Source organism: Leptidea sinapis, chromosome 31 (assembly GCF_905404315.1).
Source record: "Leptidea sinapis chromosome 31, ilLepSina1.1, whole genome shotgun sequence".
Classification (NCBI taxonomy): Eukaryota; Metazoa; Arthropoda; class Insecta; order Lepidoptera; family Pieridae; genus Leptidea; species Leptidea sinapis.
Genome location: NC_066295.1, coordinates 1,100,670 through 1,222,565, shown reverse-complemented (window position 1 = coordinate 1,222,565; position 121,896 = coordinate 1,100,670). Strand labels below are relative to the sequence as shown.

Genomic DNA, 121,896 nt, shown 5'->3' with positions numbered 1-121,896 from the left:
GCCTACTATTAAATTAATTTTGTAATATATATATATATATTTTTTAATTACATAACCTACTATATTTTAATTATAATTTTAATATCTTTTATGTCTTAAAAAACACATGAGGCAAATAAATTAAAGTAAATATTATAAAATAACAAATTCTATCTCTGAACTTTTTATTGTGTTTGGCTGTATGGCTCATTTTCTTTGCCTTAATATAGACACATTTATGAGTAGATACTTTTGTGCACTTGTGCATAAAAATCGATTATGTGCAGCCTATATCGTGCACAAATAAGCAATTTCAGAGCATGCGAAGTAAAAATATATTTTTTTGTAATCTTTACATAAGGTCCTTATAGACTTAGGTCCATAGATAATCTTGTACCTCTCAATAAGAGGGCAAACATATGTGTATTTAAATATGTAATACTTCCCAAAAACCCATTTTTTTGATTATATTAATCAAACAAAATATCAAAACGCCTGGTTCAATCCGTATCCGCCACGTATCAATTTGTTTTCGAATTCATGTCAGTCATACCTACAGGTCAGGGAGGAAGGTCTGATATAAATTGAATCTCTTATCCTCTCTATGTCAAAACAAACCTTAAACCTTAATATTAAAACACTTCTGATTAGTACAAAATATATATATTTTACACTTTATAATCTCAATAGAGACAAAATATATTTTATAATATGTATCTATAAATATCTATTAATACATAAAGTTGATTGATCAATATATAGAAACAAATCTATTTTGTACTCAAATTTTAAAATCATTACATGACCTATAAATTAATATAATATATAAACTGTAAAGTTCCTAGATCACAACTAGTATATGCAATTGGAGTACAACATGTGTTAAGGGAGTTAACAATGAATGCAGTTTGCAATTGTATGGACAGCGTGCGAATCCAGTCTTGATATTGTAGTATAAAAAAATCTGAAAGTAAATAACATTCATTCTAATCCATGGAGTTTCCTAAAAAAGTCATAAGGCCATCATATTCTGCCACTAGCAAGGCGTTCTTAGAGAAGAGGACGTTAGAATATAATCGTCCCCTTGTCCAAAATAAAACATGTGTGCAATACACACATGATAGAAGTGAAATCTTCAAAAATGATGAAGAATTTTAGTATAAAATGATTGAAAAAACTCTACAAACGTATAATACGTACACGTATACAAAGCACTACGGTTCTTGTGATGGCTTTTGGCAAGATTTTTACTACGCATCCGCGCACGAACACGTACAACGCTGAGGCCCAAGCAAACAACCACGAACAAGGTAAGCACTTGTATAATAATTTTAAGACATGCACCTCTGAACTGCATATGAAGTCCTGGTACATGTTCAACCGCTATGAAAGACATTACTATCACCACTACCATAGTTATGTTCTCCTGTTGTCTATATAGTAATAAGTTGTGCACATGACGTCAGAATATATTAAGGTATACTCGCGTCATACATAAGACAATCTCGTCTTCAACTATGATCGCCTGGTACCAATACTCTTCATAAAATGAGATAGGAAGCATTTTCTCCCACGTTAAATCTTACTGTCGCCTTTTTGTTTCATCGACTTTCAAACGATGCTAAAAAAGTTTTCACTTCAAAAAACACGTTTTGTGTTTAATTAATCATGAGATATTGAGATTCTAATATTTAGTTTCTCAATACAATTTGAAGCGACGTATTTTGAGACTAAATATAGCCCAGGGCCCCAGCGCATTGAGTGAGGTTGGACAATAATCATGGAGATATAACTAGGTTAGTAGGGGGAGCCATACAATGTCCGAATTTAATATAAGAGAAAATACGAAAAACTGTAACGGATTGCTTTAATATAAGAGAAAATACGAAAAACTGTAACGGATTGCTTGCTGAAGAATACTTCTCTTTTTTGAAAGATAACGAATTAATGTTGTTGAATGCTAAAGCTTACCAAGTGATATGTTTATTGCAATTATGTAGTACAGTCGGTGGTTACGTGTCATTTTAAATATATATTTTATTATATATAGTACCTAGTACTTACATCATATCGAAAAAAATTAATATGGAAACCCCCATATGTATTAAGCTCAGAGCCAACCAAAACTATAATTTTAGGTATTTTTTTTGGTACTAAGTATTTTTTTTGGGAAAGAGAGGTATTATCCTAATGTTTCTTTCATATCATGTCGTCATATTTAATTCCTTTAAAAATTAACTTTTACTCCATTTGCATATATAGCATACAAACTAGGCATTCGATACTTTCAAGCCAAATTCAGCGAGATTATAATGTTATTCCGTTGACCAATAAATAACATTAAGATAATTTCAAAATTGGCATACAAAGAATACGATTTACATTCCATACTTAAACAGCTTTTACCAGAGAGTTAGAAATCATGGTGCAGTGTTTAGATAAACAAATTTTCATATTAAATCGAATTAGTTATGGTGAAGATGGAGAAACGAACATTCATGGCACCGCATGTGGTGGGAGCATTTGACGTTTGTAAAAAATATGAAAAATTGTTAATAAATTAAGTAACTATATAGATTATATACTAATAACACAGTGAAACCTTATACATAAATATTAATTTTTAATCGATTATAAAAATTCTTCTTGACCGGCCAGATGTTTGTAATAATTACATAAAAAATACAACGATAAGTACTTACTATTGTAAGTATGAATTAATTTTACAAAAAACTTGAATTAGACTGATTAGTACTTAGATAAAGGATTGGTCTCCGCTGTGCTAAAACTAGATACCGCAGGCATAGTCGCAAAGTGCGGCAACTAATAGGTACTACAACCAAGTTCGAGCCAGTCTCGAACAATATGTGACGTTGACGTGACACATGTTCTGTTAAACTTTGCTTATTATTGAAACTAATATTGCGTACTAAAGATTTAAAAAGAATACTAAAATAAATAAGAAAGACACTGGGATCACATATCATCAGTAAGTATTTTGTAATTTATTAACTTCAATGTAAAATAAAAAAATCGAAAAATGCCAATGCCAGCATCTAATAGTTGCCATAATAAAAAAAGCTATTGTTCTTAGGTAGTGCGGTATCTAGTTGGAGCGCAGCGGAGACCAATCCTTAATCTAAGGTTTATTATAATAATACAATAATATGTGTTACCTTAAACGATTTTTGTGACCTGTCATACAACGCATGGGACCAATGTAACATCTGTTGTTTACCTTATGTAAGATCGATATAACCTTAGTGATCAAGTAATATTTCCAAGTTACCTTAGGCCTTGTTAGAGTGCGGTTTCACTGTATTACGTGACTATATATATACATAATAAGGTAAATTATAATGCATGTAGTTACAGGTATGCCTTACGGATAAACAAATTTTTAAATCATTTTGCTATAAATTTGGTTAGTATCCATAATTTCAACAAAATCACGCATTAAATTTGGCTTTTGTATCTACAGGTTAAACCCATTAGTAACATACAAGACTAGACTAAAAATTTAACAAAACATAAATATCTAAATCCGAAAATTAACTAAAGCACTTGAACAAAATTTGCCATTCTATATTTTTCTTTTCTCTAAAAATTAAATGATTTACCATAGACAAGGAATCTAGTTTCATAAATGATGTGAATGTGTGGCGAACAATAGAGTGAAATGAAAGAAAAATAGAAATGTTAGCTTTGTAGACCTTAACATTATTTCTAGCGGTATTGAAAACAATTACAACTCTTTTCGTTCTACTGAATTTACAATATGTATTTCACCATTACATCAAACTTGTCTTGAAAGCGACGTCAGACCTTTATTACAAGACAATAAACAATGATAAAACAGATGTCATAGTAAAACAGTTAATATTTAAAAGTTATAAATGACGGTTTCAAGTTAATTCCTAATGTTCACTAAATCACTGCGATAATTGGTTCGCCTTTATACGACGCATCTTTAGGAGCTGTTGAGTCGCCAAACGGTGGAACGAGACTAAATCTTACATCGCTCTTAATTAAAACACTTGGTTTGAGCAATAAATCCGCTTAAGTTGTTCTACAACTAGAAATAGTTAATAAAACATAAACCGAAGTTAGGTTGGCGAGACATCATCCACTTCGATTTGTGTAGATTTCTTTTAGAATAACTAAGTATTTATCTACAACTCAGCTCAGAAACTGCATTCCTATTGGTAAACATAATCGTAGTCATAACACCGTGTAACATCTTTAATAAAATGGTAACAAAAAAAAACTGAACGACATACTTAATATTTTAAGTATAAATTTAGATAGACTATATTATATTGTCATGTTAGATGCAGACATAGACAGACATTTGTCTGCACCTATCAAGGGCAGGGGATCAAGCCGATTCACAATAAGCTCGAAAATATTTTACGTATATTATTCTAAGTCTCAACGTCAAAGGGACATTTTTAATGATCTGAGGAAATATCTGAAAATGGCTTTGGTTCGAATTTCGAAATCGACATATATTATATTTCTATAGTACAGAAAAGAATGTGTTTGTATCGGATTTAAATTATTATTCTTAATACCATCAAACATTACTCAATGGCGCTTAAGGGACATATATTTTCTGTCTGCATATCGTACGCTGATTGGGCACCTACTCAAAATTTGACTCAAGACAAAAAAATTGAATCCTGTCTGTGGTAGGGCACCCAGTCTTTAACTCTTAGGCATCTTATTCTAACACAATAAAAATTGAGGCATCTCCTAAAAGAGGTTAAGGCTTTATTAATACCCTAGTTTTCCAAACAGCCCAAACAAAGGCGAAGAAATGGCACAATAGGTTTTTTTTACGAAAATAAGGGACGATACGAGCAGGACGTTCAGCTCAGTAATTGATACACTTTGCCTATTACAATACAGTGCCGCTCAGGATGATTGAAAAATCCAAAAATTCTGAGCGGCACTAAAAATGCGCTCGTCACCTTGAGACATAAGTTGTCAAGTCTTATTTGCCCAGTAATTTCACTAGGTACGGCGCCCTTCAGACCGAAATAGAGTAATGCTTATACATTACGCTTCACGGCCGAAATAGGTGCCGTTGTGTTACCCATAATCTAGCCGGCATCCTGTGCAAAGGAGCCTCCCAATGGAGGTAGGTGCAATGATGAATTAAGTTCATCAAACTCAAATTTAGGAACTTAAATGCGAGCAATTCTCAAGAGTAGGTAATTTTCGAAAATGAAGTAGGTAACAAGGCAATCGGTCTAGCGGCCTGGTAGTTTCGGGACGAGGCCTGCGGTTGAACATTAAATGACTGAAGAATTATTAGACAACGGGATCATCAGCTCTTGCGTCGCTATTTTGCACTTAATTTATTATTAGTTTTTTAAAAGTCAATGTAATGTCTCTTCAGTCTCATCTCGGCAATTATCGATGGTGCCTAGCGTATTGACTGGACAAAAATAATTCTAAAGGAGTTCCGAGAAAATAAATTACTTAAAAATGTGCTGACAAGTCCTCTCATCATCACGTTTTGTTCAGTATCAAACCGTTCTAATTTCTACTTGTAGGTTTATCTATCTAATATCCCCAATAAATTAATTAATTGTTCCTCAATCAACGTGTTTGCCGTCCCGCCATTTTTTCTTCGAGCGTTCGAATGCTTCTTTGATACAAGACCTGTAAAGCATTAAGGATTAATTAAGAAAAATAATTTACAAATCAAACTGTTTTATTTATTATCATTTCACAATTAAATTCATATTTCCCGCATCTCACGCAATACCTAGCGCGCGCACGTGTGTGTTTCAAAGCCAAAGATAACTCTATAACTTATATACTTCTGAAATAATATACCAAACCTATTGATTATCCAGATACAGATATATACTATAAGAAAAAAAACATACCGACGAATTGAGATCCTCCTCCTTTTTTGAAGTCGGTTAATTAAAACTATTTTGATTACTAAACTCTGTAGTACTAACTCTATCGCCTTGGTTAACACAGTTACCTACTGTTATGAATTGAGAGTGTCAGGTGCCAAATAAATATCTTGTATATAGATCACCTCACACTATACTAGACGGAAATTCAACTTGTTACTAAGCGGCCGCCATTATGACGCGATCTAATTATATGAGCCCGTCAAAAGGCTATTCTTAGATAATTTAAAATATATTCTAAAATGATAGTAAAGGTTGGATAGCCAACTTTATGTTAAGAAAAACTGTTTAAAATTTAAATTATAAATAGTCGCGCCAAAAAGGGAGCCGCCATGATCGTGGCGTCATATTAGCATAAACAAAGAAACGTCAAATGTGCAGTGCAATCCATATTGATTTTTATAAAAGTAAAATTGACTTTTCTCAGTCCGCATCGTTGGTGTGTTGCTAAAATCAAATTGTTTCTGCTATAGTGACGTCACAAGATAGTGGTCGGCGTTTTCGGTCACGTGACATAAAGATAATAAAACTATGATTTTAATTTTAAAAATATAAATGATCCTTAAGCATTTACAACTAATTAGAATTGAATTCGTAATTCTAATGGTAAAACACTATAAATAACATACTTTCATAATTTAATTTTAATAGATGAAACTGGCCTATTGAGTGGCATTTAATTACTGATTTAAACTGACAGAATTAACTCATATATAACAACATAACATAATTAAGCTTAACCAAAGCAAACCAAACATAATAAATATATCAATACATATTCCTTTAACGAAATGGCTAAACAGCTTTCAACCATCTATCTTTAACTACGTCGCGTAGAACGACTGTTACTTTCATTAAATGCAGGCATCAAACGAACAGGCTTTCCATCATAGATAATAACCAGAGATTTGCCATCCAACTGACATGTATATGATATGAATAATGTACACTTTGCCATCAATATTAAATTAATTTCATTCACCCCTCAAGGATTAAGCAGAATGAAGAGGTTGTACGATACCTAAAGAGAGACTGATGCAGTATGTAGGCAGACACATGTCCCGCGTCCACGTAGCGCACCTCCGCCCCGGGCCAGATCTCCTCCAGGGTGCCTACATCATCACGAGGCACGTACGCATCATGTTTGGCGCACACAGCTATAAGTATTTAATTGATCATTCATTGTTTTATTGAAGAGACATGACGAGCCAGACGTTTGCCCCTAGAAATCTAAATACGAAGACAAGAGAAACGTAAGAAGTCCCCGCGCACCGACTGTTATTAGTTTTATAAACATGTGTTTTTTTAAGAATAAAAAAGTATTTATTTTAAAACTTTAAAAAGTTTAATATTAAATTACGATAAGAAAACAGAAAAATAACAGTGTGCGTTGCATAAAAGGGGGTTAAATAAAAGGTGCGAAACGTCGCGTCGGGTTATATAAATAAATTACAAAATGTAACTTTTGCGCAAACACCTTATGTAAAAAAAAAGTTACAATTAAACGAGTTTAAATATTTAAAAAAAAAAATATTATGAAATGTAATGAATGCTTCAGAATTTTTACTAGACTCGACTGCTGTTTAAATATACACTGTAAGTATTTTGTTTAACAAATGCATAAATTCAAATTTCAATTCAATAAAGTCAAACTGGATGAAACTGGTCTAAACAAAACAAGAGATTTTTTCCAAATAAATATAAACGTCATATTGTTAGACACAACTGAATATATAGGTAATATAGCAACGATAATAAAACTGATTCAAATCCACATAAACTTTAAAAAAATATCACGATTTAAAAATGAATTCATTAATAAAATTAGTTTAAAAAAATTCTAAAACACACGCTTTGGTTGAAATTTAAAATGAACATCAATTCCTGCCTTATCGACGATGGATGAAAAAATTATATAAATTAACAAAAATCTTATTTTGCAAATTTAAAAATGGAATAATTTTATCAAATTAATGTATTGTCGTCGGTCCTCGATAAATCTACGAAGTTTGAACGAAATCTGGCCGTATAAAGAGGGTGAAAATCGTGCCCAAATAAGTCAGTTACAAAGAAACATACATACAGGTGAAGCTAATAAAAAGCGTGCAAAAATATTAAAGCTGACAAATTTTTAAGGGATAAAGAATCATTACCTATAATAAGAGATGTATCAAAAGGCACAGAGAAGTTACTAAGGTGCGTGCACTCATCCATAATCCCTCTCATAAACTGCAGTGTTTCTCTGTCTCTCCAGTGTATTTTTCCTATGTCTATCTTCTTCCCACTTGATCTCGTAAATGGTAGATTTAACCACAAATCTGATGTAAGGTCCGACACATTCCACGATTTCTTTTTAGCAGCCGATGTTACTGCTTTAGTTTCAACTTTTTCATTATTTTCTGTACTACTTTTATCTGGAAAAAATAATGTAAATTAACGTTCATTCATATCATTTTTTTCTATAAGATAACTAACCAACGCTTGCTTTATGTTTAGATATTAGAGCATCTTTAATTTAAAAAATCTACTAGTTCTTGTATACAGCGCCATCTGTTAAACTTAAATAGCAACAAATATATTTTAAAAAAAAGTCTGTAAATGTTGGTTTATTAGATGGATATTCAAAGGAGTACAAGCAGTATAGCAAGTATAGCAAGAATTAAAATGAATATAAAATGCAATGATTACAGAGCCATTTGATAAAAACATTTAAAATTGAAGGTAGATTATTAACTTTGTTATATATTAATTAAACTTAACCTAACAGTCGAACATCGCGTGGGGACACTGCTATCGGGTGCAACCCTTGGCTGAATAGCGGACGAAGCGATCAGAGCGCCCCCTATGAAAAATTTGAGTAAGCTTTGACTGGATATCATAAATGAAACCAGTTGTACATTTTTCTGGAAGAAACTATGTAATGTAAACACACACACACACGCAATTAATTGTAAATTGTAAAATTTGGTTTTTAATCATTTCTGTTTATGTCTATATTGTTTACTAAATAAAATGTATCTGCTAAGGAAGTTGCGAGATATTCCCAATACAAGTGTCCTAAGACAACTTACAAATCTCAACCACTAAAAAATGTATATGTAATCTTTGAAATAAACAAAATTTATTATTTATTTATTTATATGAGAAGATGTCTGTAGTCAGCGGTCTTCTTTTGCCATCAGGTAAACCACTAACCGAACTAACTAACAGAAGAATCACCAAAACCACCAAGGACTTATGATGTGCCTTGTGTTTCCAATACTACGGGGCTGAAACCTGGTCCCCTGGACTGCAAGACCGCTGCAAAATTGCTTTCATTAAAGATAAATATTAACTTACCCATATTACACACATTAAGAATGGCCTCTTTTAACTTATTCTCACTCAATTTGTTTATCAAATCTATCTCTTCAGGGTCCAACTCAAACTTTTTATTCGAAGTCAACTTGTTGTGTAAACTCTCGCTAATTTTATTTTGTTCCAACAACGACTTAATGTCTTCATTTAATTTCTCTCTCACAGATTTCTCTCTAACAGATTTCGTTGCATCTATACCTGTATTCCGACTCTTTGTATCACTAACACATTCTTTGTATGTTATATCTAAACTTGAGTAGGGTGTTTCAACTTTTATATTGTCAACTAAAGGCGTGGGCGATTTCTGAAGTGAACATCGTATATTTTGGCTGTAGGTCCGAGCAAACTTTTTGCCCGCAAGAAATGCTTCATCGATTATAGTCACCATTTTGGACAACTTTTCTCGGTAAATACCATCAGATAGATACTGGTCTTCCAATAAATCCCAGTTTATAGAATGCGACATTACTCCCTAGAATCGTATTGCAAAATCGTTAATAGATTGTTCTCGATGTATGGAATATTGTTGCAATTATTATGTTTACCTGAAGAAAAACTGCAGAAGCGGTCGACCAAGACAGACATGGAACTAAGACAAGAGGTTTGGGCCAGTTAGTAGCAGCCAAAGAAGCCATCTGAAGAAAATACAAAACTTGATTTTGATACACAAAATCATAATAATGGAGGAATAGTAAAAAAAAGCGCACCCCCATGCTTTTAAGGGGCCGGCAACGGCTTATGAACCTTATGTCTCAAAGTGGCGAACCGATGCCGCTCAGAATTTTGTGTTCAATCAGCAATTCTGTACTGCATCCTGATGGGCAGGACGTATCACTTACAATATGGTAAACGACTTGCGCGTATCGTCACTTCGTCTTATGAAAAAAAATTATAACTGGGGAAAAAGACGTGGGACGTGACGACCCATATAGCCGAATGGTTAGTGACCCTGACTACTAAGCTAGAGGTCCCGGGTTCGAATACCGGTAGGTGCATTCATTTATATGATGAATATGGATGTTTGTTTCCGAGTCATGGATGTTTACATGTATGTTTAAGTATATTGGATTAAATATATCGTTGCCATACCCATACCCATAGCTATTGCTATGCCTAGTTTGGGGCAAGATAATTTGTGTAAAAGTATGCCAATATTATATTATACTTATTACCAACGTAGTTAGTATTTTCTACTTTCATAAAACAACGAGTTAGAATTAGTAACCTAACCTATGAGCCATGAGGCTATGAGTAATCATAAAAAAATATTAAACAAAACAGTTAGGTATCTTGTAATAATTAAAATACTTTTCAAGTATTAAAATAACTGTCTGCAAAATAACTAACTGCAGCATGGTCACGGGCTTGGATATTTTATACGTCTAAATAGTCTCTTGCTGTTAGACAAACGATTAAAACAGGCAAGGAATAATACTTTAGTGTGCGGGACAAGCTACGTCTTACACTCGCGATTTGTATGACACTTTGTGTTAGTGTGCGTGAATTGCTCAATATAGAGGTTAGTTCTAAACTTTTTCGACGTTTTCACAGTTATAGTCTATCTAGACGTATAACGGCCGTTTTCAATATAGTATCTCTAGTTACGGATACATTGCTGTCACCGTTTAATGACAAGATCTTATCTATCCATAGTTATGTCCAATATAGTTATAGTCTGATGCTTTATGTTATTGAAATACATGTAAGTAAGCGTAAAATGATAGATTTGTCTACCTCTAGTAAGTTAAACTAAGGATATATAGGTTATTGAAAATGTCCGTAAATTATCAAAGGTCACGGGCGAGTGGCGACTTATCATGTTATACTCGCGTTATTCGAATAAAATTAAAAATGATATAATTAACTCACATGTCCACCCATAGAGAGTCCGGTGACACCCAGTGGGCCGAGTCCATTTCTCTCACACCAGTGAAACAAGACCAGAGATTCCAGAATCAAACAACCTCCCATCACGAATATGTCCGAAACATTGTGTAGAGATGATCGTCTGTAAATCAAAATTTTCAACTAACTATAATAATCCAGGTAGTAATACCAACTTATCTGTGAAGTGGCAAAAATAGGAACTACGGTCGCCATGTTGAAATGTCACTCGACTGTCAGTGTCTACTACTTTCGAGTGTTCCGTGTATTTTATAAGCGTTAAATATGCCCCGACTTTTGTGCGCATTGCAATTAATTAGCAACACTGAAACGAAGATGGCGACACCCATCAGTTCACAGATAAGTTGGTGACACTGTACATCAAAATTTATCGATGTAGAGACAGACCTACTAACAATTGTATATGTAAGTACTAGCTGATGCCCGCGACTTTGTCCGCGTAAATAAAGGGTTTTTAAAAATAATTAGCGAGTTTGGAATTGAAGATTATCTCATGTAATAGGACAGTTCCCGTCCCCTACATATTTTATGAATCTTATTTCGAGGAATATTACTATGGCAACCTAAACTCGAAAAATTCGTATAGTTAAAGCTCATCGACGTGAATTTCTATTTTTACCAAATCCCCGGGAACCATGGATTTTTCTGGGATAAAATGTAGCCTATGTTCTTTCACAAGCTCTAGGCTCTCAGCAGTAAAAGCGTAACAAACAAACTTACATTCACATTTATAATATTAGTAGGGATTACATAATCGTCACATCGCGGCATGTTGAGAGTAGAAGACTCCCAGACGCCCGCATGTTATGAGCCGTGCAAAAGGAGCAGATTAGGTTGGGGAAGAGATTTACCTTACATGAAAACTCGACAATTAATTTATTTGGGGTTACAAAATTTACCTAGCTAAATAAAAGCTATGACAAATGGAATGAAAACGCCCATAAATTTAGGTACAAAACACAAAAAGGTACATTTACTTTCGACAATTTATAACACAAAATGATACGTTCGCAAAGAAGTACGTAAGAAAAGAAAAAGGCTGGAGAATCTAATGGACCCAAAGAGAGGTTATGTAAGGTAATGAATAGTGAAACGCAAATGTATTTAGTCTGGCCATAAATACTGTGTTACAATTAAAAATAAACCAAATATTACATTTGAATGTGGAATCTGTCATTTTTATATGATTGTTCATTGAGTTGACTCATTTTGGCGCCAATATATTGTACAATATTTTCCGATATTAAAATGGTGTAGGGTGATAAAAGGCATTTATCTTCTCATAATTGATTCCTTTAGAATTCTTTTTGATGTAATTTCTAACTACTACCGCTTCGGAAACAAATGGCCCTCTGAGATAGAAGAAGCGGCACAAGAACTCTCCCATTCTTTTTTTGCGCTCTTTTTAATAAAAATATACAATATTGTAAAGAGAACCGAATCGCTGTGATTGCATTACACAAAGTAGGTATGGAGCCAAATGCAATTTTTAAAACTCTCCATACGCTTGGTATTAGTAAAATGTTTGTGTACCGGGCTATTAATACAATGAGACCTCCTCTGTTTGTGACAGAAAAAGATCTGGCCGTCCACGTAGTATTCGTACGAAAAAGGTGGTCAAAGCAGTAAGGGAAAGAATTCAAAGAAATCCTGTCCGAAAGGAAAAGATTTTATCTCGAGAGATGAAGATAGATGCACCTAGAACCATGTCCCGTATTTTAAAAGATGACTTAGCACTTGCAGCCCATAAGAGACGTACTGGTCATTTCTTAACTGATAAATTAAAACAGAATAGGGTGGTAAAATCGAAACAACTACGGAAGCGGTACGTAAAGGGAGGTCACAGAAAAATTTTGTTTACGGATGAGACATTTTTTACAACTGAGCAACATTTTAACAAACAAAATGACCGTATTTTTTTATGAAAATAAGGGACGAGACCAACAAGACGTTCAGCTGATGGTTATTACGCCATGCACATTACAATGCAGTGCTGTTCAGGATTCTTGAAAACCCCAAAAATTCTGAGCGGCACTACAATAATTGCGTTCGTCACCTTGAGACATAAGATGCTAAGTCTCATTTGCCCAGTTATTTCACTAGCTACGGCGCCCTTCATACCAAAACACAGTAATGTTTACACATTACTGCTTTACGGCAAAAATAGGCGCCGTTGTGGTACCAATAATCGAGTCGGCATCCTGTGCAAAGGAGCCTCCCACTGGTAAATTTAATTAGTCTACCTTCGCTATAAAAATATATTTATATTAATTAGAGGTAGTTATTGTTACAACTTACATTTGGTCAGTTGGTTTCCGAAGTCCATAAAAAGGGTTTTCAAGTATTATTCCACCAATACCAGCTTCTTTTAATAAAGGTTTTACCATTAGATTTCTCCTTCGCCAAAAGTACTGTATGAAATATTTAAGTATCATTCAATTATACTATATTTAAAGCATTCAATACAATAAAATTACCAGTAATTTGGTTGTTGGAATACTTGAGAACTGACTAGTGTCTTGTATTGAGTACTCTCTTGAAAATCGCAAAAGAACGCCATTTGTCGTATCACCACTCTTTGACAACACTTCCCTTAAAGCTTCGCCTAGAATCGGAATTCTGTGTCTCAAAATCTCAAGCGATTGCCAATTCCATGGTTATTTGGTAGGACTTTAGCTTCGAACAAGCTGAGCGTTAGATTGACAATACTTAAAGAATGCCCAAATTCTAGCACTCTACAAAGCGCAGGTCCGGCCACACATGGAGTATTGCTGTCATCTCTGGTCTGGCACACCCCAGTATCAGCTCAAACCATTTAACTGTGTGCAACACAGAGCAGCTCAAATTGTGGGGGACCCTGTGCTCTGTGAACGACTAGATAACTTGGTGTTAAGTAGGGATGTTGCTTCATTGTGTGCCTTCTTCTACCACAATTATCACGGGGAGAGTTTTGAAGACACGGCTAGATCACTTGGCATTGCTGGGAGAGTTGCGAACAACTGCTTGACCTGATTGTGAATTCCACCTTTGCACAACACACCATAAATTAGGATATCATCCTCATCTGAATGCGGTATTCAACGAACTTTCTCCAATGTAGGACCAAGCTGTGGCATGAGCTTTCTTGTGCAGTGTTCCCAGTGCGATATGGCATGGGTACCTACAAAAAAAAGTGTGTAACTTTTTTAAAGAGAAGGAAACACTTTTGTGATTACTCTGATGTTGCAAGAAAATGTGGGCAATCAGATGACCCGTACACTTGTTCATCCTTTCTTTGATAAAGAAAGAAGCTTAAGACTAGGTGAAATATTATAATACATATATTAAATGGTGTGTTAAATTCATGTTAAAAATTATTTGAGAACTAAACCCTGGATTAATTAAATTAGAATCAAAACAATTCTTAGTTTACTCTAAAATATAAACTCTAATACTCACAATTTATTGCCTATAAGTCATATATTGGTGCATCATTTTTAGTTTTAATTCTAAGTTAGAATGTATTTTCCATCAAACATATCTTATCACAGTATTAAAACAATATTATGATAGTTAATCACTATTATTATGTAAGTCCCCCCAAGCTAACACAACAAGATAAGGTTACTTAACATCTTACATGATCACCGGTTCCAGCTAAATGTAAGCAGACAGGTTTACTATTCGGTTCCGGCCAATGCAGAGGAAGTAACATTTGAAAGTGAGACTTTCGTGCTATTTCAGGTACTATTCCAGGAAGATACCGCTCAAGAGGAGTTTCAAAGTAACCTTCAAGAAGACGACAATCTGTTAAATTTTGTTCCTGGAAAAGTTGTTAATTAAATTACTCTTTTTATTGGTTGAACTAATTTAGATAGTCTTTTATTAAGCAGAAAAAAGATATTTACCTTGGTTATTGTTACAGGGTAATCTCTTTCAACTAATTTAAAACATTCATCTCGATTTGACACAACTTTTCTGAATTCAAATAACCTATAATTTAAAAAAAGTAATTAGATTAGCTAAAGTCACGTTTAAATAGTAAAAAAATATAATAATAAAGAATAACTAGATATTTTATAAAGTTTTCAAATGTTTCCTTTATGTCTTAGTTATTTAAAATATTATTTTTTTTACCTGCGTAAATTTTCTGGTTTGCCCCATCCCTTTGTAAAAAACTTTGTTAATAGAATACTTCGATATACTGCATCTAATTTACTCGCAGACATTTCCTAAAAGGGGCGGAACCGCGGAAGTGAGCTGTTTGTAACTTATTAAAGGAATTTATGCCATCAAACACATTTTGGTAAAATTATAAAAATTCACATAACAAAAATGTAATCACAAGACTGAAGAACTAAAAATAATATGTCAAAGTCAATTGATAACTATTTTGTCAATAAAAATCAGCTGTTCAACAAAGAGGACCAAAAATTTTACCAGGCCCCTGTCAACTATCTCAATTATTGACATAATATAGGTATGGAGGGAGATAGAGGCAAGGAGAATCATCTATGTATATGAAAAAGTGTCCGTCAAAATGCATTAAATTAGGGTGGCGCTACAGTACTCAGTAGCATCAGGGAAAATCTTAAGAGAACCGCCAAATTTAAAAAATATCAATCTACAAAATATGTGCACTTTTCAACGAGCTTTCTTTTACGTACTACAAAGCTGTGGAATGAACTTCCTTGTGCGATGTTTCCGGGATGAAACGACCTTCAAAAAAAGGTGAGTACACCTTCCATAAAAGCAGGCAACGCTCCTGTGATTCATGTGGTGTTGCAAGAGATTGTGGGCGGCAGTGATCACTTAACACCAGGTGACCCGTACGCTCGTTTGTCCTCCTTTTTCCATAAAAAAAAATCACACTAGGTGCACGTTTTCTCCCCATAACTCTATAAAGAGTTATTAAAATATTATAACCATAAGGTTATAATATTTAGTACATTGTTTTGTAAAACGTAAGTTGTTGAAATTTTAACTATTTAACTGCTTTAGTCGACAATAATAATCTATATTTTTTTAACTCAGCATACTTCAATTCGTTTACATTTGCTACATTCACCATACTTTACACCATACGCTGTGCCTACACCAGCGCCATTGTGGAAGGTTTTTGAACTGTTTTTTACTACATAAGATGGACTCTTTTTTAACTTTTCTCCCTTAAGAGATGATACTCCTTGCCTCTATTCTCCAAACATATCGGTGAAACCTGAAACCATAGAGTAAAACGGGCCACCGGTGCAGGTGGTGGGAGCGGAGTAGTAATAAACTGTCTGTCATTTTATGCGGGATTGATCTGCGTCGCGTACCATTCTTCAGACTCCCACAAAAACAATCGTCAATTGAAAAAGAATAAATATACACACACACACACACATACTCACGCCTTGTTCCCGTCGGGGTAGGCAGAGACAATAGAATGCCATTTGCTTCTATCCTTACAAACCTCACGCGCTTCCTCTACATTCATTACTCTTTTCATACATGCTCGCCGGTTGCGGGTGCTTCGGACCTCTCCTTTTCTCAAAACGTCCCCAATTTGATCGACGAATGTTCTACGAGGTCTCCCGCGACCGGCTTGCCCACACACACTTGCCTTATATATTTGATGCGTCATTCTTTCTTCACTCATTCGCTCCACGTGTCCAAACCATTTAAGCATTCCTTTTTCAGTCCTTGTCACATCATCCTCTTTCAAACCACAGCGCGCTCGTATTACCGCATTCGGAATTCTATCAGTCAGTCTTACCCCACACATACTACGCAGTGATCGCATCTCAACTGCGTTAATTCTGCTTTTATGCTTCTTCTGCCATACCCAACTCTCACTTCCATACATTAACGCGGCGACAAGCCATTATGTACAGCCATTCGCGCTTCTATTGGCACAGTCTTACCGTTTATAAAGGCATGCAGCGCTCCATTCACACAATTTCCCGCAGTCACTCTCCTTTCAATATCACCTTCATATCTTCCGTCTCTTGTAAACATGCTACCCAAATATACGAATTCTGTAACTTGTTCTACCCTTTCATCTTCAATCGTGATAGTACACTCAGTCAACCTTTCATCCTTCTCAAATACCATCACTTTCGTCTTTCTTGCATTTACTTTCAAACCTCTCTCTTTAAAGCTCCCGTTCAAACAGTCAATCATTTGTTGCAACTCATTTACCGATGATGAAAAAATTACTTGATCATCGGCGTACAAGAGGCACTTAACATACAACCCTTCCATATTGATTCCACATTGCATTTCTCTCACATCATTCATGCATCTATCCATAAATAGGTTGAACAACCAAGGCGACGCTACACAACCTTGTCTGACACCTTTGGAGATATCAAACCAGCCCGTATAGGCACCATTAACACGAACACAGGCTTGAGAATCCCTGTACAGAGATTTCAGAGCCCTTATCAGAAAATTGTCCACCTTACCAATTATACCTTTTCCAAGTCTATGAACGCGCAATATACTTTCTGGTTTTTTTCCAGACATTTTTCAGTGATGCAGCGTAAGGAAAAGACTTGATCCGTACATCCCATTCCCTTCCGAAATCCCGCTTGCACATCCCATACCTTGTCATTAGTCACATTCATTACTCTTTCAATCAATATTCTGGCATACACTTTTCCAACAACACTAAGAAGGCTGATCCCGCGATAATTTTGACATTCCTGCTGCGAGCCTTTGCCTTTATAAATTGGGACAATCACTGCCTTCGTCCAATCGTCTGGAACTTGGCCCTGTTTCCAACATAAATTAAAAAGGCGATGCAGCAGGCTCACTATTAGTCCATCGCCAGCCTTCAACATTTCAGTCGTCACTCGATCATACCCAGCAGACTTTCCCGACCTCATACCTCTTAACGCTTTCATAAGTTCATCCAAACCTATTTCATCACTCGGGTCCACAAACATATCTATTATCTCTTCTTGCTCTTTTTCACTTACATCTTTCTCGTATAAGCTCTCAAAATAATTCTTCCAGCACTCTAGTATCATACTTTCTTCATGTATGACCTCACCTTGTTCATTCCTAATCAGTTTCATAGATGAATTTATATTTGTTCCCCGCGCTTCTTTCACGAGTTTCCAAAACAGTTTATAATATATAAGAATAAATATTAGTAATATATATAAGAATAAATATTAGTAATAAAAATCCAGGAACTAACTATATAATAACTAATAACTATAGTGGTATGACCTAAATACTCGTGCCTATTTAAAATTGTGTTAATTATTAGGCCAGACACAAAATATGAATTGAAAATAAATAAATTTAAAAAAAAACAACCGACTTCATAAACAATATTCGAAAACAATAAATATAATATGCACTAAAAAGTATAAAAATAATTGCGTACTTTTTGCGTATTTTTATACAATCTAAGTAATTAATCTAATTCTAGTTACGATTATTGTAATTTTTGGAATCGGTAACCTCCTGCCGCGACCCGCTCTCGCCTCTCGCCTCCTCACGACTCAAGCCCATCTCACCTACAACTATGTATGTAGTAACAAACCTATCTTGGATTACACCGACTTCAAAAATTACAATAATCGTATCTAGAATTAGATAAATTAATTAGATTGTGTAAAAGTTCCAAAAATGACAATAATCGTAACTAGAATTAGATTAATTAATTATATTGTATAAAAATACGCAATTATTTTTATTCTTTTTAGTGCATATTATATCTATTGTTTTGAAATAGTGTTTTTGAAGTCGGTTGTTTTTTTGTTAAAAAATTATTTATTTTAAATTCATGTTTTGTGTCTGGCCTGATAATGAACACAATTTTAAATAGGCACGAGTATTTATGTCATACCGGAAAAGTTATAATATTATCGTTAGTTCCTGGATTTTGATGTGAAACATCTATAGCCGCACGTAAAACCGATTTCTGGCGTGGCGACGCATGCCGTGGCGACGCGTCGCGTTGTCACATTAATACCGTCCTCAGAGGCAACATCGAATATAACTATTACCGAAGTCACTGATTAAACGAATTAAGTAGTCACGATTTGAAATAAATTCGTAAATTTTTGTATTTAATGAAAATAAATGTTTATTCAATAAATAGTCATCGTTATCTGGAAAAAAATCGTAATATTTTATTTTATCATTATGACATTTTTAGTTCCTATCACAATATGTTCTTTTCTGCATATTACTTTTACATAATAATGTCGATGTTTCACATCTGCCAGGCGTCCCCTGACGGCTCACATTTTTGTTTTTTATTTACTAATATTTATTCTTTTTCAAAGTATATTCCCCCCTTCCTTTTGGATTCTGTGGAATAGTATTAAGTAGTTGTACCAGTCTCCCTGAGGGACGTCTTAATTAATAGCCTCTTTAAATGTATTCACCGCTTCTTCAGGGCTTGTAAATCGTATTCCCTTTAGTCTAAAAAAGGTCGTTTTCCGCAAGGTCGTTTTTTTTCTTTCAGAAATATGCCAGGTTTCGTTATCAGCCATAATATTAGATATATTCTCCGTTATATTTTTAATATTATTTTACAGCACTACTCTACTCGCATCTGTCAAATCACATTCAATATTGTGGTATCTATCGAGTGCAAAGCTTCTGGGCCTTCTGGTGTATAGCCACTTGCTTAGAATATTTTCTTTCAAAACTGGCTCCATGGGCTGAATTTCCATGAGATCGAGAATTTTACACAATAAAACAACTTAATAAATATAAACAAATCATAATAACATATCTAAACACACACACACTCACACTCACACTCACACACACACACACACACACACACACACACACACACACACACACACACACACACACACACACACACATTCTTAGAAGTTATACTTTTATTTTATTTTATCTGATTTTTAAAATTTGATTGACTATATAGGTAATGACATCTTGTACTGAGAAGTCTCTGACAGCTGAAACCCTGTTCATACTAGTTTAGCTGTCTTTGCTCCCTGTTTTGTATGTAATTATTTAGAACTATTTGTAAATTGTAACTACTAACTATTATTAATTATTGTAATGTTTGGGAAATAATGTTATTATTATTATTTTCTTTCAGAAATATAACCAGGTTTCGTTATCAGTGTAGTATTATATTAGATATATGCGACTTTTCTCCGTTATACTTTTAAAATTATTTTACTTTGCACTATCGTTGTATAAAATATTATTTTACATTTTCGAATATTTCCAATACTATTTATATTTTAATTGCGTAGTAATGCATATAATAAAATTGAATTGAAAGTCAAAGAAAACAAAATATTCATTCTCTATTTCGCACTTCGATTTTTTTTTACTAGGCATATGTACCGCCGCGTATCTGATCTTAGTATCTAGATAAAGAATTTAATATAATAGTACAAGTATATGGTATAGATAGATATAAGGCTTATGATGTAAATTTTAAATTGGTTTACGCGAGCTTTTAAAGGTTTAAACCTTTTAAACTTCCCGTGTGTACCTACATCGGAATTAATAAAATATAATCTTTAGGTATTTTGCCAAATCATTTCTGTTAACTTTGAATAACAATTAAACTGTATAAATCCAACGTTAACCATTTTATTTTGATAAATTATATACATAATGCTAAGGAGATGATCTATTTAATATTATAAATTAGCAATAAATCTAAATAGATGGTCTCGCTCACGACGATCTCCAGAAAGGTCATTACTTATAAGGAACGATTGAAGGTTTAGTAGAAGTTGCTAAGGCGTAACATTTAGTTAAATTAGCTATATTTCTATATATCAATCTCAATTCTAAAATGGCAAGATTATTGTTTTAATCCATTTCTTGCTTTTGCTTTTCATACCAAACAATAACAAAATTTTTCGTTTTTCTCAATGACGTTAAGTATATAACAATATGAACAGGTAAATAATTTTTAATAATTACCTACGGGTAACTTTTGACTGCCCGTAAAAGCAGAGTTTGCGAAGACAGGATCGACGAGTCACCACAAGCAGCGCGCGTTCACGAGCATGGACCAGCCATCACTCGAGGAAAGGAACGGATCCGCAGTGCTGCCCCGTAATTCAAATTCTAATGGGAAACCTACCACAGTAGTAGTACTACTAATACTGTGCTGTCCATCCATAAATCAGTCTGTCAAATTCAAATTCAAATATGTTTATTCGAAATAGGATGTGACATCACTTATTGAAAGTCAAAAACTACCACCCATTCCAAAATGAATGCCTCAGACCTGAGAAGAACGGGCGCAACAAACTCAGCGGGCTTTGTTTTTTCATCGAAAAAAATGTGTTCACAAAGTAATATCGTACAATTAAACTTATTATTTAATAGCCTGAGGGCGGTTATTCCATTCCCAATCTGTGGTATCATTAAGAAAGTCATTTATGCTATTGTAACCTTTAACACATAAACGTTTTTTAACAATTCTTTTGAATAACGTAATACTTTTGTTTTGAACATTTTCTGGGATCTTGTTGTAAAAGCATACACATCGCCCCACAAAAGACTTATTAGCATGTAAAAGAAAGATCCTGATGCAGATGGTAATTCAGCTCTACCAAATAATTATTATCTAGTTAACAAAAAGTTAAATAAAAATGTAACAGGTGGAATACAATGTTGTTATTGAGGGGTTACGTAATCTTATTGTGGGTTGGCTGAGTCAGTTAGTAACCGAGAACCAAGCCGTTCCATATAAGCCATAACCCTATGTTAATGTTGATATTTAGATCTTTAGTTAAAAGATGTTTTTCCGATTTGGGGTCTTCTTCAATTTTATTACCTTTGTAATGTGTATTATGTTGTTATTAATCTCTTATTTTACGACACGTTTAGGTATGAATTAAATCAAAACAACATAAAAGGTAATTGGTACCTATTAAACAGAGATTGTATATTTTATAACGATGTTTTATTAAATAGCATGAAGACGGTTGCTCCATTCCCTCAACTATATAAACTGTTCTTAACCATGCTTTTGATTTCGTAACACATGTTTGTTTTGCAAATTTTTTGGGATCATTTTGTAGAGCATATATCCAAAAATATGTAAACCGACAAAATAAACAAGTTAAAAAAAATCTACTAGAATAATGAACCTAAAAGTGAAAAACCTTAAAATATATAATATAAGAACTGAAATATATTAGTCAAAGGAGCCCCTTTAGGCAAGCTTACGATTTACGAATATACTGGCAGCGTTCCCCATTTGAATAGCTGGGCTAATTCTTAAGCTCTTCGGTCTCCTGTGATGACAACTAACCTTTTTGCTATTTCCATAGATAAACAAGTGTAACGGATCACGAAAGATAAGTGTGGATTTCATGCCTCAGTCTCAGTTTGTGTATGTTCCTCTGTGTTGAAATGTATGTTTTAACAAAAGCTTGTGAAATGACATCAGAAGAGGAAGTACCAACCTACGGACAACGGTTACTGACGCGAACGCGGTGCCTTGACTTTGTACTACCAAATTAGGTGTGGAACATTGCATAATCTTTTTGTCAAGCCTATAGAAAACTTTTATATTAAAAGGCATTTATTTTCTAAATATTGATTACTTTAGAATTCTTTTTGATGTCATTTCTAATACTACTACTTCTTCGGAAACAAATGGCGCTCTGAGAGAGAAGAAGCGGCGCAAGAAACTCTCCCAGCATTATTTTCACCGAGCGCTCTTGTACTGTTATTATAATTGCTATAAAATAATTATAATTAGTCCCAGGCTGTCCGATCACTGAGAAATTCAGCAGTGGAGTAGTAGGATTTACGACAGAGCCATTTTTTTATAAGACATTTATTTTAGTGGTTGGGACTTTATTATAAAAATGTATATCTTTACCCTTAAAGCTATTATGTATCTTATGAAGCCTATTAGAATTAGTTACAAGCAATCCCTTATTTCTTGTGTTATTATAATTAATATCAATTTTTTTATTTTAGTATATTTGAAATGATTTTTTATAATATTAAAAAAACAAATCTTTGTATACAATGAATTCTTTAAATGAATTTCCTAGCAGCTTTCCTAGCTCATTTGAGAAAAACAGTACAAATTAGTCTGAACCTTAATATAACCAAATGAAGCAATAAATACATAATATGCTTATGATTATCTTGTTCAAGAATTAATAATTCTTTGGAACGTATTTCAAATGGCTTTTCACCAGCACTACTACTTTTCCTATGCACAGGATGCCGGCGAGATTATGGGTATTATCGCCTATTTCTGCAGTGAAGCAGTAATGTGTAGCTAGTGAAATTGCTGGGCAAATGAGACTTAACATCTTATGTATCAACGTGACGAGCGTAATATTTCGGCATTAGCCGCTCAGAATTTTTGGGTTTTTCAATAATCCTGAGCGGTACTGAATTGTAATGGGCAGGGCGTATCAATAACCATCAACTCAACGTCCTGCTCGTCTCGTCCCTTATTTTTATAAAAAAGGCGTTCTATTATGTGATCCGCGATCAAGTGTCGACACTGTCTTGTGTCTCAATATAATCCGTAATCAAGATGTGCCTTCGCTGTCTTTATAACTATGCATAATAATACAACAACATTGGGTTGCTCCTTTGAACCATTGGGAGTTTCCTCTGCACAGAATGCCAGCTGATAATCAGAGCTGATATGGGTACAACATCTTTGCTCACACAAATATGACCAACTTTCAGTGTAGAACTAAGTCTAAAATCACGAAAACATCACCCGATTCATACAAATATAATAGTGAACAAAATATGGCCAAAAAGCGAGATTATACTCAGCAACTTTTTGAGACAAGATTGAACACCAATCTACCTTAGTTAATAATAATTGCCTTAACACTGTTATAGCTAAGTCATTCTCAATAAAATAATCTCTCTTTAATATCTATACATATAAATAAATTTGGAGTGTCTGTTTGTAATATTTAAATAACCGTTTTTTACTACATGTATATGAACAAAATACAAAAAAGGTACTTAATATAAACTGATAAAAAAATTGTTTTAGCTACATGCTTAAATAAATTTTGTAAATTCTAGAAAAAAATTGTTGAAAACAAATTGTAGACAGTTAAATTATTAATAACATTGCTCTCATAAACAATCTTGATTAAGTTAAGTTAAATTAAAAGTAATCGACGCATACCTGTGAGCGCGCGAAATTAACAATAAAAAACCAGGTATAAATAATGAAATTTGTTTAAACCTCTATTATGAATATCAATAACTATTGTATAAACAATTAAAAAAAATATTATTTATATTTTTCATGGGTCAAAAGTATCCAAATTTGAGATTTTTCGAACCTTAAAAAATTCATATCTCTAAAATTATTAACTTTATCATGAAAAGTCATAGGACCTTTTTAGTTGTATTTTTATAAAGAATAAAAAAGAAAACATCCGGTTGAAAAACAACAGTTCCTTGCAATTATTTAAACAATATGGCACGGGGTTGCTCTATGGCAACATGCATTTATATCATCAGTAGGGCAATTTGAAGAGGATCGCATAAAAAAATTGGGGTGGAATAGTTTTCGATACTCATGCGCCGATTCCTCCTGGACTGATATGAAAAATCTGGCCAGTTTCGTTCTCGTTTCCATTTCTACCCACATCTAATAAAATATTACCTATGACAATCCAAATTATAATAAATTAGGCCACTTCATCATTGCAAAAAAGGAAAAGCATATTTTAATACACGGATGTAGGTATTAATATTTTTAATTTTGTAGCAGCGGCGATCGGCGAAGCGAATTTTTATGCGTAGGCGCATCAAGGTGTATAAGGACACATGGGTTATCTCAACATTGTGTTTTCCTCAACGAACCAGAGAGTGGAACAGATGTAAGTCTAGTGGTCAGGTTTTTATAAACGGAATTATTTTTCAATCCTATTTTGTGACAGTGTGTAGTGACTGATGTGAAGTGAGTTTAGAAATTAAAAAAACCCTTTAAATAAATGTTTATACTTTAATGTTGGGCTATCATAATTAAGTATTAATGTGTTTTTAAATTAGCTTTTTACACATCTATCAAAGCTGTATTTTTCTTGAAAATATTAAATATTTCTTTATGTGAGCACGTAATGCATTCACCTGCCTATAATAGTGACGTGTGTTACGTCTTAAGTATGTCGATACAGCTCCGATCACGTTGCAATGCGTCCGTAACCATGAGATGTAAAGTGGAATGTCTCATGTGCCAGTGGGAGGCTCCTTTGTACAAGAAGCCTCCTGTGTAATGTGTAAACATTACTTTGTTTCAGTCTGAAGGGCGCCGTAGCTAGTGAAATTACTGGGCAAATGAGACTTAACAGCTTATGACTCAAGGTGAAGAGCGCAATTGTAGTGTCGCTCAGAATTTTTGGGGTTTTCTAGAATCCTGAGCGGCACTACATTGTAATGGGAAGGGCGTATCAATCACCATCAGCTGAACGTCCTGCTCGCTCGTCCCTTATTTTCATAAAAAAGTGTACTTATGAACCACAATATGTTTCAAAATTAATTGAATTTATTAGTTGTCTTATGTAAATAATTTAATTTAAAATAATTTAATTTAAGCGGTGCTACTTATCGTATTAGTAATACTTTTAAACTCTTTGTAAAGTTTGTTCAGTGGTACAAACCTTCGGCAGACACATGACACATTAACATTGACCCAGAAGGTGCTTAAAGAGACGTTTGTGCTTTCGTAATGCATGACGACATAAGTTTAATTAAATATTTGAATCTTGAACTAACTATTTAGCAATGTTAATATTTACGTATTTTCTGGAAATAGTATAATTTCAAGATATTGATAGGTATACTAGTAAGGCCTAGCTATTTATTAGAGTCAACACTCTTACACCGCCATCCTGAGAGAGCCGAGTTAGCGTTGGCGGTCCTGAAAGCCCGTCCGCGACCATATTAAAAACGGCAAATAGGGTTTTCCAGAAAGCAAAAGAGGAGTTGGAAAAGTCCGGGAACCTGAAAGGCACAATAAGAGTGACCGTTTTGGACGGCCTCAATTATTTATACGAGGCCACCTTACAGGTGAACAGTGCGCCACCTGACGTCCTACTGCAAGTCGAGCATTTACATGACAGCGACACGCGGAGGACGTCTGGACATTTGAACGTCAACAGTCTTTAGATATTATATTCTCTAATATATCTAGTATATAGTGAATACCTACTGTATCTAGATTTTATGCTTCTGTGTGCTATTCTTCAAGTTGTAGCTTTCATAAATCAGCCGGAAAATTGATTCGATACTTATTCAGGCTACTTTTCAATACTCCACTATTATCTTTTTGTACCTACTCTGATAATAAAATTAACTTAAATTCACTATTTATTTTAAGATCATTCACAGTCTACTAAATAATTTCAAGTTCAGCATCAAACATGATCTTTTAATATAAGAGTTACACGTATATCACTTGGCGTTGCGTAGAGTAGTCGCTTAATTATGTGTCTTCTACCGCATTTATCACGGGGAGTGTTCCGAAAAGCTGTTTAACCTGATTCCTGCCGCCGAATTCCACCTTTGCACGACACGCCACAAGTTAGGATATCATCCTCACCATCTGGATGTGTGGCGGTAATCCACAGTACGGTTTTCAAGGTGCTTTCTTCCACGTACTACGAAGCTGTGGAATGAGCTTCCTTGTGCGGTGTTTCTGGGACGATACGACATGGGTACCATCAAAAAAAGCGCGTACACCTGCCTTAAAGGCTGGCAACGCTCCTGTGATTCCTCTGGTGTTGCAAGAGATTGTGGGCGGCGGTGATCACCTAACAACAGGTGACCCATACGCTCGTTTGTCCTCCTATTCCATACAAAAGAAATATGCTATAGATATAATATATACGTGTATTTTGTGTTTCAGATGGAAGGGAAGATGATCATAGCACCGCTGGTGCTTCTGGTGTTGGTGTTTGGTGCTGAAGGTTTGTCAATATATAAATAAAGCGTGGCCGGCCCTTGGCTTTGGCTTAACAATAGCATTAAGTATTTTTTTGCTTACCTTATCATACCGTCGGTCATATCCACGGAATTATTAATATTTAACTTATCGGTCTTGAAGGTGCTTCAAGGATAATTAAATAATAAAAAATAATGCTCCAGTAAATCCCAAATTCATCCGATGGATGAGCGCGTAAGATATCGATAGTAAAAATACCTCCCATGTCCGTGTTACTGGAGGTATCAATCTATCCGTTTGCATGGAGGGCATTGGCTGTACGGAAAAATAATTAATCACTAAGAAAATATCTCGAGGCGATTTTCAGAGGGGATTTTTCGTGAAACCTTAAAAACCCGCATTGTACGGGCGTACGTGTTGGATATTAGGCAAGATCACATTACCTATATTTTTGTGAGCCTGTAGAAGATTCCCCCAGGATTATTAAGTTCTTTTTTTACATATTGTATGAGATCAAACCTTTGAATTTAAATAATTCTCCATAAACAAACTCGAATAATTTTCCAATTAGCATCTATAGTGTCAACTATTGATACTTACCTACTTCTAATATGATAGAAATTAAAACCCTTAAACCAAGTGTTTACACGCATATCGTGTGTAGATACTTATATTAATGTAGCTGTTACGGGCAATTTGATAAGTCCGGGCACTATTAATAATGGCCGGTCTGTATTCATAATGCCCGACTCAATTAGACAATGTGTTAACACAGCATGGATGTGTTAGAACAGCACTTTTCCGGGCCATTATGAATAATGCCCACCCTATCTTGGGCAAAGTAATAAAATATGTGAACTACAAAAACACTATGTTTTTGTTTAATAAAGGAAATTAAACTTACTAAATTATCATGAAAAGTTAACAAAAATCAACTATTGAACATGGTAGTTAAAAAATAAACACTTAAAAATGTAATTACATCATTAGTTACCTACTTTTATTTTGACAAAATATATACGTAATTAAGGACTGTGGAAGAAAGTTATTAAGTTTAAAAATATTTATTCTTGCAAGATGAGCTTTTGTGACATTTGGAATTCCAAAGAATGTTTGATTTCTTGTATTTAGAACGTTTTGAATTGCAGTCACCACTACTATAATGCTGGAAGCCTTGTTCATCGAAATGAGAGTCTCTTGGAGCATATTCTCGAAGAGTAATATCAACTATTAACATGGACCAAGGGCCGTCGGGCATTATTAATAATGGCTGGTCAAAGTGATAAATTAATCACTTTGCCCATGGCTCTTGGGCATTATTAATAATGGCCGGTCCTTATTAATAATGCCCACTTAATCACATTGCCCGTAACATAGCTATAATAGTAATAGCTGTCCACGCGGAAACAAACAGCCTACGTGAATAAATAATTAATTATCATCGACATAGGTATCACATCACTGTTTATTAATACAATCAGCTGTTTGAATGCCAAACGAGCACTTGCCAAGATGCAAATAACGAAGATGTCTAAATAAAAAAATACAATGACAGTGAAATCAGAATTACCACTATTAAATTTATGTGGTAAATAAATAACTCTTCAGTATCCTTAGGTATCCTACCTATCCTAGATATGTTGGTACAAATCTATTCATTTAATCCACGTAAATCCAATTTTTGTTCAAAATTGGATTTGGAAGTCAATTATTTAATGCCCGATTTTATAAGCACTTCGATAAAAATGCCTCAGGACATAGTATTAGATATTTATTTCACCAGGCATTCGTGGTATTCGCTCCGTTTGCTACCGGACCGAAAAACTTTATTAATCATTATTATAATACTTCCCTTTCTTGGCGTGCGTCCGTGCAGAATGGGATGTCGCTATGCCAACTTAATGGCTGACAGGCTTGCCCTGCATGGTTCAGTATGACAAGGCTCTCTGTTATCCCAAAACGATTACTAAGCTATTGCATAGCTTCTATCGCGGGCCTTGAGCGTGGAGACCGAATCTAGAAATTCCGTAACGAAAATAACCTAACACTTACTTACTAGATGTATATAGATATTTCGGCACCGTCATTACAGTTGCCATGGAACAGCGGTTATCACGTATGCTTTTTGTGCAGAAGGTCCCAGGTTCGAGCCAGGGGTACATTTTGATTTTTTTTAATTTCTTTTTTTTTATCACGTTTTTTTAATTTTTATTAGTATGACACGCATTTTTATTTAGTTTCACCTGTCCCGTTGTCTGTCTGTAATCAAATCTTGCAAGTTAAATTTTACTCACTTCCCGTTTGCTTTTTTTTAAATTAATTTTATCAAAAAAAAATACTGCATAAATAAATAAATATAATTGCATAAGTTGATAAAAAATGCTATGCAATAGCTTTACCGCGGCAGTCCCCGAGTGCCACACGTCTTTTTATGATAAAACCTTTACTTGCGAATGCAACGGGCATCTACTATTTTATTATAACTGCCTCTCACAAATTCTCCTTTAAATCATATATGACGTGAGTTTTATGGCACTAATAATTCAGACGTATAGGTAATTAAAACATTGAATAATAATTATTTTTCTGATATCCATCACAACAAGGACATGGTTCGGTGTGGGCGATATAACTCATTTTATCTTATATGGACGTGGACAAGGTCTTGTTTATTTTGCAAAACATCTGATCGCTATGTGTAGTGACACAATGTAGTGACATTGTATTAATTAATTTATTCTCTCAGAGATACTGATATCTCTCAGATATTGTGCAATAACTACTAAAGCTTCTGACGGTTTTAAATCCGTGATTAAGTGTATTATCTCTTTTATGCACAGTTCTGTGCACAAAGGAGGTGGGACAGACGCCTTATAGTGACGTTTTCAGAAAACTGTAGTGCCATCTGTTAGTTGGCCCGAAAATGAAAGCTTTTTCAGCTGTCACTCGCTTTGAAACCTTACAACTTTTCTTTAGTTGTGTCACTGCCCACTGGTCATAAAATGGCGGCTATTTCTAGAGTAAGCGCATGAATGTAGCTCTCGTGTTCCATTTTGCATATTTACACTACTAAATCTATTTTTACGTTCTATGTTGTGGCAAAATTAAATAACTAACTTTACGCGCAATTTCAACATGGTAATAAATTTAAATACCTACATTAAAAAGTAGAGTTAGTTATTTTATTGCGTCACAATATTAAAAATGAATTTTATAATTTCGAGCTTATAAATAGTTATTTTCGGGGCCAATCTCCAGATGGCGCTAGTTTTCAAATAGACAGCTCCCCTATATATTATTATACTCTTTGCATCACATAGATGAAAACTCTGTTCAAAGTTCAAACTGAGGCGAATAATGCGTGGGACGCGGGACTGAAGTCGCTCGCGCCGATTGTGTCAGCTAACTTGTATGGACGTGTTCAAATTGATGCGAGTAGTCGCTCATGTTGAAGTGAAACAAGAGCGGGACGCCCGGCGGGATTGTTTGAACTCACAATGCATGATGTTTCTCCACTGAAGAACCAAAAATGACACGCGGGAAGTCGCGTCAGTAGGCGTCAGTTTGAGAGGCAAAGCGAGCGAGCGAATTGCTCTAAAACGCGTCCCGCGTCCCGGGCGTTATTCGCCTCAGTTTGAACAGAGCTTAAAACAAAGAGATGTAAATACTACGTAATAAAAGGCGCGACTGTCGAAGTAAAAAATTAAATTTAGTTTAGTATTATGAGACGTGCAGTGATTTGAAATAAGTTTGAAATAGTAGTTATTACAGTAGGGCGATTGGCGACGAAGTATAATCCGGCTAAGTTTGAAAGAGAACAGTTGCTTAAAACGTAATGGATTTCGGCTATCTCCGTTTTTTTACAAGATTATAGCCGTCATCTGTCAATTTATTAATGACTGCACGTTTCATACAATCGAGTGAATCGCTTTTTTAGCGAGTTTAGCTAGACTGGCTTATAACTTCATAATATTATCACGTGTAAGATAATGGACATAACTTTGTACTTACATTATTTATGTCTGGATCGTAGCTATTAACACTTATTAATGAAGACTGAATTAATTTATAAACATTTAAATCCGATTTTACTGAAAAGGCTGAAGAATGAAAGGCTTTAAGCGAGCGGAAGAAAACAGTGAAGTAAACTAAAGCAAGGTAAAGGTTTTTATTTTTCAACTGGATCCCTCTGGCCCCTGGGAAGAGCGAAGTATTCTAAGGCCCGTATTTCAAAACACGTCTCAATACGTAATCTGTGGGGATGTACGTTAATGCGGGTATCCGCATCACTACATGATATATATTTTCTTTTCAGATTTATTAATTTATTAAGTTCTGAGCTTTGTTTGATAGATATAGGATACGATAAATATTTAAATATTATAAATATTTTTTCACACATTACTGCCAAAATAGCTTGCACGGAAAAAAAAATATAGGAAGTTCATAATATCAGTGTTAGGAAAATACGTCCTAACGTTTGCTGAGAACTTTCTTTTTTGCGAATCGCGCTGCTGCCTTGTTTGTTATTATTCTAGTTATTAAATAATCTTTCCATGTTTTAAAGCATTAATATCTCTTTCTTTATTGTTTTTTAACATTTATATTGTTATTATTTCTTTTCTTTATATAATGTTAATTGTTCATATCTATTGTACTTGTAAAAAATTTGGTGGCAGTTTTTCGCAAATAAAAAATTATTATTATTAATCTGTGATAAAGGGTCCTGCCCATTTTTATTTTTTACTAGCTGACCCAGCAAACGTTGTTTTGCCATATTAATTTATATTTTAAGAGTTAGACCGTTTCTTGGACATTGCAACACTATTTTATTTTTCTAAAATAAAAAAAAAAATATTAAAATAAACTTAGCCTAAGTTACACCTTATTACATCAGCTACCTGCCAAAAAAAGTCCCGTCAAAATCGGTCCAGCCATTTCAGAGATTAGCCGGAACAAACAGACAGACAAAAATTGTAAAAAATGTTATTTTGGTATATGTATATGTACATGTACATACATGTATTAAAAAACGGTTATTTCAATATTACAAACGGACACTCCAATTTTATTTATATGTAAAGATGCACTGTTGTAAAGACAGCGACAAACACACTGGATTTATTTATTTATTTAATTAAATTGCGTTACATGCGACTTAGTTACTAAACAAAATTGTAGTACTAAATTATTATCACATGCACCTCGTAATAAGGCATTAGAATAGTAACTTTTTTCTAAAAGTAACTTTTTTCAAAGAGCTTATGAATTCTTTAATATTGGTTTCGGCTTTTAAGTGTTCTGGCAACTTATTATAAATTTTAACTAATACTGGCTAGGGATCGGAACTGTGTAATGTTAATTTAGATTTAGTTTGCATAAGATTATTTTTATCATGGATTTTGCATCTAGAAGTAAGTGTTTGTATTGGATTGCTTGCAGCCCAACGGTACTTGAACTACAGTCCCCGTGGCTACTACGGACGCAATCTGTACGAGAACGGGAGGTCGATATCGGACGAGCTGGTCCGGTGCGGCCCCAACACGTGTGGGGTGGGCGCTCACTGCACGCACGGCAGCGTGCGACCAGTGTGCGCCTGTCTGCCGGGCTACTCCGGGGACCCGCTGTCGCAGTGTATCAAGATTGAGTGTGTCGGTGAGTACTTTTTCTTTATTAAAATAAGGGACGAGACGAGCAGGACTTCAGCTGATGGTAATTGATACGCCGTGCCCATTACAATGCAGTGCCGCTTAGGATTCTCGAAAAACTCAAAACTTCTGAGCGGCAATACAAGTCACCTTGAGACTTAAGATGTTAAGTCTCATTTGCCTTGTAATTTCACTAGCTACGGCGCCCTAAGCCTAGACCGAAACACAGTAATGTTTACACATTGCTTCACGGCAGAAATAGACGCCGTTGTGGTACCCATAATCTAGCCGGCATCCTGTGCAAAGGAGCGTCCCACTGGTACTGTACTGTAGTGCTGTACTGTCGGTACAAGCACATTCTTTTATTAGTTTTGGAAGTGAAAACTTTTTTAGGCTCGCTAAGCACTTTATTTCATGACTATGAATGATGCTGAGACATCACGATCGACTATGTAACTGTAAAAGTGGGATCAATCTGTCTTTTAGTGAAAACTGCACTGAGGTAAGTTAAGAGTTAAGTCAGTCGTTTTTGAAATAACCGTGAACAGACGCGGCTGGAAGTATAAAAAATTAAATTGAGCTTTGTGCGACGTTGCCTATGCTTTTATTTCTAAATAACACAATATTAGAGATATAAATTATGATTTCTCCTGTTTTTCCACTAAAACTTAACAGGAATATATTTTCACTCAATTGACTTATATTTCACAAATAAAAAATGTTTTTTTTTATGGAATAGGAGGACAAACGAGCGTACGGGTCACCTGGTGTTAAGTGATCACCGCCGCCCACATTCTCTTGCAAAACCAGAGAAATCACAAGAGCGTTGCCGGCCTTAATGTTACATACATTCATTTTTTTTGAGACGGTTTTGCTTACCTATAATCTGTAGTACTCGATATTACGATCAAAGGGACTATTACCAGTCGGTTAAGCCACGCCCATCCATTTTCAATATATTTTGAATGTATATTCTTAATTTTACTCTTCAGTTAAGATTGATTATTTCCTTTTGACTTGCAGACAACAGCGAATGCCGTGGACACCAGGCCTGCGTCAACCAACACTGTATCAACCCTTGCGATGGAGCCTGCGGTTCTCACGCCAACTGCGATGTAAGATACTAACTTATAGCTTCTCTGTATCATCCGTCGCATCATTTGTCTGTCCTTATTCAAATCTCACATTTGAACCACAATTTCACTTTCACTTCTGTTGGCAACATACTAAGGTAACAGAAATAAATCGACGCTGCAACCAGGACTCCGTAACTATCAATAGCACACTTTCCATACGTTTAATTTTCAAAGGTAAATGTGTACATAAGTCTATAAAACGTATAACCAATACCTCGTTAGAGACTCCTTAACAAAAAACAAAATCACGAATTGATAACGTTTTCTCTTTTTGTTAAAAATAGAACTAGGTAAGAGTCTGGCTAATGAAAGATGTCTCTGAGAAATGGCGGCAATTTCAAAAAATCTGCAGGTGGTAGCACTGGCTATACGCTGAATAAACGAAGTTGATACTATTATTTTTAAGAACACTCAAATACTCTTTATTAAATATCACGAAATTTATTTTACCGAAAGTCGTAAATCCTATTTGTTTATATCATTGCTTGAAAATGTAGAACGATATTTTATACTTTTATTTTTAATATAATCCTTCTAGTATAATAAAACACACTTTTTATGTTAAGGTCCGTCAACATTTGCCGGTATGCTCTTGCCCACCCGGATACACAGGAAACCCCTTCACAGCCTGCAGAATTGCTGATCCAGGTAATAATTAAAGTTAACTTAGTTTTGTGTGTAAGCTAGTATATAAGATGATTTTGTATTAAAATGGTGAGGAGTAGATTAAAATAAATAAGGTACTGTGAACTGGCCACCGACAGTCTCTACGCATGAGAAAGCTTGCATAAAGAATTACAATAAAAGTTTATTATAGAAATAAATAGTACATATCCACTTGCTATCAATCTCGTTTAGGCGCTTATTTATATAGTTTCAAATTCACTAATCATTATTAAAACAGATTAGTAAAAAATTTCGCATATTTTTTTTGTTACAAAAATATATGATTTGGTTACAAGTTTTCATAGCACAACTATGAAAACTTGTAACCAAATCATATATTTTGTCACCAAATATATTATGATTCTTCGTCAATGGGAAGTACCTATCCTATAGAATATGTTCTATAAGTGTACTAAGTTGTTAGGCAAAAACTGCTGTATCTTTTGATTTTATAGCTTGATTTTTTTTTAAGTAATCCTCTCAATAGAAGATAATTGTCATGACGATGGTAGGAACGTGTCAGGAATAAAATTGTAAACTCAATGAAATTCTGTGACACAAATCACAGAAAGGACACACCATAAGACCGTCAAAGTAAGCTAAGCGTAAAGCATCGACTAATAGTCGTCATATTCGTCGTATTGGTATGGTGTAAGTGTAATATCAAAACACTTCTTTATATCGCGTATAAATAAATGCTGATATAGGTACTTATTAAATAATTAAATCAACTCTTTAACAAACATTAGAAACGAAATCAGCTGTCGTACGTAATCATATGTAAGTATCCATCCTTACTGTGTCATAACTATGAGTGTGCCTTTACTGATGATCACTTCACACCATTTTTCGTTCACTGTGGTTTTTTATCAGTCTACTTACGTAATATCTTTGTCCCGTAGAGGAGGCCTGCCACCCATCTCCATGTGGAGCCAACACTAACTGCCACGTCGCCAACAACCAAGCTATCTGTACCTGTCTTCCCGGATACAGAGTAAGTTATTGTAGATGAAATTCTGGTCCGTGATCTCTTATTAAGGTGGTTAATATAAGACTCATCATGTTATAACTATAATTTATAATACTTTTTCTTCCAGGGCAGTCCATTGAATGGCTGTAGACACGAATGTGATTCAGATAGTGACTGTAATACTCAGCAATCTTGTCGGGACTTTAAATGCGTTAGTCCCTGCAGCGACTGCGGTGTGAATGCCGACTGTGAAACCGTTGCGGCTCATCGCGCCGTCTGCAAGTGCCCTAGGGTTAGTATATAATGACTTTCTTACATTTCAAGTACTTAAATAAAAAGTTTACGAAAAAGAAGGAAGAAGGGGAAATAATTAGTAGTGAAGAAAAAAAGCCAGGGCTTGGCAATTAGTTTAATAGTTATTAAAGCTTAAAAAGGGGATTCATATTGTCGGCCCAGTCTTCAGTCAGACCTTTTGACCTACTAGGTGTAGGATCTGAATTTCAAAGTAAGTCGGAGCTTAAACTCGAAATGTAAGTATGAAAATAAATGTATCAGCTCTACTTACAAGATAATTTATGGTTACTTTCATTAAGAATTTGTTTTATTCCAAACCTTCTTTTTTAACTAAATTTATTTTTCAATAAACTGTAATGTACCTACTGGTAATTCGGTTGTATTGGTAAACACCGAAGGCCTCGTCTTGTTTTTTTTACTTTATTTTGGAGAAAATACTCACATGCATTCAGTTTCTAAAAGGTAAAAAAATATACTCGTATAAAGTAATTGCAACACCGAAATCGTTATTGACAGGATGCTAAACATAAAGATATGAAAGTAAGTAGGAGATAACAGAATGGAATACTTAGTCAATTATTATGAGTTAAGGTCATAACCATATCACATCAATGGAACACATGAAAACTCTATTGTTTACAGAAGAAACCGAAAATGTAATATCTAATATTTCTTCAGGGTTACCACGGAGATCCCTACCGTATCTGTTCAGCGGAATGTACTTCAGACTCCGAATGCCCCAGCTACAAGCCTGCCTGTATCTACAATGCCTGTGTCAACCCCTGCACAAACGCTTGCGGCGTGAACGCTGACTGCAACCTCCGTGGTTTGACTCCCGTCTGTTCTTGTCCTAAGACCATGACTGGCGATCCCTTCACTTTCTGCAGACCTTTCGAAGCCCGTAAGTTTAAAAGCTTTCATTTTTTATAGAAACAAAGTGGTGAGATGATAACTCTATGATCTGCCCAATAGTGATTTAAATTTTCTGATTTAGGCTTTTAAGTCTGAATCAGAACGCATGACAAGATGACAATATGACGTATGATTAAGTTTAACTGAAATTACTATCAGATAAGCTCAATTGCCTGTATTTTACCGGCATTTATATAATGCATATTGACTATAGTTTTTGTTTTATACTAGACATATAAAATAATTGATGCTAGTGGATTTGTGCACTTGCCTGGCGTCTTCCTTTATGTGAACACCGTGGCGTCAGTAAACTCTGTCTACCCTTCTTCGAAACAGGCGAAATGTTAAAATTAAATTTATTATAATATTAATTATAATCAAAATTATTTGATAGGTGATCTGTGTGAACCCAACCCTTGCGGCGCAAACGCCAAGTGCACACCCGGCCACGACCGTACCGGTGCAGAACGCCCCGTCTGTACATGCCCTACCGGCTACCGTGGCAACGCGCTAGTCTCTTGTGAAAAGGTAAGTAAAAAAGGTCAATAGAGTTCATTAACTTTATAAGTGAATCTATTCCGATTATATACAATTCAACCAGAAAAATATGCGGCCGGCAAAAGTAGTATATAATTCATATCTGTCGTGGTTCAGCTGCCAAATAAATTACATAATGAACTGTCGTGTAATTTTAAAATGGAACGATCTTTTACTCTGAAACATGGCAACTAAGGGGGTAACTTATCAAAGGTTTTATTTAAATTTCGTACTGGTTCGCAAATTAAAACCTGTTTATTGAAACAAAAAAACAAATTAACAGTAACGGGGGGAAAATATTGGCTGTCGTTGTCCGTCATTGATTTTCAAAAGATTGTATTTCATAAAATAATTTCAAGTGAAGTGTGATGAAGTTATTTTAACGTTTATAAGAGCCGTTTAGTTCTAATTTTTGCGCATTATTTGAGAAAAATACTATACAAGCTTTGGCATTGACGGAATTACATTTGTGTGTAAGCGTTCGTCTTTTTGCTAGCCGTTGCATGTCATCAAAACCGGCCAGATACAAATAGTACATACAGCCAAAGAGACTTTATTACGAGTTTATATACACTAGCTTCGACATACAATAGGATGTCCCAGAACGTAATGATAGCTTGGCACTGGGGGAAGCGTCCTCTTAATATGATGAGCCAGTAAAAAAATCCGCAGCAAAAATTAAAAATATAGCTACTAGGTTTAACTGCTGTTGCGGACTCGCAAAAAGCCAAACTAGATGTCGGGAAACCAAACAATATGGAAACAAATGATTTTTTACAGAAAAATAGTAAATTTCATCGTCAAATTTAATGTGCTTGATATTTATTACAAATTTTGCCTACCCGTACTAAAAAAATAATACAATTAAGTAGAGCAGGCAAGCTTCATTTAAAAGATGGCCGATTTTATCAAAATTCTAAAATGCTAACACATAAACATCTGTAATGAAATATTTTTTTTATTTTATTCGATAGATGAACGATTTCTTAAATTGTGTCGTCCAAATAATATAAGGTTTATGAAACAAATTAGAGTTCTAGACTTATGTTTTTGAACAAATAGGCTTATCTCATAAATGTCAACGTAAAATTTTTTAAATATAGGGCGACAAGAATCTAGGGGGCTGGCTCCACAAACCGCCCTGTTACACTTTTTCTGACCAATAAAAAAGTGCTATGCTCACCGAGTTTCCCCATACGACCAATCTATATTATAAAGCTGAAACCACGAATCCATGATATGTTTTGTCACCTATAGTTTTTGATACGCGTCTGAGGACAAATACATGTTATTTTTTTGCAAATTTTTGACAACATGTGAGTTTGACGTTAATAAGTGATTTAAAACCTTATTTTTTCATAAAGATACATCATATAAATTTGAAGTAATTTACTTTTGGCTTATTTCGCAGGGTGAATGCGAACTGGACTCTCAATGTCCAGACCACTTGGCGTGTGTCGGCTACGAGTGCGTGGACCCTTGCCTAGGAAACACACAGTGCGGTTCTGGTGCCGTCTGTATGGCTCGAAGACATATAGCTGTCTGTACTTGTCCAGGAGGTATGAATGTATTTGATAATGCGATGAGTAATTTTGTATATGTTAAAGTTTTTACTTGACAGTATAAATATTAGATATTAATAATTATGATACATTAAAAATATTCATGTGAGGGACTAGAACATATTTGTATAGCGACATACAGCCTGGTCCTATACTGGCGATACTAAATGAACACACGGGTAGAGTACATAACTTAAAAAAAAAACAAAAATAAAAATACGTTAATTCTTATTAATATCATTCCGAAACATTCTGTAAGTAATCTAGTAGCCGCGCGCTATAGTATTAGTAGGCACTGACATAGGTACTTCGTGCCTGCTTGTGCTAAGGATGAAAATTACCAGTGGGAGGCTCCTTTGCACAGGATGCCGGCTAGATTATGGGTACCACAACGGCGCCTATTTCTGCCGTGAAGCAGTAATGTGTAAGCATTACTGTGTTTCGGTCTGAAGGGCGCCGTAGCTAGTGAAATTACTGGGCAAATGAGACTTAACACCTTGTCACAAGCTGACGAGCGGAGTTGTAGTGCTGCTCAGAAATTTTGGGTTTTTTTCAAGAATCCTGAGCGGCACTGCATTGTAATGGGCAGGGCGCATCAATTACCATCAGCTGACGTCCTGTTCGTCTCGTCCCTTATTTTCATAAAAAAAAACCCTGATTAAAAAACTTAAGCTTCTAATATTTTTGAGTTTTTTTTTATGATTTAGTAGTTTTTTTCGTGTTTTTATTTAATGTCATCATTGATGTTCCACGCTGTATATCTGATAGTGTTAAGAAATTAATATTTGATTTTCTTTCTGAAATATAAAATTTGAGAAAACAAGACTATAAAAAAGCCTTTATGTGATTAAATCTTTTTAATGTTAATTAAATACTAACCTATAACATTATTTCATTTACATAACAAAATAAAATTCTTGTCCTCGAATCATGACTAGACTTTTTAGAATAATATGTTATTTTAATCAATTCTATTTCGATTAAATTATATTCTATATCTATGATTAAATTTATACTGTACATCTACAAACAGATCACCATGGTGACGCACTCGTGAGCTGTTACCAAACCCACTCGGAAGCAGCGTCCACTCGCTACTACAGATACAAACGCAATGGCAACTTCACCGAACAAGAACCGGAAGTGCCATCTAAAGTCACTGAGAGTGTTGTGCTTGACTCGACCTCGAAACCTAGCTCCGAAGTAGACGAGAAAAAAGAATAAACTGCCATTAAATATGCCTTAATAAATGATAAACTTTTAGTTTTCTTAAATATGATGTCTCGTATTCCGAAATAAATTAATATTAATATTTTTATGTATGGTGTTTTATTTCTAAAAAAAGGTTTGCAACCAAACCCATTTCTCCAGCAAACTTTCGATAATTTGCACTTGTGCTGTAGATCAGGTGCATTTACTCCCATAAAAATATGCGGGTATCTTAATTACCAATCTAGTACATCTTGCAAACTGACCACTTGCGACTGACGTCACGAACTTATATTATAATGAAACCCTGTCCCCGTTCTACAGCGCGAGTATTACCAAATCGCCGGGTAGACGTTAGTAGGTTGTTCCAATGGTTAGAAGTCTGTGTGTGTGTCTGTGGCTGATGACAACTTGGCCCAGGCCTCTAGATAGTGAAGTTCGTAATTTATTTTGTGATGTATGATGCGATACTAGCGTCGTAAGTCAAGAATCTGGTAGGAGATGCATAATGACGCGAGGTCTGAGATCAAGCCGATAACAGAGAACTGAATCACCGATATTTCCAGAAGATCTGCAATGTCGTGTACATTGCAGATCTTCTGGAAATATCTATCGGGACAAAAGGGTACAAATTGTGGAATTCGACGACAGGAATCAGGAGACACGGCTTTCTTACACAGTAACAGATACAGTCGATGATAGTTTTCTAACTAGGGAACATATTATACGCTAGTACGCCGATGATCAAGTCATTTTTGTATCATCGGCGAATGAGTTGCAACAAATGATTGACTGCTTGGATGAGAGCCATGAAACTGAACCACGTAAACCTCTTATTAAATTTAATATTCCAAGCATGCTATCAATTTCTATTTATGATGTTGATTATTTATATAAGTATACGGTAAAGTAGTATTAATAATTAATATGGAACCCTTATTTTGAAACGTAGTTCAAAAGAACTAGTGCAAAAGCATGGGACCACAAATTTACAATTCGTTACGTGCTAATATTAAACGCGAAAATATTGTCTACTTTAAAAAGTAATTAAACTTAACTATTCAAACAAAACGTATCTTAGTAAAAAAAACATATTAGGTACTTAAAATATTTTCTTGAGGATAACAATATTAAATATTAACTTAGACTGACATCAATATCAAATCAAAGCAAAAATTTTTTTTTTTCGTAGGTAAATTACATTACACTTGAAATATGTCATTTTTTCAAACAGCTCATTCGGAAGGCAGATTTCCTTAGAAAAGAACGATAAGAAACTCTGAGGATGCTCTTTTCAAAACAGAATGGTATTAAAAGTTCTTATTTACAATAAATTTACAAATCATTTAAATTACAATAAACTATACAAAGTAATGCAACAAAAATACTCATACGTATTAGTACTAAATGCGTTACACGAGTAAGTCACAAAAGTAATAGTCACCTCACCCACACACACCGTAAAAAAAATAAAGGTATTTCGCGAGCATTTTACACTTTACATTGCATTAGATCGATTTAAAAATAGAATAGAAATAGAAGAATCTGAAGCAGCTGTTAAAGAACTACTAAATTAATAGGCAAACATATATTTATATATACACTCACAGGCACAATTAACCGCCCACCTTGTATTTCTTTCAATTTGCAGAAATTGTCAAACTTAGACCACATTTAATGATAGGTAGGCTAAAAACTATTTTTAAGGAAAAAGAAACAATAAAAATATTTATTAAAGGATGCTTACATAAATACGATTTTTTAAAATCTTCTATGAAAATTAAAAAATTAAATTTTCATAAATAGTGGTTTAATTAAAAAAAAATTGTAATGAGCGTTGCCGCCTCTGGACCTTTTGACTTCTTGAAGCCGGTTTGCCAATCCATCCATGATATGTTGAATGTCCATTTCGGGGGTATTGTGCCACTCTTCTACCGCAACTGTTTTTTAGCTCTCCTAAGGTCGTAGGGGCTAGTACTCTTGCTCGGACATCCCTTTTGAGGTTGTCTTAAATGTGCTCAAGTTGTCAAAAATGTGTTAAGATCAGGACTGCGTGCCGGCCATGGTAAAACTCGAATCCCGACCCAATTTAGGTACTTATTGACGGATCTTGCGGTATGGCAACGTGCATTACCATGCTTTAATTTGAGATTTTCGCCAATGAACGGTGCGAAAGGTATGACATGATCTTGAAGGGCATCTATAAAACTCTAATCAAATCTCTATAAAACACAACAAGATCAGTACGAGCCTCGTAAGAGATACCAACCCCAACCTTTATGGAACCTCCTAGGTCTACTGTTTTCGTTATAGTGCATGGAGCAAACCTTTCATTTTGATGCTTGTAGACACGTTGACGTCCATCTGGATCTCTTAAAGCTATTCTGCTCTCGTCTGAGAAGAGTACGTCCGTCAATACCTCTATAGTAGTCAGCATATTCTCGCGCGGAACCAAGTCTAGCTCTACGATGCTGTGCGAGCAGCTATGGGGCGCGAGCTGGACGAAAAGTCCTCAGATTTTCTTCTGCCAGACTTCTTCAAATTCGTTCGCATACACTGACATTTCTCATCTCAAAAGGAGCTTCACGAGCTTCAATAGCGGTCGAAAAGCGATTTGTCAACACCTTGCTGACAACGAAACGGTCATCTCGTGTTGAAGTGCAGCGATATCGACCTTGACCTGGCATGCGGGTGTATATGCCATCAGACGATGTTCTCCCGACATCGTACCGTAGTTCGAGGTGCACCGAGTGTACGAGCGATGAAACGTTGGCTGTACCCAGCGTCAGCCACTGCCCTGGCTACACCAGTTGCATCGAATGGCATTTTTTTCAGTGAAACAATGTCCGTTCAAACAATGAGCAAACACTACAAAATCAAAATAAATTATATTCGCACACTAAGTCAAAACAGAAAAGGAAATGTTAACACAGTAACACAAGTGCAATAATGTTAAACAACAACTAAATTCCAAAAACCTTTTTTTTGCCATCAGATTCTGGTAGACCTATATTATTGTATATTTCGTTTCAGGTGTATCTAAGCACCGATCGTAACGTGATATGGCTAAATTATGGTATATCTTCTACAGAAGCCACAGTAGCAAGAATAGAATAGTTGTCTGATGTCTCATATCTGTCACTGTCAGTTTTTTTGTTAGGAGTAAATAATTTATTCTTTGAATTGAATGGACTATGGAGTATGGAGCAAAGTGCCTAACCATCGAATAATGCGTGGAACGTTAATTTTTATTTAAATAAATACAAAACAGATATATTATTTTATATGTATTATGTAAACATAAAAAATGTCTGACATAAATATGGAAAAGTTTGCAGTACCAGATTTTATCCCGGAACGATATGTAAAAGAGTTAGCAAGATCGTGTGTCGGAGGGGAGGAGTTACAGCAACAAAAGGAGAAAATTCAAAGTCTTAGCGAAGAAACTGCAAATGCCCTTAAGAAAAATGTGTACGAAAACTATATGCAGTTTATTGAAACCGCCACCGAGATATCCCACCTTGAAACTGAGATGTACAAGTTATCGCACTTATTGAGTGATCAAAGAACAGTTCTTACCACTCTCTCGCAGGCATCAATACTAGGTAATGATAATTCTCTATCCCGAGAATCACTTGACAAACACGATTTGGAAGCAGAGAAAGTGGAAGAAGAGCGTAGAAATAAACTTAACTCTATAATGGAAAAAGTGGATGGTTGTGTGAATCTCTTGGATGTAGCAGAAAGAACCCTGTTACATGAAGGAGATTTATTAGAAATTGATGCTGAAGAAAACACTGCCTTACAAAGGATGCATGTATATTTATTTAATGACTGTTTAATGTTAACTTCATGGATTTCAAATCGACGAGGTCCCATGAGATATAAGTTTCAAATTAATTACCCAATAAGTACCGTTGCTGTAGTAAATGTTAGAGATTTGGGTACAGTGAAACAAGCATTTAAAGTACTAGCATTTCCTGACACTAGAGTATTTCAGTGCAATAGCTTAACTATTAAAAAAGACTGGCTTGATAAGTTTGAAATAGCTAGAAAGATGCACATAGAAAAGGAATCTTCAAAGTTGAAAAAGATAGAAAATCAAGAAAAACCAAAGCCAGAAATGCTAGAGTCCCCAAGCTTATCAGTTGAAGAAATTCCATCACCAGATATAACACCTTTACCTGATTGGTTAAGTGATGCTTCGGAGGAACTGGATGTATTAATTGTAGAAAGACATTTTCAGAAAACTTATGATCTCATGATGTCTGCCCAAAAAACATTGAATACAGAAGAATTCAAAAATCATCCACAACGAACTGATATTTTAAAAAAGATTGATCAGAAACAGAAACTTTTAACCGAGATTTTGTTGAAGGAACTAGATGTGACTCATAATTGGAGTCCGAGGGGAGGTCTGAGGTCATCGAGGCATCCAGTACAAATACTCAATAAATTTAATATGACAAGCCAATCCTGCCAACTATTTTTAGATATATGTAGTCACACTGTTAAAGCTCATGTAAAAGGTGTTCAATTAGACGGCTCTATTCTTACTTATGTAAGACAAGTAGGTGATGTGTTCTTCTGCTCATTGAGTGATGCCTTAACAGAATTCATAGTATTATTTCCCAAAAATAAAATAAGCGCTTTTATAGTATGGGCAAGCATGCAACTAAGGATCCTAATGAGTCAAATTGTTAAACAAATATTCACACCCCAGTGTGCTCTGCAATCACTACTAGAATGTGTTCAAAGTTTACGAGATCAATGTTTGCTATTTTGTGAATTTGGTCTAGATCTAAGGTTTCAAATGAATAGCTGCTTGACTAGTCCAATCAACAAGGCACTAAGAGAATATAAGGAAAAAATTGTTGACACTATTAGAGTTAAGTTGGCAGACGATAAGTGGACACCAGTTAATATGCAAACAAAATCAGGTGCTAATAAATTACTGTTGCAAATGGAAGAGTTGGGATTTAATTTAACTAAAAATGTGATAAACGAGACTTGGATAGACTTATCGAGTAGTACTATTTGGTTTATGCAATCTGTTATGACTGTTCAAAATGTCGGCCTTAAAATTGTTACACCCGATATGATGGATGTTGTCGATGAATGTATATTTGCTATATTCAATGCTCGCCTGGCAGCTACTGGGTATGACTCAAGCTATGCACAGAAAAATTTAAAGTATTTATTAGACACAGTCATGCCACTTATGATTAGAAAATATAAAGATATTGTTGGCTATGATAATGAGAAGTTAGTTAGCTTGGGTGAAAAGTTTGGTGTTAAAATTGCTCCTCCAAAGAAATCTAACATTGCAAAGTACACTAGCAATGAATATTTATGAGATAAGTATTTACTCTATATGTATAATATGCTGAAGCTTTAATATTGTATTATATAGGCATAAGCGAGCAGAATTTGTAAAATGTTTAAAACTGATCAAATTAAATTTATATTATGAAAGTTAAATAATAACAAATTTTAATAAACAGGGGCATGTTTCATGTGCTCTCTCTTTAAAACCCAACTTTTATTTATTAGTGTTTATTTAATTTAGTATTTATTTCATTTGAGTTAATAGGAAGGTACATATAATTAAAACAAAACTGAATTAATATACAGATATTTTATTACATTCCTTAACATTTTATATAATATTACGATAAATATTAATATTTTTACATTATTATCTAAGGGTAAGTATCATCTGTAATCGTAAGGATTTCTCTAAACCTAGTTTTTCCATTAACATGCTTTGATCAAATCTGTTCATGCGGTACAACAGAATAGGGTGCGAAGGTCACGTCGTGCTAGCGATCTCTTATACGTGGGTGAACAAGTCTATAGGCGGCAAAAAAGGTCGGAGTTTCTAATTTTCGGTAAATATGTAGGTAAGTATATAATTTTGAATATTTAGGCAATTAATTTTTATATAGCGCGAAATAAATAAACTCTGCTTGTTAGATAAAGTTGCCCACCACAAGATTTTTTTTTAATTTTGTAAATAAAGAACCTCTACTTAGCAAGGTAAGTACAATTCAATCAACCACAAATAATCCCAAGTTCAATCAAAGTGTAGGTAATATTAAACTAAGCAGAAATTTACCTTGCTTGTTTATTCATAGGAATCTATGCTTTCTGGGCAAACGAGACTTAACATCTTATGTCTCAAGGAGATGAGCGCAACTGTAGTGTCGCTCAGAATTTTTGGATTTTTTAGAATCCTGAGAGGCACTGCATTGTATTAGGCAGGGTGTATCAATTACCATCAGCTGAACGTCCTGCTCTTCTCGTCCCTTATTGTCATAAAAAAGCTTTGCCAATTTAATCTTAAGTTTTAATTTACATTAAAAGATGTTTATTATAATTACTTAGCGAAATAAAATACTTATAAACAATTAAAGACAAATTTAGTGTGGAATTGTGTACCTCGAGTCATAAGTGTCTTGAGTGGGATAAAATAGAATTATTCATCCTAGAGTTAAAAACTTGTAAATTAGAACTGCTTTTAGGGGAGCGGGATACAGATGTTATTTTATATGTATGTATGTTATATTTTTAAAAAAATCCAATGTAACAATTCTGTTATTTAATACATTTAGTTATTTAAGAGGCGGTAGAATTTTTTCAATACAATAGTTTAAGGCTCAGTATCCACCAAAGTGGAGAGGAGAGGAGATATATTTTGAAAACCAATCAGATTTTGTTATTGCCACATCTCGCTGCTTAGCTTCGGTGGAAATGGATCAAGCGGAGAGGAGAGGATATGTCTCATTTTTCTAAAGAATTTTGTGCCGCGTCCATCGATCGATTTCGAGATCTCACAACTCGTATATCCGCTATGAACTGCTCACATCTCCTCTCCGCTTTAGTGGATACCGGGCCTTAGTCAGCGAAACATAAATGACGTCTCAAGAGTACATTTCGTATTTTATAACATTCTCATCACTTCATTTTTGGAAAAAGGATAAATGAACCATGTTTGTCAGTAATTACAGTTTATTCAAAAGTACATAGATACTTTAGTGTTACTTCGGACATCGCCTATGAATTATCATAGGCGATTAACCATTAGGTTATCGGCAAATCAGCGAGACATGTTGAAAAGTGTAATTTTCTTAGTAGGTACATATCCATGATATTACAAGCAATTACTTATTCCGGCTCCATCAATGTTTCCATAAAAGTATTGCCGTTGACCAACTTAGTGGTCAGAACAACAAATTCAACATTTGCATCCTCAGCCTGACTTATGTTTCTTAGCATTGATATTTCATAGAAGGTACAGCCTCCGATAAAAAAGACTAGAATAACTTTGGGACTATCCACGGATGAGTTTTCGCTCGTAATGGAGTTCCTTCGCACCATACGTGGCTGCAATGTCTGTAGCTCTTCGAAAGCAGGCCCGGGTAATAGTCCTAGTATATCTACGATTCCTGAAACGAAATATAAACAGTGTAATATTAATTATTCCTTACAATATATTTTTCGTATCGTAATGGTGTAACCCACGTAGGCACATTAATGAACTTTCCAGAGATTGACATTATCATCTTAATATATATAAATTATATGACACGTTGTTTGCCCGCGATGGAGTCCTAAACTAAGGAACGGATTTTAATGGGGATTACTCCATGGAGTGCAGTTTGGTCCAACTTGAGAGATAAGATAATTTTTATTTCGATTTGGGACCCATAATTATTTTTATTTTCAATATTTGTTTTGTATGGACATATTTTCTATGAGAGAATTTATTGACGGTTTGACAGTTCTGCTGTGAAACAACTTCATTATAACAACAAGGAGCATACGTTACGAAATAATTCTTGATGTTATGAAAAATTATTGACAAATTCTTATAAAACAGTATTTTATTTTGTTATATACAGAACAACGTCTGTCGGGTAAGCTAGTAAAATATAAAGTTAAGTCAAGTTAGGAAGACGTTTCTGGGACGAAGTAAGTATCTTAATGTATTTACAACAGTAGGTAGGTGTCTAATCCAGAAATAAGTGGTACAGAATAGGAAGAGATATTATCTTGCGAATTTAGAAACGCGTGCAGAGCATGTTCTAATAGTTTTATTCAATGTCGGGTTTTTGGATTGTTTGCTTAAAGAAAGGTACAAACTGAAACCCATTCGAAAAGATAATAATATGTCTTAAACCTGAGAAGAACGAGCCTATTCAATTTAAAAATAAAATTGCATTATATTAAGTATTAATATTTATTTCATGAAATAGTCTGGTAGCCATCGCTCCATTCCCAAGTTGTGAATTGAGTGCGCTTAGTGGTTGAATTTCCATTCAACAAATGTATAAAAAAAGCGGCCAAGTGCGAGTCGGACTCGCCCATGAAGGGTTCCGTAGCAGCTAGTAACATAATATAAAAGTTCTTGTAGTTCGTTGTAACGATTTATGACGTATTAGAAAAACAAAACAATTTTCGGTGGAATTTTTGCAAGGTAATGTACATCATATTTTTTTTTAGTTTTATCATTCCATTATTTTATAAGTTACAGGGGGACGGACACATTTTACCACTTTGGAAGTGTCTCTAACTATTCAGTTTAGAAAAAAATATATATTAGAAACCTCAATATCATTTTAGAAGACCTATCCATAAATACTCCACTCGTATGGGTTTGATGAAAAAAAAATATTGAGTCCTGATTTTGCGTGAAAATCTTAATGCGGTTCACAGCATACATCTACTTACCAAGTTTCAAAAATGTAGTTCTTATAGTTTCTGAAAAAAGTGGCTGTGACATACGGACAGACATGACGGATATATAAATTTTTGCCATTTGTTTACGGAACCCTATAAAGTACCTCAGATACGAAATTTCCTGCGAAATAATGGTTAGACCATTGAAACAATATTATGTACTTGAACTAAATACTCTCAATTAATATGACTCATTTGATTATCACATCGCTCTGTTCCGAACTGTTATCAGTTTGCATTCTATAAATGTATGACTTTTGTAGATAAATAGATTATAAAGTCATTGGTAATGTATGACCAGGCTTATATAAATATTTCGACAATTCATATAGCCGAATGGTATAACTGACTACTAAGCTAGAGGTTCCGGGTTCGAATCCCGGTAGGTGAAATCATTTATATGATGAATATGGATGTTTGTTTCCTAGTAATGGATGTTTATATACATATTTGTATGTTTAAGTAAGTACATAGGGTGCACTAAAAGTATCGGGAGTGGAATATTTCCACTGTTCCTGTCATATTAAAATCTTTTTAATTGAAAACTCCTTGGTCTTAAAAATCGAATACCATTTATTATTTATTTAAAAAAAATATCGGTCTTGTCAAACTTGTTTAGTCGTTGAGAAAATGGAATTGACTGGAGAAAATTCTAGAGCGATGATTTATTATGACTTTCGAAGTGGTTTAACACAAAAACAGTGTGTTGACCGGATGATTTCTGCATTTGGTGATGAAGCCCCATCCAAAATCACAATTTATCGCTGGTTTGCAGAATTTCAACGTGGACGTGTCAAGCTCAGTGATGATCCCCGTCAAGGTCGTCCAAAAACTGCAGTCACCAAAGAAAACGTTGATGCTGTGCGTAAGCTGATTGAGGTAGATCGACATGTGACATACCGCGAAATTCAGGCAACTTTAGACATTGGCATGAGTCAAATACAAATACTTAATCTTGCATTAACAATTAGGTGTAAAAAAGTTGTTTTCCCGATGGATACCGCATTTGCTCTGTGAAGAGCAAACAGCGGCTCGCGTTACTTGGTGCGTCAGAACTCTCGAAAGATTCCACGCAGGATCCTCAAATGCTGTATACAATATCGTATCAGGTGACGAATCCTGGATATACGCGTACGAACCCGAAACAAAAAACCAGTCACGAGTTTGGGTGTTCGAAAATGAGTTAAAGCCAACAAAAATTATTCGTTCACGGAGTGTTGCAAAAAAAAATGGTGGCCATGTTGCGACTATTCCTCTTGAGGGACAAAGAACGGTTAATGCAGAATGGTATGCTAGCATTTGTTTGCCACAGGTCGTTTCTGAACTCCGTAAAGAGAACTGCAACCGCCATATCATCCTCCATCACGACAATGCGAGTTCTCACACCGCACACAGAACAAAAGAGTTTTTAGAGCATCCACCGTACAGCCCCGACCTAAGCCCTAAAGATTTCAATACTTTCCCTAAAATAAATAATAAATTGCGTGGCCAGAGATTTTCATCACCTGAAGAAGCTGTGGACGCCTACAAAACGGCCATTTTGGAGACCTCAACTTCCGAATGGAATGGTTACTTCAACGATTGGTTCCATCGTATGGAAAAATGTGCCAAATTTCTCGGAGAATATGTCGAAAAGCAATAAATACATTTTTAAATAGTAATGTTCTGTCACTTCCTTGATTCCCGAAATTTTCACTACCGCCCGCGTATATTGTATTAAATATGCCGTTGTCTTGTACCCATAGTACAAGCTACGCCTAGTTAGGGGCAATATAAAAAAAAATGTGTAAAAAGTGTGTCATTTATTTATAATATATAATACCAGTAGATTCGATACATTGTGTTGTCCAGACGATGTTTGGAGGTGATATCTATTAAAATCTAAGAAGCATAAATACATACCATGCATAAACACACCAACCAAAATTGTATCGAAATCGGCTTTGCCATTTAGGAGTTTAGAAACTAAACAGGAAAATATGTTGCTCGTCTCACTGTCGAAGGTCACGTGCAAAGGTCACGTCACTCAATAAATTCGATAGATAGCCAAGTAATATGGGATTCTCGACCTCACACACTAAGATCGAGGATAACATAACTAGCTCTCACTTTATTTTATACTTACTTGTCGATAGTTTATTAAATACAGACTTAATTGTCATCAGAGTGAAATACAAAATCGTTTATTTCACACTTTACATGTACGGGAAAGGGGGGGAATGTGGAACACTTAACTAGCAACGTTCAATAATAATAGAAAAAAATAAATGAGATTTATTGATCAACTTTTATTGCAACCTAAACTTTGCTTTTTTACCTACTTATAAGTGACAACAAAAATCAGAGTGTTATTATAAAAAATATGAATGAAAAAACAAATATTGTCATTCCTTTTTACCTGATATCCTATGGGGTAATTGAGATCATCCCGCGGGGTAAATGGGAACGGTATGGGGTAATTAGGAACGCACATTAAAATCTTTATAAATACACTACAGTTGTTTTGGTTGACACATATCACACACGTAAGTAAGGACTAGTATCGCCAGCAGTGCATTTTTCATGTGCACAGAGTTTTTAGATGGCGCATAGGATCTAATCCTCTGCCAGTGGGGAGTCTTTTCTGTTTTTCATCGAGTTGATTTTTTATTGCTATGCTGGATAAAACTTGAGAATGTGTCTTACTACGTCGTAGAGAAGTTGTTGAAATATTTGCACAAACTCAACAAGCAGCACTAGGGGTAAGTATGTGGAACGCTAGGGGTAATTAGGATCGTTCGCAATCACCTCCATTACGCTATTCCTAATATCCCGAAGTAGGTTATATAATAATAATAATAATGTAAATGAACGCCATCTTGAATTGTATTTTTGGTGAACTTCAAATCCCGTAATGTTTGAAAACAGATATTACGTGCATGGTAGTAATAGAATATGGTGCGTTTGATTGAACAAAATCGTAAAAGTTACCTTACCTTAATATAACACACGTCAAAATTATAAGAGAAACGCAAACTCACAGTGACAGCGTGCTGTCTTTCACTCTCGCTATTGCGTAAGCACTGAAGGGCGCTGGATACATCTATTAAACGAATCCGGTAATCTTGTGCCCGTGGAAGTATTACTTATCTAATTGTTCTCAAATCCCCCAATCTCCCCTACATAGTAACATTTTATGCTGACCCTCACACTAGGCGTTGCCTGTGTTTTGGGGGAAATAGTAAATTTAAAGAAAATAAAAACATACAAGCGGCTAGTGACAACAATCTGATAGCAAAAACCTAACTAAACAAATAAATATATAATCTTAAAGTAATAACTAACTACGTAAGTATTATATTGTGTGTGTATACACACATATGCGCGTGAGAGTTAGTGTATTGTGTATATCTGTTTTTGTTAGGATAAGAAGATTTTCGGTTTCCATATCGTTGATCGGTGGATGGTTGTATATCTAAATATTATGATAGAAGCTTTTTAGCCTTGAAAATGGAATGTATTTCAAATTTATATAGCTGGACTAGCTTTTTATAATAGCGACGTACAAATGCAGTTTTAAAAGTGGTAACAGACAATTTGAAAACTCAGTTTTTAAGTAGGGTGTCATGAGAACCGTGTAGTGCTGCCACTTAACATTATTATAAAATGATTCAGTCTCTGAATTTTTATCATGATTTCCTAATTCACGAAACACACTACTAACGACGTCCACTAGTGTAGTAAATTAGGGAAACAAAGACTGAAACGAATTAGACTGCTGGAGGCACAGGAAGCCGGCTATATAATGGGTACCACAACGGCGCCTATGTCAGCCGTGAAGCAGCGATGTGTAAACATTACCTTGTTTTGGTCTGAAGGGCGCTGTAGCTAGTGAAATTACTGGGCAAATGAGATTTAATATCTTATGTCTCAAGGTGACGAGCGCATTTGTAGTGCCGCTTAGAATCTTTAGCGGCACTGAATTGTATTGGGTAGGGCGTATCAATTACCATCAGCTGAACGTCGTGCTCGTCTCGTCCCTTATTTTCATAAAAAAAAGACGCCACGATAACAGCTTGATGTACTGTTAGTGTCAATGTGTCAAGAGTTTCTCGCCGCCTCCGCAGTCCTGCCGTGATCACGATTCATGCAATTGGATCGAAACATCGGCTTCAAATAAATTAAATATATATCGTGAGTACCCATTATAATAAAATACAAATGATTTGAGTTTTCTTTAGTGTTAATTTCGCCAATATTTGTCTTTAAACAATTCGACACGTGTTTCGCCTCCACACGAGGCATCCTCAGGACGTGTTGCCTCGCCAAAATCTGGCACGAGACTCAAATAATTTGTATAATTATGGATTTCCGCAAAGTAGCGCCTACTTCAATAAATTTTCATTATAATAAAAACTATTATTCAGTCTGGTCTCACCATTCCATGATCTGTTCTTCGCAATTTGCTCGCATATCTTCACCGTGAGCGGAATGTACTTGCTAGTTACATAGCTCATCTCTCCGGAGCCCTCAGTTTCTTCATCTGTCAGATTCAATGCCTGGAAATGATTAGCTTTATTTATCCATGTAAAACTTATTGTAATGCACAAATACTGTATTATTACTAAAGTTGCAAATTTATGATTAAAGGCCGGAATGCATTACCGCGGCACTGCGCGGCACGTAGCGTCAAAATATTATTTCAACCATTTTGTATGGAGCATGTCGCACCAGAGCGATGCTGCACTGAGCGTCGCTGCATAGTTGTCTCCGAGAGAATATTTTGAAGCGCAACATCGCGACGCGCGGTGAAGCGACGCTCAGTGCGAAGTATGCATACTATTAATTGTTAAGTTTATCAACTTGTCTTCAAAATTCTGAAATAAGTGTGAAATCGGGCCGAGTAATCAAGAAGGCGAAAAAAATAAAAAGTGATATTCGCCTTCTTGAAAGCGTGACCTTGGTATTCAGCAATCCATTTCTTCTTATTTTTTTTCTCTTTACTAATTCGTATTTTTTCTGCACACAATAAAGAAATAATAACGAAATCCTCGTGAGTATCGCTCATCTTGTAGTGATGTTTGCACGCAAACTGGTATAGAAATCACGCGAGCTGCCGCATACTGCAGTAGTAATGCGGTAAGTACCGTCTAGCGACGTGAAGCGACGCGCAGCTAAGCGCCGCTCTAGTGCGGTCCGGCCTTAAGTCATTTAAATATTATGTGTGATTAGTACTAATATGTACTACTAATTAGAGTATAAATTGAACGTCTGCAATGTAGACTGTTTTGATACAAGTGACGTGGAGAGATGTCAATGGACAGTTTAATTGTATTAAATCTTGATAATATACTTAAGGCAACCTTATTAAATTTTAGTAACTTTAATCTCTGCAAATTGGTAAAGGCCACATACCCTATTTCCTACGCGGCATGTGACCGCGTCTTCCTGTACCAAAATTTCTACTAAATAAAAATGTATGAAAATTTTTACTCCAACTATTCACGATATGTAAATATATTGATAGTATACTGTCCAAGCAGTCTTTTCAATCAAACAAACTGACGCACCGTCGTGCAGCATTGGCATGATATTGGTAACATCACGGAGCTTTTTTTTTTTGAAAAAAAGAACTGCGTTATAATAATATATTTTTATTTTCTGAATCAGCCTGGTGGTGTTAGCCCAATTACATGTATGCATCATTGTAAATAATAGCTTACCCTATGGTAATTAATAATTATTTAATAATGTCTATACATTATTAAATAATTATTTTAAAAGAACAACCACTTGGGTGTTCTCCTTTGAAACAGTATTTTTAACATTTTATAGGATCATGTATAACTTCGCCCAAAAAATCTCTTACTAATTCCATAGCCGATTTAAAAAGTTAACATCTGTTTCTGGTTTTAAAAATAAGCTCGCTAAAACACCGCTGAAAAATTTGCTTGTTCTATTGCCACATACCTTCTTTATAACTGCGTACTGCCTAGTTCCAGTTTGAGTCCTCAGCAGTCCACACTTCTCCAAGTTACAGATAGTAAGCCAAGTTTTCAGTCCGTAAGTCTGCACCAGCTCCCTCTTGTAGTACTCCAATACTTTCGGCTTCAGGCCTGAGCTGGTCACACATTGCAGACAGACCAATCTTAGAACCTGTGTTAAGATATTAACATTATAGGATTATTATAATAAATGTCTCAAGTTCTATTTTTGGAAAATTTATTGAAGTATTACTTTGCGGAAATCCATAATTATACAAATGCTTTGAGTTTTCTTTAGCGTTAACATAACATGTTTACATTGTTGAATGAACAAACAAATTTAGTCCCATCACCTTTGTTACGTATCTCTTCCGGGGTTAATACGTCACAACAGCCGACCAATCACAGCGCGTCAGTTCATGGGACGAAGGTATAAAAGAGCGGCTTCCGGCTCATTTGATTCAGTCTCGTGCCAGATTTTGGAGAGATAACACGTCCTGAGGATGCCTCGTGTAGAGGCGAAACACGTGTCGAATTGTTTAAAGACAAATACTGGTGGAATTAACACTAAAGAAAACTCAAATCATTTGTATTCTATTTTTGGATTCTGTGTATGTGTTTGTTCATAGCAATAGCAATGACATAACAATATTGGGTATTTCAATAAAAAGAGCGCAAAAAAAAAGAATGCTGGGAGAGTCTTGCACCGCATCTTCTCTCTCAGAGCGCCATTTGTTTCCGAAGCGGTGGTAGTATCTAGTATATTAGAAACGACATCAAAAAGAATTCTAAAGGAATTTATGCCTTTTAATTACACAAAACAGTATCATATAAATAAAATAAAATAGCCTTTATTCAGACAAAATACTTAATCTTATTTTACATGCATTATTATTATTAAAATTTGACAGTAACACGAAACAGTATCTAGTATTATCGTATTTAGGCACGTCATCTTTTTTTTTATGACACTAAGGGACGAGACGAGCAAGATGTTCAACTGATGGTAATTGATACTCCCTACCCATTACAATGTAGTGACGCTCTTGAAACACCCAAATATTCTGAGCGGCACTACAACTGCGCTCGTCACCTTGAGACATAAGAAGAAGTCTCATCTAAAAATCATCATCGTCATCAGCCGGGAGACGTCCACTGCTGGACAAAGGCCTCCCCCAAAGATCTCCACGACGATCGATCCTGCGCTGCCCCCATCCAACGTATTCCGGCGATCTTGACCAGATCGTCGGTCCATCTATTACGTGTGGTGTCTCACCAGAATAGCACCACCCCATGTCCTTCCGTGGGTGTCGTAAGAGGCGACAAACGGCCGTTCCCAACATTCAGTCTATCTCCGGTTGTGGCCTACTAGATATAAAAATCGTAACTATCGTTGAATTTTCTGTCCCAATAAACTTATCGACGGTAACTCACCTTATCCGTACAAGCTGTCTGTCAATGGGATGACGTATAGCTTACCAGCGATAGAAGTTTGTATGGAAATTGCAATTCACGCGTCCCACTATAAGGCGATAAGAATGACTTATCGGGTATATTGGGACAGCTTCAGATTACTGACAGTAGAAGGTAGTAATTTATCTCTATCTGTAGATAGTATATTGGGAACGGCCGTAAGGGATACAAACAACGGAGGGTGGCAGCATCTTTCGTTCAGAGCACACCATATACTGCAATCGCCAACCCCCCTGCCAAGCTTGGCGATTATGGCAAAGAAATCCCCAAAAATGACTAAATTCTAACCTTTGTCAGCGGAGCTTTCTGCGCTATCAGATCCTCTATGTAAGGGTTCACCTTCTCATTATCAACACAGTTCAGGAAGTCCTCCTCACATTGTATCTTGTCCTGGAACTCAAACGAGTCTCCTGTCTGTAATAAAACACAAATTAAGGTCAACTAGACAAGATAGAGATTTACAAAGACTTAGGTGTTAATTTTTTTTTATAAAACCATTAATGAAGAGTCTCGTAATTTGATAATAATTAAGGTACGGACAGACGTGCTCAAAAAAACCGTGCTTTTAACTATGCTTAAAGTTAGCATGCTTATGCCACTGTTCACATTTGCCAGCAATAAGCATGCTTGCTTAAGCATACTCATAAATTAGCATGCTCAAAGCAAACGTACCGGACAGACGTGCTGCTATTTGGCACCAGGCTCTTGGACAAAATGGATGTACAAAGATATAGTGACAGTTATATCCATACAGAACTCAATAAAATAATCATAGTCGCCCGCCGCGGATCGAGATCAAATCGATAATAGCATGCTAATAAGCAAACCTGTTCAGACGCGCTCGGAGCACGCCCCCTTCTACCCGCGCCACAGGTAGCATGCTCGAAAATCAAACGTCGTTTGATTTTTAAGCACGCTCTAAATAAGTATGCTCATTACAGTACACACGTGCTACTAATGAGCACATGCTCAATAAAAGCATGCTTTCGTGCTAGTAATGAGCACGTCTGTCCGTACCTTAAATCACAATAGAGGTTTGATTATGAGAGCACAGTCTTCTTAAATAATCATTTTATACGCAAATAAAACTGAAAATAAAATTTTATGAACGATGTGGGACTCGACCTGAGATTTGAACAAGATTTTGTGGCGATGCGTCACTCGAACGGTTGGCTCAGTTGGATAGAGCGCTCGCACGGAACGCGAGAGCTGTAAAATCGTGCGTCACTAAATTCTCTTACAGAAAATATGTCCATACAAAACAAATATTGGAAAAAAAATAATTATGGGTCCCAAATCGAAATAAAAACTATAATTTCTCTCAAATTGGACTAAACTGCACTCCATGAAGTTGCTGCACCCGTTATAATCCGTTCATTAGTTTAGGAGTCCATCGCGGACAAACAACGAGACACGTAATTTATATATATTAAGATTAATTGAATAGTTTGTTACCTCCTTCAGATATTCCGCAATGGCAGTGTGCGTGGCCAGAGATTGCTTGTTAGCGAGAAGCTGCGGCAGACGAGACACAAACTGTTTGATCTCCTGCACTGTCTTGTCGTTGTGTCGCTCTTCCAGCTGTCTCTTGATAATTCCAGCCTTCTTGGACAACAGCGACCCTGCCTAAAGTTACATAATAGTTATTTTTGCAACTGATGTGTTATAAGGGGTATTAAATTCGCCGGCGAGTGTTTTAATACATAATTATCATCATTTGCATACAAGACTTTATCTACACCCATAATATGAATCCTCAACAAAAGATTCTGAAACAGCTTACTGCTAACATTAAACAAGCCAGTTCTAGTAACCATTACATCATACAAACGAGTGTTGTAATGAAAACGGATGATGTAAGGTCTATCTTCTATGCAGGTCTCTCTCGGGAAAACGTCGACCAGTGCGGGGTGAAACTTGTGTCTTCTATCGAGTCCTCTCTCGAGAAGGTCGCGGAATGGGGTAAGTTGAACCTTGTCCAATTTAACCCCCAGAAGACTCAAGTTTGCGCGTTTACCACTAAAAAAACCCCATTTGCCGTATCACCGCTCTTCGAGAACACTTCCCTTAAAGCCTCGCCTAGTATCGGAATACTGGGTCTCGAAATCTCGAGCAATTGCCAATTCCGTGGCCATCTGGAGGGCAAAGCCAAACTGGCTTCAAAGAAACTGGGCGTCATAAATAGAGCACGGCAATACTTCAAGCCGGCCCACATTCTAGCGCTCTACAAAGCGCAGGTCCGGCCTCACATGGAGTATTGCTGTCATCTCTGGTCTGGCGCACCCCAGTATCAGCTCGATCCATTTGACCGCGTGCAACGCAGAGCAGCTCGAATTGTCGGGGACCCAGTACTCTGTGAACGGCTGGATCACTTGGCGTTGCGTAGAGACGTCGCTTCATTGTGTGTCTTCTACCGCATTTATCACGGGGAGTGTTCCGAAGAGCTGTTCAACCTGATTCCTGCCGCCGAATTTCACCTTCGCACGACACGCCACAAGTTACGATATCATCCCCACCATCTGGATGTGTGGCGGTCCTCCACAGTGCGGTTTTCAAGGAGCTTTCTTCCTCGTACCACGAAGCTGTGGAATGAGCTTCCTTGTGCGGTGTTTCCGGGTCGATACGACATGGGTACCTTCAAGAAAAGCGCGTACACCTTCCTTAAAGGCCGGCAACGCTCTTGTGATTCCTCTGGTGTTGCAGGAGAGTGTGGGCGGCGGTGATCACTTAACACCAGGTGACCCGTACGCTCGTTTGTCCTCCTATTCCATAAAAAAAAAAAAAATGTAATGTTGTACTGAATTTCATTACAACACTCGTTTGGATGATGTAATGGTTATTAGGACATTGGGTGTTTTAATGTTGGCAATAAGCTAACTGTTTCAGAATCTTTAATAGAGGCATTTAATGCATGGGCGTAATTATTTACATATATTTATATATAGTTACATTCTCATATCAGACATTACTTTACACCAGGATGTCTTCTAAACATTATTGAAGCTCAACTCCGTTCTTGTGCCTATTAGCGTAGTTGCTTTTTTAGGAACTTATCAGCCAAATACTAGATGGCAACTCAATTAATAAATCAATGAGCTGAGAAGAATATTCCATGACGTGTCGCTGCATTAAAACAGGCTTAATAGCACAAAACATATACAAGGTGGCTCGCTGGTCGGTTTTTAACAGATCTTATATCTTTAAAAGAGCAGTTCTTGTATATATATATATATATTATGAATCTCGGAAATGGCTCCAACGATTTTAATGAAATTTAGTATACAGGTAGTTTCGGGGGTGAGAAATCGATATAGCTAGGTTTCAATTTAAAATAATGTAGTTGGATCCTTGTTATAATGAGAAACAGCTACAATAACATACGAATACAAAGGTAAGTTTCGCCACTATATAGAAGAATATAATAGCTCAGATGGGACATTGGATGATCCGGAAAGCAGAAGACCTCGGTTCGAGTCGAGATTTCCTATTAGTTTTATTTTTGTCCAAGTTTTGTACATTCTTAAAAACTCGGGCAAGGCTCGGTCGTTCGGATATTTATATATAAATCGAACAAAACGTGGGAAGGGCTTTCCATATTAGCCCCCACTGCATGGCGGCAGTGTGACTGGTGTCACACTAACCGAATTTAAGTACTCCATGCTCGCTTCTTATTCTGTAATGAAAGTAGTTGCTTAATATTTGAATACATCCCCAATAAATAAAGCAATTCACTAATAATTAAGGGTAATTCGTGGTGTGTACTGTACACATAACGAATTACCCGTTATTTACGTGACCCGTGATAAGTAATTATTTATTACCAATACACAAACCCAGAGGCCTTTGATACGGTTGATACGTATGCGTTTTCTTATAATAGTTTGCAAACTCAACTTGAGAATTCTAGATCTATATCTAAGTAGCTAAGATGCATTAAAACTCACATTATATGCAGTGTACGTCTGGGCAATGCTGCAATCTCACTTATTTCTACCGAAAATTAACGGTTAGTGTAATTACAGGCAATAATTTATTATTTTATTAATAATCTCTACATGACAGACCACCATTTAGTGATGTGAGGTCCGTACACTTTAAAAATCAGAACCGTCTGCAAAATACCACCTAGCGTAATCCTAAATGCAAATCAAACGTTACGTCATTTCGGAGTTCAAGCAGTTACTGTTTCAACGCATGCTCAGGAACGAGTTGGTTTGTAGATTTTAGTTTAGTTAGAGGTTTTGCAAAGCACTGACAAAAAAGATTTATTATTCACAGATACAGATAAGCTCAGATTAAAATATGAAGGGAAGGGAAAAAGGATTATGGTTCGAAATCAAAGGTAAAAATAGCTCCGTAATTGATAAATGTAACAGCAGTATGTAAATACATAAGTATATACTGCGCTATGCGTTGCGTAATTAATTACTTATCTGTCGGTTAAGTTTACTAAGTAGTCAATTAATATTTATTTTTCTTGATATATATCGCGAAACATCACCCTAATCGAATATCACTAGTATCTCACCCGTCCGGGAGGTCACTCGCAAAATCGACAACGACACATTCGGAAGGATACGACAATACTCCGAATATATCGCGATTACCCTACTCTGACAAATGTTCGATTCCTTATCGTTTATCGTAAGCATAGACTAATATTTAGATTTTTTTTCGATCTTAGAGTGAATGAATTATGCGCAAACCTTGAAAAACTAAATATTATCTGTGCTATGTCGCTGTTCAGTGTCAAAAGTCAAAACACAGCTTAGGCGCTAAGGACCATGCCAGACTCTGCACCACCAATTTGATATCATTTACACAAAATGTAAATATTCAAAAATTATGTAATGAATATAATATGACCACTTAAAATTGAATAAATAATACAAAACTTGCGGATAATTAAATGTAACTCAACCTTTCTCGTCGACTTCCTATTTCTCAGGCGGCCATTTGCATTACTTTCTACGCATAAACGATCAACAAAATGACTTAAATTACTTTGTAGTAAAAAAATCCTGTTGAATAGTAAATCACATATAATTATTTTAATAATATTTATTAAGTATGTATATTGTATGGCAAATATATCTATACAACTTGAAACGATAATAGCAACGACAGCCTAGGAGGTGTCGTTGAGATTATCGTAAAAGTGACGTTTATTTATTTATCTACACCCATGCTTTAAATCCTCTATTAAAGATTCTGAAACAGTTAGCTTATTGCCAACATTAAAACACCCAATGTTCTAATAACCATTACATCACCCAAAAGAGTGTTGTAATGTTGTACTGAATATCATAACAACATTCCTCTGTTTTTTTTATCCCTTCATGCGCAGAGTTTCAACATACAGCCACATTCTTATTGCTCGATGCGTGGTATCTGTATGAATTTCAAAAAGAACATTTTCGTTTACGCGCGCAACCACACCCCAGAATGTCGCGCGTTAAAAAAAGTAGGTTATTCGAATCCCCGCCATTTTTCTTCGATATTTTTATTGTTTTGTTTACAAAAAATAAGCGATTCATTTTAAACGCTGCAAAAGAACATTATATACGAGTGAATTTTAATTATTTCACTATACAAAATGTAAATTACTACTAAAATAAATAATTGTTTCATTAATACTTATTTTATTTGTATATAATCAGTAATGAATGATATTAGGTTACTACTAGGACTGGTGTTTTAATGTTAGCAGTAAGCTAACTGTTCCAGAATCTTTTAGAGGATTCATATTCTGGGTGTAGATAAAGTCTTGTATGCAACTGTTGATAATTAGGTATTAAAACACTCATGTGATATTATTATCACACTCGGCTTCGCCTCGTGTTCCACTTTCGTGTTTTAATACCCCTTATTACACAACAGTTGCATAAATAACTATTATGATTTGTCAAATTCGAATATTCGTCTCTGACATTTTCAACTAAGAGTAGGGTTAGGACCGATAATATCGAAAAATGTTTCGTTCATTCAATCATCGTTTCGACATTAAATACGATGTAACTAAGAGTAGGATTCGACACGACTAATGCCACGATATATCGAATATCGACTTTAAGAGTAGGCCCCCTTCTCTATAGTTTTCTTACTTGTGAAAAGCCACAATCCCGTAGTTCCGTAAACAATTCTTCACTCGAGTTGAGTATGACACGTTTCTTCTCTTGAGCTGTCACTTCAGGGTTTGCGTCGTCAGGACTAACGAACTTGTGTCCGGGGAAAGTCGCGGTAGAGCTCTTTATATTGAAGAGTTCGTCTGAAAAATGTCACGTCATTAATACACTAGACAGAGTCGCCTGCGGTCTTGGCAAACTTACTCGGTTTTTTCCACTCGAATCAACCTTTTCATCCACACTCTCTTATCCTTGCTGGGCTTCTGGTCCGTCCTCAGTTCATCTTCTTTTTTTAAATGAAAGTGGGACGAGACGAGCAGGACGTTCAGCTGATGGTAATTAATACGCCTTGCCCATTACAATGCAGTGCCGCTCAGGATTATTGAAAAGCCCAAAAATTCTGAGTGGCACAACAATTGCGCTCGTCACCTTGAGACATAAGATGTTAAGTCTCATTTGCCTAGTAATTTCACTAGCTACGGCGCCCTTCAGACCGACAGCTTCACGGCGGAAATAGGCGCCGTTGTGGTACCCATAATCTAGCCGGCATCCTGTGCAAAGGAGCCTCCCACTGGTATCTCTGATTTTATCGTTAAATGTACTACTAGGTCGACCATGTCTAATATTTTTATGCAAAATTGTTCTATTAATTTATTTATTTACTCTTCGTTAATGCATCCTTTCTATAAGACCAAACCACCTTCAACCTATTACCAATATTATAAACAACTATATAATTATTGGTTATAATTTTTATTTCTGGTTCATCAATATTGCTGGTTACGTATTGAACGATGACTCTGTGGGTATTCAATTGTGGTATGCTCTGACCGACCGTGGCGGTGCGATATAGTGGAAGTACTTTCAAAATTTTTATAACAAGAGTTATGGTATGAGGCATTTGGTGTTCCATTCACAATTTTAACATCAATCATCCTGATAATTGACATATATAATTCATATATTTATCAGGTAATCCAAAAAGGATCTAGAATTTTAATGGAAAACACATGGGCGATCTCCCCGAGGTCTTCCTCGTGGGTTCGCCAGTTTCAGGGGAAAGTTATGACAAATTATGTTACACAATGGCAATTACCTATGAGCCCTTCGTATGTTAGTTGTGTAGCTGTAACACTTATGAGATCAATATTACGATCGATGAGGAAAAGTTGGTCAATGCAAGATGTTGTGGCTCCCTTAGGACCTAAGCCTTGTTCTTCTTTATTCAGTCGACACAAAAGATCCCACACCTGCAATATAATATTAAAACCTTTAGGCCTCGACACAAATTATTATATTAGATCAGGGGTGCTCAAACGGTCGATCGGGATCGACAGGTCGATCGAGAGTGCTTTTTGAGACGATCTCGAGAAAAAAATCCCAATCCCAAAAATCCACGCTTCAACATCCAAAGTCACTATTTAGTTAAGCTTAGAACTTTAGAACGCGTTTGTTTTGTAAGAACCAATAAACTCGCAATTTTGAATAATTGAAACATTTAAGAGCAGACCTACACTTACCTCGACTAAAAAAATGCATATTTTGCGCAAAACTAATATCTATGTCATCGTGACACTCTACCTAGACGACAATCCTTCACCACACATACTTGAAGCCTCTCAGAGCTGATCGATCGTAGTCTAACAATTTTGAGGTAGATCGCCAGCAGATCAAGCTTGAGCACCCCTATATTAGAGAGTATGGCATGCTCTCGACGCCATGGTAATGGGGAGTCCCTAAAATTGTGTGTTACGATTGATAACAGACTGGCCTATGTGATAATGTGTTCTCATACCATAATACAATACTGCTACTTACTCTAACAATGTTTTCTCATTACTATACCTTTTTTTATGGAATAGGAGGACAAACGAGCGTACGGGTCACCTGGTGTTAAGTGATCACCGCCGGCCACATTCTATTGCAACACCAGAGGGATCACAGGAGCGTTGCCGGCCTTTAAGGAAGGTGTACGCGATTTTTTTGAAGGTACCCATGTCGTATCGCCCCGGAAACACCTCACAAGGAAGCTGATTCGAGAGCTTTGCAGTACGTGGAAGAAAGCTCGTTGAAAACCGGATTGTGGAGGACCGCCACACATTCATATGGTGGGGATGATATCCTTGTAGCGTGTCGTGCGAAGGTGGATTCGGCGGCAGGAATCAGGTGTTTAACCTCGGAACACTCCCCGTGATAAATGCGGTAGAAGACATACAATGAAGCGAAGTCTCTACGCAACGCCAAGTGATCCAGCCGTCCACAGAGCACTGAGTCCCTGACAATTCGAGCAGCTCTGCATTGCACGCGGTCAAATGGATCAAGCTGATACTTGTTCCTTAACACCTGTGCCTTAAATTTTTTTTTTTTTTTTTTTTTTTTTTTTATGGAAGAGGAGGACAAACGAGAGAGGTCACCTGATGGTATGTGATCACCGCCACTCATAGTCATATAACACCAGAAGAATCACAAGAGCGTTGCCGACCTTATAAAGCATCAAAAAAATGTACATATGAATTCGTAAGCTGAAAACTAGTTACGGGCCAGAATTGAACCGGTGGCTCCGTGGTGAGAGTCAAAGGTTCAATTTATTGCGCCACCGATGCTTTTATCATTCAATAACACAATGACGCAAAATGTTTTACTGCCAACCTTCTCATATATATATCGACTAGACGTCGAGACAGTTATGTATTTAGTGGTTGGAGTTTACCCGCTATTTATATTTATTACATATAATATTACGCTATTATTAAGTATTAAGTACTTCGTTGTCGTTTGTTGTATGTAGACCTGACATGACAGAAGCTGGTGGATCTGGTTCAGTGATCCCCAGCTTCTGTGCAGGTGGTGCGGGATGCAGGATTTGTGGACTGTGTGTATGTGGCGGAATAAGTTTAAGGCGTGAACAAAGAGTATTGATGGAAGGAGCAAGAAGCGAAGACGCGGAATATGGTATGGTATGGTATAGGGGGAGCCCCTATTAATGTTTCCGCAATTAAACCACTAGTATGGGTACATTTTGAGTGCAGTATTGGCCAGTTACTCCAACCAGCCCAGTTCCTTCCAGAAGTTCAGAACATTCCTGGGGTGTTCACAGAGATCCTAGAGCGACCTCATATTGGTTAAGGTTTTTGCCCGTTGGTTGGCCACCCCCGCACATTCCAGGATTACGTGAGTGACCGTTTCGTCCTCGGCTAGACAGACTTAGGACTGTCCGTTATGCCGATTGTGAAAAGGTGCTTGTTTAGTGATGTGTGACTCGTTAGGGTGCCCACCATTATACGGATGTCCTGTCTGTTGAGGCTGATAAGTCTATGTGTCAGTTTGGGCGACAGTGCAGGTATCGCTTCTTTCGACTGTCTACAGCTTGAGACCTTCATCCATCGGTTGTTGTGTAGGTTGTTGGTGAGAGAGCATATCCATGAGCGCATTTGGCTGAAGGGCAGTGGCAGAAGTGGCAATGGACCAGTCACTAGGGTTGCAAAGTTGCCACCTTGCAAGCTCACCCGCTGCATCACTACCCAACGAACCGCTATGTCCCTTGATCCATTGCAGCAAGCGCGGAATGGAATGAGGATTATGAATATGAAATTAGTAAATTGCCGCGAACAGAAGCAATCAAATATGTTTTGCATAGAGTAAATTGGAAAAATAAGTAACTGAAAATTTATTATTTCAATAAGTACCTGTTTGGCGGCTTGTCCTTTACCATAAACCTTTGGAATAATCCCATACAGTTGTTGTATGGTGCGCAAAGCTTGTGCAGCATTGTATAAGCATGTTGGATCACCCTCTAAGTAGTTCTCACTAAAAGAAATCATTAATGAAATATAAATATAAATATAAATAAATATAATAAATATAAATATAATACAATACTAGTTTACTATCTGTGGCAAGACACACTAAAACCATGTTTATTTATAATTAGAAATTAAGATGTGTTGATTAGTTAGTTAAATATTATTATTTGTTAGTTAAGTAAATATTGTATCAGTTTCATAGTTTTAATATTGTAAAAAGGGTTCGCCCGTATATAATAAATAAATAAATAAATTTAATTTATTCTGAGAAGATAAATACTTTCATATATATCATGTTTTTACCTAAATGTCAGCCATGAATGCACAATAAAGGTCATCAGATCAAGTAAAAGTCTCTTACCGGAAATCATTTTGCAGTTCTAGTGACATAACATCACTATCAAATGGGAATATATCACATATGAACTCCTTTAAAATCACATTTGATAATACTCCTCTATTCTTTAAGTGGTTCTCACAAATCTCACTCTTTCGTGGCACAAAGAACACATGGAATTCAACAGGAGTACTCTGTTTGCCCCTGAAATATAAATTGTTGAAGATAATTTCTAAACACAAAATATTGTGAATGAAGTATTGTGTAAGATTAACATATAATGAGATAGGGAATGCACTGAAAGGGGCCATATCAAGATAATAAAATGTTATTATATTGATGGCTAATATTATGAAACAGAGCTGAGCTGACAATATATCTCAATATATATAAATTATGTGTAACATTGTTTGTCCGTGATGGATTCCTAAACTAATGAACGGATTTAAATAAGAATTACATCATAGGGTGCAGTTTAATTTAACTTGAGAGATAGGATAGTTTTTATTTCGATTTGGGACCCATAATTATTTTTATTTCCAATATTTGTTTTGTATGACCATATTTTTTATGAGAGAATTTATTGACACACGGTTTGACAGTTCTGCTGTGAAACAATTATAACAACAACAGGGAGCATATTTTACTAAATAATTCTTGATGTTATGAAATATTATTGACAAATTCATGAAAAATATTATTTTATTTATTATGTACAGAACAGCGTCTGTCGGGTCAGCTAGTATACTATATGTCAATGGAAAACTTACCTCAAATAAAGAATATAGTCAGCGACTAGATCCATCAAAGCTACCTTAGGCCGTGCAATAAATATGATGTGTTTCACAGCAATTGTGGGCAAGTTACCCGGCCGTAGAGGAAACATATCAATAACTTCGTGTTCTGTTAAAAGTGAATGTTGTGCCACAAGTCCAACGGGACCCGCCAGCCACTCATCCCAAATTGTTACCTACATTAAATAAAACATTGACTGTACATTTATGAAATATAGAAATGTAAATACAAGTTATATATTTTTATGACATACTTTATATCTTGATAATTAAATAATAAATACAATTACCTTAGGCCCCTCACACAATTGCAGTAAATTAAGTAATTCCTTTCTCATAGTTTCCTGTAATATAGATACATTGAGTCTACCTCCCGACAAATGGGAAGACATTTTAGTCTCCTTCATTTTAATGTGATTTAATTAACTTTCAGTTAATTCTAGCGGTTTAATAAATAATTGAACAAATTTTCCAGAAAGAAAAACTAAAAGTGAAAAATCACAAATTGAAAAAAAAATTATTGTTGATAAACAAAAATTAACATTAACAGCTGTCAAATTTCAACTGTCATGTTTTGTGTAATTTGTTTTTTGTTGTTGTGGGTTGGCAATGAGTGCTTTAACCATTTCAATAGTATACCCATTTGCAAAAATTAGGGGAACGCAAACCTTTTCTGTACAACTATGGAAATAACAAAACAGTTTTTTATATGCATTCAATTAATTAGAAACAACAGCTTCATATTAAAAAGTACTTCAACAATACAACCAGCGTTAATTGTTACAAGAAATGCTACTGTGTGACGCTTACTTAAGTGAATTAAGATCGTAGGATCCACCGTTTAGATTGGCCGCCAGTAAGTCCTGACCTCAATTCCATTGAGCATCCATGAGACTTTCAAACACAACGCGTAGAGCTGTACACCCAACCCCACAGAACATCTGAGAGCTTAAAATTGCTATTACGGCAGTGGAGGCCGCACTAGATTTTATTTTTTTATTTTATTGTTTGTAACTTTTAGTAAATAAAGGAGAATTTCAATTGAAGTTAGCTTATTCTTTTGTAAATATGAGTAATATCCTAGAAATCAAAATAAAACAAATGAATATCGACTCAAATTACCAAATAAAATTGTTTTTACATTAGTTATTAATATTTATTTTATTTTGTTGCATGAACTCCCTTTTACAACTAGACGTTAATACTAGATGTGGCCGTTTTTTTGCTAAGGAGTTTATGAGTGCCTTTATAATATACGGAACTAAGCTAAGCTTCATAGTGTAAAAGAAAAGGTACGTCAGAAATAGCGTGGCGCACCGCTACCGTAATACTGATAAGCTTTTGTTGCCCAATTGTTCGTACTAGTTGTCGCCCAGAGCTTGTAATTCGACCACAATTCATTTAAATACTAGGTTTGAACTATGAACATTAAAAGGGTTTATTTGTCGAATACCTCTTAAATGTATCTGTGTCATTCAAACAGTAGTGCATGTAATATATAATTAAATGTATTTAGGTATATAAAAATAAATACGGGTTGCACTCCGGATGTGACGACAGAAGTGAAAACTTGATAATTTATATTACATAAAAAATTTAACACTTCAGAACTATTACAATTATTTTACATTAAAAAGTTTATTTCTCAGAAAAATCAAGTTTCATCCTTAATACAACCACCACGTTTTCTGTGTAGTTTTTCCTTCTTACTTCCACTCCTTATATCCTTATTTAAGATTCTCTTTTTACAGAATACTACTTGTTTATAAGTCTACGAAGTATTCAATAACTGTCACAGTTCTACTTAATTCGCTAGTTTAGATTTGATTTTAATGTTATAAGTTATAACTATACATATAACTTAAAGAGTGTTATCTAGTGAAATAAAGATCCAGTGCTAAGAGCGTTTAATATTTATTATTTATTTTATATACATAACATAATAATATGTACATACCACATAACACCCACTTGAAAACTTAAAGCTAAAGGGCAAGTGAATACGTGAATTATTTTCGAAACATTAATTTCCCTTCCTTACTATTTAAGTTACGTACTCTTAATTAGAAAATTAGATAGTCTATCAATGCATCAATGCAGCAGTAGAAACAATAAATGGAAAGGAAAGGATGTTTTAAATATAATTTAGATATGGTGCGAGTTTTCTCCATTTAGTTGCACATACACAATATATTTTATATTTATATCTGTAAAAATTTACATTATAACTATTAGTGCAAAGTCGAAATTGTTTGATTGAAAATAGAATAACCCTAATAATAGAATACACGAATAATACAGCCATAAGAAGAGGTTAATATATATAATAAGTGAGGCTATTGTCCAGCAGTGGACGTCTTCCGGCTGATGATGATGAAGAAGAGGTTTAGCAATTTATCCTTAAAAGATAGATATAATAATATATACCGCGGATTTTTCTGTAGACATATTTAAGAAAAACAATGGGAGGGGAGTTTACCAGTGGGAGGCTCCTTTGCACAGGAAGCCGGCTAGATTATGGGTACCACAACGGCGCCTATTTCTGCCGTGAAGCAGTAATGTATAAACATTACTGTGTTTCGGTCTGAAGGGCGCCGTAGCTAGTGAAATTACTGGGCAAATGTGACTTAACATCTTATATCTCAAGGTAACGAGCGCAATTGTAGTGCCGCCCATTTTTGGGTTTTTCAAGAATCCTGAGCGGCACTGCATTGTAATGGGTAGGGCATATCAGTTACCTTCAGCTGACCACCCTGCTCGCCTCTTTCCTCATTTTCATAAAAAAAAACAAACAATCCCACAATTCATATTTTGTTCGTCTTCGTTGAATGTTACCAGCCGGCTTGTTTTGTTAACAATAATCGTCATATTTATTGTAGGTTTATTTATTACATATTGTAGGTACACAAAATCTTTATATATCATACTTCTAAACCTTCCAATTCCTTCCAATTCAACCCTCACAATTCACTCTCTCTTTCGCTTTTAGTCAAAACCGCATTAACATCAGTTCAGTATTTTTTGAGTTTATCGCAAATAGCAGACAGACGTGGCGGGTGACTTTTATGTGCGAGTAGTGATATAGTTCATTATTTTTTATGTAATTCAGATTCGTCTCATAATTTGGCGAGTCAACATCTCCTGAGGATGCCTCGTGTATAAGCGAAAAAACGCGTCGCATTGATTAACGACAAATCTTAGCATAGTTAGTTCAGCCGGGTGGCTGCTCCGGCTGGCTCCACAATAGAGGGTTTTTACGTGATCAGTATACACTAAATAAAAAAAACTGTATGTGTTGTAATTTATCACTATATGTGCCCTCCCGCCGCCCGACTCAAGCACATCTCACCTATACCTATGTATGTATTTACAAACCTACCTTGGCTGACACCGACTCCAAAAATAACAATAATCTAACTAGAATTACATTAATTACTTAGATTATATAAAAGAACACAATTATTTTTAATCTTTTATTTATTTTTATTTTTAGTGAATCTGAAGTACCTACACTAACTAATAATTTGTCTAAATATGTGTAGATCTACTAAATTTTGCAATGCAGCAATGAACGTAAGCGCATTGCAATTTGAATACAGACAGAAATTCTGCCACAGATCGCACCATTACTGTAAGTCGTTAAGGAGTTCCATTGATCATCAAATTCGACTACAACAGTTACTTGACCATAACGACGCGACTTACGGTAGGTGACTGAAATTCCACCTTCGCACGACACGCCTCAAGTTAGGATATCATCCCTACCATCTGGATGTGTGGCGGTCCTCCACAGTGCGGTTTTCAAGGAGCTTTCTTCCTCATACTACAAAGCTGTGGAATGACCTTCCTTGTGCGGTGTTTCCAGGACGATACGACATGGGTACCTTCAAAAAAAGTGCGTACACCTTCCTTAAAGGCCGGCAACGCTCTTGTGATTCCTCTGGTGTTGCAAGAGAATGTGGGCGGCGGTGATCACTTAACACCAGGAGACCCGTACGCTCGTTTGTCCTGCTATTCCATAAAAAATAAGTGCGTAAAAATGATTCGCCTGAGTGTCGTTAAATTGCTCCTAAAAATTGAAGATTTCCGTTACTATGTCATGGATCCCAAAATCAGAACCTAACCAAACTCTCACCAAAACTTTCAAATATATCCATATAGTTGGCGGGATATTGAGTTATACGTAAATTTGTCGAGCAAATACTTAATGCAAATTTAAGACTTTTATGGTTTTCTCATGGATACCATTAACAGATCTGGACCAAATTACAATGGGACCACACTGGAAGCACCAGCTTTCAAATAAAACTTGTCAAATTAGTCTATCAAAATCGGTTCACCCAATCGAAAGTTCTGAGGTAACAAACATAAAAAAAAACATACCGACGAATTGAGAACCTCGTCCAAGTCGGTTAAATAGACAGACAGACAGGCCATATTAAAACATTCATATTGATATTCCGAATCTTTCTGCTGCGTTAGTTTCACAACAGAACTTATATTTAAAAATAACTCTAATTTTCAATGTATTTTCAATCATTATTGTTAAAGCCGAATGAATAAACCATTGAAAGTTGTACATTTCAATTCAATGTTGTACATTGTTCAAATTATTTATTTTATCGAATTGACGTTCTAAGGCTGGCATAGCCGACAAGGGTCTCTCCAGCAGGTATGGGGGTGGCTCCAGAAGTACCAGGTAATAATTACTTGTTAAGGCTGATTGCTGAACGCTACATTTTGAGCTACATTAAATGAACAAAATAAAAAAACACTTATTTACTATACCTTAATATATAGTATAATACCTAATTGTTGTTAAAATCTAAGTAATAGGTACGATATTATATTTTATACTTTATTGTGATTCTCGTTATTGAAGGCAAAAGTAATAAAAATATTGTATAATATAGTTATAGGTCCCTACTGTAATTTTCACATAAATCGGATGCCTTGAAGGCTGTGAATAATTCCGTTACAGACAACTACAGTTTACGATAATATAAAGCCTTAAAAATACAGTGGCCATACAGGTTATCTACTGAGCATTTGAACTTTGTTATTAACGTTATAAATTACTAATCCCGATACATTGTTATGGCGACTGACTCACAGTAATAAATATTATATTATAAGTAGTAAAGTTGCGAATCCACCAGACGGCTTCAGTCATAAAATAATATATTATGACAACAACAAGTTGGCACTTATTTTGACGCGTAGCGGCCTGCGGCAGACGTTGACGTTCTACATTATGGGTATGTTCCGATATGCACTGCGAGCACTGCACAGCGCTATCACTGTAGAAAAATTCGTTCCGTTATGGACTGCACTTTATACTGCCGCAGTACCCTAGGGAAATATATGACGTCATAAATCGCCGCCATATTCTACTGTGAGCACTGGCGTTTTCGACGTAAGGTACTCGCAGTACTTTAAACACGTGATCAGTCAAAACCACTCGAGTGCCTAACGTTTTATAAACAATACCTATAGTTTAATCCCAAATATTTTTAATTTGACAGTAACAACAGTTTTTTTTAAGAACTAGATAACTTTAAGGCGAGGTTTTCCCAACACTTTAGGTGAAAATTGCGCGAACGTTAGATTCAATAGGTACGCATGGACACGGGCGTCGGGCATGGCTGAGAACGAACCGAGCGATGCGGGTCAACGACCGCCGACCCAGAAGGACCGCGTAATATTTTTTAAAACTTACAGTTGTGCTAGAGTTTTTAATTACTGTGATAATATTTTTTATGCATTTTTGAAGAAAATTGTTTTTTATCGACGTATGAGAGAAATGTTATATTACGCGCAAAATTATGATTTCAACATTATGGATATCGTATCCGAGATTCTCGAGAGTGCAGAGAACTAATTTGGGATCATTTTTGAAATCCAAGATGGCCGCCGCACAAAATTATGATTTCAGCAATATGGATATCGTGTCCGAGGTTCTCGAGGGTGCAGAGAACGATTGTGTGATCATATTTGAAACCCAAGATGGCCGCCGCACAAAATTATGATTTCAGCAATACGGGTATCGTGTCCGAGGTTCTCGAGGGTGCAGAGAACGATTCTGTGATTATTTTTGAATTCAAAGATGGCTGCCGATCATAATTATGATTTCAGCAATATGGATATCGTGTCCGAGGTTCTCGAGGGTGCAGAGAACGATTTTGGGATCATTTTTGAAATCCAAGATGGCCGCCGCGCAAAGTTATGATTTCAGCAACATGGGTATCGTATCCGAGGTTCTCGAGGGTGCAGAGAACGATTTTGTGATCATTTTTGAAATCCAAGATGGCCGCCGCACAAAATTATGATTTCAGCAATATGGATATCGTGTCCGAGGTTCTCGAGGGTGCAGATAATGATTTTGTGATCATTTTTGAAATCCAAGATGGCCGCCGCACAAAATTATGATTTCAGCAATATGGATATCGTGTCCGAGGTTCTCGAGGGTGCAGATAATGATTTTGTGATCATTTTTGAAATCCAAGATGGCCGCCGCACAAAATTATGATTTCAGCAATATGGATATCGTGTCCGAGGTTCTTGAGGGTGCAGAGAACGACTCTGTGATCATTTTTGAATTCAAAGATGGCTGCCGCTCATAATTATGATTTCAGCAATATGGATAGCGTGTCTGACGTTCTCAAGGATGGATTTAAAAAATGATCACAAAATCGTTCTCTGCACCCTCGAGAACCTCGGATACAATACCCATATTGCTGAAATCATAATTTTGCGCGGCGGCCATCTTGGACATCAAAACTGATCCCAAATTCGTTCTGTGCACCCTCGAGAACCTCGGACACGATATCCATATTGATGAATTCATAATTTTGTGCGGCGGTCATCTTGGATTTATCTAACTTCCCTAAAGTTCATATATACAAAAATCCCGCGTGGCATAATATTCAAAATAATATTACGTAAATTTTATTTTAGTACTTTCCGACTTACATTTACCTATATATTTCAACAAATACGCTGTCGCATCATCATTATTTTTTTTACTATGATTCCCGCTTTATACTTGTTGCTAAAATCTTACGTAATGTGAGCCCGAGAGACACGAACACAGTACCTTCCTTGACAGTGGTCACGGGCGTACTGCTGGCCAGCGTTAACAACTTGAAGTGGACTGACTATCGTACCAGAGGAGTAAAAATTATCGTACATGGATCGAAATTATCGTATTTTTTAGGATAATGTCTTTTATAGATAAATATATCATATAAATTGTAATATTGATATGCATGCAAGTACTTCTTTCTTCACTTAATTTGAATAATTCCGTTTGTCAGAGCGAATACAGACATATAATCATAATAATATAACGAAATAACTGCCAACTTTTCTACACGAAAATATACGATACATATGAAGTGTGAACATAATCGAAATATCGAGCTTATATTCTCTTGTTCGCATTGGTAGATGCTATACTAACCAATAAGAAAGCGTGTACAGCAGGCGCTGGATAAAGTTACAGTATCGGCAGTGGTGAAACTTAGTAGAGCGGATCGTAAGGACCAATAGGAATAGAGAACTTGTATTTCCCGGTATTTTCCCAAGATTTTATTGGACAAAATAAAATCATGCTACTGCGATTTAGACTATCAATATAAATTCTCAAATTTTGCATCATGATAGAAATTATCGTACAATCTGCGTACGATAATAATATGCTATCGTACATCGTACGTAGGCACAAAATTATCGTATGTGTACGATAATTATCGAACGGTTCCGAACGCTGCTGCTGGCTTGAGCGAGCATGCAACCAAGTCGTCGCGTTTGGTTTATTACGAAAAAAATAAATATAAAATAATTCACAAAGCGTATTGATAAATCCCACGATGAAAACTTATAAATACTAATATACCATCGAATGAAATAAGTTTTGTGTTTATAGCAATCATTGTTTTAAGATAATATCAACAATTCAAATAAAAAAGACTATTTTTCAAAAAATAAATCTATCGAGATTTTTTTTTCGTAATCGTGTTTTCGAAACAGCGATAATTTAGATAAAGAAATGAAGATAAACATGTCAAAAAAATTGGAACCGTAGTATTTGTAGAAGTATTTTAAGTAGATTTTTAAAAATGTTACTTTTTAGGACTATAGCGCCTTAATACACTCTTTTTAATGCTGCGTCAAAAAATGCGGCTGTCAGTATACGGGATTGCGTTCCGTTTTAAATAGTAACCAGTATAACTAACTATAAAGGAACGGCTTCACAGTGTACTAAATTGACGTCACACTGTACAGTGGTCGCAGTGCATATCGGAACATAGCCTATATAAACGAGAATATAGAGACGGACGTCTATGAATCTGATAAGAATCGAATTTGACATCACAGAGGTATTCAACTTACCCAGCGTCTCAGATATTAAAGGTATAAAAAAATATCTGTCTCATTTACAGAGGATTTCACTAATAGTGGTTCAGAATACAGGTTATTTCAATTATAGAGGTAAGACTATTAAATAAAATAACGTATTATGTAAACATTATAAATTATTTTTAATCCAAATAAAAGGTAATACATATACAAATGTAATAAACAAAAATATTCAAACACGTTTTTTATAAAGTTATGCAATATGGAAACAGAATGTATAAATTATAAAAATCTATAATTTAAGTTTTTCTTTAGTTAGTTTATGAGCTTCAAATAAACATCCGGATGATAGTAAAGCAAACTAAAACTGAAGGTCATTGAAGTTCATAATTACTTACGTAGTTAAGTGCGATATTTGCGGGTAGAATAAGAATAAGTACCAAAGTAAAATAACAAAACGATTTTTTCTCATTTACAGAGGTTTATCCATATAAAATTCACTCGCTGTCTCAGTCATAGAGGTAACGATGATGATAAATCGAATGAAAGAATCCCAGATATAGAGGTTCGCTTCGTCCCACTAACAGAGGTAATTCAGTGCCAAAGTATTGGGTTCCAGTACCTCAGCATGAGTTCCAGTTATGGAGGTTTCTGACTTATGGAGGTCCCACTTAACCAAGTTTCACTGTATATATACATTTTATATATGTAGACAAAAAAGACACAACCGCAACCGAGAGGGAACCGTACTCTGTAGTTTAGCTGACGACTATGCTATATAGAAAATATATTCTGTGGGTCTTCGTTTTCAATTACTACTGAAACTCGACAGCAATTGCCGTCAGCCTTCTACTGCGTCCCGTGCAACCGCACCTCAAGTTGTTGTTGAGTATTATTAAATGGAAAAATTTGTAAAAAGTTAATAGGGATATTGATGATTCGAGGCCAGAACATGCGATCGATATTTAAATAATAATTGTAATCGCATGCGTTCTCCTCATAAACAAACATTTGTGGCAAACGGAAATTACACGACTTGCGTTACAAGCAGTTTTTTTTTATGAAAATAAGGGACGAGACGAGCAGGGCGCTCAGGATTCTTGAAAAACCCAAAAATTCTGAGCGGCACTACAATAATTGCGCTTGTCACCTTGAGACATAAGATGTTAAGTCTTATTTGCCCAGTAATTTCACTAGCTACGGCGCTCTTCACACCGAAACAATAATGCTTACACATTTCTGCTTATCGGCTGAAGTAGGCACCGTTGTGGCACCCATAAACTAGCCGACATCCTGTGCAAAGGAGCCTCCCACTGGTAAAAGAAAAGATGTAGAAGAAATTGTATTCTAATTGTTTAATTGGAGCGGTTTAAACTCGAGATCATTGCGTGGTAGTCAGACAATTTTTCCGCTCGATTAGTGCGCTCGCAAGTCAGTTGAGAAGGCTACTATTCTTAACTAATTATGTGGTTTTAAGATGCTAAGTTGAACTTATTTTGAACCTATATACTGGAATTGTCATATGATAAATAAAATTAAAAAAAAATATAGTTTTTTTAATATAACACAAATCTGTTTTAGGCATTCAGTCTTGAGAAAATTCGTTACGAATGTTTCATCAGGATATTTATTATAACTTACTGAATGTAGGGAGATAAACATGCTAGAAACTTACATAAAAATTAACATAGATGTACGTTGTAAGTTAATTTATTGCCTAGGTAAGTTATTATAAGATCTAGGTTATCTGAAGAGATCGCTATGGCATAATATGAACTGCGTTTGATCTTCTGATTTTATAAATTTTAAGGAAAAGAATTTAGAATGTCGATGTGAATGGCTGAAGATCTCCTGGAACTCCTCCTAGTATGGGGTACCACAGGGGGTATTCTTGGACCATTGCTCTTACTTATCTACATAAATGATTTTTCTAACGTTATAGAAAGAAAAACACAAGGTAGAATTGTGTATGAAAAGAAATCGGGTTTCATATGACGAAGTAAACCATGTTCTATCAAACATCATGTACTGGCTTAGCACTAATAACCTAATGTTAAATAGCAAGAAATGAAATTTTTAAAATTTACCGTTCCCAACCTCAAAAATGTAGATGTAAGTATTTTGTTAAACGGAGTGGTGATAAAATTCTTCCTCTCTTTTTTTTGGTATAACTCTGGATTCCAAATTACAATATGGCCCCAAAACGAAGGATTGGCTAATAGACTTCATCGAGTTCTGCAGAATACGCGGTGTAAAGGATTTTACAATTAACTGGCGTAGATATGGCGCGATTAGTTTAAATACGTTTTTTTCATAGTATTATATTGTATGGTATATTGCTATGGTGCAATATTAATACCATTTTGTGCTACAGCAGACTGCTATTTTATTATAATAAGCTTGGTCCTACAGAATCGAGCAAAATTTAAAGAAATAAACATTTTAAGTGTTGCTTCTCAATATATGCTTGCTTACTAGTTAGTCGGGTCAGAAGTGCATCCCGACTTAATATTGGTGTAATCTTATTATATTTCAGAAGGCTAGGAACCACGCCATGCTTAATACAATAATTATTAAAAAATGTTACCGTTTACATTAAGGACTTAAAATACCCTGATTTTGACGAGACTCTTTGCTAGTTGCAGAAAGCATCATTAAATTGAATACAGTCACTTTCTTTTTCATTTTGTCAGTCAAATATAGCATCTGATATAACAAAACATTATCTTTAAGGATTCTTTCTGCAACTAGCGGTCTGGCAGGCAAACCTTGATTTATGGTCAGATTGCTACGTAAATAAAATACGAAAGGAAAGGCCGGTCGCCGGTCAATGCTAGCGCTTGTACAAAATACAAACACAATAATCTGAAACAAAATAAATAAATCCAACATGTTCAGCCAATATTAAATAATAAGAGAGATTCGGTTCAATAAACAAAACATTCCGCTGAACAATTTTCCGTTCTTGCTAGTTTGAGACGTGTCCCAGTACGTCGTATGATAAATGTACATGTAATATAAATATTACAGTAAATATCGTATATACAGTAGGTACCTATATATCGCTTCAGCTTATCATGAAACGTTCAGGAGAAGGTAGCGAGCTGCGCCTTGCGCAAGATCGATTTTTCCCCCAAACAAGCCATTTTGAACCATCAGCGACATTGTAAACACGTCTCCAAGCTCTCCTACGCTATTTGATAATTCGTGCAAAACAAAACGACATGTGAATCTGTTCTGTGTATAATGCGTGAATATTTGGCGAATCAATACTATGGCCGACGAGAATAAAGGTAATGTATTGTAATTTATAAATTCTGACATGTTTAATGTTTTGTTTTTTAATGGCTTGTCGGCGGAAGTTGTACAGATACTAATGCAGAGTGCATGGCTAGATAAGAAAACATAACACTGCGTGGGCGAAATGGTCCAAGCATTGTTTAAGCCAAATATTTGTATGAACATTATAGATATGAATTCTGCTTGATTATTTTTAAGATAAAAAACAGATGTATTAATCTGAATTTGTAATTAAATAGCGCACAACATGGATATCTGTATTAATCAGAGGAAAATAAATTATTTTTGTGACCGCAATCCTTCAAATGTAATGTTATTAAGAAAGAGCCTATCTCTTAGGAAACCTTCGAGGCTCAAGGATGAAGTGACGTGGCGATCAATCACTATTCTTTTTCTTTGAGGATTAATGTAAAACCTTGTAATAGGGTTTTTTGTTATTAGTAAAATTAGTAGGGATTCGTACGTCGTATCTATTGATAAGTTAAATAGAAGGTGTATTAATTTTTTTTTGTATATTATTTTTAATGGTTTTATAAAATGGTAAGCTGGGACTTCTTTGTAGACTACAAATATTATGTTAACTTATGTTATTTAGGTTTAATTGAGATCTAAAAAGCGTTATTGTCTAACGGATACTTTACCCAAAGGAATTAGGCAATAGAAACTCATGTACAACATGAATGAGCCTAAAAAATTTGATGTTTGTCCATATTGCTTAGTTTTATTTATTCTGATTATTTTAAAGACAAATTAGAAATAATTTGAACAGGTTCCCTTGGCTACATTCGTGGTAGGAACCCAAAATATTATGACGTTCCATATAATAGATATCATATTTATTTATGACAATAAGGAACGAGTCGAGCAGGACGTTCAGCTCATAATAATAGATACGCCCTGCCCGTTACTATGTTGAGCCGCTCAGGATTCTTGAAAATCCCGAATAATCTGATCGACACTGTAATTGCACTAGTCACCTTGAGACATAAGCTGTTAAGTCTCGTTTGCCCAGTAATTCCATTAGCTCCGGCGCCATTCAGACCGAAGCACAGTAATGCTAAGACATTACTGCTTCACGGCAGAAGTAGGCGCCGTTGTGGTACCCATAATCTAGCCGGTATCCTGTGCAAAGGAGCCTCCCACTGGTGTATAGTGCAATAATGCACTGCTAAAAATTCAAAGCAGGCTTTATTTTAATTTGTGCGTCACCTTCTCACCGTCTATAATTTACATTTATGATCCTTGCAATTCTCTTTTCGTTTTAATACTTATGTTACGAATATGGGTACGTAGTATGTACTGGCATTGATTAACGACAGTCAAGTTCACACGAAGATGTAGGTTTAATATAGCTGTGCTTGCTACAGAACATGACTATGTTATGGCATGGCTAAGGAAACTCTGCCTTTTTTTGGCTAAGGAAGGACTTTGTCAGTTAGTATGATAATTTACTCTATTGCTTTTTTTTATGGAATAGGAGGACAAACAAGCGTACGGCTCACCTGTTGTTAAGTGATCACCGCCGCCCACAATCTCTTGCAACACCAGGGGAATCACAGGAGCGTTGCCGGCCTTTAAGGAAGGTGTACGCCCTTTTTGTGAAGGCACCCATGTTGTATCGTCTCGGAAACACCGCACAAGGAAGTTCATTCCACAGCTTAGTACCGCACTGTCGAGGACCGTCACACATCCAGATGGTGAGGATGATATCCTAACTTGTGACGTGTCGTACGAAGGTGGAATGTGGAAGGTGCAATTACTAAGACTTCACGGAGTTCCACGATTACCAATAATGTGTGAAGTCGCGGGCAAACTATAGTCATAACATATACTTTATACAATCTGGCATCGCTTCTGTGATTCCTCTGGTGTTGAAGGAGAATTTCGGCGGCTGTGATAACTGAATATCAGGTGACACGTACGCTCTTTGTCTTACATACTGATCTGTATTTTATCCTTTTATTATAAAAATATATAGTAGTATAGATTGTAAATTGAGATATTAGCATAAGAAATTTTGTAAAAATTGAGTTCCTTGACAGTTCTAATAAGATGAAATGATACATATTTTTAAGTTTCAATGCCTATAAGTGGCTGCATCAGCAGATCAGGACCATTATCATTACAATCCTAAAGAACTTGGTTGGTTATATGATAATGTTCTGTATGCTCATAAGCATATTGAGGAATTTTCTAGAAACATTCATAATGTTAACACGAGGAACAAACATAAACTTGTTATGCCTACTACTCGGTTGGGTCGAGTTAGTAAGTATTTTGTTGGGCGATGTATATGCTTCTACAATTCAATCCCAGAAAATGTACAAAACACGTGTGTTACGAAATTTAAAAGAATTGTTAAAAAACGTTTGTGTGGGAAAGGTTATTATAGCATAAACGATTTTCTTAATGACACCACGGACTGGGAATAAAGCGAACACCCTCAGGCTCTTTAATTATAAATGTTTATTGTACGATATCACATTGTAATCCATATTTTATATTAAAAAAGAAGCCCACTGAGTTTCTTGCGCCCATTCTTCTCAGATCTGAGGCAGTCTCTTTTGAATTGGTAGTGTTTGACGTTCAATAAGTGATTTTAAATCCTATTTTGAATAAAAATATTTGAATTTGAATAGACATAATATATCATCATCATCATACATATTATTATTAAAAAGTTTCAATGGTCACCTTCATCACCTTCAGTTACAAAATATTTCAAATAATATTTTCTCTATGTATATATATTATTAACCTATACAATTGCTGTACTGGAACTCAAAAGTTAAACACAAAAAGTAATTAGTTGTCACATAAATGTCAAAGTTACATTTTACCGTTTATTACCACTTAGGAAAAGTTTAGAAGAAGTGCAAGAAACTCATTACCACAAATAAAAATATCTCAATCAAATCAACAAGTTCAGAAACGTGTTAATTCTTAATTGGATGGTATTTCGTTATTATTTAATAACTCAAAAACTAATAATAATAATTTTAATAATTCCAAAAAAACAAGTCTCAATTTTTTTTAAATAAATAAAACCAAATTCGTCAGTAATACTAATAATTACTTCCTCCGTTTTGGAAGTCAGTTGACGTTCATGTTTAATACATATACTTATTCAAACAAAACAAATCTCATAACTTATTTAATAATACCGTTTTACTCACAATCGGTGTGGGTACCAACCGACACCTGTTACGCCGTAGATATAGCATCAGGACAATTCTTTCGCCCCCTGACGCAAAATTGGTAGTCTTCTACGACCTCTTAACGATCGGGACCTTTCTGAGAGCCCTGGTTAGAGTCTAAGAAATTCCATGCGAGTGCGACAAAAGTTACATTGGTGAAACGGGACGCAACATAAAAACCAGACTCACCGAGCATATCCACAGTGTACGAAAGTTAGACAGCGACACCTCGACCGTGGTAGAGCATGCCCTAAACTCCGACACGTCACATTATATTAGGTTCGATAAGGTGGAAGTATTGGCTGGCGATAAAAACTTTGTGTCTCGCAAGCTACTGGAAGCCATAGAAATCGAACGTCGACCTAATTTTAATAGAGACAAGGGTTGGGCTCTGCCACCTACTTGGAAACCCGTGTTACAAAACGCATCACGCAATAAGACCCAAAGTGGCGATAATCACGTAGTGGACATTGTGAGTACATTTTGTGCACCCGTGGACACCAAAAGTGACACAGTGTCAGTGATACCGTGCGCTCGTTATCACCACCGGCGCACCCCGAGCCCCCTGCCCTGTCCAGCCGCGCACTACGAGCACAAGTCCGCAGTAAGAGATGGGACGTTATCGCGAACCCACTACACTCACCCTGATGAAGGACCTCCGAATGGTCTGAAACTAGTTGATGCCCACACCGATTATTCGTGAGTAAAGCCGTATTAATAAATAAGTTAACAATGTCTCACGAAAGTTTTAATAGTTTAAATCTTATTACTATATTTACTCTACTATAATTACATTAAATTAAAACTATCATTACGGGGAAGCGTATCAAGAGTACTGGCAACATTTCCACGTTGGATAGTTAGGCTGATCCGTTGACCGAAATAGCTGCCAGCGCTTGGCTTTCCAATAGCCCTATTGAGGTGCGAAGATAGTAACTTTGTACATTTTCCGCGCCTCTCGGAACGGGCCAAGTGTCTCGAACCAAACGGCATAAAGATGATAGACTGTGGAAGTCTGATTTTAAATTCAATTATTAAACACATAACTGTTACCCACGACTTCATCCGTATTTACCAGTGTAACCATATTAGTAGTTGTTTCAATGCTGCCACATGTATATTCAGAACAATCATATATCACTCATCGTTAAGGCAGAGTTCTTTACAAACGTTTTCGTTCCACTGTTTTTTTCTAACTTAATTTGAAAATACGATGACCACGAAAAAGTCTTTTAATTTTTCGGGCTAATTATATAGCGTATGACACACATAATGTGACTTTCTATCAGTAACAGAATTTTCTAAATCAGTTCAGTAGATCCAGATATTCCCCCGTACAACCTCAAAAACTCACAAACACAGGCACATAGTACAGAAAGCCAAATGTCACGTTTCCACACTTATTTGAAATATTGCGAATTGTTCAGTCTCTTTATGCATGCTATATCCTAGATCTAAACTGTAGGTTGTGGAATTTCAATATAAGCAAATTGCTCACTTGGTCCGACTTCATCTCAGTTTTTATTATAAATAATATAAATAATGAACGGTCTGAGAATTAATTATAGTATTTGTGCAATTTATAAATAGTATTTAGTGACATCGCATGATTTATGAATTTTATTTATGATCCTATGAATGTAATGATTATGATTTTATTAATAATAATATAAAGTGAGCGATACCCAAAGAGGAGGCAAATCGACTTTCCTCGAGTGATACACTGTAGTGCTTTGTAGGTGACGAGAAGAATATTAACGAAAATATTAATATTTTAATTTAAAAAAAAAACATTATCAATGCTATACCTAGTTACAAATTAAATGGAGAGTGCTACTGGAGTCTGTTTGACAGCTCTTAAGAATATTTAAATTAAGTAAGTACTCATACATCCATGGATCATGTATGATAATATCGAGGCCTATCCGACATTACGAATTTTTTTTTGCCCATAAACCTAACGGAGGATATACTTTTACGAGTAAAAATTTCCATACAACTTTTCTGCCCGCATGTTTGTACGAAATAAAGCACTGCCCGAGCAGGTAGTCTTAATGTTTTCTCTTCACATATTATTTTCTATTTTCCTTGTCCGGCGACCATTTATGTTTTAAATTACATCGATTGCGGAATTGATGCACACGCGTTGGTCTTCGAATTGTGTATTCGTGTTGCTGCAGGCTAGTAGATGTTCTTCTGTTTGTTATTCAGCATAGTCTCATAGGTCTTCTTCAGTTGTATCACCGATTAAGGCTATTTTGTAAAGAGCTCCGACGAAGCAGTCTAGACTGTCGACGGAGCAATCGTGTCTTTTTTATGGAGGAGGACAGCCGGGTCATTATGTTCCTGGTGGTTTGTGATTCCCGCGGCCTCTTCGCTCTTGTGACACCAGAAGAATCACAATAACATTGTTCTAACTTATACAGCGACGAATAAATGGACGTATGAACTCTCTTAATATCGTGTTATTAATTCTTCGGCTATTTTTCTTAGGACACCTGTTGGAGCCAAGCCAATTATGCGGGACGTTAGAGAATTATGAGGATATGGCTTCTCAGTTGGGGTGGGTCTCAAGCATCCTGATGCAGTACGAACTATGATGTTCACAGAGATATCAACTATATTTATTTACGTATTTATGTATTGAAATAAGGGTATTTTATATTTGATGATCGTGTTTCTTTTTCTTTTCATTTGCTGAATATCTCGTGGCAAAGATGGCATTTAAGATAGTACAAACCTGAATTTATTATATCCCATACCAATAATATTCGACCTCAAAAACGTTTACGAGATTGTTTAACGAGATATAAATATAGAGATAAATTTTAAAAGCAAATCTTTACCTTAATAAAAAAAATATGCAAAGTTTAAGCATTTTCAAGACACTTAATAATACCTTACGTACCTAAAAGCGAGTACACTTTTCTAAGAGGCCGGTAACTCTCCTGTGAAAATTGAATTGTGTTATTTTTAATTACGAAATTTGTAGTTGTTCATCATAACAATAATTATTTAGATTTTCCCTTTTCTTGTAATGAAATATTGTCACAGGAGAACTGTCAAAACGTGCGTCAAAAATTACTCATAGAAATTATTCATGCAGAAATAAAATTTGAAATTAATTCATCGTGGACAAACACCGTGACATGAAATTATTATAAACCACTTATAAACTATTTGATGCCCGCGACTTCGTGGATAAATGATTTTTAAGAATAGTAAACAAGTTTGGAATTGAAGATTATCTCTTGTTCTATTCCAGTTCCGGTTCCCGTTTTCGCTCCCGTTCCCAACATATTATATGAATCTTATCTCTTTTTTGAATACTATTGGCATAGTTATAGCTCATCGACGTGAATTTAATTTTTTCACAAATCCTGCGGGAATCATTGATTTTTCCGGGATAAAATGAAGCCTATGTTCTTAGCCAAGCTCTAGTCTATCGCTGTACTAAAATTCATCAAAATCGATTCTGTAGCTCCGGCGTAAAGGCGTAACAAACAAACTTACATTCGCATTTCTAATATTAAGTAGGAATAGAGATTATATCGATTGATGACAGGTAATCAATGAACTATGTCGGAACTATGTATTAAAACTTAGGTTTGTTTTGTGGTGTGGAACCTTCCATCAAAAGATTAATAATTAAACTTGAAATTCTCAGTCCCGTTTCGGGCAGTTGTCAGATTTCCTTGATCTAATTAATTTCCTGCTTTCTAATAGAATTGGTTGAGGAAAATTTATTCTGTACTGTTCTTGTACCACTTCAACACGACTGTACTTTGAACTTTTTTTATATAAGAGGGGGCAAGCGGGCAAGAGGCTCACGGGATGGGGAGAGGTGAGGCAACCGCATATGGACATCCGCAACATCAGGTGTCAAGAGATACGTTGCTGGCCTATAAGGTCCCACCTTAAATGTATGCTTTTTTCTTGAAGGTCCATAAGTCGCATCTGTTCGGGAAAAACGTAACCGGTTATTGATTCCACACAGTGCCTGTGCGAGGAAGAAATTTCTTGCAAACCACGTGGTTGTGGAATGCCAGACGTCAGCATTTTACGGATGCTACTTTGCACGTAATGTCCGGTGGTGGAATTTGGCCGCTAGAATCAACCCGAACAGCTCCTCTGAGCACTCCTCCTGATAAATCCGGAAGAAGATGCAGAGAGAACCCACATCACTACTCAATGCGAAAGGATGAATTTTCCGGCATTCTCCTTTATTTGTGTATGTGGAGACTAATCTCGGGAACAAATAGGTATTAATGAATCCATAAATATAACAAAATGAGTTTTTTTTGAGGTGAAAGTGATGTTTATATCGAGGTGATATCGAGTTGGTAAGCACGAATAAATAAATATCTATAATAATACAGCCCATAGTTATGTTACATGCTTACGAAGAGGGAAGAAAATTCAACGACCTACATGAATGAATGCAAATAAGGTCGTTCACCGAGATATTTGAATAATAATTAGTCGCGTTGTTTTAATTTACAACCACATTATAATATTATGTCGAGGAAATATTACATACTCTTTTTGAATTCCGAAGTAAAAAGCATATTATTCTCATTATTTATATTGTAATATATATATATTTAATTAGTTGATAGGTCTCCAAGCGCGATCCTATTAGATGCCGCGTACCTAATTACAAAGTCCCGTAAATGCGACAACTAATAAATGTATTGCGCTATTCGGATAATATTATGCATTGTTTCTTATAGTACCATTGGTATTATTTATCAGTGGGAGTTTCCTTTGCACAGAATGCCGGCTAGATTATGGGTACACCACAACGGCGCCTATTTCTGCCGTCAAGCGTGTAAGCGTCAAGTAATGTGTAAGCATTACTGTGTTTCGGTCTGATGGCCCCCTTGGCTAGTGAAATTACTGGGCAAGTGAGACTTAACATCTTATGTCTCAAGATGACGAGCGCAATTATAGTGCCGCCTAGAATTTTTGGGTTTTTCGAGAATCCTGAGCGGCACTGCATTGTAATGTCCATGGCGAATCAATGACCATCAGCTGAACGTCGTCTCGTCCCTTATTTTCATAATAAAAAAGTATTTTTTACACACTTTCACTATCAAAACTGGCATTTTACTTTAGTTTATCTTAATTAAAAAAAAAATTCGGCATACCCATCTTGTAGATTACTTGCGACCAGATTGGCTAGAGGGCAGTATTCTTTAAATAGAAATAGAACAGCCACCCCTATCGGCAGAACATCCTTGTCTTCAGTCTCGCCGTAGTATTCGGCCAAAAGAGCCATCCCCGGGGGCATGTATCGCATCGGGGGCTTGATGTGGGAAAAGCGCCTTGACAGGGTTCACGAGCAACTACCTGCAGCATTTCCTTCCTTTGTCCTTTATGGCACGGTTAAAGGCCAGCTTCAGAGTTTTCTTTGCATCTCAGTACTTCTTATGAAGCTGGACCTTTTCCTCCTCATAGCGGTAACATCGCCGGTTGTGGGTGTAGGACCTCTGGGGTGCGAATGCAGGCTGAACAGAGGTCAGGAACTCTTTGAAACACCAGCAGACGTTCGTTGTAGGTTGACGACATTCAACGTGAGGCATGCAACTTGCACTTCATCATCATCATCATCAGCCAGAAGACGTCCACTGCTGGACAAAGGCCTCCTCCAAAGACTTTCACGACGATCGGTCCTGCGCTGCCCTCATCCAACGTATTCCGGCAATCTTGACCAGATCGTCGGTCCATCTTGTGGAGACCTACTTAAGCTTATTATGAGCATATTTATGTAACTAAAGTTTTTATTTGATAGCTGAAAGTGGATCGGAGGAAAATATGCCGGCGGCGACGGATCCTAGCGCCGAACATAAGGAGCGCCTCATAGCTGCTGTTAAGAAAGAAGTCAAACAGCTAATGGAAGAGGTACCTAGATATTACCTATTTATTTTAAGTATACTTTCTATTATGTATATATCGCAGATGGATTGCTTTGTTTCCCATAACAACGGACTCTAGTTCCTTTATAAAACAGCTCTTTTATTTAAGACCGCTGAACGAAGTTAAGTGGTTTTTATAGTTGGAAATTGACCTTTCAAACTCAGAATTGAATTGAAAAATATCTTAAACAGAGCTTCGATTAGAGTTCTTATTTTTTGAAAGAAAGAAAGAAAAAACATTTATTTCAAAACACACAAATAACAAAATGAAGCAACTTAACAATTTACAAATATAAAAACGTGTAGCGTTCTTATAGGAGCCACTCAGCATGTGTTTCAACACAAGTGTGTTGCAACCCTGATCTTCTGAGACCCCCGCGTGACACATGAACCTCAAGGGCGACACCTTCCCTGAATTAAGAAGGCTTTGAAAGGTGGCTGCTCAACCACTCTTTTCATAGTGTCCGACCAAAAAGTTATAGTGACTGCTGATAGTTTTCTAAAATAACGAATGGTTTTCTAATACAGCTGATGCCTGATCCGGGAATACATCTGCAACATAAATGAGTACAATAACACCTGTCTCTCATTGAGGTCCTACCATAATTTTTATATCCCCGATTGGATCGTAGCATATCTACCCTTAAGTTGCCTATTCCCTATAGTGGCATCCAAACTATGTACGCTTGCAGTTAGTTTAGATTTAAGCATTGTAATAAAAATCAGACAATGCCGTTTGAAAGGGTCGGATAGTAAATATGTTGTGGGTGTACGCTTTAATGAGACTTCTTATATTATAGGAATTCATAAAAATATATCAACGTTTTCTTTTATCTAGTAACCGTTCACGATCGCTTCCCGCAAAAGGATGTAATCCCCTCAACAGGGCAAACAAATCTAGAAGGTTCGGCAAAAACTAACATTAACTGGGCCATGTGTTCTTTACCGATGACGTCAGCGAATTTACTGTCTTATAACATTGTAGTTATTTGAACAGACGTTCCACATTCACTGACACTAGACTTTATTTCCTTTTTATAGTCTATCTACGCTAGCAATAGTAAAATCCGGTATTAATCTGTAGGTTTCAAATTCAAGTTATATTGTTACAAATAGATTTCAAGTAAATTCTTTCATCTCACTATTTTTACCCTACCAGCACGTTGACGTAGGTAAATGGCCTGCTGAGAAGAGATGTCCCAAGAAACCTTTTTTATTCACAAATATTAAATGTAGAGATGAGCAGACCATCACTAGCCAGTCCAATTATTTTTTCAATTCAAACAATCGTCTATTTTGTATTATTTTTTTAACGAGCACTATTATATATTATTGCCAAAATATATGTTTTTACATATTCTACCGATTTTGGTGTAGTAATAATAATAATTACTGACATGTGGGATGTTGACAACAATAATTGTCCCAATAGCCGTTTCCGTTAACGGTCTTATAGCAAAGAGCCTCGATCATCATCTCAAGAGGCTCTCACTTAATAACTGGATAAAGGGTCAGTTACAGAAAGCAGCTGTTTTGGGAACGGCACGCATCGTGCGGAATTTCCTCAGTCTGTCGCCCTAAGCACCGGCGGAATTGTCGTGAACCAACGCCGGCGGGACTCTATTTTTTTATATTTATATTTGTAATATTGTTTTTTATAAATATGTTATATATATAAATGTAGAAAATAAGATGAAATTGTAATATAGAGAATAATAATAATAATATAGCCTATATTGAGATCTTAACTAAAATAGTTATCTTACAATACTCTAAAACAAACATAAAACATTAAAAACAATATAACAAGTATAAAATAAGTATTTGTATTTTTTTTATTTTTTGTGTATCTGTTTGCCAATCGGCAAAGGCCTCCTCCAACCGTTTCCATTCGTGTCTTTCTTGAGCCACTCTGTTCCACGTTACTCCTGCCACTTCCCTGATTTTACCGATTTTGTTGTAGTAGTGCCTAAATAAACCTTCGCTAGGAGTCCCTAATCTTCTCCCTTTGTTGACCAATGATTTATTTAATCGCGTATAATATGCATACGCATAATACTTTGCTCCTTCTTTTAGTTCGTTTTAAAATTTTAGTTTTTTCTTTGCAATATAATAAACGCGTGAGGCACTTTTGGATTTTCCAAGTTAGTTTTTATTTTTATTACTAATCACTTATTTCTTCCTTGCCAGGCCGTTACGCGCAAATTCGTGTATGAAGAAGGTGGTGGAGTAACAGCGCTATGCGGGGCAGTCGAAGCTTGTCTTGGCCAGGGATTGAGGCGGCGGGCTCTTGGACTCTTCAAGACCAGTTCTACAACCGCACTTTTGCATAAAATTGCTAAGGTACGTTCCATTTGCTATAATTACTAGTTATGCCTGCGGGTTCACCCTCAATTTCTTCCATAAAATACTATTGTTGCTTAGTATGAGAATTGGGCATGTGGTATCATGGACTTTTTTATTTATCTTTTATTTAGTATCAACTTATTTTTAGAATATTGTATTTTGTATCGTACAACATGTTAGGCATTCTATCCGACAGCAGCTTGCAAGTGTAACCCCAGCAGCAATCGAAGCCGCGACAGTTTCTATTGTAATCCACGAGATTTTTGCAAAACAAAAATTGCAGAAATAAATAACAGCAATTAGTTGGTTGGTTATTAGGTTGTTGGAGTTAGCAGTTTACTTACAGGTAGCACCCCTAAGGCTCAGAGAAACGTAGCTGTAACGAAACTGTAAAACCTGCCAGGATTGTTAAAATATTGACCGAAATACAAATGGGCGACAATGTAATAGATAAAGTGTCCTACATGACAACATCAATCCAAAGAACATTTCGTTATTGCTCAATATTTCGTACATACGTCTTATTCCACAAACTTTTTGATTATTCTAAAAAATCTGTAGAAGTGGGGGTGTATAAATTAGCGCACCACACGATTACTAGCAACCACAGCCAGAGCATCCACCAACACCAACATGACCGCCCCCGAGATACATGCAAAAAACAAAGTAATACTCACATAGCCTTCGCTTAATACTTAGACCTGCACATTTTCCGCTTCGACTCCGTCATTTTTCAGATATGGCTCCACTCGGCATGCCAGTCGAAAGCAGACTGCTCTTGTAGCCAACTTCTAAGTACTAAATACCACGTCTTTGCAGTCTGACAAACTGTCATAAACAGGTTGAATCATAATGTCAGTACTTACAAAGAGGACATTCGATAAACCGAATTTACAAGTCTTTACACAGGATGCCGGCTAGATTACGGCGCCTATTTCTGCGTGAAGCAGTAATGTGTAAACATTTTTGTGTTTCGTTTTGAAGGGCGCGACAGCTTCTGAAATTACTGGGCAAATGAGACTTAACATCTTATGTCTCTAGGTGACGAGCGTAATAATTGTAGTGTCGATCAGAAGTTTTCATGGACTGGAAGGAAATGGGAAGGGCGTATCAATTACGATCAGCCGAACGTCCGGCTCGTATCATCCCTTATTTTTAAATACCTTATTCATGTCAACAGATGTCGCTGTCTTCATAAGTCCTACACACACATCCGACAATACTCGTGAGTCTGGGGGCCTACTCCTAAAATCGATATTCGATATATCGTGGCATTAGTCGTGTCGAATCCTACTCTTACTTACGATGATTGAACGAACGAAACATTTTTCGATATTATCGGTCCTAACCCTACTCTAAGTTGAAAATGTCAGAGGCGAATATTCGAATTCGACAAACAATCAAACGTCACTTACGATAATCTCAACGACACCTTCTAGGCTGTCGTTGCTATTATCGTTTCAAGTTGTACAAATATATTTGCCATACAATATATATACTTAATAAATAAAACTTAAATAATTATATGTGAGTTCAACAGGATTTATTTACTACCAAGTAATTTAAATCATTTTGTTGATCGTTTATGCGAAGAAAGTAATGTAAATGGCCGCCTGACAAATAGGAAGTCGACGAGAAGGGTTGAGTCACTTTATTTTACATTTTGTTATCCGCAAGTTTTGTATTATTAATTCAATTTTAAATGGTTATATTATATTCATTACATAATTTTTGGATATTAACATTTTGTGTAAATGATGCAAATTCGTGGTGCAGAGTCCTAAGCGCCTAAGTTATGTTTTGACTTTTGACACTTAGCAGCGACGAGACTATACATAGTTTGCGCATAATTCATTCATTCTAACATCGTAAAAAAATCAAAATATTAGTCTATTGTTACGATAAACGATATGGAATACGAACATTTGTTCGAGTAGGGTAGGTGCGATATATTCGGGTTATTATCGTATCGTTTCGTTGTCAATTTTGCAAGTAGACCTCCTGGCTTTGCGGATGTGCCTATATAATGCTATCATACTAAAATTTAAAGATACATAATATATTTTTAATACTTCAAGTATCTATACAATTTTCATGATGTTTGTAATATTAAATTGTTTTTATTTGCGTGTCGGAATTCGCCATTTTGGTTTCCATTATTAGTTACATCTTGTTAAACATACTCAGGATGAGTAGCAGTCGTAGCTGTGAGTAATAGCATTCCTACTGGTTCAAGTACGAAAGCCTTAAAAAAGCAATTTGCAACAAGTTACAAACAAATAATCCTCAATTAATTGAGCGAGGTAGCGACCGCGAAACACATTCGTTCAGCCCTTTCGATTTGAATACTGATGAATGAATTCCACGTATTGCCTCTAGAGGGATTAACGAATTAAATCAGACATTAATTCTGTTGCCGAAATTAATCGAAACCCGAGCAAGGTTTTAGTGAAGTAAAATAATATATTGATCGTACAACTCTAAGAAGGTAAATTGATAAACTAAATGTAAAGATAACTTGTATGTCAAAACTGGTCAAGTCAAATCTTGAGCTTCAGTTTTACTTAGAGGACGTCCAGTTCATGGTAATTGATACGCCTTGCCCATCACAATGTAGTGCCGCTCAGGGTTCTTGTAAAACACTAAAATTCTTAGCAGCAATACAATTGCCCTCATCACCTCGAGAGATAAGATGTTAAGCCTCATTTGCCCAGTTATGTCACTAGCTACGGCGCCCTTCAGCCCGAAACACAATATGCACAATATTACTACTTCATGGCAGAAATAGGCGCAGTTGTGGTACCCATATTCTAGCCGGCATCCTGTGCAAAGGAGCCTCACACTGCTTTGTGTAGATCACTTAATTGTTCAAATCGAAGAAGTTAAAGTTTTAAAAAACCAATATTTTTGTTTTTGCTTTTTTTATATAAAAAAGCAGGCAAACGTGCAAGAGGCTCAAAGGGTAAATAGGTGTTGCTAGCCTTTAACTTAGAGACATTTTTTCAGCAGCCAGTAACAGCACTAACAACATTCCATATTATTCCATAACCATTAATTATGATCAGTTACCGTAGCATGCACTTAGAGATCAAGGTTCTTCGTGCTTTCTGCACTCCCTTTTGCCCGCAACCTGAATGGCGCGGAAAAATGTTGTTAGAATTTAAGCCATCCGTAAGATGTGAAACATCTCAATTAATATTCAACTTATTAATAAAAACGAAAAGAAATCTAATAAAAATAAGAAGTAACGAATTTCTAAATATAAGGAAACTCTCTGGTATTATTGGATTCGAATTAGAAGTATTTACCTGTACAGGAGAAAACACGGGCAGACACATAAGTGATCATAAAATAATTTAGGAATTTTTCTATACTATGGAATACTGTAGAACATAACAATATGTTATGTTTTTTTAAAGTGATAACCTCACTTCTGGGATTAATACACAAATAAAATTTGAAGAACAAAATTTTATGAGCGATGCGGGATTCGATCCCACGACCTCCGGCGTTCCTTGCCGGTGCTCTAAACAACTGAGCTAACCGTTCGAGTACCGCCTCGTTATAAAATTCTGTTTCGTTATAAAATCTTCAAATACACCAACAACTCTAAATTTATTCTACATCATTCCTCGAACTTTGGAAATGGGCATTTTATCCTTATAAAGTTCTAATAATGTGGACCAGACCTTTAACTCTGATCGCACTCACTCAGTATCAGAATCATAATCAGAATATCCTTTTTCAATAAAATCTCGAGGATCACATTGAATCGTCACAAAATAAATTATTCTAATATACAAAAATACAAAGTTGTATCCATAATTATACTATTGCACTATATTATACAAAAACTAGTCATAGCTCTACATCGGTTTACAAGAACCTAAGGTATTGTCAAGCGGTCATTGCGAGATGGAGCGACATATGGCCAAGCTATCTTGGTATTTATAAATTCATCTATTCTATAATAGGCTTCCTTAATTCATTGTTTTTTAATATAAAATTTGAAATGACGAATTGATAGCTCTGTCACTTTTGATGGGAGTTTGTTATAGAAACGCACAGAGTTTCCCATGAAAGAATCGTTAAGCTTTTGTAATCGGTATCTTGGAATCAACAATTTATTCTTGTATTAATGTTATGTATATCATTTCTTTTCAGCAGATTATCTTTGTTTCTATGCGTGTACAAAAAATTTTCAAAAATATATTGGGAAGTTACTGTTAAAATATTTATATCTTTAAAACGGTCACGCAATGAGTCGCGAGGTTTCATATTATATATGCCACGAATTGCTCTTTTCTGTAAAACAAAGATTGTTTGGATATCTGCTGAGTTACCCCATAGCAGAATGCCATACGTCATAACACTATGAAAGCAGGTAAAGTACACAAGTCTAGCCGTCGATTCGTTAGTTAGTTGTCTGATTGTTCGAACCGCATACGCTGCTGAGGCAAGTCTAACTGCAAGTGATTCTATTTGGGGGCACCATTTTAGTTTTGAATCAATGTGAAGCCCCAGAAATACTGTAGAATCTGCAAGACTAAATGACTCCTCCTTGAGTTTAATATTAGTAGGAAATTGATTCACATTTGGCATAGTAAATTTAATGCATTTTGTTTTATCGGCATTTAGCAAAAGATTATTTATATTAAACCAATTTAATATACATGAAAGTGATTTGTTTACATCATCAAAGTTTTCTTTCAATTTATCCACTTTGAAAATTAAGACTATGTCGCATAAATTGGTAGCGTAATATGGTAGATCATTGACATACACTAGAAACAACATAGAACCCAAGATAGAACCCTGTGGAACACCCAGCTCAATACATGAACCCAAAGACTTCTCACCGCCAACATCTACAATCTGGACTCTATTGGATAAGTACGATTGTAAAAGATCAAGAGCTTTGTTTCGAATTCCATAATGTTTTAACTTAGCTATGAGGGTGTTATGGTTAACGCAATCGAATGCTTTAGACAAATCACAGAAATCACCAATTGCGTTTTGCGCACAATCCCAGGCCTGTAGTATGTGTTTAAGAAGCGCGATACCGGCATCAGTTGTTGATCTACCTCTTCTAAAACCAAATTGATTTTTGTGAAGAAGCCCGTGTGTAGTGAAGTGAGATGTAAGCTGAGTCAACATTAGTTTTTCAAAGACTTTACTTAGAGCGGGCAGAATAGAGATAGGCCTATAATTTGCCGGATCATTATTATTTCCTGACTTGAATAAAGGGATTATCTTGCTATATTTCATGAGATCAGGAAAAACTCCTCTGTCAATGCAATTGTTAAATATAACAACCAGACAAGGAGCAATACAAGCAATAATGGCAGTCAGTTGGCAGTTGGTTGAAATTGCATTTATATCTTCAGTATTTTTTATATTTAGTGATTTAAATGTTTTAATAATATTATCTTCACTGACATAGCTAAAACAAAAATTAGTCTCACATTTTGGAACTGCTCTTTCTAATAATGTAGTTGCTTTATAAGCTGAAGAAGTCAATGATTGTGTAATAAGTTTGAGAATACTAGAAAAGTAACTGTCAAATATCTGTCTGTATCTGTCTGCAATATCCCTGTTATTGGACAAAATATTAAAATTTATTTTTAATTTTATGTCATTATTTCTACATTTGGATTTACCTGTTCCACTATTGATAATATTCCATGTCATTTTAATTTTATTGTCTGAATTAACAATCTCCTTATTTAAGTATATTGACTTTGCTGTCCGGCACACCTTTTTAAAGATTTTGCAATAATTTTTTAAATACTTGATAAATTGTAGATTGTGAAGCATACACTCTCTATCAGCATTCATATAATCTATTTCTACTCTTGTATATACCTGGAGTAGCCCAGTGAGAAAATCCAGTTTTTGGTTGAAATTTACCTGTTTTTAATTTAAATATCTCACAATAATTCTGGTTAATGATAGAAGAGAGAGATGAAAACATTTCGTTAGGATCATCCAAGCATGGCAATAGTGATATTTCTATATTTATGCTTTTCTGAAACGACTTCATCCTGCTTTCTGTAATTGGGCGATAAGTGTATTTATTTGGTTCTTGAGAGTCAATAATTATGTCATGTGGAAGTATAACACTTTGACCTTAATGATCTGAAGTAAGTTTCTTTATAATTGATTTACTAATAGGTACATGGCTACAGAACACATTTTCAATGCAAGTCGCTGAAGATAATTTCACCCTGGTTGGTTCAGTGAACAGGTGATTCATGTTAAAAAAATAGTTGCGTATTTTTATACAATCTAATTAATTCATCTAATTCTAGTAACGATTATTGTTAGTTTTGAGATCGGTGTCCTCCCGCCGCGGCACCGCTCTCGCTTCTCGCCTCCTTACATCGCGCGTGCGACTCAAGCACATCTCACCTATAACTATGTATGTAGTTACAAACCTACCTTGGCTGAAACCGCCTCCAAAAATAACAATAGTCGTTAGTAGAATTAGATTAATTAATTAACATGGCATTTGTTATAATCAAGTTTCATATTTGCAATTAGTGATAAGCCTTATATTATGTCTAAGCATATGCATATTACCTTTTATTGTACTTAGGTAACGCTTTTTGATTTAATGGGAATTGCATAAAAAGTAAATGATCAATGATATAACGACTTCTAAAATATTTACTTCCTCTGGTGACACATTACTTATCCTATATCCCTATTTTGGGTTTAAGTTTCGGTTGTATTTTTACCCTGTCATATCCGTGAATGCCTTTGAATGCTTTTGAAAGGTAAATGCTGAACTTAACTAGCTAAATTTTATTTTTTCAAAAGCTTAAAACAAATGTTTAATACTAAAGGACTTTTTGTTAAATGGATTAACTTAATCCCTCACCGACGCAGCGATTCGTAATTGTGAAATAGATGTGTTTGTTGGATCCCTTCCTGTACAGTTCTTATTAAGGCTTTGTTCATGTTATTGTAATACAATATATTATAATAGAATAAATCATAAGATTAATTCTATAAATTCTACAGTTAAGAATGATTAGTTGTAGCTCCAGAAACACTTAAAATGGCGAACTACTTCACGAACGGTCAACAGATTTTAAACAACAAAATAAAATGTTTTCGATAACATTTACAATTTCAAAATATTTAAACAAGTTTCAAATTATTAGAAGGATATGCTTAAATTACCACAGTGTCTGAAGACGAAGTTTTTCAACCAGTGTGTGATGCCAGTGATGGTACGCAGACTTGGTCAGTAACTATGGGCCTGATGAGGAAGCTCATGGTCACTCAGAGGGCAATGGAGAGGGCTATGCTCGGAGTTTACCTGCGAGATTGAATCAAAAATGAAGAGATCCGTTGGAGAACCAAAGTTACTGACATAGCCCAAATGATTGCAAAACTGATGTGGTAGTGGGCAGGGCACATAGTTCGACGGACAGATGGCCGTTGAGGCAGTGTAGTCCTCGAATGGTAAGCCTTTATGAATAAATAAATAAATAAATGGTGACCACGTACCGGAAGACGCAGTGTTGGTAGGCCCCCCACAAGATCTACCGACGATCTGGTCAAGATCGCCGGAATAAGTTGGATGAGGGCAGCGTAGATTGTCATGGAAATCTTTGTGGGAGGCCTTTGTTAGCAGTGGACGTCTTCCGGCTGGTGATGATGATGATGCTACACTAACAATTTTAAAATATGTATGTACGTTTTAAATAAATAAAAAAAAGGTTAAACTTCAATTCGCGTGCGTCACGAACATCCTAACCAGAGCCTCCGCGTCTCCCCCCGTACCATTTCTTCCTGCTAGAAACTCGGTGCCCCATTAACAATTAAAGAAGACAATTTTCTAATAAGAAGGAATCTCAATCCGTTTGTAATTAAAATAAATAAAAACTACATTTAAAAAAACCGATTAAAAACTGAAAAGTATCAAATAACGAAAAATTTAATTTAACACACCTCTTATGCAAACCTTTGCCTTTAATATTAATAAAATACTATTATTTATATGTGCTAACTATTGCAAAGTGTTAAGTCGGTGCCAAGCCCTAAACTAAATAAAACCTAAGCATATATAAGCAGCTTACTTTACAGTAATTATTAAGGTTGTCTGGCCATGCGTGTCTGTCCGCCTGGGCTCCGTCTAGAACAAGATTCTAGACGAAGCTATCCCGCTCAAAGTCACGCGTGGCGAGTGTAGGTACCTACTATTACATTTGGCTTCTACTTCTTTGGATATTTTTTTTAATTTTAAATGTGTGTAGATAGTAATAATATATAATCAACCTGAATGAAATCTCCTAAAAAGCCGTACACAAAAACAATTATATCATACACGTAGACAAAAATTATCTAAAAAAATGTTCATAAAATGAAACTACTGGGCTATACTATGTAATGTTTTTTAAAGAATTACGTAAATTGGATCATAAATCTCAGAGCAATCGGTGTACATACATAAAAAAATACCGATGGAATTGAGAACCTCCTCCTGTTTGAAGTCGGTTAAAAAACAACCTTAAATACAACTCCTTAATAGATCTAGGTCGACTAACAAAGCAAACAATATGTGTGTGTTGAGTATTTGTTGAAGCCACTATAATAAAAGTCCCTATAGTGGGTGAAGCTCAGGAATGTAATCCATGTTAATGCTTCTACGTTAATATAAGTGAGGAATAGCGACCGCCGACCACCCAGAGAGAGTATTGATCGTAGTTTTTCACTACTCTCTCGTTAAAAGCTTTGTCCTATTAAATCTTGCTTATATTCTGTACCGCTATGTTAATTTACAATTTGATTTATGTGTTACTGCCAGGCTGAAAAAGGCTGCGAATGAGGCTCTAAGGCTAAGTATAGAAAACTTACGAATATTAACCTGACGACCAGTATAGCCGAGTGGTTAGCGATCCTACCTAGTAAGCTAGAGGTCCCGGGTTCGAATACCGGTAGGTGCAAGCATTTATATGATGAATATGGATATTTGCTTCCGAGTCATGGATGTTTAAATGTATTTATGTATGTTTATATGTATTTATGTATGTTTAAGTAAGTATATTGTATTAAATATATCGTTGTCTTGCAACCCATAACACAGGCTATATATGCTTAATTTGGGGCAAGATAATTTGTGTAAAAAGTGTGTGTCAATATTATTAGCCAGGACATTAACGGGGCACTGCAGATTAAATAAACACCTCTCAATCTTAGGTCTCAGAGATTGCAGAGCGTGTAGATTCTGTAATAGTGCAGATGAAACCCCGCTACACATTCTCTCTGAATGTGGTCCTTTAATGCGTAAATGTAGCATCTCTTTTGGAAGTCCAATTCTTCAACCATTTGAGACACGTCAGCTCACTGCAAAAGACAAAATAAGATTCATGAAAAGAATCATTGTTAGCAGTGAGCTATAGTTAACAGTGGCTATCACAATAGATCACATTGGTCGCAGTGAAACAGGGCTGAACTGAACTGGATCAAAGCCACTTTACAAACCATAACCATACTGCTAGGCTGATGTACAGAACAGGTTAAAGATATTAACATAAACAAAAACTACAAGCGGTGAACGTATGATACGATTTAAGTATGATTGTTTTATCATAGTGACGGAGCGGCTGTTCCGCCTTTCCAGCCTTTTTTACCTATTCCGTGTACGTACCTATAACCATTTACAAATGGGTAGGAACACATACTTAATATCGACATTGCTTACATTTAGGTAAAACCCTATCGTACCCTATATATATTGATATATTTAATAATTACAAATATCACTTGTATTTGAAGGTTTTTGGACTAACCAGTAAAAAGAAATACCTTCACAGGCTACATTACAGAGGAGACTTCTTTTTTGACACATTACTATAGTGCAAGGCGGCAAAATTCATCGATTTCGCGGAGTTTCATACGTTATTACAATAAGAGCGCGACTGTCAGCCGGTGAAGCTAATTTCGTTGAAATATGATCCGTCGCTCACATTCGCGGCGCTCCTGCCCCGCTCACAAGGCCATTCTAATTTCTATAGACTGTTCTGTGGTCAGATGCGTTCACTGGCTGTAAGAAAGTTGCCCGTAATATTGACGATATTAATATTTGAAGTATCTGGTTGCTAGATAGCTTCATGTTTGGTGTATTTTTGTACCTACGTTGTGACCGGTCGGTTGTCGAAAATATTGTATTATTGCCCGGTTATTTTAAGCCTTGTTTCAGCCAAGGTTGTAACACATGTTTGATATTTATTGAAAGTATTGCCCGCGAAAAATACTATGCGGTTGTTTTTTTTTTTCATACATTCAATAATCCTGAGCGGCACTGCATTGTAATAGGCAGGGCGATCAATTACCATCAGCTGAACGTCTGGCTCGTCTCGTCCCTTATTTTTATTTAAAAAAAAATCATTTTGTCGTGTTCTAAAAAAACACCTTACAGAAGTAACTCTATAGTAAGCTTTTCCGAACACTATCTATTAAGGCCGCTATCTCCAGAAATCGACAAATAAGTGCATAATTGTGACCATTTCTTGGCGGTTTATATAAAGCTTATATTAGAAAATTTATTAAAGTAGGCGTTATTTTGCGGAAATCCATATTTATCCAAATGTTTTGTGTTTTCTTTAGTGTTAATTCCGCCAATATTTGTCTTTAAACAATTCGACACGTGTTTCGCATCTACACGAGGCACCCTCAGGACATCTTGACTCGCCAAAATCTGGCACGAGACAGATTTAGAGGAAAAACACGTTTCGAATTGTAGACAAATATTGGCGGAATTAACACTAAGAGAAACTCAAAACATTTGAATAAAGATTATATTTTTACAAAACATAATTATATATCTACACTATATGATTCGAAAATTCGTTTTTTCTTTACACTTCTATTTTTTATAGAGAGTTAGAAAAATATCACAAAACTACCCTCAACTATTACAGTTGGAAGTAACTCCACCAACTGTAATAGTTAATTGTTCACCAATACTGTTTAACATGACATAGTTTTGTAAAGAAAATTGCATTATGTTTGTATTAAATTTAAAATGCTTCTAAATCTGAATTAAAACTATGTCGATCTTGGGCGAGGGATACCTCCCTCGAGAGAATCGAATTGAGGCAAGGATTCGAGCGGAGCTAGGTCACCACCTAGCTCCGCTCGATTCCTCAAGGCCATTGGCTCGTTCCCCAGCCTTAAAGATGCGGTAGAAGTTGAAAGACATATACAACTATTATTATTATTAGCAATGTAATTCATTAAAAGTTTAGTTCTTCAATTAGTGACCAACTAATTAATGTCAGTACTGTTCGTACTTTGTTCTGTTCAGTTCGCAATGTTTGTGACAGTTTGTGAGTAACTTTATTCGCTGTAACTCGGCGTGAAAAGGAAAAGTTCAGAGTGCAAAACAAGTTAATTCTAAGTGGGTGTTGCATGAATAACCAACAAACTCATTCATTGCATCAAAAGTTTTAATAGGAATATTCCGTAGTTCTTTGGCATTTGCCATGAAAAATTGGTGTATGGAGATAAAACACTGCTATTCAAGATTTTTTTCATATTTTTTTATATTACTAATTAATATTTCGAATACTAGAATAACTACAGGGCTATTGCAAGTACCTCACTGCTCTTAGTATATATTAATATCTAGTACCTGGACGACCGAGCCTTGCTTGGATTTTTAAACACTTGAACAAAAAACTAATAGGACATCTGGATTTGAACCGGGGTCTTGTGCTTTCCGGATCACCCAATGTCCCATCTGAGCTATTATAGTTTTGTATATAGTGGCGAAATTTACCTTAGTATTCTAATGTTCTTGTAGTTTTAATCAGTTTCTCATTATAACACGGATAAAACGACATTTTTTTAATTGTAACCTTGTCGATTTCTCTCCCCCGAAACTACCTGTATACTAAATTTCATTAAAATCGTTGGAGCCGTTTTCGAGATTCAGATTTTATATATATTTATACAAGAATTGCTTTAAGATTGAGCTAATCAATATTAACACACCCCGTGATGGAAGCTGTAGAACACAATCTATAGATTCCAGAATGTTCCGAAGAGATATAATATTTTGATCTAATTCCAGCAGAACCTAACACAGCAAATGCACTATGCTCACCACTTGCGAGCGTGGCATACATCCACCATGTCTTATAGCTCAAGAGGGTTGCTCCTCCCGTGGTGTTTCCATGTCTCTATGACATGGGCATCTTAAAAATAACTTGTAAAGTGAACTCACCCTAAAGACCGCTTAAATACTTGTAATGCCATGGATCGAGCTGATACGGGGGTGCGCCAGACCAGAGATGACAGCAATACTCCATGTGTGGCCGGACCTGCGCTTTGTTTAGCGCTAGTATGTGGGTCGGCTTGAAGTATTGCCGTGCTCTATTGTTGACGCTCAGCTTCTTCGAAGCCAATTTGGCTTTGCCCTCCAGATGGCCACGGAATTTGCAATCGCTCGAGTTTTCGAGACCCAGTATTCCGATACTAGGCGAAGCTTTAAGGGAAGTGTTATCGAAGAGCGGTGATACGACAAATGGTTTTTTTAGTGGTAAACGCGCAAACTTGAGTCTTCTGGGGGTTAAATTGGACAAAGTTCAATTTACCCCATTCCGCGACCTTCTTGAGAGAGGACTCGATAGAAGACACAAGTTTCTCCCGGCACTGGTCGACGTTTTCCCGTATAGTAAAGATTATATTTCTCAAAGCATTAGAAATTAATTGCTCTTACTCGGAATCATAATGGAATAAAATCATTTATCCTTTCAGAAACTCTGGTTAAAGGAATGCGAAATGCTCTCAATTGTTCGAGCTTTGATGGAACTCGTGTCGGACCGTCAAAGAGATGCCTTGCATTGTTCCCCCGTTAAATGACATGGAGAGTATTCTGAATAATACTTTATGTACCTTTGATATTTTCTCCGTTTTGCACGTGCTGCTTTAACATCGTTATGTTGAGACTTTCAACTTTGCAAATTAAAACTTTGCACATTGCAACGACTGTGTTATTGTTACAAAGTAAACTTTGTAATCTTTTGTTAAACTTTACGACGGCTTAGCTTTTATTGAGAGCAATAAAGTTGGCGTAACTTTATGGTTTATTGAATTAGTGTGTTTCGAGTGAAAGATTATCAGATTTATTCGGATGTAATGTTTTCTGTGTGCGTTAATAATAAGATTTAGTAAAGCTTTAATGCTTCTTATATTGTTTGTTCGTAATTTTTGCAGAGGGGTTGTAATGTGAGGTAATAATCTTATATCTTTAAACGAGAAATTCTTGTATATATATAATCTGAATCTCGGAAACGGCTCCAACGATTTTCATAAAATTTTGTATACTGCGGATTTCGGGGGCGATAAATCGATCTAGCAGGTTTCAAGCAGGGATCATATAGGTTTCAATTAAAAAAATATAGTTATTATCCTTGTTTTAATGAGAAACAGCTACAATAACATTTGAATACAAAGGTAAATTTCACCGCTATATACAAGACTGTAATAGCTCAGATGGGATTGGGTGATCCGGAAAGCAGAAGACCCCGGTTCAAATCCAGATGTCCTATTAGTTTTTTTTTGTTCGAGTTTTGTACATTCTTAAAAATCCGAGCAAGGCTCGGTCGTCCGGATATTATCTTATTAACTTACCATGTTCATGTGTTTGTTCGGGTCAAATCTTGGATTTAGAATTTTTTAACTTCAACCAATTGAACTAAAATAGATGCGGGCTCAATTTCGATTGCAATGCATTATTTTATATGAGAACGACCTGATACAATTTCAGGATTTTAAATATCTGCAATGTTTTCAGTATATATATATGAGTTTTTACGTTTTCAAGAATACTTCAAATAGCTCTCAACGTTAACTTTGTAAATTTGATATTTGCAATTTATTTCCTAAATTATTACAATTTGTTTTTTTTTTATCACGTAGGTAGATACACCTACATATACTACGCACTGTGCATATTTCGGGAGAAACCTTCCAGAATATTTCGATATATCTTATTCTCCTTTTACTTACAATACATAGTTATCAAGTACCTAAACCGTAAAATGCCAGCTTTCTAACTTAGAAGGAATTACTCAATGTCAGTATTGTTGTATATATCAACAGAATTGTCCAGAGGCGGCTCTAATATCAGCACGCGTGCTGGCTGCGGAAGGTGCACCAGCCACCAGGTCTGCATCAGGGGTGGAGAGGAGACCCTCGGCTCCTCGACCACCGTTGAACAAACGAGGCTCCGGGTCACTTCTATCACAGCCAGCACCACAAGCAAAGTAAGTACATCTAAAATATTTTATAAAATACTCAGTTGGTACTTTAACTTTAGCTGGCGGCAAGCAGTTAGTACATAGTAAAAAAAAATGCATTTTTTACTTAAATAACAATTTGACAGTTGACATAAGATGCAACAAACAGTCACTTCTATAGAATTGTCATCGTCTGTGATAGATCGTTTGCATCTAAATAAAATATTTTAAAAATGCCGTCGTGCGTTGTGAAAAAGTGTAAAAACGATACTATATTAGTATTTGTGGCCATATATGATTATCTAAGGGAGAAAAAAATGTGTAACTAGTATCCTCCGTAACCGCACACACACTAGCATAACGGTGCTTCACTTGCTAATATCACGGCGCGGAGTCCGTCTTTTTTTACTCGTCCGTGAGTTTTAAGTATTTTATCGTTAATTTAATTTACTAGCTAAAATAACTTTTGTTTTATTAAAAATTATATCTAGGGTGACGTCACCAAATAGCCCAACGGAAGACCAGCGTTGGTTTTCAAACCAGCAAACATGCTGAGTTGGGACAATTTTTGTAAGGTAAAGCAGTATTATTGATTCGGATTTTGTTTCTTTATTGTTTGTCACCTTTATAAGTTTATTTTAAGTTATTTGTATATTTATGCGTTTCAAATAAACATTTTTATATTATTTTTCAAAATAATAGAATTGGAGGTAGATAGTAGAGAAATAGACGTACACAGAGCTGACGGCTCCAAGGATGTACTGAATGAAGTGCTTTTGATATTGTAGAGAACTTCACATACCTTCAGCCTTAAACAAGTACTCGGAACTTGAAAATACATCAATTAACAGACGACAGATAGTCATGAAAACGGGGATGTATCAGCTAGAAAAGATGTGAAAAGATTGCGACAGTCTCAAAAAGATTAAACTGTACGTGATTCAAACATTAGTCCTTCCGATTTTTCTTTATGGCGCAGACCGGTAGAGCCTGAAGGAGACATGTTACGCATTCAGTGTATGGATCTCAGAGCCAAAGAGTCGATTCTGAAGGAGTTGAATATTAAACGATGACTTACCATACGCAGACGTGGGTCGCTAAGGTGGCAATGGAGAGGGCTATGCTTGGAGATTCCCTGCGAGATTGAATCAGAAATGAGGAGATCCGTAGAGAACCAAAGTCACTGACATAGCCTAAATGATTGCGAAACTGAAATGACAGTGGACAGGGTACAAGTCCGACGGACAGTTCGGTGGGGCAGAATAGTCCTCGAATGGCGACCACGTACCGGAAGACGCAGTGTTGGTAGGCCCCACACAAGATGGTACGACGATCTGGTCAAGATCGCCGGAATACTTTGGACGAGGGTAGCACAGGACCGATCATCGTGGAGATCTTTGGGGGAGGCTTTTGTCCAGCAGTAGACGTCTTTTGGCTGATGATCATGATAATGATGTTGAATATTAAACGGATGTCCATCGTATGTCTGCAAGAGATTATTATAGTACACCATAAGTATACCATACAATAGAAACCAGCGGGCAATATATTGAAGCTTATTATTGATATATATATATGATTATCACTGGAAAATGTAAGCGACAAGATCCAGAGTTCGCAGCCCGAAAATAATGATTTAGTAACTACTATGGAGACAGAACTTTAAAAAAACGCCTACCTTCTCTATTAAATAGCTTGCCTGAGGACATCCGACTAGAAACCAGTAAAAGAAAATTTAAAACTAAACTTAAGAAATATTTATTGTCAACACTGCCTTAAAATTAAAATTAGTTTTTTTATTATATTTTTATCAATATTTGTTAATAACACTTGTATAAAATCAATGTTCTAAAAAGCATTAATGTATTACAAGAGACTTGATCCTGCAGACAAACTGTCCAAACAGTTTTGCGGGACTATGTTAGCTTTTAAGATTCTTTCTGTAAATGATTAATAGTATAAATAAATAAATAATAATAATCAGATTGTCTTTCCTTCAGTAGCTTTCTCTTGCCATCATTAGTTATTCGACCCGAACAAAAATTCGAATCACGGTTTTTTTTTAATTTCAGGAAAAAATATATCCGTTTCTTTCTCTTTGAAAATGCATGTGCGACATATCACTATAATCAGTTGGTGACTAAGCCATGAAAGCATAACAAACAAACAAAAATAACATTTATTATTTTGTACTTTAAGATTCTCTTTTCTCTATTATTCGTAACCGTTTCCTCATTTTATCATAAGTAGAAATCCTGCAAAATGTTTTAGTTTTCCAGACTTGTTTGTTGTAAATCAGTCAGGACAAACAAGTTACTAAATAAATATTTTACTGAAGCTACCAGCACAGTATTATCCGTTCGTCTAGTTCAGTATGAATAATTCGATAAGATTTTATTACTACGGCAATGTATTAATCAAATTTAAAATGGAAGCTCTCGCTGTAACAAATATGGCGGCGAATTTCCGACGAGGATAATCCATTTTGATGCAGACTTAATTTTACTTTTAAATGACTCATGGATTTTCCTTTAATATTATTTGAATCACTTATCTCACGTTTGTTGCTTTTCTACTTCTTTATTGTTTGAGTTTCATCGGTGAATTTGAAAGTATTTTAACTGAACTACGACTTACCTTTTAGACTCTGTAACTAATCTGTCAAAGATTTTGTTTTGAATACATTAGTAAAAGGTGGCGCTTCAGTTACATATTTATCAACCAGAACCAAAATTTTATCAACTATTCTACTCGATATTTAGCCAAAAGTATAAAGAAATGTGTAAAATATAATCTGTGGTAAGGATACCTAAATTATTGGCGAGTGTGGAGGGGGAAGCTACATTTGGATTTCAAAGAGTGGCAAGAAAGTCATTGCAATTATTTACAGCTTAAGCACTTTACATTTATATGTATACAAAACTGCTCAAACATTTTCACTCACTTTAATTAATAAGAATAAAAACAAAATAAATCTTAGAAAACTTAGAGTTATTGAGTACAATAAAGAAACGTATGCAACAATCTGATTGATTGAATTAAATCTTATCTAACTGAATCAAAAATATTTGAATAATATTAACCCCCTTATTCATAATGGTCCGCTAACTTTAAACAGCCGCTAAGGAGTGTTTTTTCTCATTCTGACTTAGGTCAATAGAAGAAGACAGAGTGAGAATTAGCAATGCTTTGAGTTAGCAGACTATTATGAATAAGGGGGTAAATATATAGCTTTAAACTATTTTATCACCAAAAACAAAGATCACGATGATACAGGATTGAACAAAAGCATCGCTCGCTCACGAGTGTGAGATTCTTTTGCCATATTTTATGAAATTAAAATTGCTTTAATATAATAAACTAGCTGCAGCAGCTTTCATAACACCAAAAATTATTTTGTAAAATATGCTCCCTGTCAATGACGTTCTATATTATGTATAGAACGTCATTGCTCCCTGTTGTTAACTAAGTATAATGAAATTGTTTCACAGCAGAACTGTCAAACTGTGCGTCAATAAATTCTCTCATAGAAAATATGTCCATACGAAACAAATATTGGAATTAAAAATAATTATGGGTCTTAAATCGAAATAAAAACTATCCTATCTCTCAAGTTGGACGAAACTTCACTCGATGAAGTAATCCCCATAAAAATCCGTTCCTTAGTTTAGGAGTCCATCGCGGACAAACAACGTGTCACGTAATTTATATATATTAAGATATATTGTTAGCATATATCCCTCAAAACCCAAATCACAGACCTGTTTATACCAATATTATAAATATGAAAGTTTGTTCGTAACTCAGTCGCACCATAGCGGCTGAATGGATCTCAATGAAATTTCACACACCCATAGCTTATTAGCCGAAATATCACATTTTTAATTGATGTGCGAAAATGATTTTCTTTAAAAAATAAACTATGCTCAACTAAAATAAACACTCGGCTGAGTCTACAGTAATCGGTTTGTGGCTGGAGGTGAGAGCTGACTGATATAAATCATAACTTAGGAAAAAAGAGTTATGCCCGGTGTGGATTCGTCCGATGCATCGACAGCGGAATGTGGAAATTATAGTGTAGTCTAATTATAGGTTAGGCAATGAAATTAAGGCGAAGTCTTGTTGGGATTTATTTATGGGAGTTTGGAAATTATAGAAATTTTTGATGTGAAACATCAGCTATTGGCGCACGTAAGACGGTAAAACTCTCCGATGCCGAAAGGCCCGATCATTTCAATCTATGATCAGCAAGTTAAGCATTCTTATTCCAATGATCTAAATTGCAATAATATCAAATGATAGCCGTTTAAACTTACCATTGCAGAATATGGAAATCGTTACCAAGGCTTTTTATTTTTGGAGTTTACTCCTTATGAATCGATTTTCATATAAGGCGCATTTCGTATGATAAAAATATGGAGAGTAAAACCTATTCATCAAATGGGATACTAACGTTTTTCTCATTTAAATAAAAACAGACTTTGTGCACTTATAAATAAGGCAACAATTAGCATTGTATTTTCCTAGCTTTACTTTACTTTTACTTACTTTACTTTTACTTTATTTATCTAGCGTTACTTTTGAAAATTATTTTGTTTTGCAATAAGAAGTGTTGTGGCTATTGTACGTTAGTTTCCAAAACTTTATTAAATGGCGTTGAACCACAGACACCCCATCTAAGTTCAAATTAAAAACAAATAATACTAAATTAAACGTCATCTAGTGTCACTTTCATAAACTATTTCGTATTTTCAAATCGAACACTGATTCTATCGAGTAATACGACAACGGTTTTCGATAGATGGTGCTGATTTTAATAATTAGGTACCTGACCATAAGAAAAATCACTATTAACTGTGAAGTTATATTTTTTTTATTAATACGCTTTTATTAGCTTCTGCTGTATGTCTGTTTGTAACCAACTCCATTGGACTTGATTTTGTTTAGTACCTGCTCGAAGACAATCGTTCTTGAGGAGTAAACTCCAGTCGTGCGTCGGAGCTGACACACACACTTTTTTTGTGTCAGTTTTATTAACTCATTATTTCTATTTATTCTATTTTAAATAAATGGCAGATTAAACAATAACAGATTGAACTTTATGTTAAGCCGTAGCCATGCCAGCTCCCACCCCCTTCAAATCGGAATAGTATAACAGTAAAACTCTATTGTTTCTCTATACGATACTTGTAATAGCTCTTAGATTTAAAATACTTCCGGCTAATTTCTTAAGACATAATATTAAACTCGGTATTGCAGAATAATATTATCACTATAATAAACACCCAAAATGATTATATTGTATATTATGTTACAATGGAAGGACTTAAGTTAATGTAATAAGGTAGTCTTTTATCTGCCATAAAATTTGAAAATGTTCTGTCCTCTCAGTATCTTTATTGCTACTTTACGATCGGCTGTAAACGAACAATAGGACTTAAATTTCATTGATTTTTTTATTAGGTAGGCTTGTAAATGTCATAGTTCATACTTGAATCTATACTAATATTATGAAGCTGCAGTGTTTGTTTGTTTGTTTGAACGCGCTAATCTCTGGTACTACTGGTCCGATTTGAATGATTCTTTCAGTGTTGGGTAGTCCATTTACCGAGGAAGGCTATATAGGCTATGTTTTTTTTTCAAAATTAGGGATCCGTTATAAAATTGCTATTTTGTAACACAAGGTGTAAAATCGAAAACCTATTTTTGCGTGCGCTGCAAAAACTATTGACAATAGAACAAAATGATGTACAGGCTATAATATAGGCAATATTTTATAACTTATAAAACTATCGCGTGAATTATACTTTATATGGCAAAACAATGTTTGCCGGGTCAGCTAGTGATGAAATACGAATACACACAGATACAATTATAAAACAAAATTTTATGTACGACTCAAACCCATGAGAGCTCTCGCGTTCCGTGCGAGCTCTTCGAACTGAGCTAACCGTTCGAGTGACGTATCGTCATAATATCTTGTATGCTTTATTCAACTCTCAGGTTGTGGCCGTGGTTCATGTCGTGGGTTGGAGACCCGCATCGTTTATATAATTTTGTTTTCAAATTTTATTTGTGTATAGAAGTGAGGGTTATCACTTTAAAAACAACAAATTATACGAATATACTTACAAAAAAAATTGTACTGGGTAACCGAAGTGGAATGATAGTTGTGGGCGCATGAAAAGTACAGATTGTAGTAGGTTTTACTCATAAACTTAGTATACTAGCGTAATAGACAAACACTCTTCTCATTACGGCGAGACTACATTTATAATGTTCATGTTTGCTAGTTCTACAGATGTGTGAGTTAGTGAAGTGTGTAGTATTTTACTTTTAGACAATGCCTATGATAAATATTGATAAACGGCGTCATATTCACGTATATAATATTTTATTATCTAACACGTATTTTCTTAAATGATTACAATCTTAAGAAAATAATAATATAATTATAATAATATTGACACACTTTTACACAAATTATCTACCGAATGTCAATTCCTCAGTCATCTGGAGGGCAAAGCCATATTGATTTCGAAGAAGCTGAGCGTCATTAATAGAGCACGGCAGTACTTCATTCTAGCGCTCTACAAAGCGCAGGTCCGGCCACATATTGAGTATTGCTGTCATCTCTGGTCTGGTGTACCCAGTATCAACTCGATCCATTTGACCGCATGCAACGCAGAGCAGCTCGAATTGTCGAAGACCTAGTGCTATGTGAACGGCTGGATCACTTGGCGTTGCGTAGAGACGTCGCTTCATTATATGTCTTTTACCGCATTTATCACGGGGAGTGTTCCGAAGAGCTATTTCACCTGATTCCTGCCACCGAATTCCACCTTCGCACGACACGCCACAAGTTAGGATATCATCCTCAACATCTGGATGTGTGGCGGTCCTCCACAGTGCGGTTTTCAAGGAGCTTTCTTCCACGTACTACAAAGCTGTGGAATGAACTTCCTTGTGCGGTGTTTCCGGGACGACACGACATGGGTACCTTTAAAAAAAGCGCGTACACCTACCTTAAAGGCCGGCAACCCTCCTGTGATTCCTCTGTATTGCAAGAGATTGTGGGCGGTGGTGATCACTTGACAACAGGTGACCCGTACGCTCGTTTGTCCTCCTATTCCATAAAGAAATATGTTCTAGGAATATGTATAAACATCACGAAAGTAGTATTGAAGGATCGCTATTAACCTGTGAAATGTTTCTTTAGTTGGATTGTTATAATATATGATGGATGCTATATGTACAGAACACGACACCATTAATTTTTTTAATAAATATCCGTTAAAATTAATTCGCGATCCTATTTTACAGGAGACTAATGGAAACTAAATTGTTTCAAAACGGTTTCATTTTCTTCATATATTCCGTGTCTTTCTCACACCTAGATTTTTATGTTAGGATAGTTATCTCACTTTCACACAGGGTTCGTCTGTTACGGTAGTATACTAAGTTTATGGTTTTACCAGTAGGCAGCTGCGGTCCCCTAGTCCAGGTAGATACCACAGGGGTGCCTTTTTCTGTTGTGAAGCAGTTATGTCTCAAAATGACGAGCGCAATTCCGATGTAGGTCAGAATTTTGGTTTTTAATTTTATCCTGAGCGGCACGTTCTCACAATAATACAATTTGTAATTTTATTGACTTGTTTGAATATAAATTGTCCCCCAGGTACCTGTGGATACGCCTGGCGTTATTTGAGCGCCAGTTAGCCAAAATAATAGAGCATTTGGTGAACAATGCTACAAAGTACTACGAGAGAGATGCACTGGTGGCTGACCCGGACTACGGCAGCATCCTGAGCTCTCTGCTAGTTGGTCCATGTGCTCTGGAATATTCCAAGGCGAAAGCACCTACTTGCTTCTGGACAGATCCTCCTGCTGACGAGCTGGTAAGACTTGGAATACATATTTTGTAAGAAATGCTGCGTGTAAAATATTATGAATCAGAATTTCCCCCCGACCGACGGTTATCATGAAACGAATAAAGTCTTACACCTTACATCGTTTTGGGGTATATGGTTCACAGAGTTGCAAAACAGATTAATTTGTCATATAAACGTCTTCAGCTTTAAAACAGTTGCGCAGAGAGGGTATTGAGACAAGGTATTGAACGTTTGAACCTCAGTAAACCTAACATTTCTTCATTCACATTCGTACCTCTAATTACTATAATTTTTTATCTTCTACAATTAATATTAATATTCAATACAAAATTATATTGATTATAAATTATAAACGTTGCATCTTCTGCTTCGTAAAAAGTGCGCCATTTGCCGCGAGTAGAACTTGGATAAATATATAAATAAAATAAAAAGCCTTTTATTTCTTGCTTCACATTATAAACGAGCTATTAAAAAACAATAAAGTAGTGTATATGCACTAATAATTAATTAACTTTATTTAGAATTTTAGTAAAGATTTAAGTAATAAGAAAAATATTGTTGCAACGGAAGGTGAAGGCCTCCTCCAGAGTTGACCAGTGTTGTCTATCTCTTGCAGTTCGTATCCAGTTGGTATCCGGTGTTTTTACAATGTCGTATGTCCAGCGTGCGATTGGTATACCTCTTTTTCTATAACCAAAAGGTCCTAGCCATGATGTAAGTTAGCGATTGTAAGTTAGTCTGGCTAGATGTCCAAACCCATCTCCATTTTAGTTTCTGTGAGTAACTGAGTGCGTCGATGGCTTTGGTTTTCTGTCTTTTTTTGTATCTTCTTGATTTTTCAGAATACTACTCTTCATACTTCTTTGACTGGTTATGGTCTTATTTTTTTGTTTCCTCGTAAACCTCCAAGTTTGGCAGGCGTAGGTTAGTAAGGGGAGTAGGCAGTTGTTCATTACTCTACTTTTCAGCTTTATGGACATGTCGCTTTTTAGGATTTCTTTGAGATTTCAAAACTTCTTCCACGTGATGTTGACCCTCCTGTCTACTTCTTGTTCATTGTTTCGTTGATTAAACGAGATTTATTTTCTTAGGTATATGTTGGTATCAGCATAAGTTAGCGGTTGATTTTTGGGATAAATAGGTATTTTAGTGTGGTTTGTCATGACATTTGTTTTTTCTAAATTGATTTCCAAGCCTACTTTTCCGCTTTCTACGTGTAGAGAGTTTATCATTCATTGTAGTTGAGTTGTGCTTTCTGATATCAGGACTATATCGTCCGCAAATCTGAGATGGCTCAGTTAACACCGTTTATGTTAATGCCTACTTTCTCCCAGTTTAGTTTGCGGATGATGAATTCTAGCACCGCTATGAAAATTGTTGGAGAGCTTGGGTCACCTTGTCTGACACCTCTATTTGTTTGTATTGGTGGCCCAGTGGTCTCTAACTTCACTCTACTGGTGCTATTGTCGTAAATATTTTTTAGGACTTGTATGTATTTCAATTCCACTTCTTGTGATATTAGAGCTTCCCAGATTGCGGGGTGGAGTAGAGTGTCGAAGGCGTTTTGATAGTCAATAAAAACTATATAGAGTGGTTTGTCAAACTCTTGATATTTTTCTAAAATCATCTCTAGCGTGTGTATATGATCGACTGTGGAAAAACCTCGTCGGAAGCCCGCCTGTTCTATCGGTTGGAATTTTTCTGTGGTTTCTTTTCTCAATTATTGAGGAGAAAAGTTTGTATAGTGATGGTAGCAGGCTTATCGGCCTATAATTGTTAATGTTGTCTGGATCTCCTTTTTTGTAGAGCAAAATTATTTCTGATTCTAGCCATTGCCGTGGAATGTTTTTATATGACAGTATCATATTGAACAGTCTAATAAGATACGTGAATCCTGCTTTTATAGCTTCGTTTGTGATCATATCAGGCCCGGGGCTTTTATCTGGTTTCAGTGTTTTAATTCCCTTGGCTACTTCTTCTTCGGTGATGGTAGCTTTCGCCGTTTCTTTACTACTCGGTAATTGATATAATGATTGATTTGGTGAGCTATAGAGGTTTTTGTAGAATTTTGTTTCTATTTTTAGTATTTCCGTTCTGTTTTGTGAATTTTTAGTTTGGTTTCTCAGCTTTCCAATCCATGATTTATGAGTTGCCAATTCCTTGTATGCTTTCTTTACGCTACCTGTGGTCTGAAGACGTTTTTCAATGGTTTGTGTTCAGTGTACCTTGTAGTCTTGGTTATTTCGTTTACTTATAAGCTTATAAAGAACTTTTAATTCATTTTTCATAGCCATTGATTTCGGATTATCTTATACATTTCTTGTCTACTGCCGATTAATGCCTTTGTGCGTGCTGAACTTGGATAGTCTTCATTATTTTGACGACCTTAACAACATAAGACTGGTGCTTCGCCCTTTTCTTTCTCTGTTCGTGTTCTTTTTAATGGCGATGAAGTTAAAATTGCTTTATTTCAAGTTTGATCAGATCCTGCTAAAATTGAATTGAAAAATTAACCTTCATTAACAATAAAACCACAAATAAGTTTTTAACTGCAAGCGTAATTCTTCTTGACACTTTTGAATAACTTTAAATGTTAAGTTAATTACTGTTGTTAACAGAACAAAAACATCCCAAATGAACTTAAATAACTTTACGATAATCACCATAAACAGATTTTCCTACGCTAGAAATGTGAAATGTGGTGTCGTCACTTGATAGCTTCTTTAGTACAATAATGTAGTATATTATTATATAGTGTTCTGTGTTAAAACTGCAATTTTGGCGCTGTGTTTGGTTTCTTATTTAAGGCAGAAACACTATTTGCCCGCCACCCGTCTGTACCCCCCGTTCTCCTACTAACGTGTTCCGAGCGAATAGCACTGACATTCTAATTACCCAAAGACTCTCCCAACGCCTTAAGAGAAGACGAGCCAGGGGGCTAAGCCCTAAGACTCTCCCAACGTCTTGGAAACAGAAGTGCCAGGATATAGGGCTCAGCCCTAAGACTCTCCCAACGTCTTGGAAACAGAAGTGCCAGGATATAGGGCTCAGCCCTAAGATTCTCCCAACGTCTTGGAAACAGAACTACCAGGGTATAGGACTCAGCCCTGACACCCTCCTTGCACCCTCACACAGGGGGCGAGAAGATAACTCGACGATGACTTATCGCAACGACTTAAATTATATTGAAACTGTTATAGTGTATATATGTTGAGTCAGGTGTCTATGAACATAACGTTGGTCATTCCATTATTCGCATCCAAATCGTTGAAGGCTGATATAAAATGGTCGTTACACGAGCAAATACGAGATTGTTTTACCTTGTGTAAGCAGTTTAAAATCGATTTGACACGGTTATATCGTTAAAAGCGCGGGCGGCAAGAGATGTTATCAGGAACTGAACACGAAACTTTATGTCAGTAAATGCGCAACTTAATTTAGTAGACGTCAATTGATTATTATTGGTTAATTTTTACTACACAAAAAATCGCACACAATCGTACAGGATATAACACTGCATATTTTTAAATAAGAATCACAGGAGCTTTTCCAGTCGTTTAGGCGGTTTACTTGCTGCGCGGAATACTTTTTTTCAGTTATTTTTTAAATATGTATATAATGTGTTTATCATTCATATCTGTGGTCGGTGGGGATGAGTACTGTAATAATAGCACATTGTTTACCAACGAGAGAAGGAGAATATCAGCGACCCCTACTGGGAAGTAGTTTGTGGGCACGAGGTGAAGCTGAGGCCCTAAAAAAACCTCATTTGTCATTTCACCGCTCTTCGACAACACTTCCCTTAAAGCCTCGCCTAGTATCGGAATACTGGGTCTCGAAATCTCGACCGAATGCCAATTCCTCGGTCATCTGGAGGGCAAAGCCATATCGACTTCGAAGAAGCTGAGCGTCATTAATAGAGCACGGCAATACTTCAAGCCGGCCCCCATTCTAGCGCTCTACAAAGCGCAGGTCCGGCCACATATGGAGTATTGCTGTCATCTCTGGTCTGGTGTCCCCAGTATCAACTCGATCCATTTGACCGCATGCAACGCAGAGCAGCTCGAATTGTCGAAGACCTAGCGCTATGTGAACGGCTGTATCACGTGGCGTTGCGTAGAGACGTCGTTACATTGTATGTCTTTTACCGCAATTATTATGGGGAGTGTTCCGAAGAGTTCAGGTGAAATAACCTGATTCCTGCCACCGAATTCCACCTTCACACGACATGCCACAAATAAGGATATCATCCAAGCCATCTGGATGTGCGGCGGTCCTCCACAGTGCGGTTTTCAAGGACCTTTTTTCCTATTACGACATAGCTGTGGAATGAACATCCTTGTGCAGTGTTTCCGGGACGATAGGAAATGGGTTCATGAAAAGCGCTTACACCTTCCTTAAAGGCCGGAAGCGCTCCTATGATTCCTCTGTTGTTGCAAGAGAATCTGTGTGGCGGTGATCACTTAACACCAGGTATGCTCGTTTGTCCTCCTTTTCCATAAAAATATTAGTGGCTTGAGTACGGAAATCACAATATCTCTTCTATGATGGAAAAGATAAAACAACTGGGAGTACCCTTAAGCGTTCTTAGTATAGCAGCTAATGTCACCAAAACTCTCACACATTTCGAAACTAAAATGTATTTGAAATTCACAGAATACAATGATATAATTGGCTAAAATTTGTTAAAGCTATTTAGACGAAAAGTTTTATTATAATTGCTCACAATTATGTCTTATTACAACTCTTGAATGTATTCCATTATTTTAAAGTCAGAAACTCCAGTAAAGATATTTTTTATTTTACAATTCAAGCAATAATTTCGGCCAAGAACACTGTAAACATATTATAGACTAGCTGACCCGGCAGACTTCGTACTGCCTCAACCGATAAATAAAAGACCAAAATTTTTGCATAAAATAAATTTAAAACAAACAAAAGGAATCCTTTTTTTACTAAAAAAAATACTCGGTATGAATGAAATAAATATTATTATCGATTTTTCCTGAAATACTGGGTAATCATAAGGCTTCAATTTGATATTGTCAGACACACAGTTATGAACTAATTAGTTATTCATTATAAACTATTATTTTAATTTGATTTCGAACGACGGTGGAGACATCAAAGAAAAATCAAAATCCTTGTTTTTATTTAATTCCGAGCATTTACCTACATATTTATTCACCTTTTAAACCTTTTCTGGACTTCCACAAATAAGTCAAGACCAAAATTAGCCAAATCGGTCCAGCCGTTCTCGAGTTGTAGCGAGACTAACGAACAGCAATTCATTTTTATATATATAGATATAACGTATGCAATTGTCATCGCTTTTAATTTGCCTATGGAATACTGCAGGGTGCGGTTACCGAATTTTTCTACAATTCGCACACTTACATTCTTTGAAGAAGATGTCGTATTCGCATGCTTATCTAATATATAAAATTCTCTTGTCGCGGTGTTTGTAGTTAAACTCCTTCGAAACGGCTTGACCGATTCTCATGAAATTTTGAGTTGAGTTGAGAAATTGGGTAGGTCTGAGAATCGGACAACATCTATTTTTCATCCCCCTAAATGTTAAGGGTGGTCCAAATGATTTTTTTTTTAATTTTTTTGACATTTTTTTTTTAATTTGTTTGATTATGAGTCAGCATTACAAAATACATACAACTTCATATTTTCACCCATCTACGATCAAAAGTTAATATCGGAAATAGAACGTTTGCTGGGTCAGCTAATAACTATTATAAATTTCTATCCGAATACCTACTTATGAGGGTAGGGTATAATTATCCCTTATCAAAGAGAAATTTCAATAGACGTATTTCCAAACCTTTTTCTTTCCATTGCCTGAAATGAAAACACGATTGGAAGATATTTATTTGTTCGATACTTTATTTAATCGAAAACAATGCTTATTTTTAAGAATTTGGTAATTTGCTTGAGAAATACATCTTCATAATCATAAAGCGAAATAATATAAGTAAATAGAAAATGCGGTCAGTAATCCTTTATAATTGGCATATTTACGTATCTTTTATTTAGTATTGCCATAATTAATTGAATAGGTTTTGGGACTTATGCTGTTTAGTTCGGAATAAAAATTAGAAAAATTATTCTATGAAATAATCTATACTAATATTATAAAGCTGCAGTGTTTGTTTGTTTGTTTGAACGTGCTAATCTCTGGTACTACTGGTCCGATTTAAATGATTCCTTCAGTGTTGGGTAGTCCATTTATCGAGGAAGGCTATAGGCTATATTTTTTTTTCAAAAGTAGGGATCCGTAATAAAATTGCTATTTTGTAACAAGGTGTAAAATCGAAAACCTATTTTTGCGTGCGCTGCAAAAACTATTGACAATAGAACAAAATGATGTACAGGCTATAATATAGGCAATATTTTATTACTTATAAAACTATCGCGTGAATTATACTTTATATGGCAATACAACGTTTGCCGGGTCAGCTAGTGATTTTATATCTTTTCAATGCCAAAATACACTGTACCCAAATTACTCTCATTTCGAATGCTAACACCTATTTGTAAAAGATGTAATATTCGCAAGCATTCAATTTCTATTTTTCTAATACTAATCTAATAACTTATTATAATTTTTTTTACGATGGAGATGTTAGGTTACAGTAAGTACGACTGAACTAATGTTGCGGACTTTAGCATAATAAATTGTGACACACTTCTTCCAGTTTCCACTTGTATTTTCTATTCCGTAGCTATTAATACTTTTTTTTTATGGAATACATACGAGCGTATGAGTCACCTGGTGTTAAGTGATCACCGCCGCCCACATTCTCTTGCAACACCAAAGGAATCACAAGAGCGTTGCCGGCCTTTAAGGAAGGTGTACGCGCTTTTTTTGAAGGTACCCATGTCGTATCGTCCCGGAAACACCTCACAAGGAAGCTCATTCCAAAGCTTTGTAGTACGTTGAAGAAAGCTCCTTGAAAACCGCACTGTGGAAAAATACCTACGAAAAAAAGTGTGTGTGTACTTATGTTTGCACGCAAGATGTTATACTTCTTTGGCGTAACAAAGCAATTATTTTTTCCTCCTGATTGATATTCTACGTTTGTAGAAAGAACAATATTGTAAAAAATCTTGCAAAGATGGCTTTGACAATTAATTATTTAATAACCAATACGGTTATTGTTGAACCCTTGGGCTTATGGGCTTGAACCCTCTCCCTGTCCTAATAATGGACAAAGAAACCAAAAAAAAAACAACTTCAACCTGTTACTTTTGTGTTACAGTGATGCGCGCGTATCTTAAAATTTCACCCTCACCATTTTTTTAAAATGCTCCTAAAGAAACTTCAAAAATGAGAAACTAAGATTGAAAGTAATCAGTCTTTTTGAAAGCATTTAAATATTTATTTGAATTCTGTAGTTTGAGTATAAATTTATTGTAACCGACGAGTTTCTTTTTCGTTTAAAATATTCTGATCCATTATAATACCAGTAGGAGGCTCCTTTGCACAGGATGCCGGCTAGTTTATGGGTACCACAACTGCGCCTATTTCTGTCATGAAGCAGTAATGTGTAAATATTACTGTCTTTCGGTCTGTAGGGCGCCGTAGCTAGGGAAATTACTGTGCATTTGAGACTTAACATCTTGTCTCAAAGTGACGAGCGCAATTGTAGTGCCGCTCAGAATTTTTGGATTTTGTGGATCCTGAACAGCACTGCATTGTAATGGGCAAGGCGTATCAATTACCATCAGCTGAACGTCCTGCTCATCTAGTCCCCCATTTTCATAAAAAAATTAAAATCCAATTAGAAATTGTTTTTAATATTTTCAAATTCAAATATTTTTATTCAAATTAGGATGTGATATCACTTATTGAAATTCAAAACCCACTCGGTAATTTATGCCTCAGACCTTTGCTGCCAACACAATATTTGTCCAAAATAAATTTGGCCCAGCTGTCACATTACATAAGAAGACACTTTTCTCAGTAGATATAGTACGCCACCTTTCTGGAAAGTTATCTTATAAGTGTCCCGATATCAACATAAATATCATTTTGAAACCAGTTTTGGATGATTGTTTTTATGGAATAGGAGGACAAACGAGCGTACGGATCGCCTGTTGTTAAGTGATCACCGCCGCCCACAATCTCTTGCAACACCATAGGAATCACAGGAGCGTTGCCGGCCTTTAAGGAAGGTGTACGCGCTTTTTTTGAAGGTACCCATGTCGTATCGTCCCGGAAACACCGCACAAGGAAGCTCATTCCATAGCATTGTAGTACGTGGAAGAAAGCTCCTTGACAACCGCACTGTGGCGAACCGCCACACATCCAGATGGTGGGGATGATATCCTAACTTATATACAAATAAAATTTGAAAAACAAAATTTTATGTACGATGCGGGACTCGAACCCACGACCTCCGGCGTTCCGTGCCGGTGCTCTAACCAACTGAGCCAACCGTTCGAGTAACGTATCGTCATAAAATCTTGTATGCTTTGTTCAACTCTCAGGTTGTGGCTTCATCTACAGGATCTACTTTATAGTTGATAACCTGCTCAACCCCAATATTTGCATATTAGGAAATGACTTGAGATGTCGCTCTTGTAAATCTAAACAATATGTTATGTTTTTAATTTAATTTTGATACGCCTCACTTCTAGGATTAATACACAAAATATTTGTGGAGGAGGTCATGGGTTCGAGTCGCGCATCGTTCATAAAATTCTGTTTTTCAAATTTTATTTGTGTATTAATCCTAGAAGTGAGGGTTGTCACTTTAAAATTATGTTGGACTTACAAAAGGTAATAATGATTGTAGATAACTAATTATACATACATATGATTAAATATGTTTTTGTTAATTATTAAATCTTAATACCTCAACTGTGCCAAACAAAGAGGTTGTAAACACTACGTAATAAGAGCCATAGATACAACAACAAACTTCAATAACTCAAATCTCCACTTGGACTGTCTTGTGGGCTTGTTCTTTTGCTCTTCCAAATTATAAAGAAGTCCTTGAAGAAATTCAAAATTGTTGATAGTTACAAGCTAGTAAATTATTTGTTTCAAATGTAACCCCATTAAAGTTATATATATTAAGGCGTTTACCGATGAAAAATCAACAATTCATTTTGGAAGCAAAATTAACTTTTGTAATTCAAGTCAAACGAAGTAATTTCTCCTTTAATCCAGCTAGCTTCTTTTAAAACATAACATATTGTTTGAAATTAATATATTATGCTAATGTGTCGCATGAATGTTTTGTGTAAAGGTTCAAAGACATCGAATGTCAGCCGGGACAACCACTCCACCGTCAGTCCGGCGACCCATCCTGAACTTTAGAAGAAGTCTGAACGCGTCTTCTGATGACAGCGGCTCTGTCAATTCAGGTATCTATG

The 121,896-nt window shown here is 35.7% G+C and overlaps 4 protein-coding genes across 6 annotated transcripts; 2 read left to right on the top strand and 2 right to left on the bottom strand.

The window, feature by feature from the left end:
- Positions 1–1,855: 1,855 nt before the first annotated feature.
- LOC126974193 (protein ABHD18) lies at positions 1,856–15,507 on the bottom strand. 2 transcript variants are annotated; one of them, XM_050821635.1, is made up of 10 exons: positions 15,294–15,507; positions 15,065–15,149; positions 14,797–14,979; positions 13,476–13,588; positions 11,142–11,280; positions 9,818–9,907; positions 9,255–9,744; positions 8,069–8,329; positions 6,937–7,072; positions 1,856–5,649 (listed from the first exon to the last, which is right to left on the bottom strand). In XM_050821635.1, the coding sequence occupies exons 1-10, from the start codon at positions 15,383–15,385 to the stop codon at positions 5,583–5,585; spliced, it is 1,656 nt and encodes a 551-aa protein (XP_050677592.1). In that variant the 5' UTR covers positions 15,386–15,507; the 3' UTR covers positions 1,856–5,582. The 2 variants fall into 2 exon arrangements, with proteins under 2 accessions (XP_050677592.1, XP_050677593.1); XM_050821636.1 differs by lacking the exons at positions 14,797–14,979; positions 15,065–15,149; positions 15,294–15,507 and adding an exon at positions 13,655–14,519.
- A 9,385-nt stretch (positions 15,508–24,892) lies between these two features.
- Positions 24,893–40,103, top strand: LOC126974195 (neurogenic locus notch homolog protein 3). Of its 2 annotated transcripts, none has more exons than XM_050821640.1 (11): positions 24,893–24,997; positions 27,025–27,085; positions 32,503–32,715; positions 33,732–33,823; positions 34,411–34,492; positions 35,413–35,504; positions 35,608–35,772; positions 36,453–36,675; positions 37,081–37,214; positions 38,635–38,782; positions 39,819–40,103. In XM_050821640.1, the coding sequence occupies exons 2-11, from the start codon at positions 27,025–27,027 to the stop codon at positions 40,007–40,009; spliced, it is 1,401 nt and encodes a 466-aa protein (XP_050677597.1). In that variant the 5' UTR covers positions 24,893–24,997; the 3' UTR covers positions 40,010–40,103. The 2 variants fall into 2 exon arrangements, with proteins under 2 accessions (XP_050677597.1, XP_050677598.1); XM_050821641.1 differs by lacking the exon at positions 24,893–24,997 and adding an exon at positions 25,012–25,077.
- A 3,059-nt stretch (positions 40,104–43,162) lies between these two features.
- Positions 43,163–45,621, top strand: LOC126974177 (exocyst complex component 8). Its single transcript, XM_050821615.1, has one exon. The coding sequence runs from the start codon at positions 43,302–43,304 to the stop codon at positions 45,348–45,350; it is 2,049 nt and encodes a 682-aa protein (XP_050677572.1). The 5' UTR covers positions 43,163–43,301; the 3' UTR covers positions 45,351–45,621.
- LOC126974188 (vacuolar protein sorting-associated protein 33A) lies at positions 45,614–67,765 on the bottom strand. Its single transcript, XM_050821628.1, has 11 exons — positions 67,522–67,765; positions 67,208–67,407; positions 66,462–66,641; positions 65,984–66,104; positions 63,394–63,547; positions 62,277–62,440; positions 57,628–57,798; positions 56,461–56,586; positions 54,686–54,871; positions 53,154–53,274; positions 45,614–47,442 (listed from the first exon to the last, which is right to left on the bottom strand). The coding sequence occupies exons 1-11, from the start codon at positions 67,636–67,638 to the stop codon at positions 47,162–47,164; spliced, it is 1,821 nt and encodes a 606-aa protein (XP_050677585.1). The 5' UTR covers positions 67,639–67,765; the 3' UTR covers positions 45,614–47,161.
- Positions 67,766–121,896: the final 54,131 nt, after the last annotated feature.

What these genes read in the sequence shown, in the direction of transcription:
- LOC126974193 (XM_050821635.1), bottom strand. Translation starts at nt 15,385, where the DNA reads ATGTCTGCGAGTAAATTAGATGCAGTATATCGAAGTATTCTATTAACA. An exon ending in GACTCTCTATGGGTGGACAT is followed by an intron (nt 9,908 to 11,141) that starts GTGAGTTAATTA and finishes TATTTTCTTCAG; the next exon opens with ATGGCTTCTTTGGCTGCTAC. An exon ending in TCTTAATGTGTGTAATATGG is followed by an intron (nt 8,330 to 9,254) that starts GTAAGTTAATAT and finishes TATTTTTTCCAG; the next exon opens with ATAAAAGTAGTACAGAAAAT.
- LOC126974188 (XM_050821628.1), bottom strand. Translation starts at nt 67,638, where the DNA reads ATGAAGGAGACTAAAATGTCTTCCCATTTGTCGGGAGGTAGACTCAAT. An exon ending in AACATACGAAGGGCTCATAG is followed by an intron (nt 62,441 to 63,393) that starts GTAATTGCCATT and finishes GACATTTTTCAG; the next exon opens with ACGAACTCTTCAATATAAAG. An exon ending in GAAGAACAGATCATGGAATG is followed by an intron (nt 47,443 to 53,153) that starts GTGAGACCAGAC and finishes ATTTCGTTTCAG; the next exon opens with GAATCGTAGATATACTAGGA.
- LOC126974177 (XM_050821615.1), top strand. Translation starts at nt 43,302, where the DNA reads ATGTCTGACATAAATATGGAAAAGTTTGCAGTACCAGATTTTATCCCG.
- LOC126974195 (XM_050821640.1), top strand. Translation starts at nt 27,025, where the DNA reads ATGGAAGGGAAGATGATCATAGCACCGCTGGTGCTTCTGGTGTTGGTG. An exon ending in GTTCTCACGCCAACTGCGAT is followed by an intron (nt 33,824 to 34,410) that starts GTAAGATACTAA and finishes TTTTATGTTAAG; the next exon opens with GTCCGTCAACATTTGCCGGT. An exon ending in CTGCAGACCTTTCGAAGCCC is followed by an intron (nt 36,676 to 37,080) that starts GTAAGTTTAAAA and finishes ATTATTTGATAG; the next exon opens with GTGATCTGTGTGAACCCAAC.